At 41.5% G+C, this 144,179-nt stretch overlaps 1 protein-coding gene and 1 long non-coding RNA gene across 3 annotated transcripts; one reads left to right on the top strand and one right to left on the bottom strand.

The window, feature by feature from the left end:
• Window positions 1-44,221: 44,221 nt before the first annotated feature.
• Window positions 44,222-135,783, bottom strand: LOC134219683 (mitogen-activated protein kinase kinase kinase 11). 2 transcript variants are annotated; one of them, XR_009981638.1, is made up of 12 exons: window positions 135,745-135,783; window positions 134,644-135,583; window positions 112,048-112,210; window positions 111,807-111,973; window positions 111,493-111,668; window positions 105,304-105,501; window positions 105,080-105,230; window positions 93,947-94,126; window positions 71,301-71,760; window positions 70,850-71,190; window positions 50,628-51,842; window positions 44,222-45,146 (listed from the first exon to the last, which is right to left on the bottom strand). XR_009981638.1 is itself a non-coding variant. In XM_062698501.1 (12 exons), the coding sequence occupies exons 2-12, from the start codon at window positions 135,323-135,325 to the stop codon at window positions 45,058-45,060; spliced, it is 3,555 nt and encodes a 1,184-aa protein (XP_062554485.1). In that variant the 5' UTR covers window positions 135,326-135,583; window positions 135,745-135,783; the 3' UTR covers window positions 44,225-45,057. The 2 variants fall into 2 exon arrangements, 1 of the variants encoding a protein (XP_062554485.1); XM_062698501.1 differs by having other exon boundaries at window positions 44,225-45,146; window positions 50,895-51,842.
• On the top strand, window positions 121,472-122,085 carry LOC134219687 (uncharacterized). The gene is made up of 2 exons (XR_009981640.1): window positions 121,472-121,575; window positions 121,968-122,085. It is a non-coding gene; the product is annotated as an uncharacterized LOC134219687 (long non-coding RNA).
• Window positions 135,784-144,179: the final 8,396 nt, after the last annotated feature.

Raw genomic sequence — 144,179 nt, 5'->3', positions numbered from 1 at the left:
CTACAGATGTTGCGATCCCCATGGGCGTTGTTGTTCTTTCAATTCGTGCTCTTGAAAAATCACTAGAAAAAGCACGTGGTTTCCAAGATGGCCGATTTGTGGCTTTGTTCTATAACCACCTTAAATAACATATTTTGGATTGATTTTGAATTTATTCTATTGAGAATTGGATAAAAAATTGTAAACTGATGTACACTACTGGAAGTATTATTTTTCCATCACCTGTAATTCGAAGCTTTTGAGCGAATGTTTTGCCTGTACCTACGGTATCAACTGCATCAATGCAAATTTTCAGTCATCCGTTCCATGTCTGAACATTCAGAGTATGGGACCATGGACATATAAGGGACAACTAACAAAGGGCGAAAGAGAGCAAATCGTCGAAGAACATTTGCAATATAATCGAAAAAATATTGTGATTTAACTAATGCAAACTTTTCTAACAAAATTCTGAGATTCTCGAGAAAACCTGAGTTCCAAAAATAATTCTGGCATTCAGAAGACAATTATGTTGCCTGGCGTTCCTATGATAATCCAGCAATCAGAAAGGGATTCTGAGACTTCATATCAAAACCAGAATCCTGAAAACTTTAACGTAGTTCATTGATACTAATTATTGTATACGTGTCTTAAATGCTCTTTATTAAATAATCAGGGGCGTAAATGAAAGCAAAATATTATCTTTTCTTATTCTTCTTCTCAATGCCCATGAAGTCGGAAATTTTTCTCACCCGAAAACATCCTAAACTGGGCCAAGCTCGCCATCTTCGGATCCGCAATCCTACGCAAAACTAGTGACCCTTAAGCGAAATATAGTAATTAAATGATTTGTCATATAGGGAGGTAAAGGTCGTTTTATGCCCTGGTAAGGCTACGCCCATGGCTCAGGCTACTCACGCCGATTGGCCGGCAAAATATAGCCACATGCAATGATAAACTCTCATAAAAGCCTAATTATGAGCGTTGCTTAAGGTCCCTTTCGTTTCATTTAGCTTTGAAAAGGAAATTTTAATTAAATCTAGAATACAAAAGCTCAACCAAGTAGTGGTGTGTGAAAATTCGGCCAGTGGTGAAACTTTCCAATTCCATAGCTGGACAAGTCCTCTGAGACAATCTGAGATGGTATCCGAAAACTTTGAATAGGAATCGGTAGGAAGCAATCAACTCGTAAAAGGGTCTCCATTGATTGGCTGGCCCTGTTGCGTTTCCCATCGACGGCAGCTCTTTCCCGCAGTCAAGCAGTAAATGAAGGGCACGGGATTAGGGCTATGAATTTTCCATAGTTTCTCGGTATGCACGTTGTGTTTTGTCACACTTCGCTGTCGAAAGTGTTAAATGGAGGGAAAAACTTCAACAACTTCTGGCCGAATGCGTGAATGTCGTAGCTTCGAATAAGTACCACAGGCACGTTTTGGCCGTAATTTCCTTGATACGAACCAAATCGCTATCCAATTTGTTTCGATAACATTTGGCTGAAGCTGTTTACGAACATGGGATTTTGATCCGGGAAAAGGGGTTACAGCTTGGACACAAGTGGAACCAGAATGGCAACATTGTTGGCCATGAACATGTTTTGAATATAATTTCAAGGCGGAAATCTCGTTTTAGTTTCGGAAAGGATTTCATACAGGAATGCCGTCACTGCATGATTTCAAAATGTTATGGCATTCTACTTAGCTTTCTATGATAGTTTTAGGCTTGAACGATTTTTGACTCGCTAGTGGTAAACCAGATGAGTTAAAACTGAAAATGTTGTACAATATGCTGGAGCTCATACTGCCTTGGGAAACCCCAGCTCCTACAGGTAACCTATCAGATTTCAAATTCATACCATGCCATATTTAATACGCCGAATACCGAGATAAGGTATGAAGGAAACTTAAAATTTGAATCGCTATATCTCAGCAGCCGGTGAACCGATTTTGAAAATTATTTTATTGATCTTTTATTCATCTCACGTAGTTCCACAATGCTGGTGTTTTGTGTTTCTAGGGGTACTAAGTTTTCCCCTGGAATGCCGTGAGTCAGGACACTGCCAATCGAAAAATTGTAAAATTAGCTTTACTCAATATAATTTCCCTCCTTAGCCGTGCGGTAAGACGTGCGGCTATAAAGCAAGACCATGCTGAGGGTGGCTGGGTTAGATTCCCGGTGCCGGTCTAGGCAATTTTCGGATTGGAAATTGTCTCGACTTCCCTGGGCATAAAAGTATCATCGTGCTAGTCCATGATATACGAATGCAAAAATGGTAACCTGGCTTAGAAACCTCGCAGTTAATAACTGTGGAAGTGCTTAATGAACACTAAGCTGCGAGGCGGCTCTGTTCCAGTGTGGGGATGTAATGCCAATAAGAAGAAGAAGAAGAAGAACAATATAATTTAGCATAGTTAATTACCATTCCATAAGGAAAAGCCACATAATCTTTTTGGACTTCCCTAGATGCCTTTGGAAGGGTATTCTATGTTGGAAAACAAAATATAACAGCATTCAAAATGACTACAGGGTTTCTTACCCCATTCCCTGCCTATCATGCTTACGACAGCATTAGGAAGCAACTTTTCCTGAATTTTGTGGGCCTTGTAATACTGTAATGGAGTTCACTTCTATTTAAAAAAAACAGCTATTCTTGCTAAACATCGTTTGAAACAGCTTTTATTTTATTTAAATTAATGAAGTATAGCACCTATTCCAGTCACAGCGATTGCTTTTCCGGCATACTTCAATCCAACTCCCTGCATAAGCAATTTTCATTCAATCTCTCAATATCCTAATCTCTTATTCTCTCTCTGAACGGTAGAAAATGCGACGTATACAAAAATATGAACGTGCCACTACAACGTGATGCCAGATGGTATTATTCATAATATTTTTTATTTGGTCAACGGTCAACGCATTAGACATTTTTAAATTTATTCTGATATGTTTATCTAAGTTCTAGTGATAATACGAATAGAAAGGATTGAAGTGCGTGAGTGTAGAATTATTGTGTGGTGATTAACAGCTTCAAGCAATGCTATGCTTGTATCGAGCACTGTGACGATTTTCAGGTAGGTGTTTATTCGATGATACCGTTTTGTAAAAGTGTGAAAATTCACTCCGGCTCAGTGGTGTTGCAATGAAGAGCTAAAGTTTTAAATCTACATTTTTATTTTTTATAATTGGATCAATTAGGAGTAAAATAATTGGATAAATAATATTGAATATTGGACGAGATAAGAGAGAGAGACTTTTTTTTAAATTATCTATCATAATCCTACGGCTTCCCAACAGTATAAATCATTAGTTTTCTGTTCAGTGAGCCGGGAATCGGGTCCGTAGGCTCAAGTAGTGATTTACCCTATTACAACTATTTCTCAATCGATCTTAAACCGGATTTTTTCATAAATTTGCCCTAAAATTATTCCTGAGGACATAGATAAACATAATACAAACAATACTCCTACAGAAATTCCAGGTTCTCCAAATCGTTCTGGAGTTCATATCAATTGATCTACCAAGTCAACTACGTTCTGTAACACACCGACATCAACCCATCAAGTCCACACATGTCCATAAAGCCTTTGGGTGAAACTTGCAATTCAATCATACCTCTACAGGGTATCTGCAAATTATCCGTACAACAAGACAGGTTTTCAAATATTTTTTGGAATAAATAAAAGAACCAGCATGCATTGCATGTTATTATAATAGGACTACATAAACCAAGCTGAATTTGTTCACATTGAAATGACCCCTGTATCCTGAGTTGTACGCCTTCGATCGTGTTGGGAAAAAATCACGATGGCCGCACGTTTCTATACAGATACTTTTCACACATTTTTGACGATTGTGACATGATTTTAAATGTCTCGATAATATGTTCGTTGTTTTGATGGCTGTTGATTTCAAGATGGACCATACCGAATGATAAATTCAATCCAAATCGGGTGAGTAGGAAGGCAATTCCTTTGTAGCCAATTGCAAACTCTTTCCGTAAACCCGAGACGACGTAGTATAGCCAGCAGGATTCCATGATGCACTGTGTCAAATGCAGCCTTGATATCGGTGTATATTGCGTCTACTTGTGCGCCACTGTCCATGGCACTGGTTGATGTACAGTCACAAAGGTTACTCTTTACCGATCGCCTAGGATAAAAGTCGTGTTGTGCTTTACTGAGTACCGGCAACCAGGTACCTCGTGCGTCACGCAGTCTTGGGTACGGATGTCTGGCACGACAGGGCTTCCTCGTTGGGGCTTTGCTCCTTGGTTCGCTGGTAGTGGTTGTGATAGGATTGGGAATCTTACTCTGCTTTTTGATTTTACTGTCCAACGAATATAGCGATACTGTTTGCTGTTGAGATTTTGACTCCGCCCCCAGGAAATTTGGTTCGGTCGGAGCCAAGTCGGATCGTATGTGGGCAAGTTGTACGACTGTTGGACAGTACAACTTGCCCACAGACGCTCCGACTTCACTCCGACCGATCCAAATATCATGGGGGCGGAGTCAAAGTTGTACAACACGTCGGAGCGTGTGTGGGGCCCTTAAAACGGGTGGAAATCCGGATGGCACACCAAAAACGACATTAACGGATCATCATTGACAGATGCCAGTGCAATCCATGCTGGAGGCTGAACGCGTTGATGTTTTCCCAAACTTTTACTAACGGGAAATCTGGAACCAATAGCATGCCGCAGGTTGGCACAAAAATGGTAAAGGGAAGGTGTGCGTTATGTCGGTGCGGAGATAATGCGCGTTGTTGTTTACCTCAACTGTCACTCGCTCGTCGAAACCGCGATGGATTTTCCAATTGGGCACTGCGCGGACTACTTTGTCTCTATCTCACTGCAAAGAAATTTGAAAACAACAAGACCAGTAAACGTCAAAATTAATGAGGAACGAAAGAGAAAGAGATGTTTCCGTGAAGTGCCCTATAGAGGCAAAGAATTGCAGCGAAAAAGAGACAAAGCAGTCTCGAATCTCTTTCTCTTTCGTTCTTCATGAAATTTGACGTTTACTGGCCTTGTTGTTTTCAAATTTCTTTGCAGTGAGAAAGAGACAAAGCAGTTCGTGCAGTGCCCTATTGCAAAACTGTGTAGGGTAACGATGGTATTTTGGACATTTGAATTAATTTTGGAGTTTTGGCTGTATTTTGGTAATTTTGTTACATACACATGGTTCAGAATGTGATTATAAACGAGGCAAAACAGACACATGATTTATATTTATTTAAAGAAAACTAAGTAGAATAACACGCAAAATATAGTCAAAAGTCCAAAATATATTCAGATATCCAAAATACATCATTTACCCTATCATTGCGCAAAGTTCGTAATGAATAACTCAAAACCAAATTTTTAAAACGACTTGTCTGCTTTTGTAAACAAAGATTCAAACTTCGATTTTACGAATCTGATAGCACTCCCACGCAAACCAACAACCTCAATACGTACTTGAAGGCTTCTGCTAGCTGTTAATGGTGTTGTTTTGCGAGGGAGTGCTATCAAATTCGTCAAATCGACGTTTGAATCTTTGGTTACAAAAGCAGATAAATTGTTTAAAAAAAATTTATGTTGATCTATAATTGGAGGTAACCGACTACTATATCCGGTTACTTGACAAACTCTTTTTTGTTGATTAATATTTATTGGCTTTTATCGCTGATACGAACTACCAAGGCTCAAAGTGGAAGTATTTTATTAAAGCACGATGAAGAATATAATCTAATGTTATCGCAGGCGAGCGTCAAATATAACGAAATTGAAATCGCTGTTATTCTGCCAAACGTCCACCCAGGTCACGGCTTGGTTGGTAGCGCGAGGAATATGATACCAATATAGGCTTTCGTTTATAAAAACATGTTTAGGGGCTAGTTTGAAATAATTTACCACCCTAAATTATATTGTGGCCTTGGTCATCCACTCGACTATTAGTATAATTCCCAAGTGTTCAAAACAACTTCTAAACTAGCCATTTGACACTGCTATCACCATTTTCTTGCGACACAGCTAAAACGAATTTTCTACTTTGTCATCATCCCACACAATCCCGTCTCGCCAACATAAGTATTTTATTTTGCTTTCTAGAAGAAAATCAAACCCAATTTTATGACATGCTTGAGACATCAAGTGTTTATCCTCGATTCGAACAAATGATCTTCTCCAAAACTCAAGTCAATAAAACCTTTTTTCCGACAAGATGTGATGCAAGACGGTTTCAATGGTTTTTGAGGAATTTCAATCCATTTCGTCAAGATTCGGACGAAACCGTTCTCGATAGGTATCTGCTCGTGACTTTTTCGTCCCAACATTAACATCATCAGGAGAAGAATAACAACATAAACGACGACGTTCTTGTTGAGTAGACAGAAACGTAGCGAGACGAACTCTGTCGTCAAAATCGCTCAATCAGCGTTATTGAATTAACACATACCGCTTGATAAGGAATCGATTTTCACTCCTGGAAAAAGCCAGCTGCCGTGCATCCTTGTCAAGCTTCGTCATCCGCTGGTAGATATCCTCATTCAATCGCAACCTAATTGAAGTGCGATAGGCTCTTGATTGGAACATTCTCTTCAAGCTACCCAGGAGCTGAAGTCGAATAAAATCAAGTCGTTCGGAGTTCGAAAGAGTGGAAGGTTAACGATGTGAGCTACATTCTTGATAATGTTTTTCCTTTTACTTTTCCGCAAAGTCACGACCCTCTTACATGGTCATAAATAAGTAATCGAATATGACCACCACCCACAATGGGTTAGTTTGATTTTCAGAAATCTGGTTCTTTCATTGAATAAGGGATCCGAAGGGAAATAATGATCAGAAAATCCAGCGTGAAAATAGCAGAGAAAAAAATAATTTCGTATCTGGTTGAAACCCTCACTCCAACATACCTACAAATGCAACTTTAGTGATATGCGACTCGATTTTAAATGAGTTGTCAGAATTGCCCATTTTACAAGTTTTTATATGATAAAAGTATAAAGGTGCTCACTAATTTTGAATTCTAAGGAAAGACATCCCTTAGCCCGCATAAAATCTCGTTTGTAAGGAGTTCTGAACTCCCAAAATATTATTTGATGATCCTACGATTCCCTGGTAAGCTACGATCTATAAAAAAATATGAAATTAATTAAAAAGTTCAAGAAAAAAGTTCTTGAAACCATTAAAGACTTGGAGAAAATTGTGTGATCCATGCTGGTAGCTTGTAAACGTTTTCGAAAATCAGAAACCATGATGCGTTGTAAAACAAGAAGATCGAAGGACAAAAAGTCAAAGACAAGATGTCGAATGGATAGAAGCAGGGACGGAAATCTTCGTTTTACTATCAGTTGCATCGATGCCCAGTAGGCAGCTTCGTCATTGATTCGTGTTTGTTTTGATCAGACGCTCGGCAATGCAAACACGAACATCTCGCAGCATGCTGTCAAACTTCCATACCAAATTTACCGCCCGATCCTCAATAGCCGATTGATAATCGAACGTAAAAAATGAATATCTACTGGGGCTGAAAAGAATATTTTAATTTGCGGTTGATTTCCACCGATAAATGATTATTATTTTACTTTATATACTAAACAGATGCATATATTTTAGGAATCTGACTTCAAAATGTTGAATCCATGCACCGAGGTATGAAACGATATTCATATTTTGAGATTTCAAATTGAATATCAATGTGCCAAGCTGAAGATTCATTTTGACACCGCACAAAACAACGCTGACACCGAGAGTCGTCGCTTGCTGCTGTTCGTACACATGCCGTCCTATTCATTCGCGCATTCAAATTCGGGAAGGACTAGCAACTTGATTGTGTGTTGGATGTCAGCTGTTTGAGTATAGTTGAAATGACTTTTTCTGTCCCTGGATAGAAGGTAGAAGAAGGAATAGTTTTTTATTTGTTTTATGGTCAGTTTTTCAACAAATTTACAGTGAGTGTGAAACAGCCACCGGCCGAGCAATGTGTTGATTTTTTATCTATTCGCGAGACAGTGAAGTTGAATAATTGGTGTTTGAAGGTTCGTGCACTTTTAATACGCGTCGTTTCTGTCGAAATAAGCTCTTCACAAGCAACTGGAGTGCGTGGGGTACGTGATGGAATGTGTAATCGCTTATTAGGTGACGCGAAACACAGTGCGCACGTTATTTTTTTTAGCGCATTGAGTTAAACTCGGTTTTTGTCTTTATGTCTTTGAAGTAGCGCCGTCCAATGAAATTTTTATTGGCTTTCCAAGGCGACTTCCTATACACTACCATCCCAGCTAAACTATTAAACTTCTTTTTCCTTATCTTACATTGGTTGTGATCAATATCGTTTTGAAGAAAAGAGCAAGCACGAATTGAACATTCATTCTAGTTGGAAATGTAATAATTGTCGTGAAAATCGATTAAAAAATCACAAATTATGTGAGGTTTTTGCCCTGAAGGTCTTTTGAAGTACAAATATTTTTAAATGCACGGATTTCTCAATATCCGAATTTTTGTCCAAATCGGCGTTTTCCATATTTGTCCTACCCACGACTTGAAACGTGGATGCGCCTCTGATATCATCTATTCAACAAACAATTGAGCGAGCTACTTCTTCGTCAAAAAAGATATCTGAGAACAAATTTATATTTCTTTTCTATTTTTCGTCATATTTTTGATTGGGTGATTTATGATGAATCAAGTGTCCCCATATTAAATTAACAAATTTAAATCTAAATATCCTAAAATTATTGACATTTCTATAAGTAAAGATTATTTATAGTTGTGGCTTTGTGCTGTGAATTGATGAGAATATTCTTTAAATGATAGAAAAAGTTATTAAAATTATTCATGTTAGTGGTCAAGACTCAAGATCTCCAACACACAAACCTGTCAAAAAAATCCCTTCATAATGATCATTTATCTAAAGGGAATCTACTAAATCTACAACAAAACTATTTTAGTTCTGGTGAAATGGGGAAAACATCAGATTTTTCCACCATCCCCGATTGTACTTTCATTAGAATTGTTTTATTAGGAAAGGCGTTTTCGTTATAATCAGCATGAGGTAGCCAAACGCATAGAAATTCGAAAGTTTTGACGACCACAGTCAGTATAAAATACGAGGAAGGCAAAAAGTAATCAACATCGATCATGCCTTTCAGTACACCTGCAACCATGGCAATATGGAATCATTTGTGGTCAGTACTGGAAAAGGTCGTGATCGTCATAAGACAGAGAACAAAGCGCCTTTTTCTATTTCAGGCGACCAAATGAAAGAATCGTGGGTACTTTGATCAATTTCGCATGAAAGGCAGTCATGAAAGGATGTTGCGCTTTATTTTAAAATTTTAATTTCTAAGTTATTTTAATAGATACATGCGAAAAATAGTGACTAGCCGATAAATTAATCATACTTCTTTAACTCGCCGAGTTGAAACTGAAAATAAACACAAAAATAAAGCAGATATTGCACACTTTCATGACCTGTCACGGAACAAATATTTATTGAGATTTTTGTAGCATGCCATTCATCCTTCGCGCTTCAATAGATTTTGAAAGAGGCAGATATGTAAACATCGCGTGACATCTCTTATTGAAAATGAGAAATTCCAGTACTGTTTGTGGTCCATGTATAGAAATTGTATGTGAATCAAACATACTTTACACTTCAACTAATCATAAACTTACTGCATGACTTGTACAACATACTCAGCAAATAGCAACCAATCTATAGAACCACCCACGAAACCACCAAATCCGTGTCAAACAGCTTTGGTTCCACCAACCAGCGGGAAACATTTTAAAACCATTCGCTAATTGCATTTTGCTTCCTTTTCGTAAAATTAATTAAAAGTTGGATGAGGGTGACTCATTATTTTTACAGGATCAAAATTTCGTGCGAGTACGAAGATGCTTATACGGATGAAGTCAAATACGATGCAGAGATATCTGGAATGGTGAAATTAACCTTTTTGCCTTTCTCGTATACTAAGTATACGTAAAGGCTATATGATCGCTCCAAAAACAAACTTTTTATAGAAGGCCCAGAGACCCATAGTGTTATATACCGATCGACTCAGCTCGACGAATTGAGGTGATGTCTGTGTGTGTGTGTGTGTGTGTGTGTGTGTGTGTGTGTGTGTGTGTGTGTGTGTGTGTGTGTGTGTGTGTGTGTGTGTGTGTGTGTGTGTCTGTGCGCATCAACCCAAAAAAAATGTCACTCATTTTTAGGTACTTATCCTTAACTGATTTACTCGCAACAAGTTGCATTCGACGCAGGATACTCTACCATTGTTTCCTATTGAAAATTGGTCAGATCGGACTATGGGATCGGAAGTTATGGCCAAAATACCCTCTTTTATAGAAACATTGATTAAAAATGTCACTCATTTTTCAGGCATTTATCCTTAACTGATTTGCTCGCAACAAGTTGTATTCGACGCAGAATCCTGTCCCATTGTTTCCTATTGAAAATTGGCCAGATCGGACTATGGGATCGGAAGTTAAGGCCAAAATACTTTTTGCCTTTCTCGTATACTAAGTATACGTAGAAGCTATATGATCGCTCCAAAAAAAACTCTAAAGAAGCCAGAGCACCCATAGTATTGTATATCGATCGACTCAGCTCGACGAATTGAGGTGATGTCTGTGTGTGTGTGTGTGTGTGTGTGTGTGTGTGTGTGTGTGTGTGTGTGTGTGTATGTGTGTGTGTCTGTGCACCAACCCAAAAAAATGTCACTCATTTTTAGGTACTTATCCTTAACTGATTTACTCGCAACAAGTTGCATTCGACGCAGGATACTCTACCATTGTTTCCTATTGAAAATTGGTCAGATCGGACTATGGGATCGGAAGTTATGGCCAAAATACCCCTCTTGTATAGAAACATTGATTAAAAAATGTCACTCATTTTTCAGGCATTTATCCTTAACCGATTTGCTCGCAACAAGTTGTATTCGACGCAGAATCCTGTCCCATTGTTTCCTATTGAAAATTGGCCAGATCGGACTATGGGATCGGAAGTTAAGGCCAAAATACTTTTTGCCTTTCTCGTATGGGGTCGTTCAAAAATTACGTCCAAGGTTTGAGGGGGGGAGGGGGGTCCGAATTTTGTGACAGTTTGTGACAGGGGGAGGGAGGGGGGTTCGTCTTATGTGACGTCCACCCTCGAAAAAAATGTTAAAGCATTTTAGGAACAATTTGCATTTTAAAAACATATATTCAAACTGTTAGTAAGGGACATAGCTCACTATGCTATTGTAAAAATAGTGCACGAAAAAGAAAAACTAAAAAAATCGCCAAAATAAAAATGACACATGTACGTACAGGGGGAGGGGGGGTCAGTGATTTGTGACAGTTTGTGACATGAGGGGGGGAGGGGGGTTGAAAATGTCAAAAAACTATGGACGTAATTTTTGAACGATCCCTATACTAAGTATACGTAAAGGCTATATGATCGCTCCAAAAACAAACTTTTTATAGAAGGCCCGGAGACCCATAGTGTTATATACCGATCGACTCAGCTCGACGAATTGAGGTGATGTCTGTGTGTATGTGTGTGTGTGTGTGTGTGTGTGTGTGTGTGTGTGTGTGTATGTGTGTGTCTGTGCGCACCAACCCAAAAAAAATGTCACTCATTTTTTAGGTACTTATCCTTAACCGATTTACTCGCAACAAGTTGCATTCGACGCAGGATACTCTACCATTGTTTCCTATTGAAAATTGGTCAGATCGGACTATGGGATCGGAAGTTATGGCCAAAATACCCTCTTTTATAGAAACATTGATTAAAAATGTCACTCATTTTTCAGGCATTTATCCTTAACTGATTTGCTCGCAACAAGTTGTATTCGACGCAGAATCCTGTCCCATTGTTTCCTATTGAAAATTGGCCAGATCGGACTATGGGATCGGAAGTTAAGGCCAAAATACTTTTTTTTACGGAACAATCGCGTGAAAAAGTGTCACTCATTTTTCGGGCACTTATCCTTAACAGATTTACTCGTAACAAGTTGCATTCGACGCAGAATAATGTCCCATTGTTTCCTATTGAAAATTGGTCAGGTCGGACTATGGGATCGGAAATTATGGCCAAAATACTTTTTTTACTGAAAAATCGCGTAAAAAAGTGTCACTCATTTTTCGGGCACTTATCCTCAACCGATTTACTCGCAACAAGTTGCATTCGACGCAGAATCGTGTCTCATTATTTCCTATTGAAAATTGGTTAGATCGGACTATGGGATCGGAAGTTATGGCCAAAATACTTTTTGCCTTTCTCGTATACTAAGTATACGGTAAAGGCTATATGATCGCTCCAAAAACAAACTTTTTATAGAAGGCCCGATGACCCATAGTGTTATATACCGATCGACTCAGCTCGACGAATTGAGGTGACGTATGTTTGTATGTATGTGTGTGTGTGTATGTGTGTGTGTGTGTATGTGTGTGTGTCTGTGTGCACCCGCCCAAAAAAAAATGTCACTCATTTTTAAGGCACTTATCCTCAACCGATTTACTCGCAATAAGTTGCATTCGACGCAGGATACTTTACCATTGTTTCCTATTGAAAATTGGTCCGATCGGACAATGGGCTCGGAAGTTATGGCCAAAATACCACCTTTTTATAGAAAAATTTAGTAAAAAAATGTCACTAATTTTTCAGGCACTTATCCTCAACCGATTTATTCGCAACAAGTTGCATTCGACGCAGAATACTCTTCCATTGTTCCTATTGAAAACTGGCCAGATCGGACTATGGGCTCAAGAGTAATACCAAATACTATTTTTTAATGCACGAGAAAGGCACCATCACCGCTAGGTGGATTAATCAGGGTTTTTTTTTTCGAAGTAATATTTTATTGCGTGTAAACTTATATTTCTTATGAATGAATGTTTCAAAAGATGTTGCGGACAGCGACGGCAGCGACAATCTTTATCTAGTAACTAAAATATCTTTTTTTAGGTCCTAGGGTAAAGTGACCAATAGTGGACCCCCAACCAATAGTGGGCTCTCCAGGCATTTTTGCATTATTACTGCACAATGTCAACTTTTCGCTATGAAATTCTATCAGGAGAACCTACCTCACAGTCCTATGATTTGATTACATGCGTTGGAAATGCTATGGAAAGTCAAATTAGATGATTTTGAACAATCCTATAAAAAATAAACACGAGAGTGTCCATTATAGGAATATTTTGGGGGGTCCATAATAGGGAAGAAGAACGTCCCGAAACGGGACATGAAAATCAAATGAAGTATCAACTATAGGGAAGCAATTTCCTATTATGGACCCCCAGGGGGTCTACTAAAGGGCGAATTCAGTTAGACTTTAAAATGTTAATTTCAACGAATAACGTCGTGTATTTGGGTGTTTTATGTATGTATCGTGAAGAGGGGATGCAGAGCTTGTTGTTCGATATCAAGCAGAGTTAATATTTTGAAAATTTCTAAGCCGTATGACAGGAAGAGCGAAATTCCGCTACTAGGGGGTCTACTATTGGGTATTTTACCCTATGAGGTGGTATTGTTGAACGGCGCATCATTTTGCAAAACAAGTCGGGGTGGTCTGAAACCGATTGGCAAGCAGTGGTCAGAAACCGACCCCCCATTTTATTGCACTCTACTTTTTTACTGCATGATTTGAAATGGAAAAAAGAGTGAACGAATTTCTAAATAATTTCGTGATAGATTAGGGAACACCCACAAATTACGTAACGTTTAGAGGGGGGGGGGGGTTCCAGATGTGTGACATCCCATACAAAATTTTTAGATGTTTCATACAAAAAGTGTGACATAGATGGGATGGGGGGTTGAAAATGACCGCCCACCCCTAAGGCAATACTTAAACGACTTATTACTTTTCAGCATAATATCATATTGTTTCATATTGTGTTTAAGCGTATGGGTGTCGAGACAAAACAAAGATTAAGAAGCGATTTATACAGGAAACACTAAACGAAAATTTTGTTGTGTCACAATCATGGAACACTGATCAATTCAATTTTCTCGAATTAATCAAATTTAAAGCTTTTTAAGCATTTGAAGCAGTCAAAATTATGATGGGTTGCTAGTTAGATATCTAATATTGCTGATAGAAATTCATTTTCCATTGAAAATAGTGAATTTGATTGTGAAATTATTACTTTTTGGCAAAAGTGTTCCATAATTGTGGGGGGAGTGTACCGATTCTCCGGTGTTTCTCGCAGATGGCGCTGTCGGCTAATCTATCTGCACTCTCGTTTGTCGTTACTCAAACTATTTGCGTGCGAAATATAGGTCAGTTTTGGACTACAGGGAGGGGGGTCGGTTTCGGACCACCATTTCTGAGAATACCGAAAACGTATACTTTCACTTCACCCTCTGTATAAAATAACTTTCCCCAGCTGTACCCACAATGAAGCCTCAGAAATATAGAATAATGTCCCCGCTACAATTTGGGAACATATGGTGTTTACAACAAGTTGAAATCACAGTAAATGATATTTCAAAGGAAATTGTGGGCTTCGTGGCCGTGCGATTAGCGACGTCAATCGTCTAGTTGCATCGTCAAGATGTTATTGAGCGAGGGGTCCATTCCCGCCCCCGTAAGGAGAAAACTTTTCGTGATCAAAAAATTCTCCACCGATCCATTGGGTGTTATGTGTCCTGTCCTGTTATGTGTCTTAGCCGTGCGGTAAGATCCGCGGCTACAAAGCAAGACCATGCTAAGGGTGGCTGGGTTCGATTCCCGGTGCCGGTCTAGACAATTTTCGGATTGGAAATTGTCTCGACTTCCTTGGGCATAAAAGTATCATCGTGTTGGCCTCATGATATACGAATGCAGAAATGGTAACTTGGTTTAGAAACCTCGCAGTTAATAACTGTGGAAGTGCTAAATGAACACTAAGCTGCGAGGCGGCAATGTCCCAGTGGGGGATGTAATGCCAATGAAGAAGAAGAAATGTCCTGTCCGTTGTCTAGGTGTTTAAGTGTTCGGTGTGTACGGCCTTTGGTCGAAGACGGTGTTCCTGTATTTTTTTTTGTCTTTTTAAAAGATGTTTTCGGAAAAATATCATTTTCGGGCAATGTCATGACTCTAAGCAAAATTGTGGACCATGGTCCACTGGAAATTTAGGCGTAATGATCCTCTGTAAATTTAGTTGGTTGGTGTCAGGCCCTGTCATATCATGCTAGAGTCTCTTGCGGTACTGAACGGAGTCCTGCTGAACGAGGACCAAGCGTCAACGTTCAGAGGACCGAATGGCGAGTCATGCATCGATGTGACCTTCTGCAGCGTGGGGTGGACGGAGGAGCCTGAATGGAGGATTCACGAAGGGTATGCTGCTAGTGACCATCAAGGAATACGTTTTATGGTCAGCTATACCCCCAACAGAACCACAAAGTGGGTCAGTAAAGCTGATCTAGGGTGGCGTATCACGCAGTTCGACCCAGAACTGCTGGAAGAATCACTACGGTGGAAAATCGGACTCTAGGCCTTAGTGGTGATAAGTTATCCGATGTCCTAACACGAGTATGTGACGTGATAATTCCCAGGAGGACTGTGCCAACCGGCAACCGCAAACCGGTGCACTGGTGGACGAGCACGATAGCTGATCCTCGCAGAACCTGTTTTAGAGCTAAAAGAATGTTGCGACGTGCTAGAACCGAAGCGGATAGGCTTGAAAGACGCCGGGTGTTCCAAACAGCGACCTCTGACGAGCTTTGAACTATGAAATCAAATGTAGTAAGAGAGCCTGCTTTGAAGAGCTGTGTAGAATGGCTAATAATACTCCATGGGGATCCAGGATAGTGATGCCTAGGACCAATAGCACACCTCCTAAAAAATCCCCGGACATGTTAGCCAGGATCGTTGAAGGTTTGTTCCCGAAGCATGACTCATCGGACAGTACGAGAACGAGTCAGTGAACGTGGTCCCGCTAGTGACTAATAAGCTAAACAAGGCACCAAGGCCGGATTGTATTCCTAATCTGGTCCTTAAGCACGCGATTCTTGCCGCTCCAGATATGTTCAGGAGCTGCCTCCAACGTTACCTGGACGAAGACAACTTCCCAGATCGTTGAAAACGACAGAAGTCGGTGTTATTGCCTATACCTGGGAAATCCCCGGTAGAGCCTTCGGCATACAGACCAATTTGCCTACTCGACACCTGAGAGAGAGAAGACAGCTCGCTTTATTTACGTTCATCCTAATGTCACCGCGATCACTGCGATGCAACTTCAAATGGTCGTAACCAGAATTATTTATTTGGCAATTTATGTTCGCAACTTTTCTTACATCTGATACAGTGAATTGAACTCGTAATTATCCAAGTGAATGATCCCGTATTATGAGAAATCGGGTTTGTTCCACGTTGGGAAGTTCATAACCATTAAAGTTAGCTAATTCGAACAAGTTTTTATTGGAGTGAAAAATGTTGCTTCCGACGTTATGAAATGTTACTTTGATTTGTTGAGTTTCCACGTTTTCGAAACAAATAAAGAAGAAGAAGACATAGTAAATAAACGATCTGTCAGGGAGCTGGCTTCTCTCTCTCAGCTCGACACAACTGGTAAGTTGTTAGAGAGGATGATCCTGAATATATTGAAGGACTATATGGAGTGTGCTGGTGGCTTATCAAGCAACCAGTATGGGTTCCGTAAAGGCCGTTCTACCATCGAAGCAATTCAGTCGGTAACGGAAATGGCCAAGATAGCCCGTGGTTTCAACAGGAGAGGCATTAGTTACGGTGCATTGATTACACTAGATGTAAAGCTAGGCTAGCTAGGCAGCTATAGCTGATTCCCTGCATCGCTTGAGAGTCCCGGATTATCTGTGCAACTATGAAAAGCTATTTTCAGAACAGGATATTGTTAGTCGACACCGACGCTGGTCAGCAGTCGATTTAAGTGTCAGCAATTGTTTTGCAGGGATCGATCCTCGGACCGGTTCTGTGGAATATCATGTATGACGGAGTATTACGCTTAAATCTCCCGGCTGGTGTGAAAATAGAAGGCTTTGCGGATGATGTAATGCTAGAGGTCACGCAGGCAACACTCTCGACGAAGTTCAATTGAAAGATTCGTACGCGATTAGCAGAGTCGAAGAATGGCTCAACTCAAGGAGGTTGGAGTTAGCACATCACAAGACTGAGGTTGTTGTGATGCATAACCACCATGGGTTGCAGCAAGCGAGGATAAACGTAGGGACCTGCACAGTTAACTCCGTGAGGTCATTAAAACATCTGGGCGTGATGATCGACGATAAGCTCAATTTTACGAGCTTTCGATTTTGTATGCCAAATAGCTTCATTGGCAAAAAAAATCTTTATCGCGAATGATGTCCAACGGATCGGCGGTCCAAAGTCAGGTGCGTAGGCTTATAGCAGGTGTTTTTTTTTTATAGAGGGATGAAGGCAAATCTGCATACAGACACCTGATATTATCACTCAGGGAGTGGGGTTGGCGCGGAAGGCAGAAGGCCAGCCCACCGGATCCACTAAACCCACCCAAGCAACAGATGATTACTTGAATTACCCTCTCTTCTAATGCACAATTCCCCTGGACTACCTTTCAGTATTACTTCTGTGGGGAAAAGCAGTACTAAAAGTACTCCTCCCAAAACAACACCTTTCACAGTGCCTCTCTTCGATGTTTTGTCATACGTCTGAGCCCTTTGGCTCCCTTTATTGGTGCCAGCAAGCACACAAAGCGTGGGCCCTTAAGCCCTTTACTTTTTTTTTCCTTGTGCCATTCAGCAACGCATCTACTTTCCTTTTTATTTTAGAGCCATTTAGCTCTCAACGTGCTCGCAAGCTACTCAGATAGTCCCCGGCGGCGGATCTACCCTACTCCGACGGGGAGTCCCCTGGCGGCGGAAGCTCCCCGATACCGACGACCCGCATTCGTGGATGGCTGTTACATTACCAACACTACACATTCACCTGGTATGCATGTTCATAGATCCGCTCAAGTCCTACGCACATTCTCACTTCAACGGGTGACCGGACGAGTGCCGAGGTCAGGCCAAAGATTCCGGGTGGAGATAGCTTCCGGTTCAGTGGTGCCCTGACGACTCGAAGCCGGTTCGCGCGCTACGATCTACTCAACTGGTCCCCGGCAGTGAACCCAACCTACTCCGATTAACCGATTTCCCATGAACTACGCCTTTCAGCTTCTTACTTAACCGATGAGCCATTCAGCTCTCACCTTGGTCGCGGACTACTCGGATAGTCCCCGGCGGTGGATCAATCCTACTCCGTCAGGGAGTTCCCCGACGTCGGAAGCTCCCCCGTGACCGACGACCCGTCTCAACGGGTGACCGGGCGAGTGCCGAGGTCAATCCAAAGATTCCGGGTGGGGATAACTTCCAGTTCAATGGTGCCCCGACGACCCGAAGCCGGTACATTCGCACGCCACGGTCTACTCAGCTGATCCCCGGCGGTGGACCTAGCCTACTCCGATAACCGAGTTTCATTTGCCTTGAGCCATTCAGCTCTCACCTTATTCATTGAGCCATTTAGCTCCCGCCTCGGTCGCGATCGCGAACGACTCGGATAGTCCCCGACGGCGGATCTAACCTACTCCGACGAGAAGTTCCCCGAAAGCGGGAGCTCCTCCGAACCCGGCCGTTTCGCCACGTTCTGCGGCTACGCGCTCGCCGCAAGCTGAATACAGTTGCGACGCTGTCGTTCCCATCCATTATCGACATATATATTCACGACTTCCACGACTCATGGTCCGCTATTCGTAACGGCTGCCTGCTGCTGCTCTATGCGCCAACTTCGTTGCAGGATGTCGGCTATCCTGGACGTCGCTCTTGCAACCGCTCTCCACTGTTCTGGGTTCTGGCACATTTTTATGACGATGTTATCGGTGTTGGTGTCCGTTCCGCATGCCCCCAACATCGCACTCCTCTCCGTTTCGAACCGAGGACATGTGAACAGGATGTGTTCAGCCGTTTCTGTCACGTCTGGGCATTGCGGACAGGTGGGAGAAGCCGCGTGACCAAACCTGTGTAGGTACCACTTGAAGCATCCATGGCCTGTTAAGAACTGGGTCAAGCCAAAGTTTAGCTCCCCATGAGGTCTGCTAATCCATGCCGACACACTTGGGACTAAGCGATGGGTCCACCTTCCCTTAGGCGAGTTGTCCCACTCTCTGCCAGTTGGCTACCGTTGCTGCCTTTATATTCCTTCGAGCGTTATCGGTGCCCCTGAGGGCGTAGCACTCCTCGTCTTCCTCTACCACCAGTTTGATAGGCATCATGCCCGCGAGTACACATGCCGCTTCGCGAGATACGGTGCGATATGCGCTGATAACTCTCAGGCACATTAGCCTATGAGTACTCTCCAGCTTTCGCACGTTGCAGTTTACGCTCAACGCTGACACCCAAGCTGGTCCTCCGTATCGTAGTATTGAAACCGCCACGCTTGCCAGCAACCTGCGCTTGTTGGAGTACAGCCTAGAGTTGTTCGCCATCATCCTCGATAGTACCGCTATCGCCGGCGACGCGCGTTCGCAGACGTAGTCGACATTAAAACTCAACTTATCGTCGAGCATCTCCCTCAATTGTTTCAGAGATCTCTTGGAGGTGATGTCGTAGCCGCCGACTCTAATTGTCGCCTTTTGAACCGATTTCCGGTTGTTAACGACTATCATCTCAGTTTTATGATGCGCCAACTGTAGCTTCTTGCTGCGCAACCATTCCTCCACTAGGCTGATCGAATAGGCTGCAGTCAATTCGACCTCTTCGACGGATTCTCCGTACACGGTCATGGTTACGTCATCGGCGAATCCCACTAACTTGACTCCTGGCGGGAGCTTCAACCGCAGCACGCCATCGTACATCACGTTCCACAGCAATGGACCCAAAATTGATCCCTGTGGGACACCTGCCGTGATGGGGCGGTAGCCGCCTTCGTCTGTCTCGTAGATCAATAATCGATTCTGAAAGTAGCTTCCCAGAATCTTATACAGCCCTACCGGTACTCCCAGCCGAAGCAACGAGTTCGCGATCTCCATCCAGCACGCACTGTTGAATGCATTCCGCACGTCGAGTGTTATTACTGCGCAGTAACGTATACCGCGCCGCTTGCATTCGATGGCGACCTTTGCAGTGTCAACCACCGAATTAATGGCACCCAGAGTAGACCTTCCTCTCCGAAAGCCGAATTGCTCGCTCGATAATCCTCCTACCTCCTCGACGTACGGCGACAGTCTGTTCAGGATCAACTTCTCCAGTAGCTTCCCTACCGTGTCTATAAGACAGATTGGTCTGTACGCTGAGGGGTCTCCTGGTGGCTTGCCAGGTTTCGGTAACAGGACCAAACGCTGTCTCTTCCATATATCCGGGAATGTCCTCTCGTCCAGACACTTCTGCATGGCCAACCTAAACATGTTCGGGTTAGTCGTTATGGCTGCCTTCAATGCCATATTCGGGATCCCGTCCGGACCAGGTGCTTTACTCGGGTCGAGGGACTTTGCCACCGTCAATATCTCTTCTACCGTCACCCTCTCCACCGCTTCATCATTTGCTACCCTCGCTGCTGGCGGCCAGTGGGTTGGGCCGTGGTGCGGGAATAGTGCCTCGATTATAGTCTTCAGCCTCGTTGGACATCGCTCGGGAGGAGCCAGTGCTCCTCTTGTTTTGGCCATCACCACCCGATAGGCGTCTCCCCATGGGTTCGAGTTGGCGCTCTGGCACAGTCTGTCGAAGCAGGCTTTCTTGCTTTCTTTGATGGCCTTGTTTAGAGCCAGTCTCGCTGCTTTGAATTGCTCGATGCGTTCCTCCCTCACTTCTTCCAAGCGTGTCCTTTGCGTTTTTCTTCTAGCCCGGAGACAGGCTGCTCGAAGGGCTGCAATTTCATCGCTCCACCAGTATACCTGTGGCCTGCAGTTCCGTGGTCGCACCTTCCTCGGCATGGTCGCGTCACAAGCTCGAGACAGGACCGCAACCAGTTCGTCGCCGCTTAAACTTCCCGTGTTTTCTTCCAGACCCATAGCTTCACTGAAGGTCCCACCGTCGAAGTGGGCAACCTTCCACGACCGGGTTGTGGGAGTAGCTCTCCGGCTTTCTCTTCTTGCCTCGCTGCCTATCCTGTACCGGATAGCTAGATGGTCACTGTGGGTGTAACCGTCGTCGACCATCCACTGCATATCACCGACCAAACTTGGACTGCAGAACGTTACGTCTATTATCGATTCATCATCGTGTCGCTGGAAGGTACTTTTGGAGCCTTCGTTGCACAGCACGACTTCCAGCTTGGCGAAAGCCTCTAGCAGCGTTTGTCCTATCCGGTTAGTAAAGCGACTTCCCCACTCTATCGCCCACGCATTGAAGTCTCCTACAATTACTACTGGCTTGCTACCCACTAGGTCTGATGTTAGCCGATCGACCATCTCGGTGAATTGTTCTATCGGCCACCTTGGTGGGGCGTAGCAGCTGCAGTAGTACACTCCATTTATTTTCGCTATAACAGTACCCTCCGCTCTTGTGTTCAGCACTTCCTGGATCGGGTATCTTCCCGTCGTACAAATCGCCGCTGATTTGGATCTATCCGCTACCCAGTTCCCATTATCCGCGGGGATGCGGTACGGGTCCGACAAGATAGCGACGTCCGTTCTCGCTTCTACTACCGACTGCCACAGCAACTGCTGGGCGGCCGCACAATGGTTGAGGTTGAGCTGCGTTACTTGCACGGCTTCCTCGTATAACCACTCAACGGGCACGCAGGTCCACCCATAGCGTGGTTATGTTCCTGCTTCCTGCTCGCGCATAGCGTACACGATGGTGCTTTCTCGCACGTGTGCGCCTTATGGCCCTCTTCGCCGCATCGCCTACATAGGTTACTCCTATCCGGCCCTTTGCACGCCCACGATTTGTGTCCCGGTTCGAGGCAGCGGAAGCACTTGTCGACTACCGGTGGTTGGTAGAGGCTGACTGGACATACTGACCAGCCAACTTTCAGCTTACCAACTTTGATCACCTTGTTAGCGTCGATGGCCGGTAACTTCACCGTGGCAATCTGCTTCCCCTGCGGTCCTCTTCGCAGACGGATGGACGCATTTGCTACCACCACTCCACCTTGGTCCTTGATGGCCGAGTCGATCGCTTCCGATGTCGTGACCTCGTCCAGCTGCTTGCATTGGAGAGTCACTTCGTCGTGTAGAGCCCTCACTTCTACGCTCTCGCCTAGGACTTCCTGGGCTGGCGCTCCATATGAGGTACCGTTCGCCTGTGAGCCCTTCCTTAAGACAAGGATCATCTCGCCCGCTCTCGTCCGCCTTATGCTACAAACCTCTTTACCAAGGTCCGCCAGTTTCTCGGCGCTGCGCATCGCCTTGAGCACGTCGGCGTAGCGCTCTTTCTCTGTTTTAATGAGAAGTGCTTCACCCTTCTGTCTGGCTCTCGCCGGGCGCGTGATTGCCGCTTTCACCTTCGGTTTATTTACTACCGTTTGCCAGGGACCGTCCGACCGCAGGTTGTCTTGGTCGGGTTGGCTTCCCTCCTCCGGTGGCCGACTGGCTCGTTTCGTCCTCGCTTTCTTCTTACGCCGTTCTCCCATGTTTGCAACTTCCGTGGGCCCGCTCTTCTGATTTGCGCTCTCCCGACGCCTTTTTGCGTTCTGTTTAAAGCGCTTAATGCCAGGCGAGTCCCTGGCTCGCTTATCTGTTCTCCTCTCTACCGCTCTGTCTCTGAGGGCAAAATCTAACGCCTCCTGTGCCATGGTTGTGGTACTATGGAAGGAGAAGGGAGCAGTCTGTGCACTCTTCTCCGCTTTACCACAGCCTTCCAGCCTGGCCGCAAGCACTTCCTGTTCTTGCTTGGCAGCAAGAACCAAATTGCGAAGCTTAAGCAGTTTCAGCTTCAGCTCCCTCGACATATTGCCCCGTTCATTGGTGAAGTCGATAATGTCATCGAGTTGCACCATGACGACGGTCAAGCTCGGCAGGATGCCACTCGACCCTATCTCCACTGCATTGTGCTGCTGCTTATCGACTATTGGCGTATCGTTATCGCTCTCTACGACGACTACTTCGCTACTCGTGTCCTTCGTCTCCATTTCTCTCGCACCCGATGCGTTGGGTGGAGATCTCTCCAAACCTCTCCTTGCGAAGGGGTTCACTTCCGATGCTTGTTTGTTTACTTTAGCTTTATTCATGTTTGTTGGGTCCCCTTAGGGCTGCCCTCGAACCCAACTGGAATAGTCGCCTTCTTGATCCCATGGTTATCTTTGCAGATGCAGTGAGGCCATGCGGGGTTGACACCTCGGTGTTCAGAGCCGGATCGGCGTAAGCCAGGAAGGAATCAACTGGTCCTACTCCCATCTGGTTGGTTAAGCCAGACGGCTGGATTGGGACGGCGTGCCCCAAGGCCTGCCACGGTTTTACGGGACGGAAGGCAGCTGTGGCATTAGCCCACCCGCCATTTCAAGACGGTGTCACCCGGCTTTACTCAAGGAGTGGAATGACACAACTGTCAGCCCTAGATTCTTTGTATATCTCGATTTCCGCTCGTGTCCGTTGACGTTGCCGTTGTCGATGCCACTGGGTTGGGCTAGTGTGCTTTGAGCGGCGCACGGTCGCTTTGATAGGACCTGCTTACGGATACATGCAGCTTTTTGTAGAAGTTTAACAGAGCCCACTGTCAAACCCCACCACATCCTAGGCAGGTCCCCTAACTCGCAGTGGGGAGGGGTCGTAAAGCCCTTGGACATAGCGGGTATAGCATTGTCTATTATCCGATACGGCGTACCAGCATGGCCCAAAGCACTAGAGGCCGGGTGCAATGTTAAGAAATTAATCAGGGTACACCGGCTGATGTGTCTGCTGGTTGCAAGCGCATACCGCTCCATATCTTATTAGACGGTGTGTGTCATTGCTGGGATGATGTCGATAGACATACTTCTGGAGGAAGATGTGGAGTGCTTCAACGACAGGAACTCGGTGCAAGTGCGACGTGTCAAGCGAGCAGCTCCGTTGCTCAAATGGCAAAGAGCGTGGGACACTGCAGTCAAAGGTCGTTGGACCCACAGACTGATTCCGGAGGTATCGAACTGGATTAGTAGGAAGCATTATCAGGTCAACTTCCTCCTATCAGAGGTCTTGTCTGATCATGGCTGCCTTAAAAATTTCCTGCATAGGTTCGGGTTCGCAGATTCTGCGGAGTGCCCGGAATGTGTAGGTGAGGTAGAATCGGCAGAGCATGTGATGTTCGCATGCCCGCTATTCGATGTTGAACGCAATGCCATGCTGCTTGTCAGCGGCGTGGATACAACCCCGAACAACCTCGTTGAGATGATGTGTTGGGAATAGGTTATATGGAATGCGGTGAACAGATTGTCATTATCTCAACAGATGATGTCGAAACTACAGCGCTGATGGCGTCTTGAACAAAACCACGGTTACGGTACCGATAGTTTACTATCATAGCTTGCGATCGACGGGTGGTGGGTGAGGTTACCCCCCTTGAAGTCGATGTTGCGTTATAACATCGAGCGCGTTAGCATAGGCGTGAGCGTTCTCAATATGTATTGCCACTCCTGACGGAATCCAAGTTTAAAAGTGCTCGCGTTTTCGGGGGCACACCACTCGATTCAGAGGCGGCGCACAACTGTCATTTTTGTTGATTTAGCTTTGCTGCGTCGCAGCATGCGTGACATAATCAAAATGACATTTGTGCGTTGCTTCCGTATCGAGTGGTGTGCCCCTGAAAACGCGAGCACTTTTAAACTTGGATTCCGTCAGGAGTGACCTTAATTGCAGGCCAGGGGATACGGACTGGCGAACGGATTTTGGTGTTAGTGGGTTGGGTGATCCCATCCCCACACTACCTGAGTTAACCTCCTCAGGTGTCTGTTTGCAGATTTCCGTTTACCCTTGCTAAAAAAAGGCCCTAGAAACTAGCTTAAAAAAACTAGCAACCAGAGAATATGGACCGGAATGATTGGTGAAAACCACAGCGACGAAAAGGAACCAGCGATTGGAAACTCGGTTCATGGAACTGCAAATCTCTCAACTTCATCGGGAACACACGCATATTCGCCGATGTGCTCAAGGACCGTGGATTCAGCATCGTAGCGGTACAGGATGTTTGATGGAAGGGATCAATGGTGCGAACGTTTAGAGGTTATCATACTACACGAGCTGGGAACAGCTTCATAGTGATGGGCGATATGCAAAGGCGCGTGAATCGGGTGGTGACCGATCAATGAGAAAATGTGCAGGTTGAGGATCAAAGGCCGGTATTTTAACTTCAGCATAATCAACGTCCATAGTCCACACTCTGGAAGCACTGATGATGAGTGAGAACGACAGCTGCCCAAGCCACGATGTCAAAATCATCATAGGAGATTTGAACACTCAAGTTGGCCAAGAGGACGAGTTTTGACTGATTATTGGAAAGTTCAGCGCTCACCAGCTGACGGCCTACGACTAATTGATTTCGCTGCCTCAAAGAATATGGCCATTCGCAGCACCTACTTCCACACAGCCTTCAGTATCGGTTCACCTGGAGAATCACAAATCTACTACGTTCTGATTAATGGACGGCGCTTCTCCGACATTATCGACATCAGGCCATATCGCGGCGCTAACATAGTGATGGTTAACTGTGCCCAAAACTATCCATCATCAACAATGTTCGGTACCGACGGCTGCCGCGGTACGAACTAGAGCGACAGAAGCAACCTGATATCGCCACTGCATACGCGCAGTATCTCGAGGCTGCGTTGCCGGAAGAGGGTGAGCTCGCTAAGGTCCCACTTGAGAACTGCTGGAATACAGTTAAATCAGCCGCTGAAAGTACAGGCAATGAAAGTCAAGGCAGTCGAGAAGATGACTACGTCAATTCAGCGGACGATGGAAGCCATGCAGCCCCCACCTTGAGGGAAGTTAAGGATGCCATCCAACAGCTAAAGACCAATTAAGCAGCTGGTGAGGATGGTATCGGAGCTGAGCTCATCAAGATGCTCCTGGAAAAGCTGGCCACATACCTGCATAAAGTGGAAGGAAGGGGTTATATGCCCCATCTACAAGAAAGGCGACAAGCTGGAATGCGAAAACTTTCAAGCGATCACCACCCTTAATGCTGCTTACAAAGTGATATCCCAGATCATCTTCCGTCGTCTGTCACCATTAGTGGATGATCCGACCCTATTCCGTGGAGCAATCCGGCAATCTAGCGGCTGCTACAGCTACTACCAACCATCAGTCGCCGATCCCGTCATCGGATCCCGTTGACCGAAGAGCAGCGATGCCATAGGAGGCCAACAAGTGTTAAGTACCCTATGTTTCGTGACGTCACAGTAGAAGTGCCAATGTAGGTCAATAAATAAGCATGTTCAAATAGAAACAATTGCGTAGGTAGCATACCTTTGAAAAACTACACTGAACCAATTATTCCGTTTTATATCGACTGCTTGTTGATTCGATCCCGCCCCTTAACGATTGTCATTCGGTTTTTGGATGATTCGCATTCGCTTGCTTTCGGTGTCTGATGACAAACATCCATATGCGTGTCATCCAGAAATCGGATGATTATGAAAACATAAACCGAATGATATTTCACATGGATTACGGATGAGCTGAACACGATGAACGGATGGTAGAAATATTATTTTTATGTTCGAATAAGTCAATTTTGCAGTGAGTTTTAAGTCTAGGAAAATGGAAAATGAGTAAATAGTTGGAAAGATGGCTTTTTTAAATTTTTATTTAAACACCATTTTATACATTGTGTTATTTAACGTTATTTGTAATCGGCCATCAACGGCCGCGATATCATAATCAGACACATATTTTCTAGCGGAAGTCTTCACGGTGCTTTTCGGTTTTCGAGGAATGACGGCAAACAACTGATTTTTTAGACACTGCTCACGCGGCTCCGTATCTCCACCGGCAACATCCTTCTTGTACTAAATACTTTCCAATGTAAGCGCTTCCTATATGTATTTGGCTTTTGGCTTTGGCGATCCCATCTGATGAGCGTTCCCGTGGCCGTGTAAGATGCTCGGGCCAACTTAGGATTGAGCGAACCATCTTTTATGAGAAAATTAAAAAATAATAATTAGCGTGAATTATTGGTCCAGGTTTAAGCAACCACTTACCTGGATAAAACAATCCATAATCATATTTTTTCAGTAATAGATTTCAATTGAAATCAACCCAGAAATGCAAGCAGAAACACATGGTAAATAATTATAAAAAATTATCGAGGAAGAAATCTGACTTGCACAAAACGCTAGATCTTTACAAATGGCGCTTGACCGCACAAGCTTCACCATACAACGTGCAGCATACCGTTGGTAAATCATCCTGTTTTCGAATGATTTGCGCAAAGGGGCGCGCTCGATGAAGTGATCATCCGATTTGAGGATGATTATCTATTGATGGCGCATATTGCTGAACACCGGATGATAATTCATTTACTGTCTGCTAAAGAAGTCATTTGTTTCCCGGATGATTTTCGTTAAGAATAATATGAAAATGTCATTCGTCCGAGAATGAAATATGCTTGGAGGAGGAGTGAGTTTATGGCAATGAGGAATGATTTTTCTTACATTTACAGGAGGGTGTTTGGGTTCAGTGTACCATGGAGCGAGTACAACTTGGGCCACTTCTGCCCATTCCACGAATTAGTTCGAATTGAATCTGATCCGATTCCTAATCCTAAGATTAACCGCCGAATCAATTTACGAATGTAATTTCGCGATACCGACGGTTGCTCTCATTCTCTCAACAAACAATTTCACGCATGTTCGCGTCTGCTCAAACGAACAGCTTAAGTTAGTCTTTCTGTCCATGTGAGAGGGACTTCGGAAAAGGCTGATAAATCTTCAAAAGAATCCCAACAGGTCGATATGCGCTAAAGCTCATATGCAAATTTTGCACCACATGGGTTAGATCTCATTAACTACTTTTTAGGAAGTTTTAGGAAGTGCAGCAAATGAACACAATGAATTTTACCGCAGTGAATTTTCGTTTTTTTACTCTCGGAAATTATTTAACTTTATTTTATTTAATTTATTTCAAACTTCAATACATCAAAAACATTTAACGATAAACTAACAACGATAATACAGTTAATAGTTATGACATCTTCTTCTATACAATAAAAATGAGTTGAGGTTTCCTTCCTGACGATTCAACTCGCGAACGGGTTGACCGATTTGCAAGATTTTCTCCTTAATCGATTCTTTCTGGGATCCGCAAGGTTTGTATATAAACAGTTGGTGAACTTAACGGGGAAATGTAAAAAAAATCATTTGAATAGGTACAATTTTGGGTCAGCTGTTTAGGAAATCAAAACACGGAAATTGATCTAGAGTGCGGTGCTGCTCAGTATGTGACATTTGCAATACCCGGGCAAAGCTGTTTATTTTCCACTAGTTTACAATAATTACACAATAATTGTAACAACCCGAAAGTTCGTTACAGACGGAATATTTTGCAGTCTCCAGCTTCTTTCTATTTTTTTCGCGCTTGTCAGAAGGCACGGGTCCAAGCAAATATCGTAACGGGCTCAATGGGCATAAATAGAGAAGTATAAAACTAAAAAAAATAATAAAACTAAATAAATAATAGAAAATAAAAAAACTTTGTGTAGTACACCCAAAAAAATCTGCACGTTGTTTCCACCTGAAAAAGTACGTAGATTCTTTTCCACCTGAAATTCACGTAACCTTTACCTGATTTGTCGATAGAATTTTCATTCTACGTGAAAATCAGGTAAGTTCTACCAAAGTTTTGGATAGAATTCACCGGACACGTAAGTTTCACCTGAATTTTCTGAAGCAGTTGCAGTTACGTGTGCACGTAAAATGTACCTGAAAATTCAGGTGGAAACAACGTTTAGATTATTTGGAGTGTAGGGGTTTTGGCTAACTTAGTGCCTATTATGGCCAACCCTGAAAAATAAATATTTTTCCAAAATAATCGATCGGTTAAAAGCAGCGTTGAATCGTGAGGGATATATCTCTTGTTGGAACTAATAAAACCCTCCCGAATTATTTTTGGAGTTTTTCACAAAATTGGCCAAATTAGGACCATGGCCAAAACCGGTACAGTTCTCCTATGTAGAACTCCCTTCAGCAAAAGAAAAAAGAACCGCACAGAACTGAGATGCAGTCCTGTTGAAATACCATGATTTCACCCACCCGTCCGTCTCGTCCAGATGCTAGCACAGCGGCTTTGTCAAGGCGTATAAACACCACGCTACAGTGCCCATCCCAAAAGCGGCCTTTCAGAAAACCCACACCTCCCCACCCCCCTTCCCACATTAATTTTCTGGCTACACCACTGATTGGCCTGGTTAACATCATGTGGCGCTGTGGATATGTGAATGGAAAAAGTCTCTCGAACTACAATTCCGCGAGAGATTGCAATTCAACAAATGTGTATCATCATGTAACAATAAGTCTAGTGTAACTAATTAAAAGTATCAATTACGAAAAACTCGTCGTTTAGAGAATATGCTTTTACGGATGGTATCTTAATATAGTTAATGAAATAAAATAATCAAAGCTTCTGAGAAACCATCCAACAAAGCTAGGCGTACTCCAGTATATGTAGTTGATTATCCGCAGAAGCGGGTTTTGCCTGATCGGAGTGACGGCAAAAATTATTAGCTAGATCATTTAATTTCCTCAGGCAGTGCCTAAACACACACCAAATACGTATGATAACTTGCGGCATTCTGCAGGATAAGGCACGCGATGACGATGATAAGTCAGCATCTTGTTGTTTGACGTGGCTGTTGATATACATACATATACGTAGGTTGGGATATGGTGGGTACATATGATGTGCTTCCCATCTGGTCTTTAGTTAATATTAACGGTGATTAACGCCTACCACTTGCTTGTCATTAAGTTTATCAGAACGGTGATTATGCGGGAAGATTCTAGAACTGAAGGAGCTTCCCACCACACATTTGAGATTAAATTTGAAAACGATGTTTGCACCGAAGATTATATAATATGTGTTTGCATGAATAGTTAAGCCAATATGTCTGCTGCCCAGACATTTATAATTCCATTTTGATCGAATAATCAAAAAGCACTTGATATAATCATTATAAGATCCCACATGCCTGGCATCTAGTTCAACGAAACGGTATACCTTATTAAAGTAAATTTGTAAAACAGGATGATGTTGGGTTGAATTCAATTTTGAATTGACGAAAACTTCGGATGAATAATGCTGTCCCCAAAAGTTGGATTTTATAAATTCGTGTGGGTCATAGCACAAAGCAGAAAATTGGCAAAGCAATACAAGGGTCACTTATGGGCGCCATGAAGGATAAAAAAAAGCTTTCACTCAAAGTTTGGTTGATTCTGCTTATCTGCATGAGCTCACAAAACGAAGGACGCAATGTAACATATGTGGGATACAAGGCGGAGCGAAAAAAAGTGCCCATCTTGTATTTATTTTTTTCCCTCAAGGAACAATTTCGTCTTTTTTCTGTTGCCGCGCCACTGACTGCTCACAACAAAATAGCAAAACCAGGCAATGGCCGGAAACGAGAAAACACTTGAACTTACCACTCATCCGCAAGCACATATATGGATGGGATACCGCACTGGAGCAATAGCGTTGAAGTATAATCATACCACAAATGGTTTTCCGCCTTTTGCCGTTGCTCAAATATCATTCCATATATACATAGTTGGTGCTCGACACGGAATTCCACTTCAAAAATGTTCTAAATAATTACACTTGGCGGCTGCAGAGCAATCCTATGGGACGTTCAGTTCAGTTGATGGAAGGCGTTGTGGGGGTGTTGCTTCCATATGTTCAATCATCTGTTATAATACCTAAATGATGGGCTGGCACTATCTGGTAGGATATGAATTCATGAAAGGTTCGGAAACATCGGTCGACAGAGTGTATAGAAAACTGTGTGAGAAATGAAACCTATTGAGACGGATTCCAAGACAAAATCGTAAAAAGCAGGCAAAATGTATATGAACAGCCTTTGAAATTAGGTTTACATAATTTATGTAGATATTTCCCTTCTTTTGTTTTCCAGTGAAACCATTCAAGTCACCAATGATTCTCTCACGCGCGATGCCGTTTGAAACTTGTCACACCGCTGTGGATTTATTTATTTATTTTATTGTTACCTCCATCTGACTTATAGTCTTAATGAAGTTTACTAACAGCTATTAACACATGTCTACAAAAAAGTCACAGAAATTTACAAAATAGTCGATTACTATAAAACAAATCAAATCTACATTTATATTCCACAACATCTATTGTTTTCCACGCGACTTCACATTCTTAGCCTTAACTAGTTAGCAAATATAGAAGCTCCCTCATCAAACTCGAAAAACCTAAATGCATCGTTGAAGCGTGAAGCCATAAACCTTATTGGATCATGCTGACCATAACGGCTATTACGAGGTGCGAGATACAGGAAATTTCTGCGTCGTAGAGGTCGTTGTGGAAGTAGGTTAATAGGTTTCGTACATTTTTAAAGATCAACATTTTTATTGAATTCGTCAAAAAGTTATCCGACCGAATAAGAAAGCTTGTTGCATAGAGATTTTTTTTTCAATTCCACTCATAATCGTTGAATGTCTATCTCTTTCCGACACCATCCAGATAATTAATCAATAATGCTAATTACAGTGAGTGGAGCAAATAAGTATAGCAAGTAGGTCAGCAGATGATTTCGTTAATTACTGTGACCGTTGCGAGATGTTTGTTTCACACTGCCTGCATCGAAGCGTGGCGGTTTATCCTGTTCGGGAATATTATCTCCAATGTTTTCACACCATTGCTGTCACAGCCACCTCATCTTGGTGATGGCAGAAACGATGCAATCCCGCACCCCCCAATGACACTGGGTAGCCGCATTCCATCGGTCTGACAAATTGCCAGCAATATTTCAATCGAACTAAAATACGAAGGATAATTAATATAATCGTTTCGTAATACCACGGTGCTCAACAAGTTCAACGGATGACACCGCCGAGAACGACCGTATTTCAAACTGAACGGGAGAATCTGCCGCTGCGAGCTTTATCGGTAATTGGCTGTACACGTACGTATGTTATAGCTGCAGCCACATTCGGGGACGGCTCTCAAGCTGGTAATGAATTAAGACGGTACGAGAAAAGGGTTAGATACGACATGTACGACGTTCTTTCACTATGAAGAGTTAATCCAGGCCAGAATGATTGCAAAGCATACAAATTTTGCGCAACTCACCAGCAAAATGCTTCCGAAGCACCTACAGTGATATCTTTAGTGTACGACCGTGTTCTGACTAGAATTTTTCGCCGCAGGCGCAGCTGGCATTTTTTTCATCCGTATGCTGCTAATTCATAACCGCCCAGTTCAATTTTGTAGGAGTCTATATTAATCAATACCGGGTATTCGGTAGATCATTGTAATTCATTACATCCACGCAACCTGTTTGGGGGCAGCAGGGACTATGTCCAAGGGCTTGACGATCCCTCCCCAGGCCATCTGCGAGTTGTGGCGCCTGCCTAGGATGTGGTGGGGTTTGACAGTGGGCCCTGTTAAACTTCTATAAAAAGCTGCATGTATCCGCAAGTAGGCTCCGCCAAAGCGACCGTGTGCCGCTCAAAGCGCACAAGCCCAAGTCCTGGTGTTAGGTGGGACGCTAAACAGCCCTGACACGACGGCCCTCCGACGAGACAGGAGGTTTGCGCAGGCCCAATAAGCCGCCTTTAAAAACAACTATTACGAACGACACAGAAGATAATACGACTCGATACAATCGGCAACGACCTAGGCGACGAAAAAAGGATCACGATTGGAAGCTTGGAACATGGAACTGCAAGTCGCTAGGCTTCGCAGGTTGCGACAGGATAATCTACGATGAATTACATCCCCGTAACTTCGATGTCGTAGCGCTGCAGGAAATCTGCTGGACAGGGCAGAAAGTGTGGAAAAGCGGGCATCGAGCGGCTACCTTCTACCAAAGCTGTGGTACCACCAACGAGCTGGGAACCGGCTTCATAGTGCTGGGAAAGATGCGCCAACGCGTGATTGGGTGGCAGCCAATCAACGCAAGGATGTGCAAGCTGAGGATATATGCCGTTTCTTCAACTATAGCATCATCAACGTGCACTGCCCACACGAAGGGAGATCCGACGACGAGAAAGAAGCGTTCTATGCGCAGCTGGAGCAGACATACGATGGATGCCCACTGCGGGACGTCAAAATCGTCATCGGTGACATGAACGCTCAGGTAGGAAGGGAGGAAATGTATAGACCGGTCATCGGACCGAATAGTCTGCATACCGTATCGAACGACAACGGCCAACGATGCATAAACTTTGCAGCCTCCCGCGGAATGGTAGTCCGAAGCACTTTCATCACCCGCAAGAATATCCACAAGGCCACATGGAAATCACCTAATCAAGTAACGGAAAACCAAATCGACCACGTTCTAATCGACGGTAAATTCATCTCCGACATCACGAACGTACGCACTTACCGCAGTGCGAATATTGAATCCGACCACTACCTCGTCGCAGTATGTCTGCGCTCAAAACTCTCGACGGTGATCAACACGCGTCGGAGTCGTCCGCCGCGGCTTAACATTGGGCGGTTACAAGACGGTAGACTAGCCCAAGACTACGCGCAGCAGCTGGCACTCCCAACGGAAGAGCAGCTAGGCGCAGCATCTCTTGAAGATGGCTGGAGAGATATTCGATCCGCCATTGGAAGCACCGCAACCGCTGCACTAGGCACGGTGGCTCCGGATCAGAGAAACGACTGGTATGACGGCGAATGTGAGCAGTTAGTTGAGGAGAAGAATGCAGCATGGGCGAGATTGCTGCAACACCGCACGAGGGCGAACGAGGCACGATACAAACGGGCGCGGAACAGACAAAACTCGATTTTCCGGAGGAAAAAGCGCCAGCAGGAAGATCGAGACCGTGAAGACACGGAGGAACTGTACCGCGCTAATAACGCACGAAAGTTCTATGAGAAGTTGAACCGTTCACGTAAGGGCCACGTGCCGCAGCCCGATATGTGTAAGGACATAAACGGGAACCTTCTTACGAACGAGCGTGAGGTGATCCAAAGGTGGCACAGCACTACGAAGAGCACCTGAATGGCGATATGGCAGACAACGGTGGCGGTATGGTAATGAACCTAGGAGCACGCGCGCAGGACATGCGACTTCCGGCTCCGAATCTCCAGGAAATCCAGGAGGAGATCGGCCGGCTGAAAACAACAAAGCCCCTGGAGTTGACCAACTACCAGGAGAGCTGTTTAAACACGGTGGTGAAGCACTGGCTAAAGCGCTGCACTGGGTGATTACCAAGGTTTGGGAGGATGAGGTTCTGCCGCAGGAGTGGATGGAAGGTGTGGTGTGTCCCATCTACAAAAAGGGCGATAAGCTGGAATGTAGCAACTACCGCGCAATCACATTGCTGAACGCCGCCTACAAGGTACTCTCCCAAATTTTATGCCGCCGACTAACACCAATTGCAAGAGAGTTCGTGGGGCAGTACCAGGCAGGATTTATGGGTGAACGCTCTACCACAGACCAGGTGTTCGCCATACGTCAGGTATTGCAGAAATGCCGCGAATACAACGTGCCCACACATCATCTATTTATCGACTTCAAAGCCGCATATGATACAATCGATCGGGACCAGCTATGGCAGCTAATGCACGAAAACGGATTTCCGGATAAACTGATACGGTTGATCAAGGCGACTATGGATCGGGTGATGTGCGTAGTTCGGGTTTCAGGGGCATTCTCGAGTCCCTTCGAAACGCGTAGAGGGTTACGGCAAGGTGATGGTCTTTCGTGTCTGCTATTCAACATCGCTTTGGAAGGAGTAATACGGGATTGACACGAGTGGTACGATTTTCACGAAGTCCGTCCAGTTATTTGGTTTCGCCGACGACATTGATATCATGGCACGTAACTTTGAGAGGATGGAGGAAGCCTACATCAGACTGAAAAGCGAAGCTAAACGGATTGGACTAGTCATCAACACGTCGAAGACGAAGTACATGATAGGAAGAGGCTCAAGAGAGGTCAATGTGAGCCACCCACCACGAGTTTCTATCGGTGGTGACGAAATCGAGGTGGTTGAAGAATTCGTGTACTTGGGCTCACTGGTGACCGCCGATAACGATACCAGCAGAGAAATTCGGAGACGCATAGTGGCTGGAAATCGTACGTTCTTTGGACTCCGCAAGACGCTCCGATCGAATAGAGTTCGCCGCCGTACCAAACTGACTATCTACAAAACGCTTATAAGACCGGTAGTTCTCTACGGACACGAGACCTGGACGATGCTCGTGGAGGACCAACGAGCACTGGGAGTTTTCGAAAGGAAAGTGTTGCGTACCATCCATGGTGGGGTGCAGATGGCGGACGGTACGTGGAGGAGGCGAATGAACCACGAGTTGCATCAGCTGTTGGGAGAACCATCCATCGTTCACACCGCGAAAATCGGAAGACTGCGGTGGGCCGGGCACGTAGCCAGAATGTCGGACAGTAATCCGGTGAAAATGGTTCTCGACAACGATCCGACGGGAACAAGAAGGCGAGGTGCACAGCGGGCAAGGTGGATCGATCAGGTGGAGGACGACTTGCGGACCCTCCGCAGACTGCGTGGTTGGCGAAGTGCAGCCATGGACCGAGCTGAATGGAGAAGTCTTTTATGTGCAGCACAGGCCACTCCGGCCTTAGTCTGATGATAAATAAATAAAAACGCAACCTGTTTCGGATTTATGTTTATAACATACTAGTTGAACGTACACGACCTTGCCAGGCTAGGGTTTTTATTATTTTGCAGCCTAGCTGTAAGTTGTTGAGTTCATTGCAGCGCCGATTATTGTTTGTTCGATCGCATTGGCTTTTCTCCCAACTCGCCCTAATTTTTCAACTTCCCCATCAGTTTTTAAAACTTTTGGAATACATAAACACAGCTGACCTCAGGATAAATCGATTAGTGAGAAAATCTTTCAAATCAGTTAGGAACTCCATCAGGCCCTGGAGCTTTGTTCGTTACCAGGGATTTGGCCTCCTCGAGTAACTCTTCGTCACCGGAGCCACCATTTAGACCGTACCCATATTACCTTGCGGTGCAGGAGACCAGGAACCTGTAGCTCGGGACGGAAAGAGTACCTCGATTATCCTCCGATAAGCTCCCTTTGGTCTTGGCCATCACTATCCTGTAGGCGCACCCCACGGATTCGCGTTGGCTCCTTCGCATAGGTTGTCGAAACACGCTCTCTTACTGCTCTTGATGACCAGTTTCGCAGCTCGAAACACTTCACGGCGGTCCACTCTTTCATCCTCGGTGCGGGCACGTTGCATCCTTCGTCTAGCCTTGAGGCAGGTTGATCGAAGGGCCGCAATCTCGGGACTCCACCAGTATACCGGGCGTCTGCCATTTCTCGGCAGGGCTTTCCTCGGCATGGTGGCGTCGCACGCGCGTGATAGGACAGCTACCAACGCAACCCCACTTAGACCTTCAGTATTGGCTTCCAGCCCCAGGGCCACGGTGAAAACTTCGCTGTCGAAGTGATTGGTTCTCCGCCCACAGACCTGACAGGAAACCCCGGACCTCGGAAGTTGCACTCCATAGTTGATCTTAAAGCGAATTGCTAGATGATCACTATGGGTGTAACCCTCGTCCACCCTCCAGTCCAAGTCTGGTGGCAGACCAACGTTACGTCAATCTAAGACTAGATCCCGTTTCTTCTGAACGTGCTAGCACAACCATAATGACTAACACTGCGTCAAGCTTCGCAAGAGCCTCTATCAACGCATGACCCATTCGATTGGTTCAACGGCTGCCCCACTCCACTGCCCAAGCGTTCAAATCTCCTGCTATGACGACCGGCTTACGACCCACTAGGTCAGACGATAGCCTTTCGATTATCGTCGTTGGCTACAGTTGGAATGTCGGCATTCGAGTGCATCATCGACGTGAAGGTGTCACGAAAGGATAGCTACTTCCCAAGCGAATTTGGGAAGATCAATTTGTGGCAGTCGAAGATGGAAGTTGCCCAATTATGATCCTCTGCACTTCACCAGATGCGTGTACAAATTCTTCGCATCATCGCACTTTTCGATTTCCGCTTGCAACTTGAGGAAGTCTCGATACACTCTGTCCAGTCCTTCAAGTCTAACAGAAATCTGACAACTAATACGGTTTCCTTCGTAGTGTTTAAAAATGTTATACTCCAGTACAATGGGCTATAAGTCCTTTCACCACTACGTTGAAATCGGATAACTTTTACTCACGCTTTTTGTCCGGCATTTTTGCACAGATCTAGGGCGGAACGAACGCGAACGAAATCGATTTTCTCTTTCCGGACGCGGACGAATTGCGAGGATTACGTCGCGAATACGCGGATCGGTACAAACACTGTCGTTTGAAGATTTACTGGCATATCATTCACTCCTTTCTCGCCGCACCAAGGATAAACTTACGCAATGGGATTGCGATCGAAATCTCAATTTCTTCCGAAATCTCAATGTACTTCCAACAAAAATTTGATGCTGATAGAGCACTTATTAAACCAAGAATAGTCTTCTACAGCTAAGAACTAGCTTTTTCAGCTTAAATTGTTTGGTGAACTGCCTCTAGGCGAGATGATCAACGGACTCATCGGCTATCTTAATGTATATGGATAGTGGTCAGATAGGCACATTATAGCCCCAAACGCAATATAACGGAACGGCGACGGAAACGGCAAATTTGACAGAAAATATATGGGCTAACTGTCAAATTTTCCGTTTCCGTCGCCGTTCCGTTGTATTGCGTTTGGGGCTTATCTCTTCTCTCGCATTTCAGGCAATACATTGGCTTATAGAAAGAAGTGTAAAACAATATAACATGGCAAGCTACATGTGTATAATAGAGAGCCGTATAAATTTACAGCATTCGGGTGATAACAAAAATATTAGATCGAACTCATCTCGCAGATTCAAACCATAGGCTTATACATGATTTGCTTTGTGATAGAAATAAAAACGAACGAACCAACGAAATTATTGTAGAGAATTCCAAGCAGACTACGGACATTATAAGAATCAGGGACTCCGAAGATAGCTCCAAATATTTTACGTTTTTGGGACTTCAATATAATTCGGATCCTGTATTTCCTAGGTATTAAGAAATCATTAGAAATTCTACCAATTATTTCTAAACAATTTCATTATTGGATCCTTAATTGGATCTCGTGTATATAGTTACGCGCATTTTCGAAAAGAAAGTGCGGTGTATGTACCATCTATGGTGGGGTGCAAATCACGAGTTGCATCAGCTGTTGGGAGAACCATCCATCGTTCACACTATGAAAATCGGATGACTGCGGCGAGTCGGGCACGTAGCACAGGGAAATGGACTAGACCTTTATGCACTGCACAGGCCACTCCGTCCTTAGTCTGAGTAAATAATAAATGAGTACGTGGTCCTTTGTATCTTAGTAGAGAAAAGCACCTTTCTAGCGTACTGGTTTCGTGGGATCAAACCCCTCCGAAGGAAGTGGTTACCCTCCATATGCATAAATCGAGTTTCAGACATAGTAATGATTAATGATATAAATAACCTTTTGTCACTACTGAAATCGTCATACTACACCAGAGTGCAAGGTTGTTCGTGTTTGTGTTGGACGCAGAACGACTGCATGGGACGGGAGTGCATGATTGGACGCGTTCGTGTTAGGACACAGAATAATCGCGAAATACGGGGTTGTGCTATGTTCTTCTTCTTCTTCTTCTTCTTCTTCTTCTTATTGGCATTACATCCCCACACTGGGACAGAGCCACCTCGCAGCTTAGTGTTCATTAAGCACTTCCACACCCAAGTAACCATTAGCACTATATTACGCCAAACCGCCATATAGGGCCGCTTTACGGCTATTTAAAAACTTAAAAGCATTAAAGTAGCACTATATGGCAGATTTGGCGAAATATAGTGCTTATTGGTTACTTGGGCAGTTATTAACTGCGGGGTTCCTAAGCCAGGTTACAATTTTTGCATTCGTATATCATGAGGCTAGCACGATGATACGTTTATGCCCAGGGAAGTCGATACAATTTCCAATCCGAAAATTGCCTAGACCGGCACCGGGAATCGAATCCAGCCACACTCAGCATGGTCTTGCTTTGTAGCCGCGCGTCTTACCCTGGCTAAGGTCTTACCGCATGGCTAAGGAGGGCCCCCTTGTTGGGTTGTGCTATGTGCGATCGGTGAATAGATAAAGAGTGTGTGTTCGTGTTTTAAAGAAGCACGCAGAACGATCGCGCGATCATCCGAAATAATTTGTTCTGCTTTGTTCGGCCGTGAAATTAATTAACGCGCACTAGCGTATGGTCGTATTTTAGGTTATACGCCGGTTTGATAGGTAGAAACGTGAGTAGAGTATTTTCAATGCGCGTATTTATATCCCATCCCATAGATCGCATCGCTTACAGAAGTGAATCCAGATAGAATATTCTCTACAACTAACACAATATCCTATCCCAAGACAATCCTGGAGAAGCAACAACACTCTGTTGGGGGGTTTCGTCTTGGTTGAATAAAAACAGCAGCAGAAAAAAGGAGCTCTGATAGGAAGAGTAAGCTCAAGGAACCTTACCGAGCGCTCCTCTTCGACAGGTTTAGCCATGAGCTACTAACAAAATCGTTAGATGTAAACACTGCGACCTTTTCCAGCTCAACAGTAGCCAGGAAATCAGTGGAGAATATTGATAGCTTCCAATATCCTGGCAGCCAAATGCGTCAGACGGATGTAACAAGATCGACAAAGGTGCACGGTGAGCTAAAACAGCCAAAATACTTACCCGATACGATAATGCTGAAATAACAAGTGATCGGTTGATTGATCTTGACCCGGCCATAACGCATGTGATGCTTCTTGCCAATATCTTACGCGGAGGGATATTCAAAGTTTTCTGTAGGTCGAATATGAGATTGCTCGATCGCGTGATCGATCGATTGCCCGGATGAAGTTGATAAAAGTTTTCATTAAATATATAAGGTTTTAAGGCTGCCTTACGCCTCGGGAAAATTTTCCGCCGGATTTTGATCCCCGTGCATTTTAAATGGGGCCGGGATTTTGATTTTCCGTGCCCAAATCCCGAAAACATCGCATATGCAAAAATGCATGGGGAAAAAATCCGCGGACCAAATTCCCGAGGTGTGAGGCTACCTTTAGATAGGGTAGATTTTTACAGACATTTTTCCAGAACAAAAAATGCGTTCTAAAATTTATGATTTCGGCAAAACTACATGTTTCCAAGAAAGTTTTCTATGTTTGGAAGTACTATTCAAAAACATGTGCTAATCCAGCTTGGAACGACTTTGTACTTACCAACGACAAAGGAGGAGCAAGGTTTAGCAAACAGTATAATTAAAATAGAAATTTATGGGACATAATACAGGTCTATTTGTTATGGACGGTGAGAGGCAAAAAAAATGAAACACAGAGGATGTAATTTATCATCGATTTATTTTCTCCGTCCTCGGCAGGGATACGCAATCACATGAGAGGCATTCCACGGGGGCATGTCAGTCGATCCTGAGCGACCATTTCGAAAATATTTGAAACTCTGCACAGTTTTTCAATTTCATCTAAATCGTCATTTTTCGATATCAAATCTTCATATTGAGTCACGACTAACTTTTCAAAAGGGTGTATGTGAAAATGGTTCAAAAATATTTAAAAAGCTGCACAGCAAAAACGGAATGTTCGATTGTTATGATTTTTTCAGCAAAGTTAGACAACTAAATGGTGATTCTTAAGAAAATGTGCACAGTAAAAAAATTTTTTTTGCCTTTAAAAATATCATTTTGTCACAAAAACTCAAATATCTCAAAACCCTATCTTTTTCGAACGTAATTTTTTAGGGAAAACGGTCCATTATATTAGCTATCTACCATAAAAATTTGGTGATGGTAAACTAATAAACAAAAAAGTTATGACATTTCAAACATTTCACAATTTTCACATTTAGTAAAAAAAATTTTTTTTCTGTGTAAGTTATTTCGAGAATTGCAGTTTGATGCAGATTTTATTGTTAAGGGACGTGATTTAAACAAATTGTTTTCATGATATTTTGATTTAATTATTCATAGCATCTATAAGAAACTTAGACACGATCCAGTGTTGTGATCAAAAGTATTGATAGTGTCATAATTTTCATTGCACGTGACTGGCGAAAATTCTTTTAATAGTGTTGAAACCTGTTGATAATAACGTTGATAGAAACATATCAGAAATGTTATTTTTAAGACAAAAGCTGCAAAATCAAAGATTTATATACACGTGTACGTCTATAGTTTACCTGCAAAAAATATACCTCTTAGAGAATAGACTTTATGATCGGGAGGAAACGGGTATCTTCAACAACAACAAATGCATGATAGGTACATACCATGACAATGCTCACGAAAAAGCAAAAAATTACTACTACTAAGGTTGTTAAAGATCTTATAGTAATTTTTCTGCAGTCACAAATGACACCAAACTAGTCAGTAAAAACTTAAAAGTGATTTTGTTTATTGAAATATTACGAACAACATGAGTAGCCGCTTTCTCAACTGTTGTAGGCCGTTTGATGGAAAAAAGTGTTCAAAAGAGTTACGAAATCTCACCGAAAGCACCATAGATAAACTGAAAGCGACTGGTTATGCTCCAATGTCCACATTGAATACAAATTTACGCATTTGCACGTCCTGCCGTCTAAACGTTGACAAAAGAGCAATCTGTATATCATCGGTTGAGCAGAGCGCAGGAAGTTCGAAAACGACAGCAACTGAGGAATTGCCAGATGTATCGACAACAACTGAGGAATTACCAGAAGTATTAAGTGCTGAGAGCCTTGCCACCGTACCATCAGCGAAATCTGTTTCAACAAATCAATCGGAAGATGAGTGTATCCAAAAGGTCAACATCGAACGCTTTAACGAGGGCATAGCTGGGATAAAAGTGACTCCGATTAAATGGAGTAAGATGGACTACGTTTATTACCCGGAGAAAAATACCGTGAAATAAACGAAGCTGTACGAAGAAACCTCTTCAAATTAGGGACCTGATGATGTGGAAAATACAGACTACGATGAGGTAATTATAAATATGAAGGAAAGGTTCTCGAATGCAGCCACGACAAGGAAAGAAAAATTATTGATTTTGTCGATGCTGCCAAGTTCGTGGTCTATTCAGGATGCCATTGATGAGTTCAAAACCAATAGAAATACAGTAAGAGGCAAAACAATAGAAGCATAACTGTATTTCAATCAACAATACTAGGTCTATCACTGCATTATCAGATGAGTCAAAAGAGATGGTAGTCCAATCTTTTGAAGATTATGAAGTAAGGCGAGTTATGCCGGGTCAAAAGGATTATGTATCAGTAAAAAAGATGGAAAGCGTCAAGCAATCCAAAAACGATTAATGATGACGACTTTGAAAGAAGCGTACACACGCTTCAAGGAAATTCACGATAATATTAAAATAGGTTTTTCCTCATTTGCAAGCCTTCGGCCAAGGCAATGTAAGCTTCTTTCCAATTCAGGACCACATAATGTGTGTGTGTGCACAACCCATGAGAATATTAATCTTATTTTACATAGTTTGAAAAGAATCAATTTAACAAAGGATATTAAAATGTTAACTGGTAGTCTTTTGTGTGAAAATACAACATCAAATTGCTATCTACGATCTTGTTCGGATTGTCCAGATTCTTCATCATTGGAAAATACTTTATTCGCTGAGTTTGAAGAAAAATATATTGATCAGTTATCATTTGAGCAATGGGTGACCACGGATAGGTGTGACATAGAAACTATTGTAAAACCTGTAGATGAGTTTGTGTCATATTTTTGCTTGAAATTAGAAAGTTTAATCCCTCACGATTTCATTAAAACAGAACAATCCAGCTTTTTAAAAAATACGAAAAATACATTACAAAATGGTGAATTTTTAGTCATTTGTGATTTTTCTGAAAATTACAGCTTTGTATTGCAAGATGAAGTGCAGTCCCATCACTGGAACGTACAACAAGTTACAATTCATCCATTCGTTATTTATTTTAATGGAAGTACGCAAATTGAACACTTAAGTTTTATTATAATTTCCGAAGATTTAAGACACGATTCAGTATCCGTAAACTTGTTTATTGAAAAAATGATTAACTTTTTACGCGTTGATAAGCATAAAGAAGTCAAAAAGATATATTTCATGTCTGATGGAGCAGCGTCGCAGTACAAAAATCGTAAGAATTTTTCGAGCCTATGTCAATTTAAATCAATGTACGGAATTGATGCAGAATGGTATTTTTTTGCTACATCACATGGCAAAGGTCCTTGTGATGCTATTGGAGGAACAATAAAGCGCATGGCCACAAGAGCAAGTTTAGCCAAAGAACGTGAGCATCCAATTAAAACTGCGAAAGAACTTTTGTTTGGGCTAATCGTAGAAAAGAAAAAGATTTAACCGAATTATCATTTTTTTATACTACTACTGAAGAGTACGAAATAAAGGCTTCAGAGCTCAGCGAGCAATTTAATACCGAGAAGACGTTCCAAGGAACCCAAACATTTCACTGTTTCATTCCATTGTCGGAAAATAAAATTAAAGCAAAACTATACTCAAACTGTGCTGATAATAATTCAAAAGTGTTCGATATTTTAAAAATTGAATAAAAATAAATAAAAAATAAGTATTCATAAACTGTTTTCATGATATCATAACCCATACCAAAATTCAAACCCAAAACTCTTAGAGTTTCTATAACAACATTGTGTAACTGCCACATTTAATTTAATACTTAGGATAATATTAATTCATTTTTATTTATTTATACATATAATATTTATACATATAATATACATAATATCGATGAATACATAAATATGGAATATCATACAAACAACTTGTTTAACTCACGCAAAACAATAAAATCAGCATCAAACTGCGATTCTTGAAAAAATACACGGAAATTTTTTTTGTTTACTATATGTGAAAATTGTGAAATGTTTGAAATGTCATAACTTTTTTGTTTATTAGTTTACCATCACCAACTTTTTATGGTAGATAGCAAATATAATGGACCGTTTTCCCTAAAAAAATTACGTTCGTAAAAAGATAGGGTTTTGAGATATTTGAGTTTTTGTGACAAGAATGATATTGTTAAAGGCAAAAAAATTTTTTTTTACTGTGCACATTTTCTTAAGAATCACCATTTAGTTGTCTAACTTTGCTGAAAAAATCATAACAATCGAACATTCCGTTTTTGCTGTGCAGCTTTTTAAATATTTTTGAACCATTTTCACATACACCCTTTTGAAAAGTTAGTCGTGACTCAATATGAAGATTTGATATCGAAAAATGACGATTTAGATGAAATTGAAAAACTGTGCAAAGTTTCAACTCAATAGAAAATCATGAATTAAAAATTTTCTTAAATTTTGATGCTGTTGCTTGGAATCGCTCATGAGGGGACGTACCTTTCGATAACGTGTGGTAGATTTTTTTCCTAACCGTGCCTCTTTCCGTTCATTGCCTTTTTTATTCACTTTGCTGGAGCAATGGGAAATCAATATAAATGCTATATAAAACTTTGTCTGCGCTAGCTCTTCTGAAGGTAATAAATATAAATTAATTAAAAACTCAAAATACTACTATCAAATCTTAAACGACTAGAATAAGTGCCTTTTTGTTTCATTAACCTTCCACCTTATCCTTTTATGCTTCTAAAGCTCATAGCGCCGACCACTCCTCGCCGCTTAATGCTGTATAATACAATCGAATTTAATTGGATAAAACTAATTACAAACGACTTGCTTCATTCGTTCTCTGCGCTCGGTGCAGTGGCCTTTTCGTAAAACACATGTAGGAATGTTTGCAGAGTATTATATGTGGGTATGTGTTGTTATATGGGGCGCTAACTATAAGTCGACAAATTGCAATAAATCCGAATAAGAGCTGGTTTCTCTCCTACTGTCGTATTTTCCCTCTATATGCAATGTAGTTTTGTAAGGGAGAATCCGTTGCAAACTTCAATATACCGAAGCAACGTACTAAATTGATTCAAAGCGCTAAATACTCGTACCTGGGTTATTTACAGGCCATTCTGTACAGTTTCTGCTCCTCCGTGCATTTGCAGTTTAGGTTCGTTTTGGTTGCACATCTGTTAATGCTGAGACCACTTGGTAAACCTCGTAATTTATTTTGGTCGGTGATAATGGCGTCTTAACTAAACGTAAATCAGTCGAAAATAGAGACAGTGTAGTTATTGAAGTTGAACAAAGTGTAGACTTTTAAATTAAATTTTATCTCGATTGTTTCCTCACAAATATTTTTCAATGATTACTAAACTGAAAAGTTGTTAACTGTTTGCAGCATGGTTGAAATCAAATGTTATATAGCAGGTCTTTTAACGATGAGTTCGCCTATTTGTTTAAACTCTCATATCGATGCTTGTCAATAATGTTTTACTTAATAAACTTATGAGGAATCTCTAAAAAAACATGTCAATAAGTACATGAATCAATATGAACACCCAACCAGAGATTGTCAAATTTTAATAAAGTTCAGCATAAAAACCTTACAGAAACTGTATAAAATTTTACTATTACTTAACGAGTGGCCACCGACTTAGCGACACCCTCATAAGTACCACGGAGTTGGATAATGAGGAGGGTATTCGTTGGGTCAGAATTTGCCTGTAGCTGGGAATGTAACCGTGGTAGATCTTATCCCGTAACACACCACGTAAAAGTGTCTACCCAGCGTTACGGGTTACGTTACGGGTTAAGTCTATTTTCTATCCATCCATAGCACAAAAACAGCCCTTCTATAGGTTCTGTTCAGAGTCATCAATGGTCATCATTATTCGCTTCCCAATAAAAAAAAACATGAGAAAAGAGCCGGCAAATGACTTGTTTTCGTGAAAAACCGGAGTGTCCCATTCTAAAGATTCCTCTTACATTTGATAATTGTGATTTTTTATTTCAAAACTTTGTCTTGAACATAATATGCATTATTTATTTATTTTTCAGACTGAGGCCGGAGTGGCCTGTGTAGTGCATAGAAGTCTTCTCCATTTATCACGGTCCATGGCTGCACGTTGCCAGCAACGCAGTCTGCAGAGGTTCTGCAAATCTTCTTTCACCTGATCGATCCACCTTGCTTGCTGTGTACCTCGCCTTCTTGTTCCCATCGGATTGTTGTCAAGAACCATTTTCACCAGATTACTACCCAACATTCAGCTTGCGACAATACTTCTCGGAAGCATTCACCCAAGCAGGTCGAAGGCCTCCTGTCAAGATGTTCAGAAGCCTTCTTTCAACAGGCGTTAAAGCATCCTTTCAAGAGGCCCGGAAGCCTCGCTTTGAGAGGCTCGGAAGCCTCCTTTAAAGAAGGTCGGCAGCCTTCTTTCAAAAAGCTCGGAAGACTCCTTTCAAGAGACTTGAAAGGTTCTTTTCAAAAGTCTCGAAAAACTCCTTTCAAGAGGCGCGGAAGCCTCCTTTCAAAAGGTTCAGAAGCCTCTTTCCAAGAAGACCGAAAGCCACTTTCCAGTAGGCTCGGAAACCTTCTTTCAAAAGGCCTGAAAGCCGTCTTACAAGAAGATCGGAAGCCTGCTTTCAAGAGGTCGGAAGCCTTGTTTTAAGACGCCCGGAACTCTTGGAAGCCGCCTTTTGAAAGGGTCGGAAGCCTTCTTTCAAAAAGCTCGGGAGACTCCTTTCAAGATGATCGGAAGGTTCTTTTCAAAAGGCTAGGAAGCCTCCTTCCAAGAGGCTCAGAAGCCTCTTTCAAATAGGCTCAGAACCCGTTTTCCAATAAGCTCAGAAGCCTTCTATCATGAGGCCTGAAAGCCGTCTTCCAAGAAACCTGGAAGCCTGCTTCCAAGAGGCTGGGAAGCCTCCTTACAAGGGACAGGAAGCCTTGTTTTAAGACGCCCAGAAGCTTTTTTCTCAAGAGGCTCAAAAGCCGCCTTTTAAAAGGGTGGGAAGCCTTTTTTCAAAAAGCTCGGATGGCTCTTTTCAAGAGGCTCGCAATTTTCTAGAGGCTTGGAAGCTTATTTTTAAGAGGCTTGAAAGCGTCCTTTCAAGATGCAAAGGAAGCCTCCTTTTAAGTGGCTTGAAAGCCGCCATGCAAGAGGTTCGAAAGCAGGAAAGAAAGGCTCAGAAGCCTCTGATCAGGTGACGCGGAAGCTTACTTTTAAGAGATTCAAGGGCTTGAATTGTTCTTTCAAGAGGCCTGGAAGCCTACTTTCAGAAGGGGTACCTCTCAAGAAACAAGTTGAGAACCGCTGCTCTGGGACAATACGTAGGACCTGCGATCAACGTCGTCAATGATCCACTTTATAATCATACATCGCTTCCTTATCGAAAACCATGAACAAATGCCCTCGAAAGACTTGTTTCAGCGCTAAAAGGGAAATTTCTTTTTTTCTACTTGTTACTTCGGAGCACTTAGAAGATCATTGAATCCAATGTCTAATTTCTTTTCATGATTCTTTTCGCGCTTCTGGTGCTAATACTAAAATGTTTTCTTCTTCAGGTTTCTAAGATGCAAATCGGGGGCCCTCCTTAGCCGTGCGGTAAGATGCGCGGCTACAAAGCAAGACCATGCTGAGGGTGGCTGGGTTCCCGGTGCTGGTCTAGACAATTTTCGAATTGGAAATTGTCTCGACTTCCCTGGGCATAAAAGTATCATCATGTTAGCCTCATGATATACGAATGCAGAAATGGGAACTTGGTTTAGAAACCTCGCAGTTAATAACTGTGGAAGTGCTTAATGAACACTAAGCTGCGAGGCGGCAATGTCCCAGTGGGGGCTGTAATGCCGATGAAGAAGAAGAAGAAGGTGCAAATCGAATGCCCTGGAAGTGATCAGCATTATCAATGGTCCAATTTCTACTTATTACTCGTTTCCTGATAGAAAACCATGAAAAAGAACGTTCGAATGATTGCTTTTGGCGTTTTGACTGAAATGTTTCCTTCTACAGTTTCTTGTATGGTTCTATTATTGTGCTATGACGTGATAGTTCATGACGGGCACTAATAAAAGAAGACGGTGAGACAGGGGAATCCTGGAAGAACTTTGTAGACAAACGTATATACAAGAGGAGTGATAAAGCTCCGGAAGAATCCGGATCCTTGGTGGTCGCTAAGTTGTGGGCCGGACAGGAAGAAAAAGAAGACCCAGGATACTACAATTTTCCTGGGGTAATTGAAAGCTCCTGGGAGTGGTAAGAGTCCCATTTCATAAACATACTTTGCTTCTTGATTAAATAAACCGAAAAAATTCGGTGGTGTCGAATTCGCGGCGGTTGATAAGCGCCATCATAACACGAATTCAAATATAACGTTCCAAACACCTGAGACACTTTTAAGGTGAAAATGTCCAGAATCCAAATAATTTTCACCTCGCATTTTCAGAGACACCAGTATCAACGTAGAAGCAACGCATTACTGACATTTTTCATTTTTGCTTTGCTGCGTCGCAGCAAGCGTAGAATAAAAAGATGACAGCTGCTCGTTGCTTCAATATTGAAAGTGGTGCCCTTGAAAACGCGAGGTGGAAGAACATTGGATTCCATAAAATTCGCCCTTGCTCAATAGGGCACTGTTAAATTTTGACATTTAGTGGCCTTGTTGTTTTCTAACGGGTGGTCACTGAAAACGGGAATTTCAATACTTCAATACTTTTCTATGAGAACGTTAATGCTTTCAGAGAAATATTTCCTTACGTTAATGAATCCTAAGAATATTCAGAAATTGTCGCCCACACACTTTTACTCTAACATGTTTAGTTGTTTCAAAAATGCCATCAAAACAAGAAAGATGCGCGCCGCATTGTACAATTTAATTTCTTTGCAGCAAGAAAGATCCAATCCGTTCAGTGCCCTGTTATAACTGACAAAAGAATAATGCTCTTATTGGGGTTCCCAAGACTATTGAAGGGAATTATACCGCAATCCGGCCATAACACTTATCTTCTCAAGAAAAGCATAATTGGCTTGGGACGAAGGCAATCCATTCAGCGGTACCTAACCACAAATCGAAATTAAAATAAAATATTCCCACAAAAAACAAAAGCGCTGAAGCAATGTTCGAAATTTCAGTATGAAATCGATTGAATTTTACCAAGAACAAGAAATCCAATCGTCTGGGTATCGGATATTAATAAATAACACATCTTTGATTTTCGTTGGAAAGGAAATTAGCGTTACACCATAAGGTTTCCTGATAGAATGCAGACGATCTCCTGAAATATTTTTTCTCGAAGCCTTCACTGGAAAAACGAATCTCCTGCAGATACTAAAGTATCATATATCAATCGACTCAGCTGTCGATTGTCTGAGTTTGCCATTTTATCATGCTATTCCTACATACTTGTTCGGACCGAACTTGTAGAAGCGCATGTTATCCAAAAACAATTTAATCGTTTTAGTTGCTGGGCACCCATGTTCCCCGTCGGACCAACAGAGCTTCTCAAAACCTGTCCAAAGATGGAAAAGAGTTTCAGCACGTAATGCCGCTTACACCATAAAGTAGGAGGGAGGAAATACAACTTTAACTTCGTCCTTATTTGCTACGCAGACGATGATGGTGATGCATTTTCTTCCTACCCCCTTGAGCCGGCAGAGGAAAGAGAAAAAGAAAGTTTCCAAACTGGGAATGAGTACGAACAGAACAAACAGAAGCGGCTGAAAGTTTCGCAACGCTTTTGCATTAGCCAAGACGATGACACTAGTAAAGCTCTGGGGGATTGCGCAAATTAATTTATCGATCGACTCCAGAGGAGGAATTGCAGTGTACTCAGGAAGATATTGGGATTTCCTGGAAATTATGCGAAACTTGGATGACTGTACACGACCGATTTAATCCTCTTAGAATAATCTTGTCATTGGCTAATGAGAGCACAACCGGCACAAGCTGGGAATTGAGTACCAAAAAGCAGTTGTTTACCATTGAAACCGAGAAAACTTATGGTGTTTGAATTTGAGTGTGCCTCTGGCATAAAACTGCTCAACAACAGAAGGCATATTGGCTTACGATATTTGCAGCCTATAGTCAAAGCTCATGGAATCGTAGACGTAGCCGGAAATAACCGAGGGCGAATATTTTCAGTTACTTAATGAGCAAATAAGAGCATTATTTCTGCGTTTCGCCTCTAGTTCTATCATGCAAATGTACATTCAAAATTGGAAAATGGAATTATCATTTTCATAACATTGTAAAATGTTATGCATGGAATAATATTAAACACTCTATTTCGGAGCGCCAATCTTTAGTAGATTTGCAGTACTTAATAACTATGGTTTCTGCTGTACGATGATAACAACATATTTAATCTGGAACGGGCGAATTAGGCTTGTGCGGTATAATAAACATTAATATGGCACACAATACATATCCATCTGATTATCACGATGGGAGGGAGAGAAAATATGTTCATACAAAAAAACACAGTTAAGCCCCTTACCTTCTCCGGATGCGCCAATGATGAAATCTAACGGGGTAAAAAGGTGCATAAATATAACTGTATGTAGGCCGTTTCAGTCGAACCTCAAAGCGATAAAACATTGTTTTCAACCATGCTGGAAACCTTTGAACTGAACGACTGCCTGTTCTTTGTTAGTGGGAATTGTTTTATCGTTCTTCTCGCAAGGCTAAAAATGGCAGAGCAATATCTCTGAGTATTTTATAGTTATTGTTATTGTTACCGGCAACTGATATTGTATGTCAGATGAGTATAAATGTTACTTTTTTTCTGCTGAATACTGCCATAAACGAAATCAAACACGTAATCACTTTCCCATAATATCTGCGACTAAAAAAAATATCCATCTTTGATCTCTTAATCTTCTTATCACCCCCACACGAGTCCATCGGTGCAATAAAAAGTGCGCAGGTCAATAAGTGCACCATGAGGCAAATTGAAAGTTACACCATATAGGTTTTAACGTAACGCTAGGATTGTTCGGACTCACTTGTATTCGAGCGACGTCTGCTGCCGAGAGGGATGCTGCTTGAAGGCGCTACCGGAACTGTGCCACTTGACGACCGCCGTCCGAGAGGGACGTGCGGTCCGTGCTCGAGTGCTAAATTTTGGCTACTTTGTATCTGCTGGGAAGTAAGCTGCTGTTGGTGCTGCAGTGGTTGTTGCATATCCAGAAGGATTTCCGGCGTGAAACGAACCCTACTTTGCGACGACATCGAAGAGGAATTATCTTTCGCACTTAAATATGAACTATCGTCACTGGTTAGACTCTCAGGAGGAGTGTGATTTGTCGTTCCCGGCGTACCACAGCTTCCACTTGAGCCGGTGCTATATTTCTTCTGATGTTGTTGTTGTTGCTGCGAGTTGTATTTCTTCATGCTAGATCGCAGTTTCACTTGGGAGCCAGCCCCAGAAGATTGCGTTTCACCATGCTCTAGGCCTAGGCTCATAGGTCGCTCGTGATTTGTGATATTTATAAATTCATTAGAAAAGTGACCCGGATAACCAGCGTTCAGACTAGTTTGCCTCTTAAAGTAGTTTGGAATGTTTTCATACTCACGAATACGATTAGGAACGTAACTAGTTTCGGGCACTTTAACTGCATTCGAATTGTTGCTAATGTAGAATTGGCTTAGATTATAAATGGTATCATCAACCACTTCAATGTCATCATCCTGATCCAGATGAAACCCTTGATTGATATTGCTGGCAGTCGTGGAAACGTTTGACAACGTTCGCCGATGGCCAGCGGCACTTACGCCCATAGCAGGAACACGCGGCGCATTGAACCGTTGCTGTACCGCCCCTTCGTAAGCGTAATCATGATAAGAAGCACTGTCGTAGTGGTGATCCTCATACACTGGCTCCCCTCCATAGGACTTTGTGTCACGTTCGTAAACAAAATTGATTTCAGGTCGGTATGGAAAGTAGTGCGACCCTGGGAAGGAAAAATAGAGATTGATGACGGAGTGACGGTTATTGAAGCATTGGTATGTTAGCTTTATAAACGTAAATTTATTACAAACTAGCTTTATGTACCCGGCCTTGCTCGGAGTTGCCAGTTTAATTCGCAGTTTTTTTCACCATCGGAATTGGAATAGGTCAAAAGGATAATTGTGTTTTCTTATTGATATTTCATCATTTGATTAAAAGAAGGTAGATTACATTTGAAAACATTGACTGATTTTGAAAATGGGATCAAACCCAAAATCGCTTTATTCCGGGCAAACGTCTATTTCTAAAGAAGGAAAAACATACACCGATGCCTTATTCCGGAAAAACGTCTATTTTTAAAGAAATGATCACATTTACCGTCCAGAAGGAAACACTTTAATCATTGCTTTTCTCTGGGCAAACCATGATTTCGATGAAGTGTTGAGTTGATCGATCCCTGTCATCTTCGCCTTCTTAAGAAAAGAATGTTTGTTCCAAATTTGGTTGAAATCGGGCAAGGGTACAGAAGTTATGCTGGAACATTGGATCATTGCATACCTTGCTTTTATTTATTAATCTTGAATCATTATCATATAATTATCATACCTTTTAAAATTTGGAATAAAGGTTACTCGATTATGGATCACTATGCAATTTGATCATTCATAATCATCAATCATTAATCATATCGATCGTTAATCATTAACCATACACATAGTGTGGCAACAAACAATCAAGATCGGTAATCGTTAATCATAACCCAACGGTTTGTATCATCGATTATTCAAAATCGTTAATTATTGTCAGAAATGATTCTACACATTAATCTATATCAGTCATCATTGTCAAGAAATAATGATTCATTAATCGTGATCTTTAGTCATTGAGTTGGAGGATTTAATCATCTAATCTGCTTAGAATTGGTCCTGGGGTCAGGAGTTACACTGAATTGCCCGTTTTCTAAAGACAACCGCTTTCCCTTTACCCTTCCTCTTTTCTCAACGGCCATTTCACCCCTTTGTTATCTTCTCCTAGGGATAGAAAATGTGTACCAAATTTGGTTGAAATCGGTACAGGGGTTCAGAAGTTACACTAAATTGCCCGTTTTCTGAACAATACCCTCCCTTCAGACCCCTACCCCCTTATCCAAATTTCCCTCCCGTACGATCGGCTCCTCATAGTGAATATGTGTACAAAATTTGATTGAAATCGGTCCTGGGGTTGGGAGTTACACTGAGTTGCTCGTTTTCCAAAGACAACACCTCCCCTATACCCTCCCCCTTTTTCCAATGACCATCCCATCCCTTTGTTATCTTTTCCTTATGATGTAGAATGTGTACCAAATTTGGTTGAAATCGGTACAGGGGTTCATGATTTACTTTGAATTGCCCGTTTTCTAAACAAAACCCTCCCTCCAGACCCTCCCCTTTCCCAAATCCCTCCCATATGATTACCTCCTCGTAGTGAATATGTGTACAAAATTTGGTTGAAATCGGTCCTGGGAGTTGAAAGTTACACAGAATTGTTCGTTTTCTGAACAAAACCCTCCCACCACCCCTCCCCTTTTCTACATGACCATCCCACCCCTTTGTTAACTTCCTCTGAGGATAGAGAATGTCTGTACCAAATTTGGTTGAAATCGGTCCTGGGAGTTGAAAGTTACACAGAATTGTTCGTTTTCTGAACAAAACCCCTCCCACCACCCCTCCCCCTTTTCTACATGACCATCCCACCCCTTTGTTAACTTCCTCTGAGGATAGAGAATGTCTGTACCAAATTTGGTTGAAATCGGTCCTGGGAGTTGAAAGTTACACAGAATTGTTCGTTTTCTGAACAAAACCCCTCCCACCACCCCTCCCCTTTTCTACATGACCATCCCACCCTTTGTTAACTTCCTCTGAGGATAGAGAATGTCTGTACCAAATGTGGTTGAAATGGGTCCCGGGAGTTGAAAGTTACCAAGAATTGTTGGGTTTCTGCACAAAACCCCTCCCACCACCCCTCCCCCTTTTCTACATGACCATCCCACCCTTTTTTAACTTCCTCTGAGGATAGAGAATGTCTGTACCAAATTTGGTTGAAATCGGTCCTGGGAGTTGAAAGTTACACAGAATTGTTCGTTTTCTGAACAAAACCCCTCCCACCACCCCTCCCCTTTTTCTACATGACCATCCCACCCCTTTGTTAACTTCCTCTGAGGATAGAGAATGTCTGTACCAAATTTGGTTGAAATCGGCCAAGTGGTTCAGAAGTAGTTAGCGAACATACATACATAGATTGGTTTTTATATATATAGATTAAAATTAATGCAAAATACCTATAGAAGAATCCCTCTCAATAATAGCCAAATTCACTTTTTCTTCACAATTTCACTATTTTTATTTTTTAAAGGAAGAAAAGAAATGTACAGACAAAGTTGTGAACTATCTTCCGCAGTCTTCCTCCCATTAAAAAACGAACGATGCTTTGCAACTCGGGTAGACGATAATAGCACATCAACAGTAAAAAGTGATATTGATAACAAAACATGATATGATATTGTTTGAAATAAGTGTTAAAAGAACAAGCGAAAATAACAAAAAATTGCACCGAAATATCATAAAAATATCAGGTTTTGCTAAAGCCTGTCCACGTTAAATTTTGGACACACATCGTCCGGCATGATTTTTAAACATTTTTACCAACCACTGAGACGATCTATTTACATGGCAACTCAGACTCTTCGCTTTACTGCTGCTTTCAGCATGTCTTAGCTCTCGTTCAGATTGGTGAAATGGCGACAAATCAATTGTACATTATCTAATTGTCCGAAATTTAACGTGGACAGGCTATATTAACAAGAACTAATCAGACAGTTGCTTCTCACATCTGGACAAGAACGGTTGTGTTTTACTTCGAGTTGTATTTCAGAAGTATTGTGATATACAAAAGTATGGTGATATAGAGGCTCTCATTTGCAGTTGCTGGTTTCTCACGCCATTGTGTTCATTTTTTTTTTAATCTGTATTAAAGTAATTTTTTATGGACCATTGTGTTCAGATAAGTGTCCATTTGTATTGTTTTATTGCTATCTAGTTCAATCACTCGCACAACAAAAGTGTATTGCTATACGCCTTGGAAGCCTAGCTTCCACAGAAAATCATGGATTAAGACAGTGATCACAGTGATCCAGAAGCTTGCAAAGGTCCGTATGAAGTTTTCGTACGTCAGAAAAATAAACCAATTAAAGTTCTGGTTTCAGCAGAGGTGCATAAACATTTTCGATCTGTGAATGAGGTAAAACAGATCGGCTTCTCTAAGGTTCGTATCATCTTTTCGGATCGTTCCGACGCCAACAATGTTGTCTACAATGAGCTTCTAAGCACGGCTAGGCACGGCAAATGCTGGGTAAAGCGTACCATTGGTACTTCGCGTACCTGAAGGAATAAAATAGACCCCATCTCGCGGTCCTTAGCCTCTTACCCAGCAACTCCTATCCCTACCTCCCCGCGGTGCTGGCCGGGATACGAGCAACCTTAGGGAAGATCGGGTAACCAACCCCGGTGGGAACTATGGTCGTATGCTGACAGTGTATGCTCCTCTCCGGAGGTGCAAATCTTATTGAGCGTCTGTTCTCCATGTCAGGATCGGCTCACAACAGCGTCTGTTCTCCATGTTAGGGGCGGCTGATCATCGTCCGAGTGCCAGCGAGGGACTCTAGAAACTGTGCACCATGGTCCACCGGAAATAAGGAGGAATGGTCCTCCGGAAATTTAGGGGGTTTGGTGTCAGGCCCTGCAAGCCAGCCTTTAAAAAATCATAAGCAACGAACAATCAACAAGAGAGTACGGACCGGAACCATCGGCGAAGACCACTGCGACGAAAAGGGACTAGCGATTGGAAACTCGGTTCGTGGAACTGCAAATCTCTCAACTTCATCGGGAGCACACGCATACTCGCCGATGTGCTCAAGGACCGTGGATTCGGCATCGTAGCGCTGCAGGAGGTTTGTTGGAAGGGATCAATGGTGCGAACGTTTAGAGGTAATCATACCATCTACCAGAGCTGCGGCAGCACACACGAGCTGGGAACAGCTTTCATAGTGATGGGCGACATGCAAAGGCGCGTGATCGGGTGGTGGCCGATCAACGAGAGAATGTGCAGGTTGAGTATCAAAGGCCGGTTCTTCAACTTCAGCATAATCAACGTCCATAGCCCACACTCCGGAAGCACTGATGATGATAAGGACGCATTCTACGCGCAGCTGGAACGTGAGTACGACAGCTGCCCAAGCCACGACGTCAAAATCATCATAGGAGATTTGAACGCTCAGGTTGGCCAAGAGAAAGAGTTTAGACCGACTATTGGAAAGTTCAGCGCTCACCGGCTGACGAACGAAAACGGCCTACGACTAATTGATTTCGCCGCCTCCAAGAATATGGCCATTCGCAGCACCTACTTCCAACACAGCCTCCCGTATCGGTACACCTGGAGATCGCCACTGCAGACAGAATCACAAATCGACCACGTTCTGATTGATGGACGGCACTTCTCCGACATTATCGACGTCAGGACATATCGTGGCGCTAACATCGACTCTGACCACTATCTGGTGATGGTTAAACTGCGCCCAAAACTATCCGTCATCAACAATGTTCGGTACCGACGACCGCCGCGGTACGACCTAGAGCGACTGAAGCAACCTGATGTCGCCACTGCATACGCGCAGTATCTCGAGGCAGCGTTGCCGGAAGAGGGTGAGCTCGATGGGGCCCCTCTTGAGGACTGCTGGAATACAGTCAAAGCAGCCATTAACGACGCAGCGGAGAACAACGTCGGGTATATGGGTCGAAGTCGACGGAACAATTGGTTCGACGAAGAGTGCAGACAGATTCTGGAGGAGAAGGACGCAGCGCGGGCGGTCGCGCTGCAGCAAGGTACCCGGCAGAACGTGGAACGTTATAGACGGAAGCGGAGACAGCAGACCCGCCTTTTTCAGGAGAAGAAACGCCGCCTGGAAGAAGCGGAGTGCGAGGAGATGGAACAGCTGTGCCGTTCTCAAGATACACGCAAGTTCTATCAGAAGCTCAACGCATCCCGCAAAGGCTTCGTGCCGCGAGCCGAAATGTGCCGGGATAAGGATGGGAGCATCTTGACGGACGAACGTGTGGTGATCGAAAGGTGGAAGCAGCACTACGAGGAACATCTGAATGGCGCTGAGAGTACAGGCAATGAAAGTCAAGGCAGCGGAGGAGATGACTACGTCAGTTCAGCGGACGATGGAAGCCAACCAGCCCCCACCTTGAGGGAAGTTAAGGATGCCATTCAACAGCTAAAGACCAATAAAGCAGCTGGTAAGGATGGTATCGGAGCTGAGCTCATCAAGATGGGCCCGGAAAAGCTGGCCACTTGCCTGCACAAACTGATAGTCAGAATCTGGGAAAACGAACAGCTACCGGAGGAGTGGAAGGAAGGGGTTATATGCCCCATCTACAAGAAAGGCGACAAACTGGAGTGTGAGAACTTTCGAGCGATCACCATCCTTAATGCCGCCTACAAAGTGATATCCCAGATCATCTTCCGTCGTCTGTCACCATTAGTGAACGAGTTCGTGGGAAGTTATCAAGCCGGCTTCGTTGACGGCCGCTCGGCAACGGACCAGATCTTTACTGTACGGCAAATCCTTCAAAAATGCCGTGAATACCAGGTCCCAACGCACCATCTGTTCGTTAATTTCAAGGCGGCATACGACAGTATAGACCGCGTAGAGCTATGGAAAATTATGGACGAGAACAGCTTCCCTGGAAAGCTTACCAGACTGATCAAAGCAACGGTGGATGGTGTGCAAAACTGTGTGAAGATCTCGGGCGAACACTCCAGTTCGTTCGAATCGCGCCGAGGACTAAGACAAGGTGATGGACTTTCGTGCCTGTTGTTCAACATTGCGCTAGAAGGTGTCATGCGGAGAGCCGGGTGTAACAGCCGGGGTACGATTTTCAACAGATCCAGTCAATTTATTTGCTTCGCGGATGACATGGACATTGTCGGCCGAACATTTGCAAAGGTGGCAGAACTGTACACCCGCCTGAAACGTGAAGCAACAAAAGTTGGACTGGTGGTGAATGCGTCAAAGACAAAGTACATGCTTGTGGGCGGAACCGAGCGCGACAGGGTCCGCCTGGGAAGCAGTGTTACGATAGACGGGGATACCTTCGAGGTGGTCGAAGAATTCGTCTACCTCGGATCCTTGCTAACGGCTGACAACAACGTTAGTCGTGAAATACGAAGGCGCATCATCTGTGGAAGTCGGGCCTACTACGGGCTCCAGAAGAAACTGCGGTCGAAAAAGATTCGCCACCGCACCAAATGTGTCATGTACAAGACGTTAATAAGACCGGTAGTCCTCTACGGACATGAAACATGGACAATGCTCGAGGAGGACTTGCAAGCACTCGGAGTATTCGAGAGACGGGTGCTTAGGACCATCTTTGGCGGTGTACAAGAAGACGGTGTGTGGCGGCGAAGAATGAACCATGAGCTCGCCCAACTCTACGGCGAACCCAGTATCCAGAAGGTAGCTAAAGCCGGAAGGGTACGATGGGCAGGACATGTTGCAAGAATGCCGGACAGCAACCCTGCAAAGATGGTGTTCGCTTCCGATCCGGCAGGTACGAGACGGCGTGGAGCGCAGCGAGCGAGATGGGCAGACCAGGTGCAGAACGACTTGGCGAGCGTGGGGCGTATTCGAGGATGGAGAGATGCGGCCTCGAACCGTGTATTATGGCGTCAAATTGTTGATTCAGTGTTATCTGTATAGATGTAGACTAAATAAATGAATGAATGAGCTTCTAAGCAGGATTTACCGGGTTTACATTCCAAGTGAGCGGGTTGAAATAGATGGGGTAATTAATCTGAAGTGGATGTGAACTATCTTGCGAAAGAAGGGCATGGAAAGCTCGTAGATTCCCGCGTTCCTCAAGTATCTATTCTAAAGTACCAGCAATAAGCCGAAGGTAGAGTAGAGGGCGATGTGAAGTCTTTTACCCCAATTATTGGAATCAGTGTTACATTCGAAGGCATGTTACGGCCATTCTTCCCAGCTATGTTGAAATTGATGAAGCTCTAATTCGCGTTGTAATTGTAAGTGTAAACAATTTGGTCACACTGAGTCCTATTGCTCGAATCAGGCGCGCTGTGGTAAGTGTGGGCCACGCCACAATGAAGGGGAATGTTCTGTCCAACAGCCTGCGTGTCTGTATTGTAAAGGTACTCACATGTTCAAAAATGAGTGCCCTACATACAGCATGCAGATGGTACTAGATAAGGCTAGAGTCATCCAGAAGTCCAAATTGAGTTACACCGATACAGTTAAAACGAATAGATCAGAAGGCTTTGTACATGAAAATCCATACAACTCATTGAGCGAATTGTCTGAAGTTGGAGAACAACTTCCGTGCTACAGCAACTACGTTGTGCCTAAGCGAAGACAGCTCAGATCAGTCAACAATGTCAAAAGAACAAAACCTGGCAGTGAGGATAGTCCATGTGCTCTCAATATCTCTCGGAAAAATGGTAATGAGTCTAAGTAACATAATGCAGTTCCAGATTTCAATAAAGATAATTTTCCTTCTCTCCCTAGTGAGGTGATAAGAAATCATGCTACAACAGTAAACAGTACCTCTAACACATGTACAGACATTCACTATCACCTAACTGATTCACCTTTTTCACAGACACGTTCGGCCTAGATAAGATATTCAAAAGTATCCTCTCTAAATTAATAACATCAATGCCTATCCTTGCCTCTTTTGTGTCTATCAATGGCTAATTCGCTAAGTAGAAGTTTTTCCATTTTACAGTGGAATAGAAGCATCCTAAAAAATTGTAATCTCAAATCATTCATTAATACCATGCATGCAGACTGCTTTGTATTATCAGAAACATTTCTTATAGATAGCTTGTCGTTTAGTATACCTTCATTCAACGTTATTCGACTGGATCGTAGCAATCGGGCAGGTATATTGATCGGGCAGGAGTATTGATAGGCATCAAAAATGATTATTCTTTTGAACGCGTTGTAATCACAAATAGCTCTCCAATTGAAATTGTGTCCTGCACCATAAAGATTGATACTCAATAACAATTGCTTCAATTTATTCAATTCAATTAATTGCTCCTTCGGCAAAGCTTGATGTTAATAAATTGCATCGAGTGGTAGATCAAATTCCTCAGCCGGCTTTCTTATTAGGAGATTTTAATGCACATGGAACAGCATGGAGAGATTCTATAGATGATGCAAGGGCGAATATCATTTACGATGTACAAGATCAACGGTTCTCAACCTGGGGTACATGTACCCCTGGGGGTACCTCAGACAAACATTCGTAATGGCGGATGTATTACAATTCCAATTAAAATTTATTGATAATGTTTTGATATTTTTCTAATTCTAATACTTTGTAATGTACACTAGTCGACCCGGCAGACCTGCATGCGCGATGTGAACTGCCCATGTGAAACCACTGCCCATCGAAAGCCTCCTTTCCAAAGGCCCGGAAGCCTCCTTTCAAGAGGCTCGGAAGCCTCCTTTCAAGAGGCTCGGAAGCCTCCTTTCAAGAGGCTCGGAAGCCTCCTTTCAAGAGGCTCGGAAGCCTCCTTTCAAGAGGCTCGGAAGCCTCCTTTCAAGAGGCTCGGAAGCCTCCTTTCAAGAGGCTCGGAAGCCTCCTTTCAAGAGGCTCGGAAGCCTCCTTCCAAGAGGCTCGGAAGCCTGCTTCCAAGAGGCTCGGAAGCCTCCTTCCAAGAGGCTCGGAAGCCTCCTTCCAAGAGGCTCGGAGGCCCCCTTCCAAGAGGCTCGGAAGCCTCCTTCCAAGAGGCTCGGAAGCCTCCTTTCAAGAGGCTCGGAAGCCTCCTTTCAAGAGGCTCGGAAGCCTCCTTTCAAGAGGCTCGGAAGCCTCCTTTCAAGAGGCTCGAAAGCCTATCCTTTCGAGAGGCTCGGAAGCTTCCTTACAAGAGGCTTGGAAGCCTTTTTTTCAAGAAGCTCGGAAGCCTCCTTTCAAGGGTCTCGGAAGTCTACTTTCAAGAGTCTCGGAAGCCTTCTTTCAAGAGGCTCGGAAGTCTCCTTTCAAGAGGCTCGAAAGCCTCCTTTCAAGAGGCTCGGAAGTCTCCTTTCAAGAGGCTCGGAAGCCTTCTTTCAAGAGGTTAGGAAGCCTCTTTTCAAGAGGCTCAGAAGCCTCCTTTTAAGAGGCTCCTTTCAAGAGGTTAGGAAGCCTCTTGTATAAATTTTAATTGATTGTTTGCCAACTGTGTAAGACATCTCTGATAGGGGGTACCTCAATAAAAGAATAAGTTCAAAGGGGTACCTCTCAAGAAAAAGGGTTGAGAACCGCTGTACTAGATGGATATAATAAAACGCATGGCATGTCCTCCTCATAAATGTAGCAGCGTGTAACCCGTCAAATTGCTTACATTAGAAGTTTACCTAAATTTACTGTACATAAATTATTATTTATAAAATATTACTTACTATTTACATAAACTATTACCTACAGTTGCTCTAAAATTATATTTCTAGGAATGAACTTAAAAGTAACGGAATTGAATTAAAATAAAACTGAACACTAAAATATCGAAAAGAAAAAAACAACCTTCTTGCACATCCCTATATCCTACCAACATCACACCCGTAACGCACCAATGACATCGGCTGTCAAAGAGACAGCGCATTACCACGACATTACCATGGTGCACCTCTTCGATCGCCATCCAACACATCGAAAGAGGAGGCATCAAAAACAACCGACGATCACCCAGATCGCTGTCTCCCAGGTGAACCACGATATAGATCACCACGCAAGTTTGTTCGCGCTTTACCCCGGGTATTTTTTCTTTAATTTTCCGGTGCAGTAGTGAACCAGTGAGACGCCATTGCAGTTTTCTAGATGCCGCGTGTGTTGCAAGACCCGAAGTTTGGCCTACCGGGATCGTTCAGTGAGAAGCATCGGAGGGTTCCGCTTAGTGCCAACTTTTGTGAAGTTCCCGGAATAACCTTGCGGAATCACCAGAAAGCGAACGTGAACTCTGTGAACGAAAAGCCAGCACGACGGTTCGTTTCGTTCGGATTGAGAAAAAGTGCTCCGTCTCTCCCATTCATCGCACGGGCCTTTCCGGTGAGCCAACGTGGGAAGTGTAGCAATAAGTAACGAGGCCTACGGTGCCAACTTGCCACCAGATCGACGGACATGCACGCTTCTAGTCAGATGATGCCAAGCCCGTCCATGGAAGAAGATGAAAGACGACAGCACATTTCTCCCGCCACCCTCTGAGGGGCCATCTTCGATACATCCAACCAGGCCGAGCGGCGACGAAAACCAACATGGTATCAGGTGTGTAAACCCCCTTCCTCTTCCCTTCTATTACGAGAAAAATATGTGAACCAATTTCAAATGAGAACGTTTGATTAAAAACGAAAATGTAAATCATAGAATTTTTGCAATTGAGTATTATTTTTTCTTATTATCACTTTCATTTCGGTTTGCTGAAAAGCTGAAGCTAATAGTAAACGTCTTTTTAAACAAATAAAGAAGATTTTTTGGAAAAAACTATGTCGAATCTTTGGTTAGTCAAACGGCTCTTAGTTCACTATGGGAAACTGCTCGTAGAATGAGAAATTATGTATCTCCTATATCTAATTTAGAAAAAATCAACTCAGATTGGATTAATTTTGTCGATACAATATGTCCTCCATTCGTTCCGCTAGAAAAACCCGTGTTCCATAATTTAAGCAATTATTTATAACACTAGCTTATTGGAAGCTTATACTCTCTCTGAAATGGAACATGCTTTAATAGCTTCAAAAAACTCGTCTTCAGAATTAGACAACATCAAATCTTCGTTAATCAAAAGGTTACCACAACCAGCTAAGCTTCTTCTTCTGAGGTTATTGAATTGGATGATCCAGAACAATGAAATGCTTCATACTTGGTCAGACATTAAAATCGTAGCCATTCCAAAACCTGGAAAACATCCAGGCTCTGCGAGCTCATATCGTCCGATAGGTTTACTTTCATATAGAAATGGATATAAATATATATTTGAAGAAGAGGATCGCAGGTATTCTTAAGGACGTGGCCTTCCTTAAGAAGTGCCAAAAGGAGAGGCTGACTCCTATCAGCCATAGGATTAAGATGGGAGCTCACATCCCAAAATCTATCAGTAAGAGGGCGGAATCGGATTTGTTGCAGTTGTCAATCAAGGGACACTATGCCAAGCTAGAGAGGTTGAACTGCTGGCAAAGGAGAACCAAGATTCTTTCGACATATTCCTAAAGAAGGTACAGTGGGCCGAAGAGTGTGAAGCGGACAGGAAGAGGAGACTGCACAAGAGGAAATTGACCATTCTACGAGGGAAATCAGCGACGGAAGGTAGAACGACTAACCCCTCAGTACAAATGATCGAGGGATTCGTTGTTAACCGTTCGACACAGCAGTTTACGGAGAAACAATTAGCACACCTCAACAAGGGGTTAGGGTATGCGACAACCCAGAAAGCGGATCTAGAGCAGATAATCGTGGATACTGAGAAAGCAATTTCACGAAATGTTGATCAACGGGACCAGAATAGTGTGAGAAACATCGTAGCAGACGCCATCAAAGCAGGACATCATGGGACATCGAACAAAGACGAGAGGAGGATTTTAAAGGAGTTAAAGGAGAAACCAGTTTACTACATGAAGGCGGACAAAGGAAACGCAGTGGTGATAATGGACAAAGAGGACTACGATGAACAGATGACGACAAAAATCAACGGAGGACCATACAGGCATTTGAAAGTGGACCCACTAACCGGACTAATCCGACTTACGGATAAAACGATAAAGGAATGCAAGACGATCATCGGAGAAGCCCTGGTTAAAATGGCGAACCCTGTGTTACCAAGGATCAAAGGACTACCAAAGATATATAAGCCAGGTACAGAGATGCGAGAAATAGTTTCATCAGTGGGATCCCCTACACAAAACTTGGCCAAGTGGTTAGCCAAGGAGTTCCAGAGTATGCCAAAGCCGTTCCCCAGCAGATCAGTTGTAAACACCCAGGAGTTCACCAAGAGGATATTGGAATCAGGAAACATCGGAGAAGAGGACAACATGGTATCATTCGACGTAGCGGCATTGTTCCCAAGCGTTCCAGTGAAGAATGCTTTGAACCTTTTGGAGGATTGGCTACTAGACCAACGGACGCATACAGCATGGCGAGGAAAAGTAAAGATGTATCTCAAGCTTGCAAGATTATGTATGAACGAGAACTACGTTACATTCCGTGGAAGCTTCTACAAACAAACGAAGGGTGCATCTATGGGAAATCCGCTATCACCGTTTTTGTGCGAGTTATTCATGGCGAATTTGGAGGACAACCTAGAGGAACAAGGAGTACTACCCGAGAAATGGTGGAGATACGTGGACGACATTTTCAGCATTATCAACCGAAAAGATCTACCCAGGATTTTGGAAGCGATAAACAACGTGCATAAAGACATCAAATTCACCCACGAGGAGGAAAAGGAAGGTAAATTAAAAGGATCTACTGGTTATCAAGGGAACAAATGCAACATTAGACTTCGAAATCTACAGGAAGCCCACCAACACCATGAGAGTCATCCCATACACATCAAATCATTCGTATCAGCACAAAATGGCAGCTTTTCATCACATGGTCCACAGGATGCAGACGATTCCCCTGAGCGAAGAAGGAAAAACGAAGGGGCTACAACACATCTTGGAAACAGCGAGGATCAACGGATACAAGGAAAAAACAATACAAGCAATCATCAACAAGAAGCAGAGGAACCTACGGAAAAACGAACTAACAACACTGACACCGATCGATGAACCGCTGAAGAGGGTATCGGTCCCCTATGATCGACACATCACCCACCAGCTACGCCATCGACTGAGGAAATTCGGCATCGATTTAGTATTCTCCAGCAGAAGCAATCAACTGAAGACACTGTTGGGCTCCACAAAGGATAGAGTAGAAATGTTAAATAAGGCCGGGGTTTATCAAATTAATTGTTCACAGTGTGATAAAGTATATGTAGGTCAAACAAAAAGATCGTTAGATGTAAGGTTCAAAGAACATGTTGCAGAAGTAAGTAAGGCTAAGAGGGAAACTGATAAGGGATTAAATTATGAGTTTAGGTCTAAGGTAGCTGAACATGTATATCAGGAAAATCATTCAATTACGACATCAAACATTAAAATTTTAAGAAATGTCTCTTCTCCGTGGAAACTTGATGTTGCTGAGAGCTTGGAAATCTACCGACAGGTACAAACGCGGTTGTTGAATAAAGATCAAGGAAATGGTAGCTCCTGGCTCTTCAAGTTTATACCTAAGCATTAAGCGCATCAAGCGAGTAGAAATAAGCACCGTAGTAAGATAAGTACCTAGATAAATTATTATACCTACGCATAGTATAAATAGTGTAAGCAAAACTCAGGAAATATCGAAGAAGGACGACATAATGGTTTCATTTGATGTGGCTGCACTGTTCCCAAGTGTACCCGTAAAAGAAGCTATTGTCTTGTTGGAAGATTGGTTACTTAGACAAAAATCAGACGCAACAACAAATGAATTTTGAAATTTACAGAAAACCCACACACACACAAAGAGTTATACCCAACACTTCAAACCATTCACACCAACACAAAGCAGCCGCATTCCAACACATGATACATAGACTCGAGACTTTTCCACTTAGCGTCACAGGGAAACAGAAAGAATTAAATTACATTTTTGAAACAGCTAGACTAAACGGATACTCAACTAGAACTATTCAAGCTATTATAGACAAGCATAGAAAAACCCAGTACAGAAAATCATTAACTACATTATCACCAATAACAAATGAATTGCGACGAGTATCCGTTAATTTTGACCATAATATAACCAGACCATTACGCTCTAAATTTAGAAAAATTGGTATCGAATTAGTTTTCAGTAGCAGGAACAACCAACTGAAGACACTACTTGGAAGCACAAAAGACGCCGTTGACACATTAGGAAAATTTGGAGTTTATAAAATATCATGCCCACACTGTGACAAAATCTACATAGGACAGACAAAACGAACACTAGACACGAGGTTCAAAGAACATTTGGCAGAAGTAACTAAAGCAAACAAAGACACTGAAAAAGGTATACATTATCATTTCAAATCTAAAGTAGCCGAACATATATTTAACGAAGATCATCAATTAACCAAAGACAACATATCACTCAGACAAATACAAAATCCTTGGAAACTTGACGTAGCGGAAAGCTTAGAAATTTACAAACAAAAACAAATAAACTTACTTAACAAAGATCAAGGAAACGGATATACCTGGCTGTTTAGATTACTACCCACGGGACGACGACGAATCGGTCCAAGCGACATGCCCTAATTTTTACCTGCAGTTCTACCTACACACCATATTTAAAGTTAATGAGCAATGTTTTTCTTCAGTCGATAACAAACACTGAAGAAGTTTCCAAGTAGGAAACGAAATACGTATCTGCTTGTTGATACATAAAAAGTTAATAGTGGAAGTAAATGGAAGAATAATAGTCTTTTAACCTTGTAGCATTTCCCCTAAGACGCTCTAAAATAATTAATCACTAAAATAATTAATCAGTGTAAGCTGTGATTATTTTCTTCAAGTCGAGTCAAGTACGAGACACTGAAGACGGCCTTACTGTTGAGGTCGAAATACGTATCTGTCAAGATACAATTAAGTGGTGGAATTCAATGGGATTGTATTAACTCGTCTTATGACAGGTTTACTTTCATGTTATAGAAAAACGTTGGAAAAAATGATTCAGTTTAGACTAGAAAGCTGGGCAGAGAAAAAAACGTTCTGTCTCCAACTCAATATGGGTTCAGATAATCAAGGGTTCGGGGAATTGAGGGTAAACCCGACACTGCGGGTAAAACCGACACCACTTCAAATCTCTGATTTCAAGTGATTATCCGACAGAATTTCGACACACTTTGAATAAACGTTTGATTTCTTGTGTTTCTAGTCATTTTGTGACTGGCAGAGATGTGTAAGAGTCGCAATAAACGAACAATTAGGATTGATCACCATTGATGAGATGAGTTATGTAAAATTTTGGCATCGGTGTATAAGCTTTTACGACAATAATTTGTTGATTTTCAGTATTTAATCCATCTCTGATCCATAATTGAACATCATTTTGTGTATGTTGTGGAAAAATAGTTAACTTTTCTAATTATGAACATCCACATGTATCTCACCATTATTATGTTATCTGTTGGGGTAAATTCGACACCTGCCATCGTATCACCAAATACCTCTGTAAAAATAACATAAATAAAGATTAAAAAAAGACCTCTGTTTTATTAGACTCATCATTCGCATAATATAATTCAAGTATTGGAAAGCGAGGTACCGGGGAATATAACTTAATCATAGACTGATTAAATTCCGTATCATCATCATTGGGCGTGACAACAGGTCTAGGGGGTAATATTGAATCACCAAGGAAAACCTGCAGGTCGGATAACAATATCATATTTTTAGGCTCATTTTGCTTTTAGATATATATATTCAATGTTCAATGTTGTTCTTTCGTGATCCATTTTCACCCCTGTAAACATGTAGCTTGTCACCTACGGAACTAGTCATTTTCATTTCTTGTCATAACTGCATCATACGCATTTATTTTAAATCGTCGTTATAAACAATTTTTCAAAATAAGTCAAATATAAATGTAGGTCAATATTTACAGTAGTTAGTAAATTTGTTACTAACAGTCTTATACTCTATATTTTTCACCGTGGGTCGGGAACTAAATAAATAAAATATGATATGTGGTGATGATTTTAAATATACAAAATATTGTTCTACCATCGTTTATGAGTGACCCCTAAACATGAATTTCATATACAAATATCAAAATGAATGTTGTTAAACATGTTCAATTATGTTATAACATCATTTATAATTGTTCTGATGTTCGATTCCATAACGACTTGATGTGTCGGTTTTACCCTCATGTGGTGTCGATCTTACCCGCACCCCAGCTGGTTGGGCTGGAAGATGGGCTGTTCGCGTTTTCATCATAAATCAAATTCTATCAAGAAATATTGTCCTGCGACCTCATGGACTGATGCATGAAGAGCCAGAGTATGCTGGTATGAAATTTTTAGACCGTAAAATTGCTTCATAGATTGGGGAACTGTAAGGTTGCTTAGGGTGTCGGTTTTACCCACTTTTCCCTACACGAGATTGTGTTGAAGTGGGGTTTGAGCAAATTTCGTTTCTTTTACCTTTGAAAAGAAATAAATTCACCCCTACAACACTCCAGTAAAATGCTAATATCTTTGCCTAACAAACTCTAATCTTCTCGCGGTTTTCAGCATAACATTCTGTATTTAATTCTACAAGAACTAAATAAGTATCATGGTTCTTGATCGTAAATTGTGCCGTCCAACTGCAAATCACTGTTTTTGGATGTTTCTGTATACATTTTTTCATATAAACTTCCAACGAGTTTAGCACCGCCCAAACGTTGACCGATTTGGCTGAAATTTTGTCCAGAGCATCAGGGCATCAAATAGAACCGAATAAGAGGGCGGCCCATCAAAAAAATTGAAAAAGTGTTTTTTGAGCCACCCTAGTAATCATAGAACAAACTATGCCAAACATGCGCCACTGAACAGAACAATGTCTTGTTATAACCCACATAGCGACAAAATTGATGTGACAATGAACAGAAAAACACTTAAGCATTTAATAGGATAGTTAAAGGATATTTAAAATAAACTGATGTACTATAGTATAGCCACATATATGTATGTAACGGTCTACGAAATGATTGACAACAAATAAAATAAAAATAAAAATTCGCCGGTATAAATAGCCTAAAAAAATCGGGAAGGTCTGGGATGAATTTTTGGAATTGGCATCTTTTACGGATTTTTCGGAATATGCGGATGACCGCTCCTAGGGCATTTAGAGACCACCGAAAACTTGATTGCACCCACTTGATTGACCACCAGTGGCGTAGCCAAAAAATTGGTCTGGGGGGGTTTTCTGAACATTTTTTTTTATTCGAAAAAAAAAATTTCTTCTAAAAATGTTGTCTCTGGGGGGGGTTTTATGTCCAAAACCACTCCCGTGGCTACGCCACTGTTGACCACTATTGATTGCACCCACAATTCGCCAGATGGATGGTTACGAAAGATCGCGAAGCTCTAGGATAAACTTAGTTACTTTTGCAAATGTTCCGGATTTTCCGGAAGGCCATTTCGGGAGCATTTGGTGGCCACAGAAGACTTTCACTATTGATTGCACCCACAATTCGCCAGGATGGATTGCTACGAAAAAATCGCGAAGCTCTGGGATGAACTTTTAGAATTGGCCATTTTACGGATGATCCGGATCACCCAGAGGGCTTTCCGATGACCACTCAAGGGATAAAATCGCCAAGAAATGGCACATACAAGATAGCAAATTCAGTTGGAATCATCAGAGCACATATTTGCAAGCAATTTTATGTTCATAGAACGAAACTAGCAAATTAGGTGCCAAATTGAGGAGCACATACAACAGCTCTTCAGTACAGGTTCCTCGGGTCTTATTCTAGAAGTCTACAGCTATCGTTTGGTACCTAAAAATTGAAAATTTGTAGAAATTTGAGTTTTTGTGATCGTGATGAAATCTTGGGTCCAAATGAACCCCAATGCACAATGTGTAACTTTTTTTTTCTAATGCATTAGGAAGGTTTAGAAAATAATTGCACGAATAAAGCTGAAATTGTAATTTAAAATAAGGCCGGAACAAATATTATTTTCTTCTTCTGTCAAAGCCCTCCTTGTTTTTTGTGGCTTTATTTTATTATTTTTTATTTTTTTATGTCTTTATTTACGAGACTTTCAGCCCTAGGCTGGCTTGTCTCGGGTTTATTTTATTATTGACGGGGGGATTCAGTTTGATTGGAAAAATAGATAAAATATTGAGCTTTCTTAGAAAATTCTTTAAGAAAACTGAAGTTTTAAGATTTTATCAATTTATCCATTTTTTGACCACCCCCGTCGTTATCCATAAAGACAAACATGACAAAAGAAGGAATTCATATTTGCTCCGGCAAAATAGTGGCCTGTGGCAGCCTACGGATCATGAAACTGAATATCATCATACAAAAATTCAAACAGATGGAGGCGCATGGTGCATCATTTTTTTATGACATCTTCTGGAGCAAATTTCTTTCAACAATTGATGTAGGTAAATGTACGCATGCAACAACCATTCAAAATTTCAGCGAATTCGACTTACTACGCGTTTACTAGGGCAATTCAGCCGCTGTAACATCAATACGTTACATGTTTCAAACCTCATTTGAGCGTTCACTAGTTGAAACGTTTTAAATTTGCGATGTTTTACTTAAATCTTCCCAAATCATGCTAAAGTGCAATGGTTGTTACGTTAGCTATGAAATCATGGGCAACATTGTCACCCCCGACAGCAATAATTGAAATTCTATAAAAAGTGTTTTTTATATTAATTTTGTCGTACAAAAAACAACAATCAAATTGAACAAATCGAAAATAAAATGGTGGCTCTGTAACATTTCCACAATAATGCGTTTTTTACAGGCCGGAAACATAATTCACCGATCGATACCAAAATTGTACAGTACATTTGAAGGAGGTAACGACTGCGACCTGCAACATACGTGGGATATTTTGACATCGTGAACATTTTTGCCCGTATTTTATTCCAAACAAGTTTGTAATGATTTATTATTTGACCAAATTTCAAACTTTTTCTTCGAAGGGTCAAAAAATGTAGCTGAATTCCGCATCTATTCCAACCATTAGTTAATTCATTTTAAGAAAAAAATCGGGCCTATTATTTTATTTTAGTTGAAATTAGATTAAAAAATATTCTAGAAAAGGTAAAACACTATCCCAAAAAAAAGTTTATATGAGATTCGCACTTGCAATTGAGTGCAACTAACCGTATTGACTTACCAAAGTATCCTGCGTTTGCCCCAGTCGTGACCATGTTGCTGCCTTGGTACGGATAATTTACATAGTCACCAGGCACGTAGAGACCAGCTCTACTCTCCTGTTCCTCCGGCAGATCTCCATAGTCAATGAAGGAAGCGACGCTGGATTTACGTCGGGGCGAAGGCGTCGGTGGTTGAGTACCACTAACGCCACCACTCAGCGACGAGCTAGGCCCAGAGGGAGTATAGTTGGACCCTAGCCCACTGGTGGTGGACATTGTCGACGGCATGTAGTGTTGGGGCGAATCCGTGAAACGTAGCGGTCGATCGTCTTGGCGGGGGCTAAGCGAAGATAGGGGCGTCCTAACAACAAGGAATCATCGAATCAATCTTCTTAATGAGAATTGCTTCCCCGTGCACCCATCGCTGCACTCATGCAGTCCAAAGTGGGAAACCCCATTCGTCCAACTTACCTGTTATGCTTCACTGGTCCGTGATAAGTGTTGTGAGCGTACATTCTCTCGTTATGTACTTCGGTATACTCTTGGTCTATTTTGCTATCTAGATTCGGGGGCAGCGATAATTGTGGCTGCTGCAGTTGACGCAGGTTGTGGTAAGGACTAGGCTGAGGCTGATAGACATCGTTGAGCGCCGACGGCGGGTGTAATCGAGGATGTAGGGGCGTTACATTCGATATTCGCACATCATACCCGGAGGCGACACCCGCCAACATTGAAGCAATATTATACAACACTAATTCTATTATCGATAGCTTTGGTTTGCGCTGCCCCTCGGAAGAATAAAGCGTCGGCATCGGGATAGTGCTCGGAAGTCCATTAAACCTTGTCAGGCTAGTGCAAAGCGGAGTACTCAGTGACGTGCTATCACCGGCGACATTAAGATTGGATGGGAACCATTCATCAGTGTCGTAATCTAAATCAGATACGTGGCCAGAGGGTTCAAAATTGTTACTGAATTAATTAGCTACAGTTTGATGGTTAGTTTGTGTTAGTAGTAGAATGAAATGTTATCACGAGAAGCTGTACGATATTAGATTATCTCACACTTTAATTTGACAATGACTTGCAAAATGTTAGATGAGTTTCAATCTATCTTCAAAATGATATCAATCAGAATTTTGTAAAATTATTTTGCTAGTCATTGTTATTTTTCTGCAAATATAAGAAACCCTACACACGAGCTACAAAGCATTACAATTCTACGAAAGCTCTAGTCAGCTTATTTGGGCTAGAAAAGTAGAGACAGTGTTGAGATTTATGGGCCAAGAAATTAGTCTTGACTAATTGGAAAGTTAGCATGCAGCGATTGTGTTAATTAGATTCATTAGATAGGATATGAGGACGACGGATAAATGTTCACAACTTAGCGTTCACTGATGGCCAGTTTCATTTGAGCGTAATTAACGGAGGCAAGCGGGTGGGTAGGTTGATGCCGCTGTGTGATAAATGGTCGTAATCACATAATGGGTCGCAAAACGAATGTCTTTCTTCCTAAGACTTTCGTTGTGCAATCATCTTGATAATGATTTTGACACAAATTCTCTATTAAGAATGATAAATGTGATGAATATTTCGATATCAGAGTATATCTTACCTGGAGTACATGTATTAAGAATGATTTGAGCAAATCGACAAAACTATATTTACGTATGAAACTCCTACACATAAAACAAGATGAAATGAATGCATTGTATAGAACCATTAGTATTTCTGTAACGTGATTTCTGTTATTTTGAGTGCAAACACAATAGCATAATATTTAGACTTTGCATAACCATCAGGAAGGTATTGGAATCATTAAGACATATTGACTTGAAAGAAACCTAGCGTAGTATTTGCGTAAAAGCATCAAATCTGTCTGGGGGGGGCCCAACGTCGAGGTGGATGCACAAATCGTCGCCATAGTTAAGAGCAACTATTTTTTTAAATATAAATAAAAGGCATATTGGTGGTGTTGTTATGTCAAGCGGAAGGTTTTCTTTTCTGCTCCTTAGAACAAATGTAAAAACCGCATTAAAATTCGTGATAGTACCCAAAATTGCTTAATCACCAGCAGTGTTGTCCTACACTCAGTGCAAAAAATTCTGCTCTTTGATTTTACTCCATCTAAACGATTTTATAATCTTAGCTAAGTAAGTGTAACTAATAGAGGGGTATTTGAATTTTCTAAATGTCATGTCAAACTATTGACTATAAAATCGTTTAGATGGAGTAAAATCAAAGAGCAGATTTTTTCGCACTGAGTGTAGGACAACACTGATCACCAGTTGTGGCACTATTCTTAATTTTGGTACCTATTATGGCAAATCCCATTATTTTCTTATGGGATTGGCCATAATGTGACCACTAGTGCGACAACTGGTGCAAAGGGCGAAGCACTGCCACTTGGTGTATAATGCACTAGTCCAGGGCTGCCCAACGTACGGCTCGCGGGCCGGATGCGGCTCTTAGCTCCATTTTTTGTGGCCCGCGGCGTGTAAGGAAAAATACTTCCCATAAGCTTTTTCTATCTGGCTCGAGAAGTTCCTTCTTATTATTTATTAATAAATATTGTAGGTTATTACTGATTTGAAAAAACGAGCAATGGGCAATGTTCTCAACATAACCGCGAGTAGACGTAGGACTTGTATAAACGTAACGTATTTACATTTAACTTCTAACTTTTGGATCTATAGAGTTTGATTATAGGTATTGATATTGGAAACGACAACTTCCATGCTGTGTAGAATTATTAGCAATTTGTTTATTCAAAACTTCTGGAAATAAAACTAATAATTAAATACATAATTAGAATTGCTTTGTTTCTAACTATTAAGCCCTTATTTACTCAAGCAAATGTAGGGCATTTATAGATTTCTTATTAATGATAGTATTTGAAGTTTAAAAATTCTATTTATAAAATTTTCAGACTTGGGCAAAATGTGCTATTTTAGGGGAACTGTCCCGTTTTCCAAACAAAGAAATACAGCACCAATTTCGTTGCTTCTTTTTGCTAACATGCGTGCTTACTGCTGAAAAAAAATCACAACAATAAGAAACAAGTCAAGGAGCAGTAACCCTACTAAAATAGAGGAGGTACTGCTAATACGTCAACGAAAAATTATTTAATGTTTTGATCCCAAACTCCGAGTCTACGTCAAGTTTAATAATACAATTTCTCAGAAAATGAAAACAAAAAATAAGATAAAGTTTATTTAAATATTCTTCTGGAAATTATTTTTTACGGACTTTTTTAAAACATTTACATGTAACACAGCGAAATTTTCTAATCTAAAATGGATATTAACACTATTGCTGATTGTGCATCTTTAATTGCTAATGCCTTTTTAAATAAATGAAAGTAATTATTTTAATCGGCGTTATTTTCATCAGCGTACTTATTTTTTTTCTAGGGAATCAGAACTGTAATAGTATAACCATGTTTCAATGCACGTGTGGTTCAGTACCAAGCACAACTTAACATATGGTCAGTCATATGACATCCCGGGATCATATGGATTATGAAATCCATCACCTGGATGAGCAGACCAAATCTCTCTAATTTTATTCTTCCTCATCCACCACCGCTGCCCTCGCTGCCACAGCCATCATCGGCCTGTAGCCGTGAACCCCGAGCGATGCGATGGGCGATTGCATCCATCGCAACCGACACCACTGCATCCGACCATCATCAAGCACAGAATGACAAAAAAATGCACCCACTTCTTTTATGCATATTCGCAGACCCGCCCACCGGCAGTTCTACCGCTGGTGAAGTATGCTGTCGATGTGTAGGTAAACACAGCGAACGAACGAACGAACAAACGAACGAAACGAAATCAGACCGCATCGTGCTTTCGTGCTGTGCGGTTCTTTCTCTCTTTGCGGAAGGAAGTTTTTAATACTACCCGAAGCTATTTTAATTTCAACGGTGCTTCTTAGCGCTATTTGTACCCACTGATCCCGTTACGATCTTTGCAAGGACCCGTGCCTTCGTTTTACGTTGGACCCGTTTGCGGAAGTAAAATTCCGACAAGCGGTGGTAATCCTGCAGGGACACCGTTCTGGGAAAAAACCTCTTAGAAGGTCACGTCTCCACGCTCAGCCATGAGCATTAATAAAAACAAGAGGAAGGGGAGTCTCTGAATTCTCCACTTCCTTCAAAGAAACAAGGTTTCAAAATCGTCCTGCCCAAGCGCGGAAAAAATAGAAGGAAGCTGGAGAATTCAGATATTCCTTCTAACTCTAATATCGGAAATAATTCTTCTCCTATCGACCTGAGCAATCAGCTCGATTTGATTAATGATGAATTGAGCAAATCGAATCTACCTCTAGCCCAGGTGATTCGATTCATGCGAAAAAGCAAAGGATTCCGCCAATTGTGGTATCTGTTGCCGAGTTTTCTGGCTTCCGGAATGAGATTTTGAGTAACCTTCAGGGGATCAAGGTTTCATTTCAGATTGCTAGGAAGGGTGACTGCCGCGTTTTGCCGGGATCCTTTGACGATCGCAAACGTCTTCTTCACTATTTAATTGAGAAGCGCCATAAATTCTTCACATACGACGACAAAACTGAGCGATTGTTCAAAGTCGTCTTGAAAGGTCTCCCCAGTGATGATAAATCACCGGATGAAATAAAAATTGGAATTTCTCAATTACTTGGATTTTCACCAGTCCAAGTAATTAAGATGAAAAAGAAATCCCATTCTGGTACTTCCCAGAGGGGCATTTCTCAAGAATTTTATTTAGTTCATTTTAACAAAAGTGAACTAAATAATATGAAAAGTTTGGAAAAGGCCTGTATTATGTCTCATGTCCGTGTTACATGGGAACATTTCCGCAGGCCTGGGGCAATTCAAAACCCTACCCAGTTCCGTAAGTGCCAAAAGTGGGGTCATGGAACCAAACATTGTCACATGGATGCTAAATGCATGATTTGTGGTGGAACCTCTCACGCCAAGGACGCATGTCCTGTGAGAGAAGATTCCAATAAATTTAAGTGCGCAAACTGTGGGGGCAATCATAAATCCAATTTCTGGGAATGCCCTTCACGCAAAAAAGTTTTGAATTCCCGTGCAAAATTGATGACGGGAAATTCCAATCGGATCCCAGATTCGACGGGTATAAATTTTTCAAACGCTCAAATTTCGAAACCGGTTACCGGTCGAGCAATTCATACCCACCACAATTCACAAACAAATTTTGCCGCTCGTCAACGGGTAGCAAGCACTTCAGTAAATTCCAATTTTTCCAATGTACCTACGTATGCAAATATCGCTGCTGGTAGACAAAATTTCTTTTCTCAAAATGAGGTTTATGCCCATGTCCCAACGGAAAATAATGGTCATGTTGCCGATTCAGGTAGCATGACTGCTTCCGATTTGATTTTTAACTGAACAATTGCATCACATGATTGATGCAATGTTCAAAGCAAATACCATTCCTGAAGCTGTTCAGGTTGGTATAAAGTACACACAAAAATTGTTATCGGACTCCGTTTCAATGGATCCAAATAATTGTGTGAAAGTTCTAAATTGGAATGCCCGCTCTCTAAAGGGTAAGGAAGATGAATTATTCAACTTCCTTTCAGTTCATAATGTGCATATTGCCATTATAACTGAAACGTATTTAAAACCAGGACTCTCCATTAAAAGAGATCCAAACTATTTTATCTACAGAAATGATCGTCTTGACAGCGCCTGTGGTGGGGTCGCCATTGTCATTAATAGACGTATCAAACATAAATTATTTTCTTCGTTTGAAACCAAAGTTTTTGAAACCTTGGGAGTTTCTGTTGAAACAAATTTTGGACAATTTTCCTTCATTGCAGCCTACTTGCCTTTTCAATGCAATGGGCAGCAAAAGAATTTGTTGAAAGCTGATCTTCAAATTCTGACTCGCAACAAATCAAAATTCTTCGTAATTGGTGACTTCAATGCCAAACACCGTTCATGGAATAATGCTCAAAGCAATTCCAATGGTAAAATTTTATTTGAAGATTGTTCTGCGGGATATTATACTATCCAATATCCCAATGGCCCTACTTGTTTTTCTTCCAGTCGAAATCCTTCTACAATTGATTTAGTTTTAACGGATTCAAGTCAGCTGTGTGGCCAATTGGTAACTCATGCAGACTTTGACTCTGATCACCTTCCTGTGACATTTGAAATCTCACAAGAAGCCATTTATAATCCAATCAGCTCTACTTTTAATTATCATAGAGCTGATTGGGATTTATATAAAACGTATATCGATAGGAATTTTGATGTTGATATTCCTCTCGATACCAAAAGTGATATTGATAATGCTCTCGTATCTTTGACAAATTTAATTGTCGAAGCCAGAGGCATTGCAATTCCGAAATGTGAAGTTAAATTCAACTCCATTATTATTGACGACGATCTTCAGCTACTGATCCGTCTTAAAATGTGAGAAGAAGGCAATACCAAAGAACTCGCGATCCCGCGTTGAAAGTTATTTGGCGAGATTTGCAAAATGAAATTAAAAAACGTTTCGCTATTCTGAGAAATACCAACTTTGAGAATAATGTCTCGAAGTTGGATCCCAGTTCGAAACCCTTTTGGAAATTAACAAAAATTCTTAAAAAACCTCAAAAGCCAATTCCAGCGCTTAAAGAGGGAAATAAAATTTTATTAACAAATGGCGAAAAGGCTCAAAAACTTGCTCAGCAGGTCTCACTAGTCCAATTGAGGATCAGGTTACACGGAGCTTCGAAGACATTCTCAATCAAGAGAATGTTTTTGACCCTTCGTTGGGAACTAATTTGGATGAAGTGAGATCTATTACTAGAAAATTTAAAAATATGAAAGCCCCGGGTGATGATGGTATTTTCTACATACTTATCAAAAAACTTCCTGAGAGCTCTTTATCCTTTTTGGTTAATTTATTTAACAAATGTTTTCAATTGGCATACTTCCCAGATAAATGGAAAAACGCCAAAGTTGTTCCAATTTTAAAGCCGGACAAAAATCCAGCTGAGGCTTCTAGTTATCGCTTTCTTCAATAAGCAAACTGTTTGAAAAGATTATTTTAAATAGAATGATGGTTCATATTAATGACAATTCTATTTTTGCTGATGAGCAATTTGGTTTTCGCCATGGGCATTCAACCACTCATCAGTTATTAACTAAGTTACGAACTTAATTCGGCTCAACAAATCTGAAGGATATTCGACTGGAGTTGCTCTTCTTGATATAGAGAAAGCATTTGACAGTGTTTGGCATGAAGGTTTGATTGTAAAATTGATGAATTTTAATTTTCCTCTGTACATCATTAAACTGATCCAAAATTATTTATCAGATCGCTCGCTGCAGGTAAACTATCAGAATACTAAATCTGATAGATTACCTGTAAGGGCTGGTGTCCCCCAAGGCAGCATACTGGGGCCCATATTGTATAACATTTTTACTTCTGACTTACCTGATTTACCAGGGTGTAAAAATCTTTGTTTGTAGATGACACGGGCCTTTCTGCCAAAGAGCAAAGCTTTCGTGTCATTTGTAGTAGATTGAAATTGGATATTTTCTCCACTTACTTGCAAAATGGAAAATTTCCCCGAATGCTTCCAAAACTCAGCTTATAATTTTCCCACATAAGCCGAGAGCTTCTTATTTGAAACCTTCTAGCAGACATATTGTCACTATGAATGGGGTTCCAATTAATTGGTCTAGCGAAGCTAAATATTTAGGACTTTTGCTAGATCAAAAATTAACTTTTAAAAATCACATTGAAGGCCTTCAAGCCAAATGTAACAAATATATTAAGTGCCTATATCCACTTATAAACAGAAAATCAAAACTTTGTCTTAAGAACAAACTTTTGATCTACAAACAAATTTTTAGACCTGCCATGTTGTATGCTGTGCCAATATGGGCTAGTTGCTGCAATACCAGAAAGAAGGCACTCCAGAGGATTCAGAATAAAATTTTGAAAATGATTCTGAAGTTGCCTCCGTGGTATAGTACCAATGAACTTCATAGAATTTCTAATATTGAGACATTGCAACAAATGTCCAACAAAATAATTTCCAATTTTAGACAAAAATCGTTGCAATCTTCTATTGCAACGATTAACTCCTTGTACCCTTAGTATAAAATAGGTTAAGTTTAGTTTAAGTTGAAAACATTGTAATTCCTACATGGTTCAATTCAACCAGAGGAAAAATTCTAACTGCCAGAGGCAATTGAAATGTATTAATAATACCTAAAAGTGTTACATAGCAAATAAGGATGATAGTTTTAAGAAAACACGGAACACCTAGTCTAAGAGATGAATGCATGTATTAGATAATTAGCAAATAAAATTAGTTAAAAATAAAAAAAAAAAATTAAAAAAAATAAAAACGAAACGAAAAATGCGGGAGCAAAAAGCACGTCAGTACGCGCTGCTGTCACAAATTGTAATGACTCGCACACGGCAGGCACTGCTTCTTTTACACACAAAGAAAATCTTCTGGTAGACCCGAACATACCGTGACATACCGCATTCTGATATCCGTGTTAGGAATACACGGGATTGGTTACATATGAAATTTTGACTGGCTTTGACAAGAATTGAAATTCTCAGTAGCTAATCGTTAATAATCTTAGGTTTCAATAAAATAGGCAAAATGGTGGAGAGTGTCCAAGTCGATTGATATATAATTCTTAAAAATCCATCGAAAGATAAAGGCGCTAGAAACGTTCAAAATCTTCCCTTCCAGCGTAACGCTCTCGATTTCCAAAAATCTAAATGACACCCAGTATAGTAAAGAAAGACGTAAGTCCCACGTCAAAAATAAATCTGTGCAAGCACGGAGTCGAATAATCCAGCATAGGCAGTAGGGTGGTTCAAAAAATCGATTTTGCCCACAGTGCTTATCTGAATCTTTCCCATGTTCTGAGTGTCCTCTGAAAATTTGAGCTCAATTGGATTAAAACTGATTTAGCACAAGCCGTTTCAAGTTTGCATGCAAATTAGTATGGGGAAATTTATTTTTTCATTATACTGTTAATGACGCTTCCCCATTATGCGCACGTTAAAAGAAAACCTACATAGCTAAAAGGAATACCGCAGACAGACGTTCAAGTTCGACTCACTAATTTGTGTAAAAAACATGGCCGTCGGATTGCCAAGTAGCAATAAGCGAAGAGATGGCGCCACATGTCAAAACGGTAAACGTTATTTGCTGTTTGATTTTTGATTTTGTCAAAATCCTTTAATTTCTTGATCGGATCTCTCGACGGAACTCAAAAATGTATGAATCACGCTCACACGCGTTGTTGAAAAATGAATCAAAAATGCTCAGCACGAAAGAGATGATAAATATTTGTTACTCAGGAGGGGTTATTTAATTTTTGATTTCTAGATTATTTTCCATGTCCTACTTGACTGGACTATTCGTTGGTTTTGCAATGAAAAATCTACGATTTTCGGTCCCGGCACATGTTTTCGAATCACAATCGCAAAAAAAACACGCATGTGAAAGGATCTAAAAGACCCAACGCAAAAGTTCCGAAAAGATGGTAACAGCCTAACAGCATACACCCAGCTACACAATTCCTTTACTATATCATGGCAAGAACTGCAATTAAAGTGATTCGCTTAGCTACATTGTTAAAGTCGATTGTAAAGTCGTTCCGATAAAAATGATTTTTGTTGAGTGTTTCTGTTTTGATTCCATGGTTCGGTGGGTGGCAAACGTGGGTGAGATAGAAGGCGATATGGCAAAACGTTAGTTTTCATGTAGCAATAAGTTGTATAGGCGGCGCTACCGTGCTATGCAATTCCAACGTATTTAGATTTGAAAATTTACACAAGAAAATCGTATTCAAATGTATGAGCTTAAACGTCTGTCTGCGGGAATACTCAACAGCTTTCACCCAACGAAAACCGCATGTTGATTAACCGCCCCAATAATTAGGCAGTTTTGCTATTAATGAGATTTTGGCAATACGGATCAAACCTTTTCAGCGCGATCCCCAAAGCGCGGCCCGCGAAGGATTTCAGAGAATACACTACACGTGGCCTACTGTTAAGCATAAAAAATTACTAGAAAGAAACGAAAACCTTTTCATTGTGCCCATTTTTTTGTTGCATTCGAGGATTTTATCGAGTTTGCACCATTATGTTATTTAAGCGCAATATATAAAGCATGTTATCATCATGATTAATGAAATTCATCACTTCCAACATATTATGTAGGCTAACAGCAAACATACATCGATATTATTGCCCCGGGCATAAAAATAGCAAATTATTTCTTCGCGTATTTAATCGAGCTTAATGTTAAGTTTCGTGTAAGAATAATCCGTAATAAGGATGTTTTTATTCTTAAAATAAGTAAGGGATCGGCGAAATTCAACTGACAAATTGCTCGATAATTAACTCCAGGAAACACGTTGACTATCATGTCAACATACTTTAAGTTACGGAAAATATTGAAATATTGAAAATATTGATTTTTTTTTATGTTCCGATATTGATGAAGAGATGGTTTTAGAAAATTCAATTGATTTTCGGAATGCAGATATACTCAAGTTCTGCTAAACTGCACTAAGCGGCTTTTAGATTGTCTTGTGATACTTTGCTCGTAAAAAGAACACAAAACAATATTCGTATCTATGTTTGCACTTTTTTGATAAAAATATCTTCGATTACTACCGTGCGGGACCAAAATCCGTACAGCACCGAAATCCGTCCACCTCATGAGATATAAACAAATTAAAGGAGGTTAAACGTAATAATGTAGAAATAATTAATCTTATCCTGTTCAGATACTTGACAGTAAGCTTTTAGGGCATAGAATTGGGAAGAAGGCTTTGAAATTAAAACAACCAAAATCAAAAACAAATCTCCACCAACCCAACGCGGAGTTTGTGCCGCCATTTTGTTTTCGGGTGGAGCATAATTGCATCAAAATTAACTGTGTTTTAATTGCTAATTGCAAATCATTACATAAGATAAGCGGAATACAAATTGAAGGGATCGCTTCTCAAGGCGCGTATCGAACTATTTACAGTGGTAGTTTAGTCAATCAGACTGTTTCAATTTAAATATTTAGTTAAGAAATAGCTGTACGGATTTTGATCCTTTGATTCGAAATCCGTCCACGTTGGACGAATTTCGAGTCAGGAGTAGTTGAATTAATTCATTATTTTATCATGTTATTCCTAGTTTTTAATGAGTAAATGTGAAACACTTCAAAAGTATAAGCCTTCATGCGCCTGTGTCAATGACAAACGTTTTATTTACATTCAATTCCTATTTTCTAATGACTTTTTTATATACTAAGGTGCTTAAGTGTACGGATTTCGATGCCCCACGGTAATACAAGTATAGTTCAATACATTTTGTAAACAATTACAATCGCAACACGTTATTTGTGCGCAAAATTGAGTGTTTTTAAATGTATTGGCACTAGGAGCGGATTGGCAGAACACCGACCATATGATCATTTGAAAAAACAGCTCAGAATACTTTCTGCCAACTGAACCGAAAAGATGGTGATGCAAAAGAATTATCTCCTGTCAAGTCTGAAAGAGCAGAAACAGTAGTATCGATTCATAGTCAGCTACGGCGATAAAGCCTGCAGTATTAAATGTCTTTACAAGTATGTTTTACAAAATGATTTATTCATAGGAATAACATATTTTGTCAAAATTTTATTTTTGATACAGAACATCATTTTGTACTAAGCTTTGAAATGAAAAACAAATATTGCTAATATTTATACTGCGGCCCGCTTGAACAGTTAAAAATCGCAATGTGGCCCTTGATAGTAAGCATGCTGGGGACCACTGTGTTAGAGAATCTATATCGGCTGTTGGCGATATCGTGTGCTCTAAAGAAAAAGCCTCTTTCAGTAGTAATAATTTGTAGTAAAGCACGGTGAAGAGTTGGAGTTCTCACAGAAGTTTTAAAAATTACGTTACGTTAAAAATTCACCTGCTTCTGATTCTACCTGCTCGCAATCGATGAAAAAACTTAATGTAAATTAGCAGTCCCCAAACATCTCAACGATTCGAACATAAAGCTGCAAATCAGAGATCAATACGTCGAATTTTTGTTATTCAACATGCGAACTATTGAAACAAAATTGAAACAATTTGACACAATTGATTATCGAAAACAGATGCATTTCTCTAATCCTTTAGTTAACAGTTCATGCAAATCAGTTACATATGATGTCAATATTCAGTTGAAGTCATTGAATATTTATGCACATTTTACAAATTGATAAATTATCTGAAATCTGAACACGTTTCAAATGAGTAAAGTGATTTATCACACAGGACTGAATCCGATTTTCATCCGCGAGGCACTTTCAGCGGTAAACATCAACATAAACAATGCAAATTATGTTTTTTTCTGCACATAGTAAACACATTCAGTGACAGTCGAATGCATGAGTTCGTGGAGTAGTCGTCTGACTATGTCATTCTATGTTTTGCGATGTTTGTCAAAATTCGGACCGAAGTTGCTTCATGAAGATGAATATTTTAAGCTCTGATTCCATGTCCTGTTACGTAAAATGAAAAAGAAAATGAGCACACACAAAAAACAATTCAAACGCAATAACACCGTGTTTAGTTTTTCTTTTGAAAAAAAATAACCATTCTGAAAAAAAATCTACTTTAATAATTTTTGTAGGGGGAGATCCCCAGTACAGTGCCGGACACATAAGCCATTTAACGAAAAACTCTCTAATTATCCGGATTATGTTTTATTGTATACCATATACACAAAATATGATCATTGATGATTCATACAAACTATATTTGATCATTTGAACACGTTTTTGGACGATGTATTTTGATGATGAATTTTGGTGAAAATTTTCACGGTTCAGAAAAGTGTCCCCGAGTACCGGACACTATTGCATCATGTTCAAACATGACCAACTTCCTATTACATATGTAAAGACATCATTTAGAATAATAATATTTTTCACTTGCTTCAAGTTGTAGATAATAACAGGTGTTAGTAGAGCTTATTTAACTCTCCAGCTCAATTTCTTACATCCTACTCAAAATTCCCTCCATGTTCTATGACATCTTCAATTTTTGTTTCTGCTTATTTCTTTGGCTTTCTGATACCCCAGCAAGACAAAAAAATTGAATTGAGTTAATTCTTTGCAAGACATGTGCAAAGAATGGCTATTTGAACAGGGTATACCCCGTTAGGCATAAGTACGTTAGGCATAAGGACGTTAGGCATAAGTACGTTAGGCATAATGTACGTTAGGCATAACAGACGATAGGCATAATGTACGTATGGCATAATGGACGTTAGGCATAAATTGACCCAAAGAACAGCCTATGACATAAAGAAGGCAGAATTATGCCAAACATCCATTATGCCTAACGTATATTATGCCTATCTTCCATTATGCCTAACATACTTATGCCTAACGTCCTTATGCCTAACGTCGCGGCCCCATTTGAACACAGGAAAAAATCACTGTCCGGACCCGGGGGACAGCTACCGGATACAGAAATTAATTTTACACCATATATACTTTATATATCTATCAAATCATGATCACAATTTGAAATCTGACTAATATTGACCATCTCGATATAATCAGAATGCATTTGATTGATTTTAATATTGTTGATTCAAACCTTCTAAAATAAGGCGAAACATGAAATTTTTTGACACTTTTGTTCAATTTCAAATTTTGTACAAATATTACAACATGACGATCTGATATTCCATACAGGTAAAGGACTTTTCAATAGTTTTCTTTTGTACTACATAAGATAATGGAGGGATCTTTGCAAGTGCCGTTTTTAGTAGTGTCCGCTATTGGGAAGTGTCCGGTGCTGGGGATCTCCCCCTATAGAAAAATATACCGAATATTTCCTGGTCCGTCAGCAAGTGGTCATTCTGAGCATGCTGTAGTCAGTGGTCATTCTGAAAATTGGCCCGTGGCTTGGAAAGGTTGGACAGGCCTGCACTAGTGCGACAGCTGGTGCTATAGCCACGACGGGTACATCTACCCTAGTGACAGTTCATTGATAATAATTGTTATTCTTTTACGTGAGTCGCGACGTGTCGCATCACACGGCGCGTTTACTCTGGTGGCAGGGCTGGTAGCGACCAATGCCGCTCAAAATAGTGACTTTAGTGACCAAAGTTGGCGGAAAAAGGGACCAAATAGTGACTTTCAGTTGCAGAAAAAGTGACCAAATAGTGACTTCCAGTTTTAGTTGCAATTTCGATTAGACGAAATCAAGCGTTTTTGGGTCGAGGCAGATTTTTTTCGTAATTTGTGGCGGAAACCATCTTTCACTCACCACTCTCACATAACGAACTCAAAGAGAAACGAAAATCCAAGGAAATTTTACTAAATATCAGTCAAAAGCAGGACTACTGAGTAGTCCTGCGAGCAAATCAAATGTTTGCGCCACTGCACTGGAAGTGAGCGAAACATGGTTATCTATCACTCATAAGACCTATTTTTCTTCCACGAAAAATAAATTCTAGGTAAAAATCTGCGTCAATGAAAATTCTCTTCTCGTAAGAATGAGTGAAAATTAAAATCACTGGATTAGCTGAACACCTACATGAGAAAAATGCAGATTTGCTATAGGTTTTTGGAATTTTTAGTGCGAAAGGAATATCAGTACGGATCGTTTTGGTAGAAAACTGAATAAAAATTATAAAAATTCAGTTACAACGAACCTGAGATTGAAAGCTCGACCTCCTGCTTATAATGCCGGATCATCGGACTCGTCTTCAATTTCAAAAGTTATCAAAATATAACGAATCTAACAAAATCTAAAAAAAATCAGGATTGGAATCTTTTACATTTATGCTATTTGAAATGTATAAATTATCATCACAATATATTTTGAAAAATTCCAAAATATTGATCAAAGTGGATGTTGGGAGAGAAAACCGGCCTTTATTTTCTCATGTTCTTACAGCAAAATTACTTTGGAGATCCCTTACATATCTAACGTATCGCCTTCAATTCGATTGCAGTACAATCATGGATGCAAATATCATTGTTTCGATTTGAAAATAAATATTTTTATTCTACCAAAATTTCACGCGCTGAGAATCATAACTTTGTTAATAACTCAACAATTTCAACCGTGATTGTTCCGCGTTTCGAATGAGGCGACATCGAATGAAGTCGATTCCTCTCATTTCAATTTGGATTACACATTACACGGTCGTCTCCCGTGAGACGTGTCGGAATCGACAATTCTCGAGTCATTCGAGACGCAGAATAAGCACATTTGGTCGGTGTTCAGCCAAACCGCACCAATCGGCTTTTTGACTGACTTGTAATATTTTGTTCGCAAAAGGAAAACGGAAAGTATTTCATGCCAATTCATAAATTCATCTGTTGTAGTATATCCTCAGTTATGGCATTGAACCATGTTTGATGTGATTTTTGGTTAATTTGGTTAACGAAAACTTTGGGAACAAAGTTGGAAATTTTTCATTGGTGCTTGGTGTGATTTGGCAGAACCCCGACCATTTATCCCCTTTATATAATATCTATATTCTTTCCCGTCAAAAATTGCATCTTGTTGTATTGTCTCAACCGATTTTTTTTGGAATATATTACATATTATTAGGCAACTCGGCCGTACGAAAAACATTTTTTGTCAAATATCTTGGCTGTGCATATACACAGCACATGTTTCGAATTGGACAAATAGATATGAAATTTCCGAAAAAAAAAATCCACGTGTCTTGGAGGGACTCAAACCCTCAACCTCCTACTCTCTAGATAGGCGTGATAACCCCCACGCCTATCTATAGAGTCGGAAGTTGAGGGTTCGAGTCCCTCCAAGACACGTGGATTTTTTTTCGCTAATTTCATATATTTTTTTTCCATTTCGAAACATGTGCTGTGCATATGCACAGCCAATATATTCAACAAAAAACGATTCTTTGGCTTATTTAAGGTCAACTTTCCCAAAGAACCCATATTTTTTAAAGCCTCTAACTGTTTTAAAAATCGAAAATAAAAGTTGAAAAAATACTGCAAGTGTGAACCGGTCTGAAAAATTCACCCGCTGTTCATTCCAAATCGGGCGGATGTTGGCCCAAACAGCACTTTTTTTAATATTTAGTTTTAAATTTTAAAAATACTTAGAGGCGTCAAAAAATATGGGTTCTTTGGGAAAGTTGGGTAAGGTCAATTAGCTACTGGTGAAATGCCAATAAGAGCAGCGAGTAAAATGGCTGGCGAAGTTCCAGAGCGACCATTTTTCTAAGATCCGTATACTTATACATAAAGCTTCATTCAAAAATAGTCAATAGTTTCTAAATAGTTGAAAATAGTGACTTTTTGCGAGAAAAAGTGACTTTAGTGGCTTGAGGTCGAAAAAAGAGACTTTTTAGTGACTTGCCCGAAAAAAGTGACCAAGTCACTAAAAAGTGACCCGCTACCAGGCCTGTAAGGCACCTTAGACTCCTACAGTTACTCTGAAACCTTTGATCAGTCCACGAAGCATGGCATACACTGGGGTTGCTTTCTACACGGTTTTTATTATTTCTGGCCCCACAAAAAATCGTAAAGAGAATTAGCAGATATTTTAAAAGCTGTTGAAGTAGACCGAGAAATTGATCAAATCTTTACGCTTAAAAACTAACTCCAGTGTACCATCGAGACTTTTCACAGATGGGTCAACAAATTACTCCACTTGTTTCTGTGTTTTATACATACATGTGTTCCCTTCTGACAGGTTTTTCATCTTCACCGACAGTCTAAGTTCCCTGGAGGCTGTTCGATCAATGAAACCGATTAAGCACCCAGCGTATCTTCCATACAAAACTTTTTTGTAGGTCTTGTCATTTTAGAGTTACATCGATTTTCTAAAAAAAATAATTTAAAAAATTAGGCTTTCATCAAATATTACTCTTGACAATTTTTGAAAAACTAAGTATGCAGAGTGGTTTAGGAATACCATATCTTTATGCCCACCAAGTTTCGTTCAATTCTGAGATGGTGCTGCCAACCGCTGGTCGAGTTGGCGCGAAATTCGTCTATTTCTGGTCCCACCAAAAAATCGTAAAGAGAATTTGCAGATATTTTAAAAACTGTTGAGGTAGACCGAGAAATTGAGCAAATCTTTACGCTTAAAAAGTAACTCCAGTGTACCAGCGAGACTTTTCACAGATGGGTCAACAAATTACTCCACTTGTTTCTGTGTTTTATACATACATGTGTTCCCTTCTGACAGGTTTTTCATCTTTCACCGACAGTCTAAGTTCCCTGGAGGCTGTTCGATCAATGAAACCGATTAAGCACCCAGCGTATCTTCTGAAAAGGATACGGAAAGCTTCGAGTACTTCATTGAAACGGTATTACACAATCACCATGACCTGGGCCCCTTCTCATTGCTCGATTACGCTCGTGGCATTATTAACGATTGGAGAATCAACTTCTATAAAATTTTCACATTAGTTTGCCAACAAATTTTGATCATTTGACAACAGAATTGGACAAACGGGGACTTGGGGAGTTGGGTTGGGATAGCTGTATTTTATTCGCCCAGAGGTGTCGAAACGTCCATGTTTTAAACTCTTGTAGAATATCTTCGATAAATTCTTCTGGAGTCCCTTCGGAAATTTCTCCAGGGATCTCTTAAGAAAATACTCCAGGAATCCCCTCGGAAATTCATTCAGGAACCTCTTCGGAAATTCACCAGAAATAGGACTCTTTCGCGTATCACTCAAAGAATTCCTTCGAAAGGCTATTAGGAATTCATTTGAGATTTTTTTAAAACTTCTTCAGGAATTTATTCAAAAAACACTTTAGGAATTTATTTGAAGGTTTTAAATATATTTTGAAAATATATCAAAATATTGGACATTGGATATTTCTCAAAAAATGTTTTGGAAGGTTATCCAGGAATTTCTTAGGAAATTGAAAAATTCCTCATGATTTTTATGTCACCAGAGATTTCTTTGTATTTTCTTGCAAGAATTCCCTCGAACATTTCTTTAGCAATAGCAATTTTCCTTGAAATTTCAACGAAATTTTCATCAGTTCTGAGGAATTATTACGGAAATTCAGCAACGAATTTTCTTGAAAATTTGTTCAGAATAACATTAGAGAATTCTTCGGGAGAGGGGAACTATGAGTAAGAAATCAATAAGAAATTTGAATAAAGGATGGAATTCTAAAGAAGTCCAAGAAGTAATTCCCGAAACAATTCCAGGAGGAATTCAAGAAATATTAAACAAAAATTGATGAAAAACTTCTTAATATTTTGGCGTTATATATTCAAAGAATTTCTTCTTTGCATTGTGACCCAGTTTAACACCATCAGTGAAAATAAATATAAATTTGTGTGGAGTAATATTGTGATACGTTTGTTACTACCGTGGAATATTACTAGGATTAAAAATATATGAATTTCAGTGCACAGTTGTGAAAAAAAATGAGTTGATGGTGAATTAGTAGATCCCAAATCTTGTTAAATATTTCTCTATACGCTGGCCATCGGGAAAGCAAACGAGCATGCAATAATAATGTAGAGGATAAAGCCAAACTTACTTACTAAAACGCCTATTGATTTGACAACGGAACGAAGCATCATCCACCAAACATCTAAGAGGCAACCAAAGGAACGCTACAACTGATCAAACCAACGAGAACAAAGGCTTCATGGAATAATGAAATAAATAAAAGTACGAGTCGCTTTGGAAACGGGTTTCTTTTATTGCAATTGGAGAAAAATAATATTTACTGGTATTGCTTCATACAGATTCTTTAATAGTGTTGCCGAATAGTTGCAATAAATCATAACCTCAAAACTAAAACAAACACAAGCATACAATCAAATTGTAACCAAACATATAATTTGTTTACTTAATAAAACTTAAAATAACTAAAACTGAATGACATTCACGAAGCTACTTCAGAACTTTAAAAATAATAAATAGATACTAAACAATCTAATCCATCGATATTGTGCAACATTCTTTGTTCCTGTATCTGCTTTGATGATGAAAGGAATCAATTACGAAAACTATTCGAGTGCTGACCTCGGCTTCAATGGAGACAAATTTTGCTCGAACTATTTATTGGAAATTTATTTATAGGAAGTAGATGTTGTTTAAGCCTAAGCGTGGAGTACGGGTTTGAACTTCTGTTTTTTAAATTGCATTCCTTCTTCCAACACCGAATTAATTAACCGGGTTTTAATGCCTTGCCCTCCTGGCCGGTAATTTCGGGAGATTATCAAGTGTTGAGCACTTGCTTCGTTAATTCTTTGTTATTTACATGATTGCTTAGCAAACTTAGTTGTGATTTGTTGTTTCACTTCTCTAGTATGATGATCATCAGTTCTGATATATATATGAGGTGTTTCGTATTGGAACCGTTAGCTGTTATGCAGATCTATTGGGAGCCGCCATCTGGGAAATGATTCTTTACGACTATCGGAAAGCTGTTTCTAAAAGGATAATTACCAACGTCTCCTTCGAAGGTTATAACTCCACATACCATTAATAGGAATAACGAAGAATCGCAGTACCAGCAGCGAGTATCCTGACGTGTTCCAAAGGACACAAATTCGAGTAATTATAACAGTTGAATAAATGAGATTACGCAATCATCAGTGACAAACTGAATATAACAAAAAAGTCATCAGTGGCGCGATAATATTTTTTTCATATTGATGCGAAAAATCGAATCAAAGTAACAATCCTAATCAATTTTAATAAGATCCAGGGGAAAAGTGGTCAAATGTAGAATATTTGAAATACGTACTGATAAAAAGTATTTGCTACACATGAAACTGTTTTGTCCTCACTCCAATTTATTCAAAAGTCCGCTTTTAGAGTGATCATATATCCTTCACGAACACTTCACTTCACTCAGTGTATGATAAGGACAAAAACAAAATGGCATGACAAGTCACATTTGATTCGTGTGCCACGACTTGGAAGTTTTGACATTATTCTTCTTAGCAAAGTGCTCGGTGGTCAATTTGTTTTCACGCGATCGTTCTGAAAAAAAGTCTAGTCGAATTGAAGACACTGAAAACGACCTTACTGTTGAGGTCAAAATACGTCGCTATAGAATTACAATCATTAGTAGAATTAAATGAAATGATCTCTTTTAGTCGACTTCCTTGGGTACCGCAATAAACGAACATTACACAGCTGAGATTCACAAATTCTTTTCCATGCGGATCTTGGCAAAATATTCAACGATCTCAACAACTGACTGTGTAGAACATAAAAAAACCCAAATCAATCCACCTAGCGTTGGTGGTGCCTTTCTCGCGCATTAAAAAAATAAGAAAAACACATAAGAGAGGTCGAAATAGCACTTTAGGAGGATAGATTTTACATTTTCCATCAATTCATATGCATTTGAGGTGCATTTGCAATCTTTGAAAAAAATCCCAAGGGGGGGGGGGCGGGCCCTTGGCATAAAAACAATGTTTTTTAAATAACTTTGGAAAGCAATGACCGATTGGGCCAATTTTCAATAGGAAACAACTAGACCGCAATCTGCGTCGACTGCAACTTGTTACGAGCAAATCGAATAATGCTACGTACCAAAAAGTGTGTTTTACATTTTTGTACACACACACGCATACATACACACATACAGACATCGCCTCAACTCGTCGAGCTGAGTCGATTGGTATATAACACTATGGGTCTCCGAGCCTTCTATCAAAAGTTCGGTTTTGAAGTGATCCTATAGCCTTTACGTATACTTGTATACGAGAAAAGCAAAAATATACTTTTCTCTTTATTTTTCATATTTTTTGCTTGCAACGCACAAATCTGTCAGTGAAATATGCGTAAGTAAGTCGTCTTGGATTTGCTCGAATGGGTGATAGCCCAATCGAATAACGAAAGTAATGATTTACTTGATTAAGAGTAATATGGTAATAAAGGAACAAATAAATTTCATTTAGAACAAACTAAAAAATACAAGTTCAAAAATATTTCCAAAGTACGACATTCCAAATTATCTGGCAAATTAAAAATAGATCAAACTTGCTATTGAAGTGATGGTTTGAACCCCTAGCCATCTTCTTCTTCATTGGCATAACATCCCCCACTGGGACATTGCCGCCTCGCAGCTTATCGTTCATTAAGCACTTCCCCAGTTATTAACTGCGAGGTTTCTAACCCAAGCTACCATTTCTGCATTTATATATCATGAGGCTAACACGATGATACGTTTATGCAATTTGCAATCTGAAAATTGTCTAGACCGGCACCGGGAATCGACCCCAGCCACCCACAGCATGGTCTTGCTTTGTAGCCACGCATCTTACCGCACGGCTAAGGAGGGCCCCGAACCCCTACACCCAACCGGTGGTTGTTAGATTTTTTAACAATTCTGTATAAGAATCTACCAAAACATGTATAAGGGCATATGCGAAATTGTTAGATTCTTATGCAAAATTGTAAGCTCGCAAACAAAAAATTGTTAGAAAACTTACAAAACTGTTAGATTCTTATACAATACTTGTATAAGAATCTAACAGTTTCGCATATGCCCAGTTCTTATACAGGTTTTGGTAGATTCTTATACAGAATTGTTAGAAAATCTAACATCCGCCGGTTGGGTGTAGCCATACATAAAGTCAAAATGTTTTGGTTGTGAGAGAAAATAAAAATATGTTCCGTGATGAACTGTTCTGTTTTCCATATTAAGCAACGAAAATTGAAAAAAAAAGCGAAAGAGTGCACAAATAGAAATCGCTTTGCTTTTCAAAACTGTTTCCCTCCTTGACTAGATTAATGACCTACAAATTGTAAAAATGGGCCGCAGAACCTGCATATTTAGCAAAATTGACTTTTTAAGGAACGTTCACCCAGGCCAATATGCATTTGAGTCCGTTATGGACAGTCATAAGTGTATGACGATAATGATGACGATCATTATTCTACGGACATTCCTGCTCAAACCAGTGTTATGAGCAAATAAGAACGTTATCTAACTATTCAATCCCAGCTCTATATGTGGAATGCTTAAGTTCGTAAAACTCTGTCGTCCCCCACCTGGAAAACAGGAAGGATAAATGCAACGATACCCAAGGAAGGTAATTATATCAAAACTCAGCACAACACTGACTTCTTTTCTGTCCGGAATACAACAAACGAACAAAACAAAATTGTGCTGGCGGGGAAAAGTTGGTTAGGAATCAAATGGTTCAGTATTCTCCACAATCAGATGGTTTCTCGTTCGTGTTATCCTTCCGTATGGCGATTCGTTCTCAATTACATTACCTTCCGTTTCGGTCAGCAGCAAACGTTCACGTTCGCTCGGATTTCCGGGATTCCGTTTCAGGCAAATACTATTTTTGTGCTGGACCAATTTTCTCTTACCCTTCTCTTTTTTCAGACCAAACAGTTTTGAAAGCTTAAACTTTCGCTTAGTTCGGTCCAGCTTGTTACGAAACGAATTTGACCGTGAGGAAGTATTCGAGTTCGAATCGTACTCCCTAATTACGGTGCTATAGTCGCTATATTTTTCAGAAGGGCGAAACAGATGTTCGTAGTCACTTTGCACGTCAACCTCTGTTCGGAATGTGACGGAACTTTTCCTCGACGAACCAACATCGTTGCTAGATTCGCTGAGCTCCATATTGGAAAAACGATCCTGCAGGTCGCTCTGCAGGTCCGTACTAACACTACGACTATCATCGACACTAACTGACTTGGACTGAGACACGAAAAAGCACTCACGCTTGAACTTCGACTCGGCCGAACCGAATCGATGGAATTTATAATCGGACTCATCTACGACAGTCGAATCCGACCGACTACTGGCGTACATTGTGAGATTATCACTGGATTTAGAACTGCTAATGAGAGAAATAGGCTCATCGAGATCGCTATCTCTAGAAAAAATATCATTTAAACTTTGTTGCATTTTTCGGTAGAACACACGATCATACGGAACTTCAGTTTGATCGGATTGTCCTGGAACGTCGTTGCTGGTACCTTGATTATTGCTATCTAGACTACGGTTATGATTATCGCTAATACGGCTCGAGTTTGAGGAATTGGTACTATTGCTACTAACGTAACTTTTAAGATTAATAGTACAGGAAGTGGTTTGCTGATAGTGTTTACTGTTATTGATGGTGTTAAGACCATCGTGGCTTTTACCTAATATCTCGTTACGCGACGAACTGGCGGAGATCGCCGAGCGGGATTTGTCCAAGTTCGGGGCACTCTTACTGAAATGCGGTGTCCGAACCGTCGATCTGAGCGCCGGCAAGTTACTTCGCTCGCGCTGGTGCAGCGTCGATGGCCCCCAGGTTTTACCTTTCATGCCATCGGCCGGAACTGTATCGATTGATTTAAATATTGGATCAAATTAACCCTCAATTTATGATACTTTATTTTCGGATTAATTATGAAAGATGCTACTCAATGGAATGTTAGTAAATGTATGTAAATCGTGATGGAGATGTATGGAGCTTAAGTTTTTTTTATGTTTGCTGTTCCTAATTCATTTCTGTGCTCGCGTTTGTCGAAAATAGTAATTAAACTAATCTGTATAAATAAACTAAAGAAGTAAATTTTTAATCAACGCATTAAACATTTTTTATGAGAACTAGAACGCAATAACTTAGATAAGTAGAGTGAATAATTGATATTTATCAGTGACTAGTATTGTATTACAGGTAATCTTCGATATAACGTACACTCGTCATACATATAGCGTCACTCGATATAGCGTACAAAAATAATTTCAATTTGAGTAGTTATTATAATATAATTTACTAAATTGTAATGATCATTCATGTAGAGATGACATTATTGTATGGAGTCTATTTTTCAGCTAGGCAATAATTACTGTTTTCCCCAGTTTGCACTATCCTCAGAATTCTCCCGAGGAATTGGATGATATTGAATTGATGAGGTTTTAGGCATATTATATGAACTTTTGTCTAGTTGATATTAGTCAGTCAGAATTTATGACGGGTTGTTATCAGGTCTAAGCCAGCTAATGTCGAGTAAAGTATTGGCATGGTAAATCAAGGCTTGAAATTTGTACCAGATTATTTTTAAATTAATCCTAGAGGAAATCCTGGAGGAGCTTCCAAAATAATAACTGGCGCATTTTGTGGAGCAATTCCTGTAGAATTTTTTTAAAGAGTCCCAAAAAGAATTTCCGAATCAATTCTTGAGAAAAAGCCGAGATCAATCCACCTAGCGTTGGTGGTGCCTTTCTCGCGCATTGAAAAAAATAAGAAAAACACATAAGAGAGGTCGATATAGCAATTTAGGGGGATAGATTTTTACCATCAATTCATATCAATTTGCGGTCATTTGAAAGCATTGCTGCAATCTTTGGAAAAAAAAAATGAAAAAAGGCAATTTCTAAAGGAAGTTAGGGAGGAACTCCAAATATAATTTGCGAATAAGTTCCTACATACGACCCAGTCAACCGGAAATTCCTTCAGGAACTCCTTTCAGAATTCCTTCTGGAATTGTCCCATCTGGAATTTCCCCTGGATTTCCTTCGAAAATAGCCCCAGGTAGTTGTTCTTTCGGAAAATGCACCAGTAATTTATTTTAAAATTCCTCCAAAAAATCCTTCAAAGATTACTCCAGGTATTTCCTTGGCGATTCCCGGAGGGATTTCTTCAAAACATATTCCAGAAATGAATCCAGTAATTCTTTCGAAAATTCTTCCAGGAATTCCTTCGGAATTTTCCTTAGACATTAGGTCGATACGTCTACATCGAATTCTTTCTTTATTTTTTTTTCAAGAAAATCCTATGGAGACCTATGGAAATTCCTGCAAGAATTCCTTCGAAAACTCCTTGAGTAATACTTTCAGAAATTATCAAAAGAATTTCCCAAAAAAAATCTAGAATGCAATTCAAAGAAACTCCTGGGGAATTTCTCAACGAATTTGTAAGTGTTGGTTATGTTATGTGACGAGTGTTGCCGAGAACTTCATGTAAATGTAGTCTTTGGATTGTTTGTGAATAGCAGACAAGACTCGTCTTTTAGTGTAGATTTTCCCAGTACTTTGGCAACTGCAGTAGAGCAGGGCATTATTAGCCTCCACCACCCTATACGATCGCATCCAACCACTCACCATTGTCCTCCAGCACAACACCAGAGGGCCAGAAGCACCTTCGTTAAGTCGGGTCGATACTATGAGACGACCCAGTCAACACAAAATCGTATATCATGCAACATAAGAAGCTAAACTGGAGGCGATATACGTACACATTGTATGGGGAAGTACCTTTATGGCCTCCACTTTAGCATCTTATGTGACATCATATACAATCTTGTGTTGACTGGGGAAGTGACTGACTTGGGAAAGGAGGCCATGACCCTGGGATGCGGTCACTATTCCAAAGTATTTCGAAGCGAACGGATGTTTCAACGTTACCAAAGTTGGAAGTTGAAGAGTAGAGAAGATAGTGTGCGGAACAAGAGAAGGCGTTGAGGACTACCCAACTGTTTTTGGGTTGAAAACCCCAGCAAGAACCGCCGTCATTCCCTAGCTTCGTAGTCGCCCTAATCCGGCATTGTTTCCGCCGATAATCGATCGGCCTTCTTATTGGTCGAGTTGCAGCGAAGCAACCCGAGCAGGAGAAATTGGCTCAATAATACCTAATTCTGTTATTGATACCATACTCTATTATGAACTAGCCCTGCATAAGAGGTAAAATACCAAAGGAATAATTCCAAAAAGTAATATGCACAATACTTTAGCAATAACATACTCAGTTATTAAATTGTATTTCAATACCAAATGCATAACCAATTATTATTCGTTTGGTATTGAAATACCTTAACATGTTATGCCTCAAGTATTCTGCATATAAGTTTTTGGAATTATTTTTTTGGATTTTACCTCTTATGCATGGTTACTTCATACCAATTTCTGCTATCGAGGTCGTCGCTCCTGCTCGGGAAGGAGCGAAGAAGACCCCTAAGCCACCACGGCTCCAGTAAGCCAGCAGCGAACAGAGTTGCTCGCTGCCGGGTCATCGGCCACAGAAGGAAGGAAAGAAGAAGAGGAAGGAAAGAAATGAAGTGGTGCAGTGCTCCCAGAAAGAAGGGCACTGAAGACAGGTTTAAGAGAGATTGAAGACAGAAGCGAATAAAATAAAATGTCGCAAAGTGAAACTCTGTGGTTTTCTCTGCATTTGATTGCGAGAGTTTCCTGTCCGCGAGGTGCTTGAGGTTAGCGTGCCGATCCTGAGGCTATTAGTTCAGAGAGTTTTAGCATATCTCGGTGGGTATACTTACCCGATAATTACAAATTCCTGAAGGTTTTTTAAATTGAACTTCTGAAGGAACTTCCGACATTCTTAGATTTCTTCAAGAATTTCTTCATTGCTTCAAGATTTACTCCGGAAACAACTTCCGAAATGAATCTAAAAATCATTTTTAAATTACTCCTCAATGTTTCTTCGAAAATTGAAAAAATGAATTTTTGGAATTAGGGTAACTGTTCCATTATTAATAACATGCTCCTATATCAACAACATTCGCAAAACAGGCAATTTAGGCTCAATTTGTGTCGTGTTTTGTTGTTATCCTGCTGAAAAAAATCACAAAAATAAGAAACAAAACAATTTGCGCACCAATTCTTTGTTTTCAAATGGTATTGATTCAAGGAGCAGTTTCCTTACTTCAGAATCTTTCTCACGAGTTCTTTCGGAAGTCAAAACTTCCTTCTGGAATTCTTTCGGAAATTCTTTGATTCATTAATTTTGAAATATATTCACGAATTCTTTTTAAACATTCTCCGGAAATACCTTCCGAAATTCCTTTAGAAATACCTACGAAAAAAAAATTTAAAAATTCGCGTAAGAATTTCTTCTGAAGTTGTTTTAGATTTTTTTATTTTTTAGGAATTCATTTAAGTTCCTTCAGGAATTCCACCGGAAATTCCTTTGAAGATATTTTTACAAATTCCGTAAGAAATTTCTTCAGAAATTCTTGTTAGCGTTGAACTAAATTTCTAAATTAAAAACAGACGTTAATAAAAAAAAATACGCGTTTTCTAAAACAGAAATTCTTTTAGAACTTTTTCCAGCAAATCTTTCAGAACTTTCTGCATGAAATTACTTAGGATATGCCTCAGTTTTTTAGCAACTTTTTAGAAACTACAGATTTTTTTTCAGAATTTCCAGAATTTCTTTTCCTTTAGAATATTTTTCAGTAACACTAGCGGAAAATCCTTCGGAGAATTTTGGATTTTGTTTGGAAATACCATTTGCAGCGCCGTAGCGTTTGGTTGGCCAGGTTGGCCCCCGCCAAGGGCGCCAGGCTTTTAGGGGGCGCCGAAATCCAGAATTGAACTATAGGAAATGATGACAAATCTCATCAAGGTTTTTTTTTCACGCGGCTGGATGGATACCACTTGAATTTTCTTCGATTTGTTTGTAATCTGTTTGGTGAAATTCATTGTTTTATTGATGCTGATGAGACCCTCTGAGACCCGGCTTAAATCAAACCGTGTATAAAACCTTGATAAATTCTCTAATTTATCGGTTCAAAGTGTTTCAGATTCAAGCTTTTAACATCCGCAATCAACCGTTTGACTTATTTTCGAAATGACTTTTGTGACTTTTGGCCTAACCAATTCAATCAATGCCACCAAACTACCGATAGGCCCACTCTAGGAATTGATATATTTTTATCCGAATAGGCTCGAAGTTGTCTTTCTTATACGACTTGGTCAAATCGCTATTCTTACCTTACACTAATTCTCTCCAAGTTGAATTTCATTTAAAGTCCAGTAGTTTTATTCGGAAGATGGCTTTCTCAGTCTGAAGAATCAGGGCGATGTTTTTTACTTGTCCGACGTTGCAGCTGTTGTATGTTAGAAAAGAAACCCAATCTTTAAATTACTTTTTCAAAATATCACAGAAAGCGAGCATGAAAGCACCCTCTCCACCACTGATCGAATGTGGTTTACAATTATTTACGATAGACGATAGACTATACTAACCTTCAAAAAGGCTACAACTCATCGGCCGAAACGTATGGCAGTAGAAAGAATATCGTCCTGATCCATTAGCCTGAGAAAGCCAACTTCCGAGTATTACATCTTATCCAGCCGAAAAATATTCTACCCTAACATTGTAAGTCCAGTAGAGTAGTTCTTTCAAACCACCGACTAAGGTCTAATGGCGATTCCGAAGGTTTTTCAATCCACTCCAAAGTAGGGTTCTTCTTGTTGCAACTACGTCCGAAAGTGATCCAACCACTGACCGGCACAATTGAGATGGATTGTATTGGCCTAGCTAGTGCGTGAATTCACAACATGGAAGTCTGGATTTTGTGTCGGTAACTTGTAATTTGTAATTTGTTTATTTTTATTGGACACGGAAACCTGTTAGTGTGACACTTTGTATCAGGTCAAGGATAAGTTTACACACGCATTACTGGATCTAGTTTTTTTTATTTGCGTAGGTTTATTTAATCTTTAGGAAAATCGTTGAAAATTGTATAAAAAGGATTTTTAGAAATGTTCTGGCCATTTTTATAATCCTTACACCTATTGGGACACATGCAAGTTATAGAGTCTTAAGGAATTCATAAAGCAAACATTTATTAAATCCACCACGCTAAAAATGTTGATAATGGAAGAAAAACAGCTCCTATCATGCCATTTGTTTTGAACATGCATGAAAGTAAGGGGCGCCCAATAACGGTTTCGCCAAGGGCGCTGGTTGTCCACGCTACGGCTCTGACCATTTGGAATTTCTTGGGAAATCCCTTTAGGAAATCTTTGACTGTTTCGTTGAAAATTCATTCAAAAATTCCTACAAGCATTCTGTTTAAAATACCTTCAAGGAAGTATTAAAATTTCTGGAAGAAAACATCCAACAAAATATCGGATAGAATTCAGGTATTTTGTATGGTTTTATTGAAGAAAAGAAAGGAAACTCTAAAAAAATTATCAAAAGAATTTCCGATGAAAAATTTCTACATTTCTCCAGACTTTTATTCAGGAACTTCTCTAGAAATTCCATCGGAAATTTCGAATAAAATTGATCAAAATTGGCGTGACATCAGATTTTTTTTTTTCAGAATAATGTTGGCGTATATAATTAAATTTCAGTGAAAATATCCAATTTGACGAGTCACGTGTCCCATCGTGCCCTAGTTTAAATTCACTAAAGATCACGAATACTCAATAAATGAATATTCATGCAAACGGTGCAACGAAAAACAAGCCGTGTGTTTCTTGTGCCTTATAGCCTCTTATTTCCTGTACTTTACATAGGGGAAACGTTCCGATCTCCATCTCATTGAACATATATTCATCTCATCGCGAAACAAAGAAATACGGCACTAATTTAGTCACTTCTTAATGTAAACATGCGTGCTCACCGCTAAAAAAATCGCAAAAATAAGAAACAGATCAAGTTCCTATACATTGCTTTGTTTTTGATGAAATGAATATCGGAACCATGAGATGAAATCCAGGAGCAGTTCCCCTAGCTAGAAATAAAATGAAGAATTCAATACTTCGGGTCATTTTTCTTAGCAACGAACAAGTTTATAGGAATTGTTCACAAGAAAAGCTGTATCACATTGCTAGCTGATCCTTATTTTAAAAAAAATGCCCAAAAAGTACATGATAGTACAGCATTTAAGTAGTGTAAAGTAAGGATGATTCCTAATGCTTCGATATAACGTACAATTCGATATAACGTACAACTTTGAAATCGATATGCACGTTATATCGAAGTTTACCTGTATATTCAAATTTCAATTGCGGGTGATCACGAATTTCGGGATTTCTGCAAAATATATCCAATTCTTTATAACTATTGTCGGCTTTTACATCATAAGCGAGATGCTGTATTTAAAAAAGTTATAGATTAAAAAATGTACTTAAAATCACTGCTCAACGGCATTAGTAGTCTCCATGAAATGTCTATCAATTCTGCCATTTCCATTTACCATATTTTTGCCTCTGGGTCAAAAGCAAGATCGTGTGAACGATGGATGGTGCTCCCAGCCCAGCAGCTCATGCAACTTGTGGTTCATTCTCCTCCAACACGTACCATCCGCCATCTGCACCCCACCATAGATGATACGCAGCACTTTCGAGAACGTTCAGGTCTCGTGTCCGTAGAGGACTACCGGTTTAATGAACGTTTTGTAGATTGTCAGTTTGGTACGGCGGCGAACTGTATTCGATCGGAGCGTCTTGCGGAGTCCAAAGTACGTACGATTTTCAGCCACTATGCGTCTCCGAATTTCTCTGCTGGTATCATTTTTGGCAGTTACCAGTGAGCCCAAGTACACAAATTCGTCTACCACCTCGATTTCATCACCACCGATGCAAGCTCGCGGTGGGTGGCTCACATTGTCTTCTCTTGAACCTTTTCCTATCATGTACTTCGTCTTCGACGTGTTGATGACTAGTCCAATCCGCTAAGCTTCCCTCTTCAGTCTGATGTAGGCTTCCTCCATCTTCTCAAAGTTACGTGCCATAATATCTATGTCGTCGGCGAAGCCAAATAGCTGGACGGACTTATTGAAAATTGTATCACTCGTGTTAATCCCTGCTCTTCGTATTACTTCGCAAAGCGATGTTGAATAGCGATTCGTCACACGAAAAACTGCAGTACTTGGCGAATGGCGAACACCCGGTCCGTGGTGGAGCGTTCGCACGTAAAACTCGTCTGGTACTGCCCCATGAACTCTCTTGCAATTGGTGCTAGTCGATGGCATAAAATTTGGGAGAGTACCTTGTAGGCGGCGTTCAGCAATTTGATTGCGCGGTAGTTGCCACAATCCAGCTTATCGCCCTTTTTTGTAGATGGGACACACGACACCGACGGCAAAACTTCCTCCTACCAAATCTTGGAAATGACCCAGTGCAGCGCTCTAGCCAGTGCCTCACCACCGTGTTTAAATAGCTCTCCTGGTAGTTAGTCAACCCCAGGGGCTTTGTTGTTCTTCAGCCGGCCAATCTCCTGGATTTCCTGGAGATCCGGAGCCTAGCTGATCTTCCGTTGGGAGTGCCATTTCCAGCTGCGGCGCGTATCCTTGGGCTAGTCTACCGTCTTGTAGCCGCCCAATGTTAAGCCGCTTCGTCCGGCTTCGACGCGTGTTGTACACCGTCGACAGTTTTTAACGCAGGCATACTGCAACGAGGTAGTGGTCGGATTCAATATTCGCACTGCGGTAAGTGCGGACATTCATGATGGCGGAGAAGAATTTACCGTCGATTAGAACGTGGTCGATTTCGTTTTCCGTTTCTTGGTTAGGTTATCTTTATGTGGCCTTGTGGATATTTTTGCGGGGAAAGAAGGTGCTTCGGACTACCATTCCGCGGGAAGCTGCGAAGTTTATGCACCGTTGGCCGTTATCATTCGATACGGTGTGCAGACTATCCGGTTCGATGACCGATCTATACATCGAATTTCTGCTCCAGCTGTGCATAGAACGCTTCTTTCTCGTCGTCGGGTCTCCCTTCGTGTAAGCAGTGCACGTTGATGAAGCTACAGTTGAAGAAACGGACTTTTATCCTCAGTTTGCACATTCTTGCGTTGATTATCTGCCACCCAATCACACGTTGGCGCATCTTACCCAGGACTATGAAGGAGGTTCCCAGCTCGTTGGTGGTGCCACAGATTTGGTAGAAGGTAGCCGCTCGATGCCCGCTTTTCCACACTTTCTGTCCTGTCCAGCAAATCTCCTCCAGTTCTATGTTCCAAGTTTCCAATCGTGATCCATTATTCGTCGCCTAGGTCTTTGCCGATTATATCGAGTCGTATTATCTCTTATATTGCTCGTAATTATTAGTTTTCCAGGCGGCTTATTGGGCCTGCGCAAACCTCCTGTCTCGCCGAAGGGCCGTCATGTCAGGTCTGTCCCACTTGACACCAGAACTTGGGCTTGTGCGCTTTGATCGCCACACGGTCGCTTTGGTGGGGCCTATTTGCGGATACATGCAGCTTTTTATAGGAATTTAACAGGGCCCACTGTCAAACCCCACCACATCGTAGGCAAGCCCCACAATGGGTTGTCAAGCCCTTGGACATAGTCCCTGCTGCTCTTGAATCACGAGTTGTACCAGGTATATAAAGGGCTGGATATTGTTAAGCTTATACAACACGGTATACTACGGTGGGTTGGACACGTCAAGCGAAGATAATGTTTAGTAGAGAACCCTGAAGAGATCGCAGATCAGGATACTTTTTTACTCCTTCTTCTAACTTCTTTCTTTGTTCTTTCTAATGTTTTCCTTTTTCCAACTTTCACCCTTTTTCCTTCCTTCCTTATTTCCTGTACACTTTGCTTAATATTTCATTTCTTTTGTCGTGGTGTGATGCAAGAAATGCTAACGTATACAGTGATCGTTCGGTAATTGGGGCGTTTCGACGAGCCTCAATGTTGCTTACTTTTTTGCATTTTACAAAGGAAATTTTTACGCACTACCCGTAACGCCTTTACATAGTGCTATACGCGGTAAGTTCGACCATAGTCACATTGTCAGCTACAAGCAAATCCTTATCCAACGAATGCCTTCCCAATATCCAAATCTGTGGTACTTATTCCTTCTCTCCCTAGTAACGGTACAGATAAGCGTGGCCAGGAATAGCAATTCTTATGCTTTTGTCATTTTTGTCTTAGATTGAAATCAGGAAATACGCCCACCTTGATATCTGACAGTAATCTAGACATAGATTTCAAAGGTAACATGAGTATCACTAGTGTCCAGTCTACGAAGTATGTACACCGCAGCAATGCCATGCTTTCGTGTTTTTTGTATTGTATTTTCTTGTATTTTATTTTTCATATTTTTATTATTTCATATTTTTATATTTTCATAATTAATTATTTGATACTTTCATATTTTAACACTTTCATATTTTATTATTTTTATATCTTCGTATTTTCAAACTATTATGTTTTCATATTTCTGGGAGTCATCTTACTTAATGATTTTCCAGGATGCTTTCTTTGTACTGGCTGCGTTTAGGTTCGATTACATTAAATTAGAACAAGAGAAAATTTTATGCACTAAAATGAATAGATCCCGAGAAAAACTAAAACGAAACATAAACGCTGTTTTGACAAACGGTGTTCGGTCAAATGGTGTTTGGTTAATCGGCCCTTCGACCAAATGACCATAAACCCAATGTAACGACAGGTATATTATATTGGCTGGAGGTGTTGTATAATGGTAGACAACGAGGACGGTACAATGACGATGACGAATTTACTCCAGGTCTTCAGGCAATCTAGCAGAATGAACGCCCTAAAAACAACAAAGCTCCTGTGGTTGGTCAACTAAAACAAGGTGGTCAGGCCAGTGTTGTAAAATGTCATTTGCATTTCATTTATTGCCTAGATGCCTGAATGGAGTCCCTCTGAAACGCGTACAAGGCTACGGCAAGGTTATGGTTTTTCATCCCTGATAACATCTCTTTGGAGTAATACGAAAAGCAGGAATAGACACAAGTGGTTCAGCTTCACCGACGACATTGATATTATGGCACGTCGGTTTAGGAAAATGTAGGAAGGGCCTGAAGGGGCACTTAGGCGAAGTGCAATGTATGAAGGGGCTGAGAAGAAAACTGTGGGGAATAAAGCGAGCCAAATACAAATCGGCGCAGTAGTTCATTTTACCTGGACTGTTTAAGTGGTTCACGTTCCACACAGAAGAGAGCAATGTTCATCAAACACCACAATCTATTTTCATAATCATAACCATTGAGGAAGGAATATCCATAAAGTACGTCACGCAAAAGTTGGCGATTTTGAACTATCGCTCGTCACACTTTTTTATTAAACTTTTAGTATTATTGTATGAATCGTCATGCTGCTCGGAACTTCCCTTCTCCCCATTGTGGGGTTTTCATCTTCAGTTTACATACTTTTGCGTTCTAGATTCTCACAAAAATGTTAAATTACATTTGATTTTTCGACTTTATAAAATATATTATAATCCTAAATTCAAATCAATAATAAGCAAATGTGTCAACTTAATAAGCTATTTAAAAAACGCGTCGAGGAAATAGCATGCAATCAGTACGACTGAGTACGAGTTAGCAAAATAGTCCCAATGAAATTTTTAATGGACCATTTGCAGAACCGAGCCGCTGTGAATTATTTCCTAAATTGGGTTCTAAAAACGTGTATTTGCTGATTATGTGTACCTACTAAGAAAAATATACTTTATAAAATCTTCAATAGAAGAACTCGAGATAAAATACAAACACTTCAAGGGAAATTCAAAGGACAAAATAAAGCAATTTACAATTTAAAAAAAACTTAACTACTTACGTGCAATTGCCCTCAGTCGGGTGGTGGCAGGAGAACCGGGAGGAGTATCGGTGCGCTGTCGAGTTTCGTCCCGAATGGCGGTCGGTTGCACCGTTATCGTGTGACGAAAATCGAGCGGAAACGAAATGTGACCCGGTTCACGTTTCAATAACTGCAAGATACAATTGAGAGCAGGTGTAATTGAGCATGATCTCGGCGAAGCAACGAGGATTTATCGCACTTACCCTTAATTTACTTTTGCTAAATTTTCCTTTACGTTTCTTAGGTGTAGGTGTGTTCTGAGTGATGATAATTTTCAGCTCACGTCCCAGCAGTTCGATTTCGCGAGCGTCCAACTCTTGCTTCCGTTTGGCGAGATCCTCCTCCCTGAATTGCTGCTCTTGCTGTACCCTGCTGAGTTCTTCCTCTTTGGAGCGTAGTTCCTGGGGGATGTACAAATGAAATAGATGATGATTCTCAATTAGAGGTAACACTCTTTACTACAGGCGCAGATCAACACATATTTAGCAAAGAAAAGAAAAAAAAGGATTCAAATAACATATTGGTTAACCGCAAACGAAAAAACTGTTACTTGCCATATGTTTTAAATGTATGTACCTATATCGCCAATTGTGAATATATTGATATTGACATTGAATGAAATGTCGATCGGAATCGGAGTCGCGACTGTAACAAATATAAATTTCTTATTCCCCCTAGGGAACCAAATTAACCGAGATTCTGTAAAACAAACTATATAAGCTAACTCTAATTAACTTTTATATAAAAGATGGTGGGAAAACCACATCTTTTAGCGAATTTCTAAAAACATCTTTCGACACGTTAAAATCAAACAAGTTTGCCGCAGTGTTGAATGCTCGTAGAGACGAATCAAATGGGTTGCAGAAGTCGTAATTCGTTCTACGATAAGGAATAGCCAAAAGCGGGGAGTGGCGAAGTCGTCTGGTTGGAACGTGTAATGCGATTTGTTCTAAAAGGTCTGGACAGTCGATGATTCCGGTAAAAATGTCGAAAAATGAACATTCGCTGCTGAATAATTCGTCTTATAGATAGTGTCTCCAGTTTGATCAACTAACACCGATCCGGATAAGGCGGTAGATTGGATGGATTCCTCCAAGGAAGTTATCTCAATGCAAAGCGGATGAACCATTTTTGCACGCGTTCGATGGAGAGAATTTGCGACGTTTGATAGAGACACTATTTGGGGCGACATATTCGAGGATACTGCGCACAAGTGAGCGGTAAAGCGTTTTTAATGCATATGTATCGATAATGCTGGATGTAGGTATAACGACGAATGTGATCCGTGAGTCTGAGCTTGATATCTATATCCGAGCAGAGTCTGAAAATATAACGAGAGCATATAGAAAACTTATTTTGATTTTGACGTCAAATTGAAATCATCATTTGTTTTCAATTATGAATCATCATGATCTGTATTTGCTGTATTTTGTATTTTGATCTCATTTTGCTGTAGATTTCTAAATTGTATGATCTGATATCAAACCGTGTACTTATTTTGTTTTCGGAACCAATATCAAATTTAGTTTTCGATATGCTCTCATCGATTGCCGGGATAGTTTTCGATTTGATGTCACGTAAGATTCTGCTATACATTTTGTTATTTTAACCGTTATAACGACCAAAAAGATATCAAATTAAGTAATCATTTTCGGCGATTTCACAACATCAAAACAAGTTATCGATTTGCTCTCAAGCTTTCCTCGGGCATCTCGTTCAAGTCGTTCACAAATATGTGGAACAGCAATGCCTCGAGGAACGCCAGAAGCAATTGAGATCAACCAAGAGCGACAATTGTTGACTACTACAAAGGCTTCACGATATGTTAGATAAGAATAAATCCAAACAGTAATCCATTCCGGATATCTGCTCCATTTTATCGACCATTCAAATGTATGGAACAGTGTCGAAGGCTTTTGCGAAGTCGATGTACACTGGATCAACCTGTCGTCTTGCTTCAATTTCTCGTGTCAACGCAGTGATGTAGGTAATCAAATTAGTAGAAGTTGATCGGTGTTTCATAAATCCATGCTGGGTGTTTGAGATGTACGGATACGCTGCATCGTGCAAGGCTTTGTGCTATATATGTAGACGAAGAATCAGAATGAATGAATTTTGGCTGTTACGCCCTTTTTAAATGTTGGTTGGATTTCTACACACATTTTCAAAAAAAAATCAGCAAAGAGATCAGCTGCTTTGGAGTCGGCAAGCATGAAAGTCGTTAACAGTCCTATCGTATAGATGGTTCGTCAATTTCGAGGCCATCCAGCAGTAAGATATATGGAAAATGGTGATTATCGATCGGAAGTAAAGGTAATGTAAAGGAAGTAAAGGATTATCGATCGGAAGTAAAGGAAGTAAAGGATCGGAAGTAAAGGTAAGTTGTGGTCAATATTCAGGAGGATTGACAAAAGATAGGTCGAGAAGCCTCCAATTGATATTGGAATAGGTACCCGTTGACTTGGTGCAAGCCCATCACGGCAGGTATCCATTTGTATCGTGGTCTGGTTGCCATGCAAATTCGGAAGATTGAAATCCCCTATCGACAGAACAACATCAACATCAGCGTCAGGATCCAGAAAAAAAAACCTGACAGGAACACGATGTCTTTGTCCAAAGAGGCTTATATTAAAAAATCTGTATCTCCAAAACACCCACAACACGAACATAAAGGCTTTCCTCTTTCACGTCGGTGCATTTTTAAAATGTTCTATCGGGGTCATTTTTCCATACATTTTTGAGAGGGTTAACCCTTCCGTTACCAACCCCCCCCTTTTGAAAAAGAAAATAAACATCTTTTTGGCTGTAACTTTTTTGTCTTTTGACATTTTTTTTCGCAATTTTCACCAAAAGAAGCGGAATTTATTCAATTTTCAGGTGCTCTATGAAATTTTAGGACTGGTCACTTGATACCGGAGTTATTCTAGATCTATTCTATTCCCGATTATTTTAGATATTTTTAAGAGAAACGACGCATAAACTGTATCAAATTTGATCAGGAATTTGATCGGTCCGAAATATAGCCTGTATTCCGGAATCCGGACGTTCCGCCGGAACCTGTTACGGGGTCACTTTACGGAAATAGGCGAATACCATCATGCGACCCATCAAACTTCATGATTTCAAAAGTTACGGTGTTCTACAGTAGTTTTGTACTTCCTAAACCGTATTTGAACCGATTGGATTTACCGAACTGATTTACCGAGTACCGCTTCAAGGGACAATTTTGGGAAATAAGCAAACCCCATCATGAGATCAAACTTCACGATTTCGAAAGCTATGCCATTCTATGGTAGTTTTGTACTTCCTGGACCTATTTGATTGAACCGATTGGAACCGGTAAACTGATTTGCTGAGTACCGGTTCAAGGGTCAATTTTGGGAAACCTTGGTAAAAAAGTAGAAAAAAATGGTTCGATGACATGGCAAATGTCGTTAAAAATGGCTGGGAACAAAAGGAATCGGTTTGTTTGCTGGAAGGGTGGCAGCGACGAAGATGGCTGCAGCTTCGGCGGAAAATACACTGCACTGAGACGGTAGGTTCTCGGACCTGGCTAGATTGGTACCGGACAAACCGAAACCTACCCCTCTGCTAGACACGGAACCATCGGTGTACCGTACGGTATGGTTCCAGAAACGGGTGGCCACGAGCTTGATGACCGACCTTCTTAGCTCCTCGGAGTTGTCGCCTCTCCGGAAGGACGCGGCGATGGAGTTTTCGATTTTGACGGGAGGCATTGACCAGCTTCTTGCTCCGTGCCAGTGGTCCAGCGCCACTGGGGGGAAACCGATGCCGGCCTCGCTTCTAAGGATCCGGTCAGCCTCGTCGAGGAGAGGGATCCCGTACTCTCCTGATGCCTTGCAGCAGATGGCCGCGGGGACTCTATGACGGAAAGAGAAGATTCCGGCTTCGACACAAGCTGCTTCAGCTGGCGTGGAAAGAAGGAGACCGGAAGCCAGTCGGACGTAGCTGTTGAATACTGAGGAAAGCACGCTGATGAGGTCCCTTCGCGCAGAACAGGTCAGCTCTAACCCATATAGCAGGCGTCTATCAATGGTTGCATGGTCTATACTTAGCCTGGTGTGCCGGTTGTTGATACGGTGTTTTGCGGCCAAAATTTTAATTAGGCTGATTCGCGGCTTGCAGGCCACGTTCACCGCCCGGAAGTGTGGTAAAAAGGTAAGCCGCCGGTCGATATCGACGCCAAGAACGCGAACGATTGTCAGGTTAGGTATGGGGTCGTGGCCAAGCTTAATATGCGGGCTTCCGACTTGATGGTGGCCATGGCAAACGTGGACCCGGATGCTCCGCGTTCATAGTACAGCCAATGGAGGTGGCCCAGTGGTGGATTGCGCTAACCGCCGCCTGTGCTTTAATCCTAGTTCGCCCGGGAGTTCCACCTACGACAACCAGGAGGATGTCGTCGGCGTAGACAAAGAGGTGGACGTTGGCCGGTAGTATGCCGAAGACCCCGTTCATTGCAATCAGGAAAAGGGTGACCGCAAGAACCGACCCTTGGGGGACCCCAGTTTCCTCGGCATACTCTCCGGATGCAGAGCCGCCAATGAGGACCGTGAAGGTCCTACCGGTCAAGAAGTTTTTGATAAAGGCAAGCATGTTGCCAGTGATGCCCCATTCTTGTAATTTGTTGAGGACCAGTGCCCTCCAGGGTGTCCAGTCCTGCTGAAGGCTTTGGCAATGTCCAGCGAAACCAACATGCTTGCCTTCATTATACGCGCTCTGCAGCACACTGCCGAGGTTGGAAAAGTATGTGCTGGTGCCATCTTCTTCTTCTTATTGGCATTACATCCCCACACTGGGACAGAGCCGCCTCGCAGCTTAGTGTTCATTAAGCACTTCCACAGTTATTAACCGCGAGGTTTCTAAGCCAGGTTACCATTTTTGCATTCGTATATCATGAGGCTAACACGATGATACTTTTATGCCCAGGGAAGTCGAGACAATTTCCAAACCGAAAATTGTCTAGACCGGCACCGGGAATCGAACCCAGCCATCCTCAGCATGGTCTTGCTTTGTAGCCGCGCGTCTTACCGCACGGCTAAGGAGGGCCCATACCCTGGGCGAAATGCGTACAGTTGGAAGCCGAATCTTCCATCTGCTTCCAATTTTTTACGGAGCCGGCAGTTGACCATCCTCTCCATGGTCTTACAGGCACAGGAGGTGAGGGAGATCGGTCGAAACTTGGAGGGATCCCGACTCGTAGTGTGATTTTTGGGGATGGGGATCGCGTGGCTTTTCCTCCACTCGTCGGGGAAAGTGCGGTTCTCCCAAATGTCATTGACGAGTTTATAAAGATGGGTTTCAGCGTCTGGTGGAAGCCGTTTCAGCATGGGATATACCAACTGAAATCATGAAAATGTATATGCCACATGATGGGATTAGCTCATTTTCCCAAAATTGACCCTCAAACCAGTACTCGATAAATCCGTTTACCATGCCATGCATGCCAAAGCATGCCATAACTTTTTAAAATCATGAAGTTTGATATGCCACATGATGAGGTTTGTTTATTTCCCAAAATTGACCTTTGAACCGATTCAGGAGGAAGGGTTAAATCGGCTATCATTAGAGATTTCTATGGAGTTTGCACGAAAAATAGATAGAACATTTTAGTTTAGTTTAGTTGAGAAAAATTAACGATCAAACACTGTAATACAGGTCCATGTCGGGTGGTCAATATTCGAAAACTTTGATTGATTGATAATTATAATATTTTTGATAGAACCACAAGCTCGATAAGGTTCGTGTTTATTTTCATGCCGCGAATGCATCAGAATAAACAAAAAATTTAAACAAATGTTTACCGTTGTATATCATAGTTTCATACACAAAGCAATATTAAAAATGTTGTCCATGTTGTGGCTAGGCTTAAAAATAACATTATGAAAATAAGCAGCAGTCAAATGTTTAAGATATTTTTAGTATGCAAACTTAATTCATTTTGTAGAATACAACTCAATGTACAATTTTTTCTACGCTAAAAAGCAAACTCAAATAGATCAAACAAAATTAACAAAATATCACACCCACTCGAGAAAAGACAAGCAGCCAATATATAATCAAAACAATCGCCAAACCTTACCTCTTCAAAAGACTTAAATGCCTAAACATCGAAAGGCGACCGAATAAGGACAGGAAAGAATAGAATTGAACAATATAAATAAAATTGAACCGTAAGCGAAAAGGGGAGTCAAATGAAAGATAAACAAAAATCTCATCACTTTATCACGGTGTGATCAGGAAAATTTATCCAACACTTTCTCATTCTGCTATCGAACAAACGATTAACGAGTAAAGTTTTCCCATTGCCCACTCCCGTTTGACCAGAAGCAGAAACAAACGCAATCGCCAGCACAAACAAACTGACTCACCTTCTCTTTTCTACGCAGCTCCTGGAGGACTTCAGCAATCTCCCTCTTCCAGCCGTCCTGCATCGTGTGGAACGACTCGTGTGGTGTTTGCGCGAATCCTGACCGTGCGATAGTGTCTAAATCTTTCTCGATATCCCTAAACGAGGGTCGCCGATGCGGATCCAATTCCCAGCAGGCTAATTACGTGACGGGAAAAAGGTAGAGGAAAAGTGATTTATTGCGCGAGGAAAACAATTTAACTCTCGAACCGGCTTGGTACTAAGAGGGAGGTCAACCAAGACGAGCTGTGACTTGAAATACAAAAATATACTTACACTTCATTAGCTTTCCCCATGCTTCTGGGCAAGTCTTCGGAATCGGTAGTGCGAGTGTGTTGACGGCTACTCCATACGCAACCGACAGAGTATCAAATCCTTTATAAGGCGTTTCGCCGGTGAGCAATTCCCACAGCAACACACCGTAGCTCCAAACGTCTGAGGCTCTGTAAGGAAGCAGAAAACGAATGGGTGGGTAAGGTTTTGTAACCAGCGACCTTTTGACATGGCATTGACTTACTTCGAATATGTACCCGACTTGATGACTTCCGGTGGCATCCATGCGAATGTACCGGCCGCAGACATTCTTGTTGTAATGTATGCTTCACGGGCGAGGCCGAAATCTGTTATTTTGAGGGTTTTATTTTTCAAATGGCCACTCATTATGGCATCACAGATGAGCACTGGAAGGGAAAAAACAACGAATATAAATTACTAATAAATCAGAATATCATTAGAAAGGAATAAATCAAAATGAAATTCGTTAAATAAGTAGGTTATATCATGGACAAGTTCATTCTTTAGTCAAAGTTTGACCGTTCGCCAACAACTCATTACACATGAACTTATAGCACTGTATTTTTTGTATACCTTTGTTTAACCGTTCGTTATTTGGATGCCAGTTATGGACATAAAGCACTATAATTAATTATCTTTATTTTATTATGAGGTGTGGTAGGATGGGGCTCAGAAGATTGTTAGTTGAAAATCGCAGGCAGCCACCGGAAATTTATGTATTTATTGAATTTCTCATAGGATTTTTTAATTTTTCTGTTGGTAATCCTGTAGAAATGCCATCGGAGTTATGCAAAAATATCGCAAGTAATCCCTCTGAAATTACTGTGGCTAAAAAATAGCTTTTTAAATCATTTTTGATTTTTTAAAAGAATTTTTGCAGAAACACTTATTCGTTCTAGGTGAATGCTATGAAAACAATATAGGTAGTTAAAATATTCCAATACTATGAAATAATTTCTGACGAAAAAAATTTCGAAAAATGATATGATATAGCAAGCTATGGCTTCTTCTTATTGGCAATACATCTCCACACTGGGACAGAGCCGCCTCGTAGCTTAGTGTTCATTAGGCACTTCTACAGTTATTAACTGCGAGGTTTCTAAACCAGTTTACCATAACGTGGTAAGGGAACGCTATACTGTGGGGGTACCCCACAGGCTCTGTTAACAGCCTGCTATTTATTTCACCCCTCAGGCCATGGATCCCCTTGGCACGGGTCGATTGATACAGTAGGATTAGGGGCTAAGGGACGTCATATTATTAGCTGCACTGAAGTGTTCCTGATAATATGACCAGATTTACACCGCTACACACTGCTCACAGTGTAGCGGGTAGATGTTTTTGCCTTTCACGTATTCTAAGTATACGTAAAGGCTATACGATCACTCCAAAACCGAACGTTTGATAAAAGGCTCGAAGACCCTTAGTGTTATATACCAATCAACCCCTCTCGACGAATTGAGGTGATGTATGTATGTGTGTATGTATCTATGTGTTTTTTTTTCTTCCTAAGCAATGGAGGGGAAATCTGCTCATCAGATATCCTGGATTGTCCAGGAAGTTCGGGGTTAGAGACCACCTCCAACAGCAAACGAGGGAGGCAGGACTACATCCCCGACCCGCTAATCCGTTTCCATTGCCGCCAAGCCCATCGTCCCTTCGGTTTTACCAGAAAGTAATGCTTCAAATGCTGTAATGCTGCTTGTCCTTGCAGCACCGAACATCGTGACTCGCTTTTTTAGAAGAACACCATGGTATCGTACCAGCGCATTACCGGCTTTCTAGTTGGCCTTACCACGCACTATGTCCTCGGAAAGTGGGAATGGTCGACTTCGCGCCTGCTTCCCTCTGCACGGCTTGTATCAAGAATGATTATGCAGCGTGCACCCCAAATTGACCTCTCTGCGATAGGGTCTATTCGCCAACACAACTTGCCGACGCGGTCCCTACGCCTGCCCCAGCCTTGACGAGAACCCCTTTCCGTCTTCGGGCTCAGAACATGCCCGGTTGACCGACGCCGGAAAAGTGACCATGTTGTTCATCGCGCGGCCACTTGTTCGATAAAAGGATCGAGTTCGACCACAGGGCACCGGTATGACCTATGAAGTCGACTCCGAACCCTTGGACCACCTCTTATTTGCGCCTGAACTAGCCATTCCTCGAGACCACGCGCCACCTTCTATGTAGCTCCGGGAAGATTTGGACGATAGCCGATAAAACAGCATTCCAGCCAACTTCATCGTTACACATCCTCCGAACTAGGTTGTCCGGGGTAGTGTCCAGACCACATGTGGCAAGCATGTGGGGTCACGCATTGTGCGAAAACGTGGGCACACGAACAATACGTGTTCTGCCGTTTCATCTAAACCTGCGCACACCGGACACTTGGGCGAGGCCGAGTGTCCGAACCGATGTAGATACTGTCTGAAGCAACCATGGCCTGTAAGGACCTGGGTCAGGTGGAAAGTGATTTCCTCCTTGGAGTCTCTTGACCCACGTGTCTATCTCCGGTATCAACCTATGTGTCCATCTTACCTGCACTGTGATTTTGCAGCACGCTTGAACGCCAGGCACTTCGAATCCCCCATGGGGTGCTTGCTGTTCGCAGCTTTTCTGGAACAAATCAAACAATTGGGAGGGTTCGTGCAGCATTGTGCCTTATGTCCCTCCAATCCGCAGCGTCGGCAGCGCTTTCTTCTGTCAGGGCCTTTGCAGTCCCATTGCTTGTTGAAGCAAACTACGGGCTGCTCGTATATGCACAGGTATAGGGCACACCGACCATCTCACCTTGACGCTCCCTAACTTGACCACCTTGGAGGCGTCCGCTGCAGATAGCCGAAACAATGCTACCTGCGTCCCTGCCGGACCTTTCCTTAGCCAAACGGCTACGGTGGGCGTCTCCACTTCACACTGTCGCCCCAGTGCCGTGACGAACGAACTTCGGTGACCTCGTCTAGGTCTTTAACCCTTAGATTCACCTCCGTCGTGAGTACCCTCACCTCGACCGTCTCGCCTAGAACCTCCTCTACCAACTTCTTGTAGGCGGCGCCGTGAGACGCCCCGCTTCAGCTCGAGGATCATCTCGCCCGTCCGGGTACGTATTATTCGACGTACGTCGGCGCCGAGTTCACCGAGCTTGACGTCACTCCTCATCGACTTCAAGACGTCCGAGTACTTAGCCTCGTCCGTTTTGATGGCTAGGGCATCGCCCCTGAAGCGATTGGCACCTACCGTAGACTTCTTGTTACCCTCATTCGCCTGGGCCTTATTTTCAGCCCTTGACGTCTTCGGTTTCCTCTTGTCCTTGACCAAGGTTCAGGAGGCGTCATCCCCGTCTATTTCCCTGGTCTGGTACGACTGAGCGCTCTCAGCCTGCCGTAACCCCTTACTACCGTCTTTCCAGGGTGGACGCACCTTTCCAGGTCCTTCCTTCCCCGGTTTTGGAGGTACCTGGCCGGGATTCAGCTTCCCAACCCCACTACCCTTGTTCGGGGTAGTAACGCTCCGCGTTTTGGGAGCTCATCCCCTGGAGACTGTCTCTCCCGTTTTTGTGTCTGCTGCTTTGGAGCAGTCACCCCCTACGTATCCGCGAATACTTGATCCTCAGTCTGGGTAGACTTTGGCACCACCGTCTTCGCTGGCACACCCTCGGTCGATTCGACCTTGCCCGAGTCCGCGAATCCTTGGGCCTCAGTCTGGGTAGACCTCGACTCCACGGATTTCACGGGTTTGCACTTGGCCGTCCCGACCGCCCCCTCCAGCTTGGCGTCCAACATCGACTTTCGAACTTTGGTTGTGTGTGGTTGTGATAAGTGGTTTCGCTTCATTTGTGTCAGAGTCACGGAGAACATCGTAAACGTTAGTTGGATGTGTTCAATGTGTAAGACTTCTTCCTTCATCGTTCCTCCTGCCAACATTGGTAACCACCCCGAAACAAGTCAGCATCGGACCAATCAAAATTTTCAAAAAATTCCTGCTACTCGCGCCTCCAAGAGCAGTGCGCTTAGGCACTTTTCCCGTGACAGAATCGGCCACCGAATCTCCCATGACGGGTCCGGGAGAAAATAACGCCATACGTGCTGCTGTCTCGAACTGGAATGGGCTGATAAGCAGCATGTCATTTCGCTCAATATCGAATCGTGGGCATGCATACATCTTACGCCGACTTGTTACGCCGACTTCGCCTCGCATACGCATTCCGGACAATCCGCAGATTCTGTGAACCTGAACCTATGCAAAAACTTTTTGAGACAGCCATGTTCAGATATATCCGGATTTAGCCTGTTTGTTCAATGATCTTTGACTGCGGTGTCCGATGCTCTTTGCCATTTTAGCAGCGATGCTGCTCTCTGGATACGTCGCACTTGCGCCGAGTCCCTTTCGTTAAAGCACTCAATATCTTCCTCCAGAAGTATGTCTATCGGCATCATCCCAGCAATGACGCAAACCGCATCATACGATATGGTGCGGTAGTGGGCTGCGAAATGATGAGTTGACGACTGGGAAATAGCGACCTACACAGCTCTGGTCCTCACAAGTTCCGATCTCACGCTTCCACGGATCTTCCGATGACAATCGACCGCCAGCTAAGGGTTTTGTACTTAGCTGGTAGTGCAGTCTGGGCACTGTTGTCTTTCTGACATCAGCTAGAGTGAGGGGGGCGACCAAAAGGACCATCGTCCCTAACCCCTAATACCAAGGCGTCAAGCGACCCGTGCCGAGGGGATGCATGGCCAGGGGGGTGAAATAATAAGCTAGGCCTTTAACGGAGCCTGTGGGGTACCTGGGCACCCTCCACAGTAATTGTCCCTTACCGCGTCATGCTGGGCTCTGGCGTGGTGGACCTCTTTTCCCGAGCAACTCGTGGGACCAAAATCGAAAACCAAATCAATTCTTCAATTAGTGGTAGTAGTGTAGGCGACAACCCCTTCGCAAGAGTTGGGTTGTTCAGGTCTCCGCCTAGGAGGTCAGAGGCAATAGTCGGCATAAAACCCGATGCTTACAGCAGGAAAAGACATTTCGTTTGTCTATCGTTAGATGAGGTTTCGCTAGCGTATTCCTTCAATAGCTCATATTTACGAGCGATAAACCGTTTTTCCAGATCAAATTCCTCCTTAAGCCTTTGCATCTCGAGCTCCTGCAGCCGTCTTGCTTCGTTACGGGAGCTTACCTTGCTCCTTGATCGGTCCGATGCTGACTTGTTTGGGGGTGGTTACCAATGTTGGCAGGAGGAACGATGAAGGAAGAAGTCTTACACATTGAACACATCCAACTAACTTTTACGATGTTCTCCGAGCAGCTGTTGCAGAGCAACGTGTTCTCGCCGTTGCCGCTTGATGACGCCGGCAATCCGCCAAAAAAGAGAAAGAAGTAGCAATCGCAGCTGCCGCAGATGCAACCTGAGCGGATGGAAAAGTGCCCACCTGTTTTCGTTAAGGGCGATCCACCGGATTTGGGGCCGAAAATCCGACAACACATTGCAATAGGCCTCAAGTGCACGTTCCGGCTTTACAGTGAGGGAGTCTAGGTGATGCCTGCCAATCCAGATCACCTAATGTATCTTGGAGTTCCTACAGTTCCACAAGTATGAGTTTTACACTCATGACCTCCCCGGCACGAAGCCGCTCAAGGCTTTGCTGCGAGGGCTCCACGATATGAAGGAGGAAGAGCTTCATCTGGAGCATGGCTCCATCATCTTCAAGGATCTGAATGTCCGTCTAGCTGGCAGGCCACTTATAATAAAATTGAAAATAAATACCTCTAAGTTGATGTACCAAATGCGAACCTATGCGTACCTTCGGGGATTTTGAACGTACCTCAATATTTCCTAGAAAATCGGTGGCCTGCTGAATAGACGATCGATTTTTCGAAAATCTTCGTTAAACTTCCCAGTTTTATCGCTACTGTAATGTACCAAGTACGTACCTTCCGGAACTATATTTGTTTTTCAACATACCTCAAATTTTCCCATACTTTCTTATACCAAACTTTTCAAAACGCTTTATATGTTATATAACTATACGGAATCGGATTCCTTGAACAATTCTAGGGCGGAAACATATATAAAACCTTAAACTTAAGTTGAATATTGGCAGTTTGTAACCCGCCATTTTAGGGTTACAATTAAAACCCCTTGGTTCTTGGGCCAATTTAGTTCAGACCCCAAAAAAATGTAAATATATGTCTATGTGTTCGTTTACTAATTTATTATTAAATGTCTATGTATAAAATAAATGTCTGTGGTCCATATTTATATGTTTGACGGATGTTTATTCTGTACATAGTAGTTATAGGGTGTATGCAAACAATTATTATACATAAAAGATGACGTTTGTGTCCAATTTTGTTATTTCATTGTTAATTGTTTGTTTACCTCCTGGTTGGTGTTAAAAGAAATATATATTTATTTACATTATTTATCTGATCTTTTTTTATTATTTATTTTCAATATTTATTTACATTATTTATCAGATTACTTATTTAAATTATTTGAAAAATATTTATTTACACTGTTTCTAAGAAGCTTTTCTATACTATTTATAAAATTATCTATTTACAATCAAATGTTCACTAAAATACATAATAAATTATCCCTTAAACCAAAAAGAAAAGGAAACAAGCACTTAGGGTATTTGTGTAAAGATTATGCATGCAATCTAGTACTACTTTTGAATTATTTAAATTTGAAATCCTAAATATAACACCAACCAAAACCCCTCAACTTCTACTAACAAAATTTCACCGAGAAACGCAGCGATTCTTCACCGGAATAACGAAACGGAAGGCAATGGGCGTTATTTTTGGGACTAGAAAAAAATATAAAAGACCATAGCACGATAGAGTTGGTCTATTATTTTGTGCTGGTCCAGAGGAGTGAAGAAATGTGACACCGCGAATTTGCCCGTCCTCTTGCATTTCGCAGTTCCGTGAAAAGGTGTAATTTAAAACCTAACTTAAAACTTGAAAAGTTGTGTAAAACTTCCTAACTACGGTCATATAATAGCTAGAACACCACAAGTCAGAAAAGACATTTCTCGTAGTGAAGTGAGGTACGGACCTATTCATGGCTGCACCACAAACGGTCAGAAGAAGAGAACAGACACCATGTGATATGACAAAAGCTACATTCTGATCGCGTTAAGCCATTTGGGTCAATTTTTCGTACCAAGTGATATCCGAGCGAGTGTGGTGCGAACGATAGAACAGTGGATTCCAAAAAAATAGTGGTCCGAGCTGACGAGCGAAACGGTGCTGTGTTGAAGAATTTTAGAAGCACTTTGTGAAATGTGGTGTTGAGAAAAGACTATTACCGTCAGCTCTGGTGTCTCTCGCTCGGATAGGACCACATTGAATAGTGCGCGCGCGAGTTTGAACCACTCCCTGGACCCCGGAACATTGGCCAATCGTTAAACTCGGCCACAGTGTCACACATGATTCCCGCGCCAATAACGGGAACGAAGAATCAAGTGCCCCCTTGACACTACCCAGCTTTGTCAAGCCCCTGTCCATCGAAGAAAGTGTCCCTTGCAGCGCCACCGTCATCGTTGTCCAACCCTATCACCAACTGCTGATGTCGACCAACATGTGATCATCGATCGGCCGCAACGAAAGAATATGTACCTACATTGTGATAAATAAAACCATAGTTATCCCCACACGCTAAAAACTAGTTAAAGAAAATAATATAAATAAAATTAGCTGAAAGTTTGATTACCCCAATAAATTATATTCATGCCTGTTATTTGTCTGAAATAAATTGTGTAGTCTTAATTTATTCAGACTATTACATTATTTTCCATATTAGGTTTTTGCTTGCTTCCTCCTCCAAATTGTATATAATTTGCCCAAATAACCACGCGGGAAGATAGTCCACCAAGCTTTACCCGGAACCCAATATTCTTTAAACGACCCTGTAAAACACAAATAACTATCATTGTAAAGAGGCTGTTGTAGAGCCCACCCCAAGTGGACACCGTGGCTAGACCAGTGTCCAGGGGAGTAGCCAGGGGTCCATCTGACCCTTGTATAATTAAGATAGTTTCAAGTTTTATACTAAAAAGCGTGATTTCGGGCTAAAAATCATATAAATGCATTAGAAAACTCCTAAATACACACCAAAACATAAATAAGAGCTTACGCCTGAAAGTAGGCAATATACAAAACGCGTAGATATTGTATCAAATGCATTTCCAACAATTTTAAATTCAAAACGATATTAAAAACCGATAAGATATACATATATAATTCAAAAATGCGTATCAATTAGGTACACTGCACAAATCGACCCCAAATGTCCTTCTGATCCTTCAAGGAAATTCTCAAGTATCCCAAGTTTGTCGCAATTGCATGACATGCCAACGTACCTCGATAGAAATAAGTTTATTCAAATTATTTAATAAAAAGTCAATTTGATGGAATTGATTCAGAAAGCTCCGGAAAAAATCCTGCAGAAATCTCCAGAATCCTAAAGAATTCAGGAAGAAACTTCCTGAATAATTTTGATGGAGCTTTATTATACTGCCGTAATCTGAAAAAGTGACGTATACGCCATTTTCCAAAAATGGTGTTAACGAGTACTACTCATCGAGCTCTTTAACAGAAAAATGGAAAACATGCATGTTGTAAAATAACTGTTACGTCACTTTTCCAGATTACGGCAGTATAGGAGTTATGGGAAATTTTTTTGGAGAAATTTTCCGAGGAGTTCCTGGAGGAACTTCCCAAACTAATTTTTGGTGGACCCTTCGAAGGAATTTCTGGAAGAGCGATCGGAGGAATTCCTGGAGAAACTTTCGGAGGAATTCCTGGAGGGACTTTCGGAGGAAATCCTGTAGGAACTTCTGGAGGAAATCCTGGAGGATCTTCCGGAGAAATTCATGGAGGAACTTCCGGAGTAATTCCTGGAGGAACTTCCGAAAGAAATCCTGGGGGAATATAGATTTAGATTCATGATTTTTTCATAGAATGTGTTCAAAAAGCTGTCCGACAAAATCTAGACCGTGAAATTCACTATTATGTTTTAATGCGATACCCGAGCAAAAATTTTTTTTTCACAATTTTTTTTTTGGTCGGGTTTTTGACGATGTTTTAGAATATTGTGTTTTGAGAAATTTTGCTAAAGGTACTCGGATAAAAATTCACAGTACCTTGTATGGTATGATCCATTGGAATACTATTGGTTCTATGGTAAATAATGCAATCTATTGTACTTTTATTGTAGATTTTTCACGGTTGTAAAAATCCTTTAAAAGTACAATACATTTAAATGTGACCGATACATTCTATAATATTTTAGTTGTTGGCTTATGTTTTATATTGCTCATCCAAGAATTAAACAAACTATAAAGGTATTCCATCTCGGTGATCAGATAATCCGTTTTAAAGTAAATAAAAATATAATTTAAGAATATTTCATTGATTCATTATGTTGATGAAATAACAATTGAAAACAATAGAATAACAATAACTTTCATTATTACATGAAAAAACGTTCTACCGATTTTCAAATATATATTTTAATTGCTGGTTTTGAAATATTCATGTTCTGATCAATTTAAATTCAAAAAATTTAAATGAACAAAATCTTTCACTTACAATTTTACTTGGAGAATAACTGGATTTAGATGAGCTTGTACAAGTTTGTTTGTGTCTAGTCTCAGTTGATTAGTAGAAAAACGAAGTAAACGAAGTGTTCCTTTTATTATTTGATTATGCGAGCAAGCGACGGCTGATCATTGGCCGCTGTACCGTGGTGAGTATCTATAGTGTTATCATCATGATACCAGATCATTTTGTTGTGAGAGAAATCTTTCAACACGTCAAGAAAAAAACTTATAAATTAAACCCTCACAAGCAACAACCTATTCGAAGATAGCAATACACTTCATAATGCCATCTAATGAATGATCCCATACCAAAAAGCTAATAACATTCATAAGTTAATGAAAAGTATAAGTTTTGGAATGTATGTACATACCTATACATTGTACTATAAGTTTTTTCTTATACATATCATTAAGTATTAGAAATCTTAATAACATTAATTTGTTTTACGTGAAAGACCATTAGGAAGGGGTCCCTTGATTTACACCGCCGAAGAAGTTCGCAAAATTTTTGTCAACATGTATCCTTGTTCCGTTTCAGAAATTGAGGTAATGATAAAACACTGCTGCTTGCCATCATCACTGATGATTCAATAAATATCATTCGGCGACTATCATCGAGCTATATCACCAACGGGATACAATACAAAATTGAACAGGTAACTTTTCTTTTCTTTTCGGTTTATACTTTTTGTAAGAATTCTGACATGATTTTACAGTAGCATCAGTTACAGCGTCTTCAGTGAGTAAAGCCGGTTGCATCATCGGCGACCGAAATCTACGTTCATGCATCCCGGTCTGAATCTCGGTCTGAATAGCATTAACGGACTCAAAAATACCACTAATAATTTAAATTTAAATTATATGGAATCTAATTTATTTTAAATTGAAAAAGTTTCCATAACATTGTAAATTGAATTGTATTTTTATTGTAATATTGAAGTCGAGATTGAAGTGAAATGTATTTAAAATCCCGTTGTATTTCTACTGTAAAACAATAAAAAAATGTGAGAAAAACACTTGAAGCACATCATTTTCTATTGTTTTGGCCTTCGAAATCATCCCATTGAAGAACCGTTAAATCAATTGTTTTGCTCTGAATTTTGTATGAAAAATGTTCGATATTTTTATTGTAAAGATACATAACAACCCCCCATTTTTATTGTAAAAATCCCATTTACCATTCATTTTATCGTGCAAAACCTCTGATGTCTCTGATGTGATTTAGTTGATAAAATTCCATTACATTCAATGGTAATTACTATGTTTTAATTGGTGATGTAACAGTAAAATTTATGATATTTTAATCATATTTTTTATCCGGGTACTGTATGTTTTCTTCCTAATTTTAATAGTTGAATCGTTGTTTTTCGATACTGCTGTCCAAAACTTATATAAAAATCGATTTTCAGTATTTTTAAAATAAATATACAACATATCAACACGTTTTATATCACAAAATAAATAATGGCACTAATATACGATCGTTTTCAGATAATATGGTCTTTCTGATTTGAATTTCAGTCAAATAGAACGGTTTTATTGAAAAAAATAGTCTAATTTCTTGATTAAATATCAGCCTTATAGGCACATTTTGGCAGCTAGATTTCCGTTATTCTAAAAGCTGATTTTGTATAAAAGAAGCCGGTGGCTAAAGCTCAGTTGGATCTGATGAGGCTCACTGATTTTTGTTCCAATTTTTACAGTGTAGTTTTCGATAAATATTTCTCTTTCTCAACATATACTCATTTCATCGGCCATATTGTGGATCTATTTATTATTTCTATAAGTGGGGTGAGCGTACCCTTATAATTCAGTGCCTAATTTAACCAACTTTTAAAAAACATTGTTTTCGAACAAAAACTATTGGTTTTAGAAGTAAATTTGGCTAAATAATAAGTGTATCTGTGTGTGTATGAGTGTGTATGAGAGCTAAAACATCGCCAAAACTTCTAAAATATGTTTAATAAATGCTCGAATATGGAGATATGGCCAAAAATAGGTACTGTACCCGTATAATACCTTATTGGTTAAGATACTTGCACCTTAAGCAGTTATTTGCTTAATAATCAATTAAAGGCAAATTAAATTGAAACAAGAAAATCAGTATGCTTATATTTTACATACTTATCATGTTTGTGTGCATATTCCTGTCTTCCATATCTTCAGGGGGATATGGGGCTCTTTGTGATCGGGAGCTATAGCATTTTTAGTACTATTTGTAGTACAAACTGGGAACAGGTGGAACAAAACCTATTTTTTTTCGAAAATAATACTTTAAAAAATTGGAACAAAAATCAATGAGCCTCATCAGACCCAACTGAGCTTTAGCCACTGGCTTCTTCTATATAAAATTAGCTTTCTGAATAACGTAAATCTAGCTGCCAAAATGTGCCAATAAGGGTGATATTTTTTCATGAAATTGACCTATTTTTCCGATAAATGTGTTCCATTTGATAGAAATGTCAATAAAAAAGGCCATATTATCTTCAGATTAGCGTATGTCAGTGCTATTCAATGTTTTGTGATATAACACGGGTCAAAACGTTGTATATTTATTTTCGAAATATTCAAAATCGATTTTTATATTAGTATAAGACTGCAATATCGAAAAACAACGATTCAACACTTAACATTAGGAGAAAAACATACAGTATCTTTAGTAAAATTTCTCAAAACACAATATCCTAAAACATTGTCTAAAACCCGAACAAAAAAAAATTGTGGAAGAAATTTTTTTTTTGCTCGGATATCGCATTAAAACATAATAGTGGATTTCACGGTCTAGATTTTGTCGGGCAGCTTTTTGAACACATTCTATGAAAAAATCATGGATCTAAATCTGTATTAAACGCCTCAATGAGGTTTTGACCGTCTTTTTGCTGAGTTGTTCCAATGTGAGCCGCTGGCTGAAAATGATCTATCACGCCGCCGCCGGAAAATTTCAATAGGCGCACAGATTTACTCGACATAAAAGTATCATCATGGTATACATACTAGGGTAGTTCAAAACATCGATTTTGCTCCACAGTGCTCATCTGATTCTTTACCATGTTCTGAGTGTCCTCTGAAAATTTGAGCTCATTTGGATTAAAACTGATTTAGCACAAGCCGTTTCAAGTTTGCATGTAAATTAGTATGGGGAAATTTATTTGTTCATTATACTGGTAATGACGCTTCCCCATTAAGCGCAGGTTAAAAGAAAACCTACACAGCTAAAAGGAATACTCAATAGCTTTCACCCAACGAAAATCGTATGTTGATTAATCGCCCCAATAATTAGTAATCGAATTTAATCTATACCGTAATTTTCTAGAGCTAATTGCATAACTCCTCAACAGGCAACATTGCTGCTCGTGGCGCGAAAGATAGCACACACAAATTCAGGCTACTATGTTGCACTGCACATTTCAGTGATGCCCTCAAAGAAGTTTAACGATCATGACTGAAGATTCGCAACCTGTCTTAAAATCGATTACTAATTATTGGGGTGATTAATCAACATGCGATTTTCGTTGGGTGAAAGCTGTTGAGTATTCCTCTTAGTTATGTAGGTTTTCTTTTAACCTGCGCTTAATGGGGAACGACATTAACAGTATAATGAAAAAATAAATTTCCCCATACTAATTTGCATGCAAACTTGAAACGGCTTGTGCTAAATCAGTTTTAATCCAAATGAGCTCAAATTTTCAGAGGACACTCAGAACATGGCAAAGAATCAGATGAGCACTGTGGAGCAAAATCGATTTTTTGAACCACCCTAATACATACTATGCAAAAATGGTAAGTTGGCTTAGAAACCTTGCGTTTAATAACTGTGGAAATGCTTAATGAACAATAAGCGGCGAGGCGACAATGTCCCAGAAGTGGGATGTAATGCCAATGAAAAAGAAGAAGAAGATTTACACAAGAATCATGGCACATATTGACGAGTAATTGTCCCTTACCGCGTCATGCTGGGCTCTGGCGTGGCGGACCTCTTTTCCCGAGCAACTCGTGGGACCAAAATGGAAAACCTAGGCAATTCTTCAACTAGTGGTAGTAGTGTAGGCGACAACCCCTTCGCAAGAGGTGCTTGCTGAAACTTCGAAAGTCGATGTTGGACGCCAAGCTGGAAACGGCGGTCGAGACGGCCAAGTGCGAACCCGTGAAATCTGTGGAGTCGAGATCTACCCAGACTGAGGCTCAAGAATTCGCGGATTTGGGCAAGGTTGAATCGACCGAGGGCGTGCCAGCGAAGACGGTGGTGCCAAAGTCTACCCAGACTGAGGCTCAAGTATTCGCGGGCACGTCGAGGGTGACTGCTCCAACGGAGCAGACACAAAAACGGGGGAGACAGTCTCCAGGGGATGAGCTCCCTGGGGGCCGCCCCAAAACGCGGAGGGTTACTACCCCGAACAAGGGTAATGGGACTGGTAAGCTGAACCCCGGCCAGGTACCTCCAAAACCGGGAGAGGAAGGACCTGGAAAGGTCCGTCCACCCAGGAAAGACGGTGGTAAGGGGTTACGGCAGGCTGAGAGCTCTCAGCCGCCCCAGACCAGGTAAATAGAGGGGGATGACGCCTCATGGACCCTGGTCAAGAACAAAAGGAAACCGAAGACGTCAAGGGCCGAAAAGAAGGCCCAGGCGAATGAGGGTAGCAAGAAGTCTAGGGTAGGCGCCAATCGCTCCAGGGACGATGCCCTAGTCATCAAAACGGACGAGGCTAAGTACTCGGACGTCTTGAAGGCGATGAGGAGTGACGTCAAGCTCAGTGAACTCGGCGCCGACGTACGTCGAACAACGAACAAGACGTACCCGGATGGGTGAGATGATCCTCGAGCTAAAGCGGGGCGTCTCGCAAAAGGGCGCCACCTACAAGAAGTTGGCGGAAGAAGTCCTAGGCGAGACGGTCAAGGTGAGGGCACTCACGACGGAGGTGAATCTAAGGGTTAAATACCTGGACGAGATCACCGAAGTCGAAGAGCTCGTCACGGCACTGCGGCGACAGTCCACAGTCCACCGCAGCCATTCGGCTACGGAAAGGTCCGGCAGGGACACAGGTAGCATTGGTTCGGCTACCTGCAGCGGACGCCTCCAAGGTAGTCAAGTTAGGGAGCGTGGGGTGGTCGGTATGCTCTGTGGGCATATATGAACAACCCGAAGTTTGCTTCAAGTGCCTGGAACCGAGGCACAAGCAATGGAACTGCAAAGGCCCTGACAGAAGCAAGCTCTGTCGACGCTGCGGAGTGGAGGGACATAAGGCACAATGCTGCACGAACCCTCCCAACTGTTTGATATGTTCCAGCAAAGCTGCGAACAGCAAGCACCCCATGGGGGTTCAAAGTGCCCGGCGTTTAAGCGTGCTGCAAAATCACAGTGCAAGTAACGCAGCTAAACCTGAACCACTGTGATGCAGCCCAGCAACTGCTGTGTCAGACATTTGCTGAATGGGGGATGGATATCGCCATCATAGCTGATCCTTACCGGGTACCCGCCAGGAACGGTAATTGGGTCACCGATGGGTCTAAAATGGCGGTGATATGGACAACGGGGAAATACCCAGTCCAAGAGTTCGTGTCTGCGACACACGAGGGCTTCGTCATTGCCAAAATCAACGGGGTCTTCTTCTGCAGCTGCTATGCGCCTCCTCGATGGTCGATCGAGCAGTTCGGTCGAATGCTAGATTGTTTGACGGCTAACTTGATGGGGCGTAGGCCGGTGGTGATAGCGGGGGACTTCAACGCTTGGGCCGTGGAATGGGGAAGCCGATCCACGAATCAACGGGGGCAGATCCTGCTGGAATCACTGGCCATGTTGGATGTGGACTTGGCTAATGTCGGTACCAAAAGTACCTACAGCTGGAACGGTGCCGAGTCGATTATCGACGTTACGTTCTGGAGCCCTGGCCAAACGAGTAGTTCGAACTGGAGGGTAGATGATGGCTACACTCACAGCGACCATCTGGCGGTTCGCTACAGTATCGACTACACGACCAGCATTCAGCGGACGGAAGAAGGGGCGAGGCCTAGTCCTCGTATGTGGAAGACATCATACTTCGACGACGAGGTGTTTAAGGAAGCGCTCCGCCGTGAGCACAATACTCTCGGTCTTAGCGGCGAGCAGCTGGTAACAGTACTCTCACGTGCATGCGATGCCACCATGCCTAGGAAAGTCCACCCTAGGAATGGGAGACCACCGGCTTACTGGTGGACTCAAGCAATTGCGAACCTGCGCCGCGCCTGCCTACGGGCAAGGAGGCGGATGCAACGAGCACGCACAGAAGAGGAGCGTGTTGAACGACGGGTGGCGTTCGTGGCTGCTAGAGCCGCTCTGAAGACTGAGATTAGATCAAGCAAAAAAGCCTGCTTCGAGGGCCTGTGTCAAAGTGCCAACGCGAATCCATGAGGTGACGCCTATAGGGTCGTAATGGCCAAGACACGTGGGGCGATGGCCCCTACAGAGCGGTCTCCAGAGATGCTGGAGAGGATCATCGCGGGGCTCTTCCCACATCACGACCCAAGTCCCTGGCCTCCCTTTGTGGAGCTGCCACGGGCCAGGGTGGCCGACGAGGGAAGAGTAACGGTGGCGGAACTTGCGGGGATTGCACAGTCCCTTAGTGTAGGTAAGGCGCCAGGACCGGATAGTATTCCGAACCTGGCCATCAAAGCAGCCATTGCTGAGGCTCCCGAGATGTTCAGATCTGTCATGCAGAGTGGTCTGGACGAGGGAGTCTTCCCTGAAGCATGGAAAAGGCAGAGCTTGGTCCTATTGCCAAAGGCGGGAAAACCACCGGGGGATCCGTCGGCATATAGACTAATATGCCTGCTTGATACGGCGGGAAAGGTGCTCGAGAAGATCATCCTCAACAGATTGTTGATACGCACGGAGGGTGCGGATGGTCTATCGAGTAACCAGTTTGGCTTCCGAAAGGGTAAGTCGACCGTAGACGCTATCTTGTCGGTTACCAAATCCCCGGAGATAGCTTTCCAGCGTAAGAGGAGGAGAGTTCGCTATTGTGCAGTAGTGACTCTCGACGTGAGGAATGCTTTCAATAGTGCCAGTTGGGCAGCTATTGCAGATGCGCTCCTGCGTCTTGGAATTCCCGAGTACCTGTACAAGATTCTCGGAAGCTACTTCCAGAATCGAGTACTGGTATACGACACGGAGGCGGGTCGGAAGTGCGTTGACATAACCTCAGGGATTCCGCAAGGTTACATACTGGGTCGGGTGTTATGGAACGTCATGTACGACGGTGTCTTGAGGTTGAAGTTCCCGGTGGGCGTCGGCTTCGCTGACGATATTACGCTGGAGGTCTACGGCGAATCGATCGAAGAGGTGGAGATGACTGCAGCCCACTCGATCGCAATTGTGGAGGAGTGGATGAGTTCCAGGAAGTTAGAACTGGCTCATCACAAGACTGAGGTGGTTGTTGTTAACAACCGAAAGTCGGAGCAACAACCGGTGATAAGGGCAGGCAACTGCACGGTCACCTCTGAACGATCCATCAAACTCTTGTGGGTAATGATCGACGATAAGCTCACCTTTGGTAGCCACGTCAATTACGCCTGCAAGCGTGCCTCCACAGCTATAGTGGCATTGTCCCGGATGATGTCCAATAGCTCTGCGGTTTATGCCAGCAAGCGCAAGCTTCTGGCTAGCGTTGCTCTGTCCATACTGGGGACCGGACCTGCGTATTAACTGCTACAGAACGAAGTTAGAAAGTACGTATAGGCTCATGTGCCTAAGAGTTGCGAGCGCGTACCGTACCGTGTCGCACGATGCACTTTGCGTCATCACCGGTATGATGCCTATTGACATCGTTATCGGTGAAGACATAGAGTGCTTCGAAATGCGCGGCACGAGAGGCATCCGTAGGACTGTCAGGTTGGCCTCAATGATCAAATGGCAGCGTGCTTGGGACAGTTCCACTAAGGGTAGATGGACACATAGGTTGATACCGGAGATAGGTACGTGGGTCAAGAGGCGCCATGGGGAAATCACTTTCCACCTGACCCAGGTCCTTACAGGCCATGGTTGCTTCAGACAGTACCTACACCGGTTCGGACACTCGGCCTCGCCCGAGTGTCCGGTGTGCGTAGATTTAGAGGAAACGGCGGAACACGTGTTGTTCGTGTGCCCGCGTTTTCGCACAATGCGTGACCACATGCTTGCCACATGTGGTTTGGACACTACCCCGGACAACCTAGTCCGGAGGATGTGTAAAGATGAAGTTGGCTGGAACGCCGTTTTATCGGCTATCGTCCAAATCGTCTCGGAGCTACACAGAAGGTGGCGCGTGGACTCGAGGAATGGCTAGTTCAGGCGCAAATAAGAGGTGGTCCAAGGGTTCGGAGTCGGCTTCATGGGTCATACCGGTGCTCTGTGGTCGAACTCGATCATTTTATCGAACAAGTGGCCGCGTGAAGAGCAACATAGTATCGTCGCTTTCGCGGCGTCGGTCAACCGAGCGGGTTCCGAGCCCGAGGACAGAAAGGGGTCCTCGTCAAGGCTGGAGCAGGCGTATGCACCGCGTCGGCAAGTCCCTCTGTGTGCTGGCGAATAGGCCCTATCGCAGAAAGGTCAATTTGGGGTGCACGCGGCATCATCATTCTTGATACCAGTCGTGCAGAGGGAAGCAGGCGCGAAGTCGACCCTGCCCACCTTCCGAGGACATAGGGCGTGGTAAGGCCACCTGGAAAGCCGGCAACGCGCTGGCACGATACCCATGGTGTTCTTCTAAAAAGCGAGTTACGATGTTCGGTGCTGCAAGGACACGCAGCTAACCTCGAGGGTGCGTTGTGCACTGGCCCCCCTTTGAAGCATTACTTTCTGGTTGTACCGAAGGGACATGGCGGCAATGGAAACGGTTTAGCGGGTCGGGGATGCAGTCCTGCCTCGTTGGAGGTGGCCCCTAACCCCGCACTTCCTGGCCAACCCAGGACGTCTGTTGAGCAGATTCCCCCTCCATTGCTTAGGAAAAAAAAACATATTGACGAGAACAGCATACTACTCGATGAGCAATTCGGAATTATGCATAGTCACTCGTCAGTTCATCAACTACAAAGAGTAACGAACTAGATCATGTGTTCCAAGCAACTGTTAAAAACTGCAGTGATGGCTTTTCTCTACATCGAAAAAGCTTTGGTAATGTGTGGCACGACGGCTTGTTGCACAAGATGCTAAAAACTTCCTAGTCTATCTGGTTGAAATAACAGCTACCTGTATACCAGGACATTCCCGGTGTATGTGTGTGGCTGGTGCACTCTCAAATCCATTCCCGATTCCTGGAGTCCCGCAAGCCAGCGTTCTGGGACCTATCCTCAGTCTATAATATCTACACTTCGGATAATCCGCCATCATCAACAAACGTGCCGTCTACAACCAGGTCTACAAAATGATGTAGAATCTCCCGACTCGAACCAAGACTACTCTGCCCTTCTACGCATCGTTGCCCCATGTTGGAATTGATGGAAAATCTAAACTCGAGTCAATTTTTCCCGCTGAAAAATGACTTTGTCATCTAACGATAATATTGGCTGGAAAACGTCTTCCTAAAGTATGATCCATCTAATGTTTCAGAAAAATATTTCCTACGCTCATTAGTTTCCAAAAATTGTAGTCGGCGCTGGGCGATGCTCTTAAAATCGTGCGGCTTAAGCGCCACTCCATTCGGAGACCGCACGACGCGTCTAAATTTGCCCGGTTGAGACTGCCTCAGGGCGAGTCCATTTGAAATACTCCGAAGAGGAGATCGATCCAGCCCGCCTACTGACTACGCAAAAACTCGGGAAATTACCCTACTACACCTCAACATAAATCTCAAAACTTCCAAATTATTCCTCCAAAGTGCGGTATGAGATCACGCATACCCTCTAACGTTGCAACCAGCAATGCTACGTTGCACGTTCTCTTTTCATCACTGATAACTTCAACTAATGTCCACCGGAGGCGCAACCAACGCGGAAGAGCATGCGCAAACAGTCAAATTCCGCCACGCGGAAGACATTCAAAAACAACATAAACGAACCGAAGCAACGGGAAAACACTTTCTCTCTTTAGCTCTATACGCAGAACATTTAACAATAATATAATATTTCCATAGTATAATCCGCTTTTACTATTATTTTACTATTCATTTTCTTAGAAGCATGCTGGATGTTCTATATTTGTCAATCGAGTTTCATTTATTGCGCTACATCTGTCCTGCCTGTGTGTGCGTTTTTTCTATCTAATCTGTCTATCTACTTGTGCTCATGCATTGTGTTCTACTCCATATTGCGCATAAGCCCCAAAATTTTATTCCCACCTATGGCTTTCCGCGCCGAGCACTCAGCGCCAGATTCGGCGACAAGGAGATAGTGGTTAAGTTGGTACTCCTGATTTTTTGACAACTGATGTCGATTGGTTGTGTGAGTGCACCGGTGTCAAAAAATAAAGCTTTTAGCTGAAAATTTAATTGTCAAATGCACATTTTGACAGCAATATAGATTATAGATGTATGAGTGAATAAAATGTGCAAATGCTCTATCGCAGAAGCAGTCGCTGAAGACAAGTGTCAATGATTTCAGTGACGAAACGAAAAGTTTCAATGCAAATAGCAATACTATTCCCATTCAGTCATCCCTCGACGATGTGACGAACGACGAAAAGCTTCACACCCGGGTGTCTGACAATAGAGGTTGGATGGGACTTTCACGAATTACGTTACGTGCGCACGCTTTATAAGTTCCACATCCAACCTCAAAATATTATGGACGTGTCCAAATTCCTAACTCAGTCAGTCATCGACCTACGGTCGGCACAAAAAAAGTTCTCCGAGGCGTCCTCACTGGACGCCCCACTCGATAAAAAAGAGATCGCTTGACTCACCGACTGTTGTTCGCCTACCGGTATGCTGCGCTTTTGGTAGACGGTGGAGAGCGATCGGCGTTCGCAGCGCTGAATGGCCGTTGGTGACGTGGCCAATTCACCCACAGGGGGGGGGGGGGTGATCGGCGGCTCGGCACTCGCTGACCCCTATTAGCGACGATGCGTGGCGATTGGCAACCACGATTGGAATTTTGACCAACGTGTTGATGGATTGGCCCCCTACGGCGACGGATGCACACAATGCACGGGAAACAACGAGCACGCGGAGCACATTACCTGGACAATTTCTTCGAGAAACGCACAAAACTGATCCTAACGCACACACTACGTTTGTTAAGCAAACTTGACACTACTTAACAAAAAGAAATAGAATTAAATAAAGAAAATCTAACACGTTGCTTAACTTACACTTCAACAAGAAACGAATCACGGACAAAAAGGCGCGACACTTCTGCTTCAGTTGGCAGTTTGGGAGAAATTGAATTTGGAGCTGTTAGCCTCAGATTAAGGATGGTGACCTCGGCCGAACAGGAATTCGGCATTTCCCGCGAACTTCATTGAAATAGTTCGGAAGTCTGGAAGCTTACGCTGAGGCGTTCGCTAATGTTTCGGGTTCAGCCGCGACCTTTTCTCTATCAACATCTTCGGCGGATTTCAAATAAACTTGACCTTCGGAGCTGTTGCCTGAGTACTTTAATCACGCAGGCGCCTAATGACGCCGCACTTTGATCGTATCGTGCTAGGCTAGATTTTGGCGCGATTCTTTTTAAAATTCTTTAATTGATTGGTAATTAATGATTTATCATCTAAGCCATGGAGCGAAGGCTACAAAATATTGGTCAGCTTTTCATATTTATTCGATTCTAAAAATAGTGGGACAAAATCGACTCGTTTTGTTTTGAATTTTTGATCAAAGGTAACATGGGACAATTATGCGTAGAACGGCAGTACAACAGTCTATCGACTAGCATGAATCGACCCCATCGCAAAAAGGCTAGGATATGCTACTCGACACCAAACCAGGGCCTTAGTTTCAGAATGGCAAACCACCAGTATTAGATATTAAATGTAGGATTAAAATTTCAAAAAGAAACAGAAGTTCAAATTATAAAATGCAAAGAAATAATTAAAATATGTTAGAAATAACAAAGAGAAGAATGATAAAATGTGATAAGCAAGAATGCGGTATCTCTTAAACTGAAATAAGAAATAAGGTCAATAATAATAAAAACAAATGGAAAAAAGGAACTCATTCAAGAGTCCCTCACAAAGGATACGTTTGTGTTGCGTTTGACAGTTTTTTTCATGAGAAATATTTCAAACGCAACGCAAACGTATCCTATGTGCGAGGATCGTGACGAACGCATCTAAGCGGAAAAAATTACTCCTTGTCATGAAGCTTCGGGCGAAGTACATGACATTTATCAAGAAATGTATCACGTTGTATAAGCTCAAAAGGCGCAATGGAATGTTACGTCATCAACTAATAATGCGCTAAAACCAACCCCACTCACAATAATCTATGATAGTTTTAGCATATCCATTTCAGAAGGAATTACACCAAACGGTATTCCCGAAGATGAACATCAGTTTGAAAAATAAAAATCTAGTCATTCTATACATTTCCGCACAAAAAATCTTTAAATTTTAAGTTAATTAATTAATTTAAGTTAATCCAGTTCACAGGTAGATTGAGGATAGGGAAACGCCACAGCAATAAAGATATCTATATAGTTCTTTTCCACGAAAAGTCAAATCAATATTCTTTCGGAAGTATTCTGTTCCGGACAAAACACCAATATTGTTAGCTCACGCATGGAAACTATTAGGAACTACCATCAATATTTGCCTTTCCATAAGCCTTAAAAAAGCGAATGCTGTGGAATGGGAAGGATAGTTAGTTGGACACCTATTTAAGAAAGATGCAGAGAACTCTACGACCTCTCATATGTGCCACGGGAGATATTGGGATTGTGTGGAAGGTTATGACAGTAGGAATCGTTTTGGTAGAACGTGAAACACAGAAAGAACTAAGATAGAAATACAAAGTAGGAAATGGTCGAGCCTGTGATCACGACCTCCTGCTAATAAGGCAGAAGCGGTAGTCACTAAACCACCGAGCTCGTACTTCCATGACAATAATGGACCAGTCCATTTTATCAAGAAAAAACTCGAATTAGAAAAAATAAGTAGCCGTTTGAAATTTATTTTACTAAGGATATGTCCAACTTTGTTGAATTTTGAGATTTCGCATGTAAAATTTCAATACCCAAAACTTAAAATATGATCACTTTACCAAAACAAAATTGGCTGTATGCAAACAATGAGATAGGATAGAATACTCAGTTGGGCAATCATCACTTACCATTGGAGCTTTTCAAGTCCCTGTGAATGACCGAGATAGGTGCCTCACAGTGCAAATACTTCATTCCTCTGGCAATTTGAACAGCCCAGTCCACCAGAACATCCGGTGGAATCTTCCTTCCTGCCAGGATCTTATTGAGCGAACCGCCTCGTGCATATTCCATCACCAGGCAAAGAATTGGTTGTTCCAGGCACACCCCTTTCAGCTCGACAATATTCGGATGCTTCAACGACCAGAACAGTTTTGCCTCCTTTAACACATTCTCCCGTGTTCCGTCAATATCTTCGTCCTGGCGGGAGGCCTTCACGGCCACCTCTTCGCCATTCCAAAAGGCACGGTGTACTTTACTGAAACCACCAACTCCGATCACTTCCTTCAACTCGAGCTCTTCGAACTTTATCTCCAATGGCTGCACGTTCAACACTGTTGGATCTTCATTCGTGACGAAATTGGATGGGAAAATCCCAACCTTTTCACCGATTTTGCCCGTCCACCAACCCTCGTCACCGGAAATGATGCTGTCCATCGACAGCACAAAAACGATCTGCCCGACACGCAGCGACAGTTCATCGTCGCCTTTCGCCTGGTAGTCATACTTTGCCGTCCATAGGGGAGACATTTCGACCGCCGGAGCTCTTTGCGGATTCTGTTTCTTCCTGCCTCTTCCCGGAACTATCAACATTCGATGCGATTTTTTTTTCTGTTTCGCGACCCCAATTCAAAACAACAAAAACATTACGTGTTTTATTCGCACTGAAGTGGTTTCCGGCAAAGCCGACAAGCTTGCACAATTTTTCGCACTTTTCACTACGCGTTGCACAATTTTTCTTGTAGGAATAAGCAAAAATTAGCACTCATTTTAACAAAAACTACATCATTTGCAATATTTTTCTCCTGCTGTTTTCAGCAACCATATTTGACACCGGTGTTGCCAAACAATCTGGGACGAATCAAAATAATACGTGACATTTCATTTAAGTTGAATTTGGTATTTTATGGTTCTCACTAATGTGTTAGATGTTACTACATAATTGAGAATAAACATATTGATTTGCGAACTCTCTTGCATATTAAATTTACTATATTACTGAAGAACGGTACCAGAAAACATATGCCGGAAAAAACATAAACAGATCAGTACTGATAACATATGGCAGCCTTGATACGAACAAAATCATTATTTCGTGCGTTCAGGTTGGTAGCGAACGAATGACGTTTACGTGACGGTAGGTACAATACGCAAGACAATTAATTCGGTCGGAAAAATCATCAAGCAAAAAGGTTTGTGCACCCGCTACTCATTTTGCACAACGTGAGTGTTGTCTTGGTTAACTACAGCAATTATACAGGACACGCTCAAATATTTGGACTCCTGCTTTGCGCCTTCGGCATACACGATACTCAACGTTTTATAGATTCTGTATAAATATACTAAATACTAATTCTGTATAACTAAAATTCTAAACGTCGTCGGACTAGCGAGGTCCGGATGAGCGGAGGGATACTGTATATAAAAGCCATACAATTGGTGTGGTGTGTTGAAACTAGCTGAAAACTTAGATAATTAATACATAGATTGCTCACTGTGGCATCCCTGCTTGTAATCCATAGGAAACAACTAGAGGCCTGAATAAGAGAAACGCGGATAGAAAATATGACTCTGCCAACACTGCATTCAATCTTCTTCATCAAAGAACAACACATGAAAAGGAAGAAATGGTTTATGTAGACAAAATCTCACAATCCGCTATTTTATGTGTCCACACCACCTAACAATAGAATCCAATAAACAATGGAATTTTATTTCATAATCTATAAATGACTTGCATATATTATTGCAAACTAATGTAAAATACATTCAATTTTGTTTATTTAAAAATTGCATAAAATCGAATTTGGCCGTTTTCAGTATTTGAGCCAATATTTTGGCTGCTTGACAGGTCTCCTGCTCGATTGGCTGCTGTTTTTGACGGTTCGATTGGCGGCACATACCTATCCGCGTTTCTCTTATTCAGGCCTCTAGAAACAACACTCTATCGGTCGTTGGGTGTAATAAACACAGTGGGGTGCGCATTCAGAAACAGAACAGTCGGGCGCATTTTGGTTTGACAATTCAAATTGACATTTAAAACTTGCACGGTCAAACCCGTTTACCTAAATTGAAGTTAAAGCAACTCAAAATTAATAAATTTACTTAAACCTCCAGGTCTCAAATCAGATTTCGTAACATGACAACTCGCATATTGTAAAAAGTACAATAGTTCAAAAATTTTATATATGGAAACATATTGAGACACACTTTTGGGTACTTAGCATTATTCGATTTGTTCACAACAGGTTGTATTCGAGAAGGAATGCAGGATTAATTCATTCTGGTTGGTTACAATTGTGAGTTTGGGCCAAACGGCTTATCACATGTATTTTGGCTTCCAACAGCAAAATGTACCTAAGATTTCCCCCGAATTTCCAATTGATCGCTCAACCGATGATATGTTTAAGGTCAACTATCCCTAAGAACCCCATGTTTTTTACGTCTCTTACTATTACAATTTTCAAAATTTAAAACTAAAGTCGTCAAAAATTTGTTTTTAGGTTTGGCTGAACCGACCGATTTTGAACCAACATCAGGCTAGTTCACAAATTAAGTTATTTTTCGTATTTCGTTTTGGCAAAATATCATTCATTTACAGTGATCGTTCGCTAATTGGGGCACGACCTCACCCCAACTAGCGAATGCCGTTCGCTAATTGGGGCGCTTTGACAAGCGTCAATGTTGTTTAATTTTTGCATTGAACAAAAGAAAATTTTACGCGCCAGAAAATATCGATCCAGCCAAACACGGAAACAAGACGTCAACGCGTTTTTGACATCACATTCTGACGTATAGCTGCTTTTAATTGGGTTTCGCCCCAATTATCGAACCCCCAACTAAAAAGCGCCCCAACTAGAAAAAACCCAATTAGCGAACGTTCACTGTAACATTATGTCAAATGACAGGTGACATTTTGGAGGGATTCCACTCTCTAACCAGAGATTTGGTATTAGAGCCATGCACTTTTGGACAAAAATATTGGGCTACTCAAGGATTATGGCTTCATAAATGAATCAGGCTTCTACAAAAGCTCTGAATAAATAAGTCAAGTGGCATGCCAATGACATTTTATAACACAGCCTGGAATTATTCTTGAAGAATTTATTAATGAATGCCTGAAAAAATCCCCAATGAGTTCCTGGAAGATTTCAACAAGAATGCTTGAAGGAATTCCTGGAACTTCTCCCGCAATAATTCCTTAAGGAACTCTCAAAACAATCAATGGAAGAATTTTCGAGCGAATTCTGGAAGAACTTTGAAACCATTCCAGAAAGAATTCATTTTGGAATTTCTAAAAGATACTTTTCTGACCGCATATAAAGATTCCCAACGGTAGTTTCTTAGATGTTTCAAAAGGAATTCTTAAGTTTCTTCTAACTTCCAAATTTAATCAAAATAGATTCGCATGGGAGAAAATCCCAAATAAGCTTATGAATATTTGCCAAACAAATTTCTTAGGTATTTTGTACTAGGTCTAGAACGATTGTCTTTTTCGTGGATTGTTTTCCCTTCTACTTGTTTATTTCATCCATATGGTTTTGGCAATTGCAACATAGTTGTATTGGCGAATCAGGTGCAAAACTAAAATAACAGTGTTTAATTGCGTGTTTTGAGGTTTAGACTAGTGCTAAACTAAATTCAACCTGTGTAAATAAAAAAACGACAGAAGTTATGCTGGAACTGCTGCGAACCTACGTTTGCACTGGGAATTAACGAATGCGACATTAGAAAAATATAATACATCCTTTCAACAAATAGTCTCAATTGAAAAAGTACTCTCGATTTGTTTCTTGTTAGCGTGAAATGAGCAGGGAGCAACTAGTTCACCCAATGACCGGTAGTTGTGTGAATAGCGCTGCTGTTTTGTTGCCCGGTGTTCACCTTGAGTGGTGTATCTATGTATTATTAATCTAAGCTGAAAAGTATGTTATCCGGGGGGCATGGAGTGCGATCCTTTCGTTTATACTATCGACAGACATATGATTTCTATACAGTGATACACGTACCATGTTGTACGCGTACAGCAGCGTGATGACACATATTTTTTTATCATTCGCTGCGTTACTCACACTTAAAATAAATCGCCGAATTCGGTAAAATTTTACCGAAATCTCAACAGCAGAACTGTTCGGTAAATAATTTAACTGATTTTCGGTGATTTTGACAGTTGAGCAATAGAAAAAATTACAAAAAATCTGTAAAATATATTACCGAACAGTTCTGCTGTTGAGATTTCGGTAAAATTTACCGAATACGGTGAAATGAATTAAGTGTGTATAGTATTATCTCGTTACATATAGATTTTTTTTAACAAAATAATAAAAATTCATTTTCCATTTTTACATGACCTGTAAATATATTATTTAAATTTATTTATTTATTTATTTATTTATTGTCGTCAATCATAATTGTAGACCTATTTACATTTGTATTCTTAACTATTCTAAATAACATTAAATAATGTTGATACTGTTTAAACTTATTGTAAAGTGTCATTAGCTTATAATACGAGAGAAGATCTGTTTCAGCTGTGTTTTGGACATCGATAAGTCAATAGTGTCACAATGTTTATTATAAGTGATCATCATTTGATTCATTGGGCCATTTTTTGCATAGTTTGTTCGATGATAATTTACGGAGAATATTTGACGATGTCGTAAAGATCGTAATGGAACATAAAAATTAAGTTTTGATAATAGCTCCGTTGAGTCAATTCTGTTTGAAACAATATTGTTTATAAAAGTTACCATTGCTAAATCTCGACGCACTTTCAGTGAATGAATATTGATGAGCTTACAACGTGCTACATATGGTGGCAGTGGAAATTCGGTCCACCCTAACTTTCGTAGTGCATATAATAAAAATTGTTTTTGAACTGACTCAATTCTGTTGGCATGAATAGCTGAAAATGGGGACCAAACTATGCTGCAATATTCTAAGATTGGCCTTACATAAGCTGTATATAGTGTTTTTATTGTGTATGGGTCCTGGAAATTGTAACAGAATCGTTTTATAAAACCTAACATGTTGTTGGATTTGCTTACAATTAAGTTATAATGATCGATGAAAGTTAGTTTTGAATCCAATATTACTCCCAAATCTCTTACTCTATTGCTTCTTACTACGTTCTGATCATCAAAACTAAAAAATGTAAATACATATGTACTTCGTTGAAGTCCGACCTTTTGCTGATAATTTTAAACATTTACATTACATTAAAATTTGAAAAACGCCTGAGGGTTCGGTTCCTGCTCCAATCGAGGAAACTTTTAGATATACAAAATTTTCTTAACGTCTACCAGGCATTTTCCGCCTCAACAACATGGAGAAGGAAAAGATGAAGCCAGTAGCTGTACACGAGATCGCTCGGCACGACAAGGCGAGAACATATCGCGACCAGCTTTACCTAATCCATCTGGAGCACTGCTCCACCACCTGGAAGGACCTGAAGCTGGTTGGCGTTATAAATTACACCGTCGTTGACTGGAAGCGATATCAGCCTGTGCACCGCGATGTCACGCACTGCACCAACTGCTTCAACTTCGGGCACGGCACCAGGAACTGCCGCACGAAGCCGCGCTGCAATAAGTGTGGCGAATACCATCCGAATGACGAGTGGGACAAGATGGAGGCGACCGATCCCAAGTGCGCCAACTGTGGCGATAAACATCGGGTCACCACAAAGGGCTGCCCAAAGTGAGTGTTCCTGTAGTCAACGAGGTGAACTATCCGGCCATCGCGGCTCCTCGTCAAGCGATATCGATCCTTCCACCGTTACAACCGCACAAGCGACTGGCAGCAGCACCTGCTTTGGTTCAAGCTCCAGCACCGGCGGTTCCATCCTCCAGCTAATGGCCCCCGCTCCCTCCTCCTGGATTACGCCGGCAGCATGATGAGCATCCTCTACCCCCGGAGGATTCCGCTCCGCTCTACACCCCGGAGCAGCTGGCACCAATATTCAGCCAACTTGCGACTCGACTTCGAAGCTGCAAATCACGGGTCGACTAGATCTAACCTCTGGGCCTTTTCGTCAATGAAAATAGCTTCCAAATTGGGTCTGGCAAACTGGAACGATTGCTCGTTTAATAGCAAAATCGTCGAGCTCAACGATTTCCTTGAGGAGAAGGAGATTGACGCGACTTTCATTTCTAAAAACCCATCTGAAGCCCGAGGTAAGTGCAACAATTCCGGGTTTTAGGCTGGTGAGGTTCAATCGAACATACTCCAGAGGGAGAGGAGTGGCAATCGCCTTGCGGAGCAATATCGCCTGCTGCCTGCTACCGTTCATCGTTTGTTACTGTCCCACACAAGCCAAAGTCGGCCGAACTACAAAGGGATATAGTCAAGCTGACTCGGCGGCATGGGCAGTACATAATTGCCGATGAAAGCACCAATCGTAGGGAAACACCTTCTCAAACCGGAACGGAATCGTCTGGTGCAACGACGAGCTTGAAGGCCACTACACCATCCTGAGCCTTGACAGCCGGTCCGGGGCCCATGCAACGCTCCACATCTTTATCACGAATATGAACGATCACGTCTGTCTCCCAGCCGGTCGTCTTCTAGGAGCTCAGGTCGGACCACTATCCGGTGATGGCGGAAATTGGAACTTCGGTAAATCGGCACGAGCTAATCCGGCGTAGCTATCACCAAATCGACTGGGGTCAGTTTCAAAGGTGCGTGGACGAGAACATCGACTATCAGGAGGCGCTCTCTCTAGCCCTCTAGCCAAAGGCCCAGCAGGTAAGCAACACCCTAGTCATCGATACACTCACCAAAGATTTTATGATCCGAATGCGAAATGTCACTCGCAGGCAGTACCAACGTACTGCGCTTAATACCCTGTGCAATCGCATGACCAAAATTATCCAGGTCAGAATGGTGGACCTCAGAAATAGTAATTTCTCTTAGATCCGCGCTCTCCCAGACTGTAATAAGTCGTTCTGGAAGCTAACTAAAATTCTAAAATCTAAGCATCGGCCCATTCCACCTTTACTTCCATCAGACAGTTATGGCTCTAAGGATCGCTTGATAACTCCTGCAGAGAAGGTTACCGAAATAGGTCGTCACTTCATCAGCTCCCACAATCTTGGACAGAACATCATCTGTCTACACGAAGCAGCCGTTAACGAGCATGCTAACAACATCCATCTTATTCCCAACGACTTCTCGTAGGAGTTGGAGATAACAGCTGGCGAATTGACGGCGTATATCAAATCATCGAAGAACATGAAGGCCCCAGCTTCGACAGCATCCTGAATCTTGAGCTCAAACATATGAGTGCTCCGTTCTTCGGGCGAAATGGTGGGCTGACCAGTTACAGAACGACTTGGCGAGCGTGGAGCGCAATCAAGGATGGAGAGATTTTGTCTCGAACCATGTATTGTGGCGTCAAAATGTTGATTCAGTGTTATCTGTTTAGATGTTAGCTAAATAAATGAATGATATCCCCAAAACAGTTACAGTATTTTGGTATCTATTTGTGATAAGTTTTCGTGATTTTTACAATATATCAAACAGTTTTAAAAAATATTCACCTGATGGGGCAAATTGGACACAGTATAAGTGGTGGTAGACCTGACACCTTAAAAGTTCGAAACATAACCTCAACCTCATCAAACCAGACACAATCGATTTTTTGGAGTGCTGTCAAATTCGAATTTTTAAATTTTCTGGGGAAATTGATCCCTCTCCAAGATCTTGCTTTGATAAAATTAGAAATGTGCACTCAGATTTTTAAAATATTTTTCCTTCAAAATACGCAGAATTTTCGAATTGCTGTGCGTATACATGAACGATTTTTGTTATTAAATTCGACAGCACATGCAATTTTTAAATTTGGGGAGACTTGATCCCCTTTCTATGATATTAACGCAATAAATATTTTTTCCTGCCAAAACTTCATCAAATCTGTCAAATCTACAAAAAAATAGAAGCCTGAGAAAAGATTCAAATTTTTTTTTCCGCCAAATTTTTGTATGGGCGACTAATGGGGGATCAAGTGTCCCCATATTGAGGCAATAACTTTAAATCCAAATATCCTAAAACTTTGATGGAATGTTGACATTTTCATCAGTACAGATCATTAAGCATATTTATGTCTTTGTGCTGTGAAAAAACGAAAGCATTTGGTGATTGTTATGAAAAGTTGTTCAAATTTTGCGTGGCTATTAAAAAAATCTTTGGGAAGGTCAAAACATACAAACCGCCCTGCAGAATAAATAAGGTTGTCAATCCAAAAAATAACTCACCACATAAAGGTCATTTGTTTAGAGGATCTTTACTAAAAAATACGCTAGAACAAAACTACTTTAGTTCTCGATAAAACAGGGGGTGATCAAGTCTCCCCGGGGATCAAGTCTCCCCACTTTCCCCTATACACAAACAGACATCACCTCAATTCGTCGAGCTGAGTCGATTGGTATATAACACTATGGGTCTCTGAGCCTTCTATCAAAAGTTCGCTTTTGGAGTGATCCTATAGCCTTTACGTATACTTAGTATACGCAAAAGGCAAAAAGAGCCAATATGTATGCTTAGTGAACGCGAAAGGCAAAAATGTGTAATATTCAAGCAAAGCCAAGTTTGAGATTCGGAAATGCAATCCAAAAGAAAGACATTTTCGTTTTAGGAAGTTCAGCATATCAATATTTTATATTATTAATAGCCAATTTACACAACGAAATTAAGGGGTCTTAACATTTTCTGAAGGGGGATTAGACCTTTCCAGCCCCCATAGTTACGTGAATTACCGTTTCCCATTGAGAAATTGCACAAAACATGCGGTTCTTGTCGTTTTTTGCTCGAACTCGCAGTTATCCTGACAGCACACAAACTTCCACAGCGTGCATCCTGTTAAGCCCTACATAAAAATGCAAAACAATCACCCACACTGATACGGGACTCGCCTTTTATCCTAAGCACTCTTATGATATCAGTTAGCAGCATCCGAAATCGCCGCGAGAACCACTTCGCTTTTATCTTTGCTCCGTGCAAAGGACTCGCGTTTCGCACAAGGATAAACACCATCCCCAAATCGAATAAAGAGAAGCGAAGAGAGAGCGTGAATGGTACTACCGGTTGCACGGTGGAGTGATTCTTCATCCTGGCCAATGAATATTAATATGCCATTTTCTGGAATTATTCTATTCGACTTGAACTAGGTAGTGTACTCTTTTAAAATAATCGACACAAATCTTCAAGCTTCAAAAGGCGTGCAATTTGTAGATATATAAAACCACAAACCGTGGAATCCTTTGAAAGCATAATTTTACCCAACAATGTGGAACAAACGCCTCTCTGTTCACAGTTCCCTTATTGGATGGAGCAAATTCTCTCGATTTCTAAGGCATTGGCTGAAGCCGCCACCACGGCTACACATCCACACATGTTTCTGTTGGTCTCTGCTGGCAGACGGGCTGCTGGCTGCTTCTAATAGCATCCT

Source organism: Armigeres subalbatus, chromosome 3 (genome assembly GCF_024139115.2).
Source record: "Armigeres subalbatus isolate Guangzhou_Male chromosome 3, GZ_Asu_2, whole genome shotgun sequence".
In the NCBI taxonomy this organism is placed as follows: Eukaryota; Metazoa; Arthropoda; class Insecta; order Diptera; family Culicidae; genus Armigeres; species Armigeres subalbatus.
This window is presented reverse-complemented; position numbering and strand designations above follow the sequence as displayed.

Bases quoted from the DNA above. Each gene is read 5' to 3' on its own strand.
- LOC134219683 (XM_062698501.1), bottom strand. From the start codon at position 135,325: ATGTTGATAGTTCCGGGAAGAGGCAGGAAGAAACAGAATCCGCAAAGA. The intron at 71,761-93,946 runs GTAAAAGCCACG...TATCTGATTTAG, and splicing joins GTCGCGTAACGAGATATTAG to ATTACGACACTGATGAATGG. The intron at 45,147-50,894 runs GTGAGTCCGAAC...ATTTACGTTTAG, and splicing joins CAGACGTCGCTCGAATACAA to TTAAGACGCCATTATCACCG.